This window comes from Dipteris shenzhenensis, chromosome 30 (genome assembly GCF_047967505.1).
Source record: "Dipteris shenzhenensis isolate YYH24624 ecotype China chromosome 30, Dip_SZ_1.0, whole genome shotgun sequence".
NCBI classification, from domain to species: domain Eukaryota; kingdom Viridiplantae; phylum Streptophyta; class Polypodiopsida; order Gleicheniales; family Dipteridaceae; genus Dipteris; species Dipteris shenzhenensis.
The window spans coordinates 6,957,175-7,087,887 of record NC_141625.1 but is presented as its reverse complement, the minus strand read 5'-3'; the positions used below and the strand labels follow the sequence as shown (position 1 = coordinate 7,087,887).

Sequence of the window (130,713 nt, the reverse complement as noted above, 5' to 3'; positions counted from 1 at the left end):
TTGATGTAGTAATTGGAGTTTTGGTTTGGAAATTATTGCCTTCTAACTATATAGCTCTATGCATTTCTCTCTATATTAGCAAGTGTGGAGGTATAGGCATGTTTTAGATTCTTAAAGTATTGAGCTACTTTTTGTTGTCCTCGCAATTGATCATCAAGTTCTTGGAGCTAGATTAACATTTGTACTTGAGCATCGATTTTTGCATTAGCATTCACAAGTTACTCCTTTAATGCTTTAAATTATTATTATTTTTTGGGCAAAAGAAAAGTTTTTTATATTATGATAAAAAAGACATGTACATTCATGTCCCTATCATTCAAAAAACCTCCAAAGAGGTATACTGGTTCATTCCAAGTAGAATCTACAACACTAAGTAAAGTGTCAATGCATATGACAATTGGGATTAGTCCACAAGTTCTTCCTTGATTAGAAAAAGAGGGAAGATACCATGAGGTTATAGATCCTGGGGGGTGACATTGCATCTTGAGAAGATTTTGTGATGCTCTTCAATCTCCAAATGTAGCTATGAGAGATATTCATTGTAATTATGTATATCTTACTCAAGTTGGAATTTAGCCTAAAGTAGATAGTAAAAGCCTTGGTTGTTGAGGCATTGAGCATTTCTATAAAACCAATGAGCAAAGAGATGTTCAGCAACAATAGACTCATCCTTAAATCACAAGGCATTCTTGGCTATCCAAACGAATCATAGTGCATATGCTTTGATCCAAGCCCAAGTGGCATAAGATAACTTAAGTGCTTCTCCTTGTAGTAAAGACTTCTAGTTGAGTGGTTCTCCTTTGTGTAGTTGCACAAATTTCAAAACCTTCCTAGAACCAGGGCATGTCACAAAAAGATGGAAAACATCTTCCTTTCTATTAGGGCATCTCTTACAAGTCCCATCTCCTTTACCTATACTTAGGCACAAAGGAATGAGCAAGGGTGATGGTGTCACCAATGGTGCGAGCATGATATGAGTACAAGAGTGATGTGAAAGAGCAAGATGCTAAGCAGAGTGTAATCACTAGAGCCAACCTTCAATATGAATATAACAGATGTTAAGCCACATGACACAAGGTCCATAGTACCTGGTGAAGGGGGACAAAGAATGGGACATATGAAGGGTGACAAAGAGAGGTCCATAGTACCTCGTGAAGGGGGACAAAGAGAGGGACATATGAAATGAAGAGGACCTAGACTTATGATCAGAGATGGAAGGAAGCATAGTGTATAAGAGTTGACCAAGGAAAATAAATACACCGATAGGACACCATAATGATACACTAGGCGAGCTCATGCCTTCCTCTCCCTCTCTCAAACCCCATATAATGAATAAATGAATTGCCTCACCATCATCCCTCATCTCCCCTCTTCACCCTCGCCTTCCCTTAGCTAGAAATCTCCCTCCTCCCTCCTAATTGCTATCCCCCTCATCCTTAGCCATACTTCTGCTCCATCTCTTTATGTCTTCTGCAATAGCCCACTTTTGCCAAGTTGGTGCATGAGGACTACTCCATGTGCACCACCTGTGTCACTAATAAGGAGCTTGACTAGTGGCGGCTACATGTGTTCTCTCATAACTCTTTGCATGTGTAGGATATTACCCATGTGCATACTCTTTGCAAATTCTCAATCTTGGCCATGGGACCCATGGTGGGTTAGCCTGGCATGTACCACAACGAATCCTAGTCATGTAGCACACCAAGTCCAAGTCACATATTGCACCAAGTCCCAGTCACGTACCACACCAAGTCCCAGTCACGTACAACAACAAGTCCCGGTCATGTACAACACCAAGTCCCGGTGGTCACATACTACACCATGTCGTGGTCATGTACCACACCAAGTCCTGGTCATGTACCGCACCAAGACCCTGTCAACATGCACATACAATTTGTGGGTTGATATAGGCTAGCATACATAACACACACAATTGGCTAGACTATGATACAAGACTTCATAAGCGAGCCTCACAATTGGTTCAAAGTCCAATAATGTCACTTATATTACAAATATACATTACATCCATGTGTGGAGTTATTATAGGTCAGTGAGCCTGCAAATCGACACATGAACCTTTTCTTAAAAAGACTACTTAATAACTATTAATTATAATAATTTAGTGATAATGGATGTTTTAGAGGAGATGGATGAGATGAGGCCTTGGATGGAGGGGAGTGATGTGTCCTCCCTCCTCTCCCACCACTTATCAAATCATGCCTAGTCTCTCAAATTCTCGAATACTCAAGCTTCAAATCAAACCCGTTGCGCACATTGTGGCTTTTGATTGGAAAAAGGAGATAGGAAGCTTGTCTACTTTCCTCCTCTCCCTGATAGCTCTTTTGTTGGCAAGCATGCCTCCCTAGAGACCTTTTTGAAAGATCCTCTCTTTTAAATATGCAAATGGAATTGTTGGTGCCTAAAAATTTGCAAGGAGGACAATCCAAGGCCCCTCCTCCAAATATGTCTACAAGGGCCCAACTCTGCAAAAGTGGACATGCCTCTCCACTTGACTGTGGAAAACTCTAGCCCTTGAAAGAGGTTAAACTTCCTCTGCTTCAAGACCCTACTCCCACGAAAACCTCTTATGTGAGAGCTATTCAAACAACTCGATGCTTATTTCCCATCCCCTTCAAAAAGGCCAACAATCTTACTACTATTCGACCACAAGGATCAGAGAAGAAGAGTTAACAAGCTGAAAAAATGTCCATTCAAAAGTCATCTCATCACACAGAGAATGAGAACCAAAGCACTTAAGATCCATGTGGGGTTTTGGAAAAGGGCATTCAATCTAAAGAGACATCACCTACAATCGGACAACTAGGTATCTCTATTGTTGTTATCATTGATGAAGAGCTTCGTGATGAATCTATCAAATGGTTGATTTCCCATCCCTGGGTTCCTTCCTAGTGCACACCCCCTTCTACCATAACATGAAGCTTGGGTAAGGAAAATTGGGTAAGAAATTGTTTTCCCATGTCAAGTGTCCACCTCTATTTTAAAAGAGTGATCATTGCTATTAGAGTCTTACACAAGGGATTTGGATTATTAGAAACCAGCCCCTTTATCTAAAATGGTGGACTCCTTACTTTAACCTAGATAAGCAAAGGTCAACCAAGATTCCTGTATAGGTTGAATTACCTAACTTGCCATTGTCTTTGCAATCAAGCAACGACATTGTGTAGTGGAATAAGTGCTATCATTAGTGTTAGAAGAGGACATTGATCACCCCATGAGGTAATCCCTAGCCGTGTGTTGAACTTGATGTGGCTGAAGACTTACCCCAGCACTCTAGTCATCCTTACTAGAAGACAGGAAGTCTTTAGAGAGTAGTCGGTCGATGGTATGCAAGAACTTACCCAACTCTTTCATGTCATGCACGATTGTTGATCAAAAGCTACCCTTACAATGAATTCAAACCAAAAACTTCATTAGCAACTCTTGTATATGAAGCTAATCTAAAAGACAATGGGCTCTTAAGTCAAATTCAACTTAGACAACATCCTAATCTAAAGGATAGTAATAAGGGGAAGAAAGTTGAGGTAGTAGCATCTAGTAACAAAGAAGTAAGGAAAGAGGACACACCTATTATCACCAAAATATCCTTTGAATCCCTAGCTAATCAAGAGGCTGATATATGGATTCAAGAACATCAATGTGACCTTGTAGTCATAATAAAAGGAGTTTGAAGAAGAGGAAAATAATAAATAGATGGATGTCCTCATTACCCTCCACTTGCCTTTCCACCCCTCCCCTTTCCACCTTGGTGCATGCTTGTCTTGGTCACATGCCCTTTGTAGCATGTCTAGTTGGTTTTTCCATATTTGCAATTATTCTTTTGGTGAACTTCCTTCCTATCCAAAGCACCATGGAGTATTGGCATCCTTGGGTCCATTTGTCTTGTAGGGCCTTTGACCCTCTCTTTCTACTTGGTGAGCTTTGTAGTTCATTTCCTTTTGTTGCACCAATGCTCCTTAGTTGTGTGGCCTAAACGACGTGAAATGTTGCAATATCATCCTTACTAACATTAATTTGTCACTATGCCCATCTGATTTGTGCTTGGTGCACCAAATTTCTTATTTTTTTGGGCCTCCTTTTATTCCCATCTCTTTGATAATATTTCTTAGTTTCTCCTTTTCTATCTTTTGAAAATCAGGTTGTCTTCATCCTCTTTGTTGTTTACGTCGTGGAAGACTACATTTTTCTTGCTTTCAAGCTCATTGACAATTGGCTTCTCAATTCCAATTGCTTTGTGTTGGATTCGTGATCTTTCATGTTCCTCGACTCTACACCGTTTGTGACTGCTCAACAATTTGTCATACATCCTAGCTGGATTCATTGTCTTTATGTTTCTCGACACTACATCATTGGTGAGGCTACCACAGATGAAGAACCATTTGATCTTATGTTATGGCCAGGTGATTGGTGAGCATGCTCATTCAAGCCACAAAGCTACATACTAGATTTTTTATTGATTTTGTTAAGCTTTTGCATGGCATCTTCCTTACTAAAATCATGTCAACACCTTGCCCAAAAGGCTCTCTCAATGCCATCCATGCATGAAATGATCATATGGACTAGTCAAAATCACTCAATGGATTTGTTTATAAAGAACTACAATAACTATTCATCCTTTACGTTGCATTGCAAACTTTTGCCATTCATAGAAAGCTTTGTAACAGACGTCCATTCTCTGTTGATATCTTCATCGAGAATGAGCTCTTGCATCCTATTGTGTGCTTGAAATTAATTGCACATTGATTTGTGTTACTTTTAGTTTGGACCTGTGAAATTTTCATCATGAGCACACTTGGTAACAAAGCGTTCACTTTGTATACTTGGCCCAATAATTATCTCTTTGTAATTGCATTAATGCTAGGTTGATGAATCTATTTGCATGCAAGTAGCTTTCCTTCCACAATTCAATGTAAGTTTAGAACTTACTTTTCCCAAGGTCTAAGGTGCAGTGGACGAATCCTAACGATAGCTTTTCTTTGTGGAGAGCCACTTGTAAATGGTTGGTTACTCGTTGAACTTACATGTTTCCCTTATCACTTCTTGCACCTTGGCACATTCAAAGTGTATCTCTTATGGAAGTTGCTAGTACCATTGCCTTACTTCTTCCTATTTTGATCCTTTATTAGTTCCAGGGTCTTCTTGCCATTCTCGTATCCTACATCCCACCATCTTCCTTCATTGGCACGTCCGTGCATAGGCAGTCTCCAACAAGATCACAAAAAGTGCAAGCTACAAATCATATACTACTACGAACATATGAATTGCATTCATGATGCACCGGATGTGTATTCAAAATGTCTATGCTTTGGAATTTGCAAAAGCTATATACATATTTGTAGATTGCCTAAGGAAGCATTCATTGAATAGGAATGGATTCGGCATGCACATGACCCCTAATGCAATTATCTCATTCGAGGAAGAATAGTGAGGAGGCAAATGTAAATTGGAATGCAACTGCACAATGCATTTGTTGCTTAGAGATTAAACCACCTCTTGAAGAAAAGTGTGTCCCTTCATTCCATCAACTCTATGCAAGGCAATACAATGGCATAGGCCACATTTTTCCTTGGACTCATCATCTACTAGGTAAAAAGTCATGTCGTCAACGATTCATGGCAATGTCACATTCACACTCTAATATAGAACTCATAAACTAGTAAACAACTCGCACAATTAGCAATGTTAACACCTACTCAACAATCCACAATCTCATGTTAGGCATCTTGCCTCTGATGTTGCTCTTTTATCTCTAGGGTAAAGTCTCCAAAGGCTTGGGACGACTTCCCAAAAAAATGGCATGATTCCTTTAGGGTATTTTCCATTCAGTGCACCACCTTCTTTGCTTTGTGGCGGTTTAGCTCAAACATTCATACAAACAATTGACAGTCACATTTTAGCACTATCTACCCTATTTAATGTGACCACCATGCAAGCAATAGCTCAAATGGAATTATTTTGACCAATGAATTTCATGTCATGGATTTGATATTAGTGGCACAATATAAATCAGGCATCACTCATGGCCATTGGATGTAGAGGAGAGATCCAATGTTGAGGAGAAGGTGCAACTCATGGATTAAATAACAAGGATTCTAACCATTCAGTTTGTCCCCACAAGGCGTCAATTTGGGCCTACAAGTAGTCAATAAGCTATTAAAAAGAGGCAAGTAAATAAGAAAATTTGCCCCTTAAGGCCTAAAGAAACAAATCCAAATTTACATTCCAAGCAAAAGTCCAACAACTGTAGCTTATGCTATAACTATTGTGATAAAGGAACAATAAATTATAACCTAAAAATGGGAGTAGTTATACCCTCAACTCAATGCAGAGCCCTATCTTTATTCTAACTCTTGCACCATGGACTATAGTAAGAAAAAAGGAAGTCTAGTCCTATCACAAAAAGTTATATGAGATGTTAGTAAAGATGGACCAAGAGCCATAAACAATCATGGAAAATTAATTAAAGTTGGAAAGAAAGTGTAGCCTGCAAGAGGAACACCATCACAAAACCTCTCCTCTCACAATCCTTACCTATCAAATTTTGTTGCTTGCGAACCTATATAATTAGCATAGACCAAACAAGTACATATCATGACTCAAATCAAAAGCCTAATAATGGTATTCTCATTAATATTGAGGATTCATGTGATAGAGGAGCTCTCTAACGAAGGGACTAAGGAGGTAATCGAGCAAAACGACACCTTCTCTAACTATACCTAGAGCTGAGGTGCACTCAAAATCTAAAACAAACATTGTCAAGAAGGCTCTTACCCAGATGCATCGATGACCTATAGAGCCAGGCTGCCAAGGATAGGTATATTTGTAAACATATGCTTTAGTTTGATATAATAAAGGACTTATTAAAACTCTATATGTTGATGTCGATTTGGAAGCCACGATGTAATTGCCCAAAGTTTGAAGTTTGTTTATAGGGATGAGGCAATCAACTAACGCCCTGCTCCTTCCTTGCATCAATATTGTAGCCACATTAAATAGAATTGTCCCCATATTGATATCAATAACAAATTAGAAGGCATGTATTCTACTAGGAACAAAATCAACCCAAAAATAGAAGACATGCATTTTTCTAACCACAAATCCCCAAAAATAGAAGAAGCCTTTGATGTTAATATCGATCCTCAATGACTTATCTTAATCATAACACTAAGTTCCAACAAACTAATTGAAGCTTATTTTATTGCCTAGTTTCCCAAAAAGGTGTCAAAAAAGGATTTGTTTCGTTGTAACAACTCCCTTCTTATAAAAATACTTATGAGATGCATGCGTCTTCAAAATAAATCATCAAGGTAGTAGAGGGCATTTTTTAATTACCAATTGTGATTTGAAAGCTCTTTAAAAGATACATTGGAAAGTGTGCACAATTTTGTCAATTCCTAAAACAATTTTCATGCAACAATATTTTTACATCCGACAATAACTCCCTCATATGAAATACTGTTGAAAAATATAAAATAGTTAGAGTAGGTGAATATATATGGAGGAAGGTGTGCTTGTCGTTCTTTAATAGCGTCATTTTTGTGTGAGGACATATATATTGCTATAAATGCAATAGTGCATATTACGCACATGCGCAGGTATGCACACACACACACACATGCACATGCACATTTATCTATGTAAGAGAGAATACATTTAGGCGAGGCAAAAGATGGGGAAACTCTACAATACAAGGATGGACATGTACCATGCGATGGTAAGAGTAAGTAGAAAGATAACGAGATTGGGAAAGCATACAATACAAGGATGGAAATCTACCATGATATCATAAGAGCAAGTAGGTCTAGGGGAAGATATAGATGAGATAGAGGAAACCATAGAATATAAGAGAAGGGAAGCCAAATTTTAACTGCATAAAATGGATGATGAGAGGAAAATATGGGCATTATACATGAAAAGGAGCAGATCACAAAGGCCAAGATAGGAAACCATTTTCTAATTGTATAAAAGGGATGATGAGAGGAACTATTTTCTAATTGTATAAAAGGGATGATGAGAGGAACATATGGGCACTATATATGAAAAGGACATCACAAGGGCCGATAGCAATAGCTGGGCGTCCTTAAGATTTGAAGGGTACTTGCATAATTGAGACAAAATGACTTTATTCTTCCTTGGACAATGGAATGGGTTGATATCGTACAATGTTGGTAACATGTCGATATTAGGTGCCCGTGCACCCCCCAAAACCCATAGCTTACTCTTCTCGAGGGGTTTAGGTTGCTAAAAGTCATGTTGCAATTGCAACTTGAAGGAGCGCATGGATCAAAGAACTTAGTGAGGAATTCAATGCTATAACTAGTCATGTTGCCATATGTTAAGGATGGAGATGGAGTTTCTAGTTTCTATGTTTGTTATGAATATTTGTTACGAAACCTCTTTCTTCCATGCATAGAAGAAAAGATTCCCCTCATGGATCCATCTTAAGCATTTTCAAGTTCTAGTAAGTGTCCATGATTAACTTACGTCAGCTTGCACTTTGCAATTTGCACTCACATGAAGGTAGTGGTAAGTTGTGGGTCGGCAAGGCATCACTAGTTTTAAAAGCCTAGAAACCACCCTTAAAAACCATGATGGTATAACTATACCCATTCTAAATCAATCTTAAAACCACATTAGGCATTGGGGGGATTTTCACTTGAGGTTTGGGTGTTGGTTTATGGCCAAGTGCGAAGATTTTAGTCCTTTGCCGACAATAGCCACGTCAAGGAGCTAAAGAAGTAGGTAATGGGGGCAAGTTATTGGTTTTGCTTGAGAATGTGCATGGGTTTGAGAATGGAAACTTCATTCTTGAGGCTGTGGTTTAGCACGGCACGGGTGGTGTAATCGTGGGTCAAGATCTTGGATATTGTACTACACCATGGCACAAATAACGGGCAATGGGACTTGACTTATAAGGGAGAACGAAGGAGGAACATGTTTTCGGCCCAGAGAATGGTGAGTAGTAGACATCGATAATGGTTCTCTTTCACTTTTCATACTAGATGTAAGAAGGACTGAAGATAAGGTAGTGATTGATCGAATTATGGAAAAATGGGGGCATTTTCTGTGTGGAATGGATGGTTGAGCTTGTTGCTCAGCAAACCAAAGTCCTTCACATAATCCCACGACAAAAATGAGTGTGTGATGTTGAAAGGGACTTGTGGAGGAGATTGGGAAACTCATAGCTTGGCGGGGGATGTTGCTCCACAGCGGGAAAGGAGGCCTCAAGGCCCATAGTGCTTAGTATTTTTGTGAAGGAACAAGTTCCAATCCTTGGCTCAAACTCTTAACACTTGCATTCACCAGATTGGTCAAAATCTTCTTTTTTAACTAGCTAGCTCTATTAACACTTTTCATAAAAAGTGTCCTCCCAATCAATTTTGGACATTCATTCCTCCCCATCAATTTTGGACACTCATCCCCTCCATTAATTCTCTCTCTCTCTCTCTCTCTGTCTCTCTCGCATGCGTGCTTGCTACTATCGATCTACTCCATAAAAGTTCAAAAAGGCAGTGCTGTTGAGCAGACGATGTGCTCCCTTGTTTTTTTCCCATCCTCTGGATTGCGCAAAATCTCCCCACAGTTGCACATGCGCACATGCGACTGTCTACGAGAGCCGCTTGTGACCTACGCAGGGAGCGAGCTGAGGCGAGAGGGCGGGTGCGCTGCGGCGGCACCGGGGCTACATTGCTCAGGATGTGGACACTTGCCATTCTGAGAGGGGGCATATGTGGTGGGAATATTCTCACTGCACTGCAGGTGAGCTCTGCTAAAACATAATAAAACAAAAAAAAGCAAGGGGCAGGCGCGGGAATGAGCACTTATCTTCATCGTCTTCATCGTCTTCATAAAATCATAACCAAAACAGAAAACCTTCAACTTCGTCCTCTGCCTGTCTGTTTGCTGTTTCCATTTCTGTTTTCATCTCCGTTCCAGCACCCTCATTTTCCTCTTCTCCGTCGATTTCCGCCCCTCATCCTCCTCGTTTTTCCCGCTCCCCGATCGGATCTGCATTGCATCCCTTCCTCCTTCTCCCCCGCACTTCTCCGTCCCTCATCAATTGCCCCAGCCTTGCTTCTCGAGATCGCGCCTCTTTTCCTTAGCCCCGCTTCTCTCCTCCTTTTCTTGCTCCGTCTAGTACACAGTTATAACTTTTTCGCCTTCCTTGGCCAGCTTGACAGACATTCATTCCTACGCATCGAACACATCCCACCTTCACTGACACCCTGCCGGGAAACGCATTGCCTCAGACAGCCATTGCGCATGGAATCTCTACATCAGGACTTGTGTTGAGTGATGCCATACCATAGCCGGAGATCTAATGGGGGAAATTGGGTGCTCAGTTGGTAGCACGCGGCTTAACAAACATTCTCATATGGCTTTCGTATGGAGCGGGTCAAATAACCGGAGGCGCATCAAATTCTGGCAATGCTTGTGCATTACTCTGCTCCTCGGAATGTTTTGCATTACAGATCTAAGCGTCGGAGCGATTGCTGAGATCGATGAGGAGGCGGACGAAGCATTCGACGAAGGGATCGATGAGCCGACCAAAGCGAACGTAACAACCGGTGCTCCTCCTCCTAAAGAAGGAAGCATCGCGGATATAATTGATCGAGTTTTGGAAAATGAGTTTTCCGAGAAAGAACAGCAAGAGGGTAAGTCGGAAAACGCTGTACAACTCTCCTTATTACATCTTAACGAAGGAAGGGTGGGAAACAAAAGGAAGCTGTATACACCTTTGCATTTCATCTGCATTTCGAATCCTAGGTTTGTTGAGTTGATGGAGCATGCTTGCCTTAATATCTATAGATATTGTGTTCAGAGGAATGATCAGGTAGTGCTGCCTACAAATTGGTATTAATGTAATTCAAACAAAAGATGGCTGCATTCGTGCCATCAGCTATATTTGTAGAGTTGGAAATTAGACTTAGGATGTATTTCGGATTCTCAGTTAACAACTCCAAAGTCCAGGTTTTCGGAAGTTCTATCTAGTGTAGTTTTTGTGGTAGCTAGCCCCTTTCTAGTAAAATGTGTTTCATCCATAACCAATACTTGTTCTCGATTCTGATGAGCGATTAGGCTTTCTATGATAGACCCATGAACGAAGATGCAGAAAATTGTGACTTGTATGCCGCATGTATGTTATTCCATGTATAGATGCTGCGTAGTTGAAGATGCAAAGCAAATGTCTGGACGTGTAGCCCTATCTTGGTTCTCCGTTTTTCAATTGTCTTTTCTGATGTCGTCTTTCGTTGACGTCACATGTCCATTGGTTGGTTTGTATATAGCAATTCTATGCGCTTGGATATGGCTGCATATGCCCATGACACTTGGATTTTTTGCTCGTCTTGTGCTTCAGGTAGTGGAGGAAATGGCAGTAGCTTTAACGACAGTGTTTCTGGACAACAGGTTGGCACTTCAGACCTTACTTGCAATGATATTAGTATGCTATTCTGAGCTCTTGGATGTTTTTGGCCCAGTCCGTATGCAGGTTTAGAGAGTTATGCGACGCCTTGTTATCCAGTATGTTCATTCTTTACACTGGATTTCTGGATTGTTTTCTTCATTATTGGGTGCATACGTTGGCAGACATGTTTTGTTCCTATATCTGGATGCCTGTCTCCCACCCATTGGACGACTTCAGCCAACGATCGGTATAATGAAGAGTGAATGTTATAGGAGGAGTGTTAGAAATGACCCAACAGAGGGTACACGCAGCGGAAGACTTATAGTAATGCCCAGGAGCTCACACAGTGTGCGGTGTGGGTGTGGAATCACAGACTTCTTTACTTATGTGCATACAATAGGTGTGCAGACTCATCGATAGACAATGAACCAACCAGATAGAGAAACCACCAAAAATATATATTTCCGTCCACAACTATGGACACAATACAAAAGAGACAGATCCAGAGTCCCACCAATGATGTGGTCCTCTGATCTTACCACAAGGTCCTTCTCCTATCTGCTGGCTATCTCTAGACTCGAGTCCGCGTGCTCCACCTCGAGCTTCTGTAGACTTTCCGTCTAGATCCCTTCCACCTTGCTGTCTTTGCACCAACCTAGGTGGGCAGCACCCTCAGCTAAGTCTGCAGCCACTGTATGCTCTCTTCTCCTCTAGTGATGAGGCCCAAGAAAAGCTGCCTGCTGCTCCTTTCTGATGGGGTTTTTCTGCTGCTCCAAGTGATATGATGATCACAACACCTTGCTGCCCTAGTAGACAGCCAAGGTCCAGCCTCTAGGGAACTCAGTCTGCAGCTCTCTAAGGCCTGCTGTAGAAAACCGACCAGCCAGCTTCATACTGGCCGACCAGACTGGCCGACCAGTCTGCTGCTGGTCCAGCCCTTTAAGGGCTCACAAAACTAGGCCTTTATGGCCCACACTTTTAGGGCTTTTGGCCCTCCAACCTAGGCAAGGGCCCAGCCCCTAGGTCAGCTCTATATAAGGCCTGGTTGGCTGCCTCAAAGCAGCCCAACCAGCCTCTCTCCTGGCCGACCCATGTGCTGGTCTGTCCCGCCTCTGCTGCGCCACTCTGATCTGCCCACTTGCAGGCCCATCTGTACACGCCTTGCCACGTGGCACTTCACCACTGGCCCAGGCCATATGCACCCTATTGCGGGCCTTCCTGCAGGCTCCAGCCTGCCCTGTTTGCAGCGCCATGGTTGCGCCTCTCTGCTGCAGCATCCTTGCCTCCTGCCAGGTCTATACCAGCCCCGTACAGCCATGTATGCATCCCGTACCTTCTCCGTACTGAAGCGCCGTCTGTCCTTGCTGGAAATCCCTATGCAATCAGGCTGCTGCAGGTCCCTGATGTCCACGTGTCTGCCCTGTACATCAGGAGCTCCACGACTTGCCAGGTACCCTTCTTGCTTTGTGTGAGGTGCTGCCCATGTGGCAGTCCCCCTCCCTTTCTCTTCTCTGGGCATGTTCTGCCCTAGGTCTCCCTCCCCCACGCTCTCCTCATTTGGGGGCTTACAGATGGGGAGGTCACACACCCCCTCTCACCGACACATCTCGGCCCAATGCCAACACGTCGATGAAAATGCTCCAGTAACTTCTTGGTCGTAGTCCTCTGGAACCTTTCGGTGTCGAAATCTTTTCCTGGCTTTTCATCCAGTGGCTCCTGCTCCACCAAGTCCGGTTCCGCTTCCGCACACCATCCTGGTACACAGGTCCATCTTTGGTAGCACCTCCTGGTACCACCTCCTTTAGTCATGTTCCCGCCTCTGAACTCGAGCAATCCAGCCGTCACGATCTTCCAGTTGTCCCCCTCATAATGAGTGAACAACCTGGAGTCTTCCAGGCACCATGCTTTGAGGGTCTGTTTCAACCCGTCCTTCCTTTGGCAAGGTCTGCAACAAAAGTACATCTCCAGATCACCTGGACTGCGAACTTTAAACGCACCTGACTGAACCTGAGTCACCCTCCTTCTCGCAAGGGCACAATCCTCCAGTCATGGAAGTCGATTCCCTAGAGCTTCTGAATCAGGGTCGTCCTTCAACAAGGTCCCTGCCTTCAGGCTCCCACACCTGTGAGCCTCCTACTTGGGCTCTGATACCATGTTAGAAATGACCCAACAGAGGGTACACGCAGCGGAAGACTTATAGTAATGCCTAGGAGCTCACACAGTGTGCGGTGTGGGTGTGGAATCACAGACTTCTTTACTTATGTGCATACAATAGGTGTGCAGACTCATCAATAGACAATGAACCAACCAGATAGAGAAACCACCAAAAATATATATTTCCGTCCACAACTATGGACACAATACAAAAGAGACAGATCCAGAGTCCCACCAATGATGTGGTCCTCTGATCTTACCACAAGGTCCTTCTCCTATCTGTTGGCTATCTCTAGACTCGAGTCCGCGTGCTCCACCTCGAGCTTCTGTAGACTTTCCGTCTAGATCCCTTCCACCTTGCTGTCTTTGCACCAACCTAGGTGGGCAGCACCCTCAGCTAAGTCTGCAGCCACTGTATGCTCTCTTCTCCTCTAGTGATGAGGCCCAAGAAAAGCTGCCTGCTGCTCCTTTTTGATGGGTTTTTTCTGCTGCTCCAAGTGATATGATGATCACAACACCTTGCTGCCCTAGTAGACAGCCAAGGTCCAGCCTCTAGGGAACTCAGTCTGCAGCTCTCCTTCACCCCCAGTGTGAGGCCAAAGGGAATGCCTTCAGGCTGCTCCTGTCTGCTCCACTTTCTGCTGGATGTTGGATGAGAAATGAGGCATCAAGCCTCTCCTTTTATAGACCCTAAGGCCTGCTGTAGAAAACCAACCAGCCAGCTTCATACTGGCCGACCAGTCTGCTGCTGGTCCAGCCCTTTAAGGGCTCACAAAACTAGGCCTTTATGGCCCACACTTTTAGGGCTTTTGGCCCTCCAACCTAGGCAAGGGCCCAGCCCCTAGGTCAGCCCTATATAAGGCCTGGTTGGCTGCCTCAAAGCAGCCCAACCAGCCTCTCTCCTGGCCGACCCATGTGCTGGTCTGTCCCGCCTCTGCTGCGCCACTCTGATCTGCCCACTTGCAGGCCCATCTGTACACGCCTTGCCATGTGGCACTGCACCACTGGCCCAGGCCATATGCACCCTATTGCGGGCCTTCCTGCAGGCTCCAGCCTGCCCTGTTTGCAGCGCCATGGTTGCGCCTCTCCGCTGCAGCATCCTTGCCTCCTGCCAGGTCTATACCAGCCCCGTACAGCCACATATGCATCCCGTACCTTCTCCATACTGAAGCGCCGTCTGTCCTTGCTGGAAATCCCTATGCAATCAGGCTGCTTCAGGTCCCTGATGTCCACGTGTCTGCCCCGTACATCAGGAGCTCCACGACTTGCCAGGTACCCTTCTTGCTTTGTGTGAGGTGCTGCCCATGTGGCAGTCCTCCTCCCTTTCTCTTCTCTGGGCATGTTCTGCCCTAGGTCTCCCTCCCCCACGCTCTCCTCATTTGGGGGCTTACAGATGGGGAGGTGACCTTTCCAACAAGGAGGCATGTCTATGTCTTATTAAAGGTGTCTTATCTAATGATCATGTTTTTAAAGACATGATCCAGATATCAGAGAGAAGATGCAGTAGACAAATTAGTAATAGGGGGCGTTTTGGGTGAACCTTTTCTGAACCCACCATACCCTCAATATGTTGGAGGCTGATGCAAAAATGTGGCTTTTGAAAAAGGTGTTTCTCTGTGGATTCACCATACCATCAATATCTGGGCCTTTAGCGGAATGGCCTGCCTGCTTTCTGGATCAGGTGGTCCGCTCGTTGGGGTTGGCTGTTCGGTTGGAGGCTTGGATGCTGGCAGGTATGGGCCACCAAGTGATAGCCAAAAAAATGCCTTGCTAGTTGGTACATTTAGGCCACTGGTTGGCCCTGATGGATGCACAAAATGTTGGAGTAAAGGGTTAATTGTCCCACTCCAGGAACATGAAGCCTACGTAGGATTGGTGGGTAAGGAGAGCTGCCATGTGGGCAAGATGGAAGAAGGCAACTGAATAAATGAACATCTGGTCAAATTCAGTGTGTTAAAGGATCCATTGGCCGCTGTTGGTCAGAAGGTGGACAGTAATGGGTTGCTCATCTTCATGCCCAGGATATAAAATTCACACAATTTGCACTAACACAAGTTCAAGCTCAACAATCGACTCAGAGAACATAGTATACTGAACTGTATATATATTGAACCAACCATTGAACCTGAGAACAACATTCACTGTAAGATTCCACTCCTGCTCCACGCATCTCAGGGAGAGGTTTCAGTAGGCAAGGGTAGGCCTATATAAACTTCTCCACCCCAGCCTTTCCAGACATTCTCCCCCCTCACTTCCAGTGCCTCTCCTAACCTGGGCTGGAAGAGCCCTTGGACTGGCCGACTGGCCCTGCTCCCATCCCATTTAGAGTTGGCCAAACTGCTTCATGCAGAGCACTGCTGACATGCTGGCCGACTGGCATATATAATGGGCCACTAAGGATCAGTTTCCCAGACAGGAGGGGATGCTGTACTGCAGCCTCCTGCAGGTATTGCTGCAGGAGATGATGTTATGGCAGTCACTTTTACTGAGTTGCAAATAGGAACTCGCTGAGGAATGAGCTTGGGTTTCTCTCATGCTGAACTGCCAGAGGTACTCAGTTTCCCAAATGGTACTAGTCGTATTCCTGAGCTGTGTATGATGGGTCATCTGTGTTGTACAGATAGGTTTCTAGGTCATGCGTGCTCCAAAGCTGTGGGATCCACCAGGTCTTGGCCAAGCTGTCTTGGAAATAGTCATCGATGTCCCTTGCTGGTCTAACAGATCCTCTGTTAAGACATAGCGGATCAACTCAAAGTCTGGTGTAATTGATTGAGTCTGTAAAAGCAGATCTCCAGAAATATGTCAAGGTGACTGACTGATGTGCTTAGGGTGAAGTGCTCAAAAGGTCTACTGATTATGGATACTCTGAGTTGTCCTTTGGATAAATTCGAAAGGTGCTTCATCAACCTATTTCTCTATTCAAAACCTCCCTCCCTCTAAACAAAACCTCCCTCCCTATTCAAATTTCTCTATTCAAAACCTCCCTCCCTGTGAACAAGGTTGGAGTGACATCTATTTTGTCTTGGGTGTTGATGCCCGCTTAGAGGCTCCCCTTGTTCAGCTCATTGTGTGGTTCTGTCTCATAGATCCTTCGGTCTTTTGAAGACTTTAATAAACTCTCTTTCTCTCTCTCTATTTTTAGTTAGCATTCCATGCTTTAGCACTTAGTACATAGTGAGGGCATAGTTAGTGAGACTATGTAAGCTTCATGCCCATTCAGTGTGAGTGATGGAGATATCTTAGCATTACTTACAATGAATGACATAGCTTATGATTTTCATAAGATAAAAAACTACTCTTTTTCGGTTTTTAAACTTTCTATTTTGTTCTTTTGCTTGTTCTATAAAAAATATTAATTTGTAAGATTGGATATATTCTAGTCTTATGAAGGTATATACATGGTTTAAACATGATGAGTTAAGTGTGCTTGCGTTCATGGATTCTTTGCTTGTCCAGAATGAGCTTGGGCAAGTTCTTGGATGTATTTGCATATGTATCTATGTTATATATTTATGTACATACATACATGATTGCACGCATTATTACATATAAATGTATCTATGTTATATATTTCTGTACATACATACATCTATGAATGCGGCCGCCACAATTATGTGGATGCTTTTCCCAAGTCTTAGGTTTGTGCAATTCAACTGTTGGTAATTGTACATACAAATGCATGTTAAATTCTGATCGTGATTTTGAACATTTGTATCTTGATCTACTTATGTATAATCATCGGTTAATATGTATCATAGCTTTGACAACATTATTGAACGGTTTGCAGAAGAAACACATTAAACTTGTAAATTTTCAGTGCAATTCATTTTGGTTTTTGTGTTTTTGGCATGGATACTCTACAGGCTGTGTTGGAGACTGTTGCCAGGTTCAATCATGACAAGCCTAAGAAAAATGAAACTCAAATGGAAAAGTAAGCTTGTCTTCTTTCTTGAAGATTTTATTGAAGGGCATTATCTTTGTCTCATGAGCTACAGTGTTAATGATGCCTATCTACCATGTCATATTGTGAAGCTTCAAGCATTCAATAGCGATTGGTTTCAACTTTATTCTCGTAAGTATGTGCATGCCTAGGTGCACACACTTGCAAATGCCTGTGCGCATGATAATGTACTTCGTGTATTCTTGTTTCGTTTTGTCTTCTTGAATCGGTTTTTCTAGACCGTAGTCACCACGTGAATGTCGTTGCACATCTGAGATTGTTGTTTGAAAGGGAGATCATGCTATTTTTTATACACGTGTGTACTTTTGTGCCACCCATAGGCAAATCAGAAGCATGACAGTGATGAATTGCAAAAGCACAATATCAATGACCCCGGCATTAACTGAATGTGAATGAAATGGAAATGACTACCCTTTTATAGAAAGAAATGCAATGTAAATGTTGCTTGTCTGCTGAAGCACAGCCTCACACAGCTTCAGCACTGTTAGAAATCAACCAACAGAGGGTATGCACAGCGGAAGAATGATAGAATAGCCCAGGAGCTCACACAGTGTGTGGGGTGTGGAATCACAAACTTCTTAACTTAATGTGCATCACATGGATGTGCAGACTCATCAATAGACAATGAACCAGCCAGATATAGAAACCACCAAAATAATGTATTTCCGTCCAAAGCTATGGACACAATACAAAGAGAGAGATCCAGAGTCCCACCAATGGTGTGGTCCTCTGATCTTACCACAAGGTACTTCTCCTATCTGCCGGCTATCTCTAGACTCGAGCCCACGTGCTCCACCTCGAGCGCCTGTAGACTTTTTGTCCAGAATGATCCTCTCCACCTTACTGCCTTGAATGTCAGCCTAGGTGGGAAGCCCCTTTCAAGCTTTGTCTGCAGCACACAGGTCCTCTTGGTCCTTCTGAATGTAGGCCCCAAGGCAGCTGCTCCACTGCTCCAATCTCCTTGTGAATGGCTGCTCCAGAAGATGAGATATGAGGGCCTGGAGGCCCTCCTTTTATAGGCCCAAGGGCCTGTCATAAAAACCAACCAGCCTTGCCCATTTTGGCTGACTAGACTGGCCGACCAGTCTGTGGCTGGTCCAGCCCTTTAAGGGCTCTCAAACCAGTGCCCTTTGGCCCACCCTTCTAGGACCTTGACCCTCCAATCAAGGCAAGGGCCCAGCCCTAAGGAGACGCAGCACGCGCAACACTAGGGCCCAAAAATAAGGGTGGGACCCCCCGAAGGTCTTTATTGCAATAGAATAATACTTTGTACAACTGGCTCTGAAAAGAGCATGACGCTAAGTACAACTCTAGAATGAATCTGGGAGGCCTAGGGCCTTTCTTTTATAGACTAGGCCTAGCAAAAAGCTAGGGCTTGCTTTCTAAAAGATACTTTTACAAAAAACCCAAGCTTTTTAGGCTTTATTTTTAAATCAGGTGCTTTTGGTGCCTTTTTTATCTCGTGGGCCTTCCTTTTAAAGAGGTGCCCCCGTTGTCCATGCTTTTAGGCCTCGTGGGACTTGCTTTTTGTGCTTTTCTCCCCAGTCTTTGGTTCTTTTTGCACTCTCTTAGGTCCTACACATTGCACAAACAAGTTCCAACACTTTAACCCATTAGAGGTTAGCAAAATGCATGCATTCCTAGCTCTTGGACTAATCCTAGTCCCTTGTGGGCGTCCCAATGGTTCTCTTTTACTAATGCAAAGAAAAAGTAAAACAAAGTTTATTCTAGTTAACCAAAGTCAACTTTCTTGACCATCGTCAATGCAATAAAGATTCCTCTTTACGTCTTGGGAGAAGTACGAATTTGGTGACAGTGAGCCAATCAATGGCTATATCTCTACCATCATATTTGCCGAGTGTGGTGGGCAATGAGGGAATCCAACTAATGTTGCTCTGCCTTTGAAAGAAATTGTTAGTGGCTTAAGCATCTTTGGGTTTTTAATAGGATCAGCCTTATTGGTTTGATTTTGCACACATGAATGAAAGTATAATTAGATGGCTTTTCTCATACAGCCCCTTTCCAAATCTTTCTCAAGTCTCGGAAGATACGGGGTGATGAAGGGGCTAGGGGATGAATGGAGCTCTTCAGGTACCTTGGGCATGCTGTGATTTAGGGGATAGAACAAAAGCCATAGATCCATGCTCTATCACATAAGTACATTCCCCTTCTCCTAACGTAAGTGCTCTAGAATTTATTGTCTTTCAACTGGTAGTGGCTTAAGCAGCCCTGGCTTTTTAATAGGATCAGCCTTATTAGTTTGATGACGCACACATGAGTGGACATATAATTAGATGCCTTTTTCTGATATGGCCCCTTTTTAATCAAGTCTTGGATGACGGGGCTAGGGGATGAATGGTAGGTACGTTGGGCATGCTGTGATTTAGGGGGTAGAACCAAAGCAATAGATCCATGCTCTATCACATAAGTACATTCCACTTCTCTTTTCAGTTTATTCTAGTCTGCAATCCATGTACTGTTTTTCATACTTGTTGTCTCCAGCTTCCTTGAATCCAACATTACAATGAATATCGATTGTTCTTTGAATAGAGTGGATATGAAAGAATTCCCAATGACGAGGTTTTGATGGCATTGTAACTAGTCAAAATGATTATGTAGCATGCAGCGGTTATCTGATCGTGTAATCACAGCAAGACCTTTGTTTAACCTTTAGTGAGGAACTAGCACTATGCACCATAGAGAGAGAAAGGAGATGAGATTAGAGAGAGAATAGAGTCAACAACCGATTGGGTCCCTGTACCCACTGAGGGCCCCCTCCCCCAATAGGGGAGAATTTGCTTTATACTTGGAGAACTGAAAGACAAAAATAACACTCTTCGAGAGAGCATGAAAACATGCTTCTGAAGAGTACACTGTGTACACGTATTGCAGACGCAGAGGCCTAAGAGGCAACGCCAACCAATAATGAGACCTTGATGCTGTCCACACTGACGATGTAGGGCACTTCTGCAAGGCAAGGAAGAGGCTTGTGCTGTCCACTGGGATGCAGGATTACTGCGTGAGTGAGAGTGAAAGCTAGGACTAATAGATTCTAAAAGAGAGCTGAGTGATGACTGAAATATAGAGCTGAGAGATGAGCTGTGCAAGCTGTAAAAGATAACTGAAAAGAGCTGCTGAAATAGTACCCAAACCTTGCTCCATTTGTTGGTCCAACACCCTACTGACGGGCTGCATGTACTCCCACAGATGGCTGAACTGATGGCCAAGGGAATGAGGCTGAACAGGGACAAAATAGGAGACACAGAGGCTGGTCTGAGGGCTGAAGACTGGCTGAAGGATTGCTGAAGGCTGGAGGCTACTGAGTGAGGAAGAGAGGGCAGCAAGGGCCCTATTTATAGGGGCTGGGGAGCCAGCCAACCAGCCTGGCTGAGCCGACTGGTTGCTGCCCCTCTACAAAAGCCCTTCCCTGGATCAGGGAGCCTCGTGGGCAGCCTTTGCAGGCTGCCTTCCTTGCTTGCCTCTGGTCCATTTGGTCAGCCTTTGACTACCTACTGTTCTCCAGTGGGTACTAGTGAACAAGGCTGACTGTCTGACTTGACCTAAGGTTGAGAGACTGACCTAGACTGTCCCTGGACAAGAACTCATATGAGAGGAAACATGTATTTGAGTTGTATCCTATAATGATTCCTGGGTTTCTGCTACACAGGAATAATAGCCTTGAGCAAGCAACAACTCTCTACTTTTCTAATAGAAGGTTATCTAGGGATGGCCTTGCTTGTGACTCAAACCCTAGGAGACTGAAGACCTGAACATCTTCTTTAAACTGCAGGGTGGAGTTCTTTGCAAGGAGGAAGGAACTCTCACATTCAAGGGTGCTTGTGTGGCTTGCAATTCCAAATTAGGTCAAAAGGCTTCAGATTATCTAAACTTGACAGGGGTTCCAACTTATATATTCCAAACTTTGAGTCTGAAAAACTAGACAAAATTATCCTTCCTATCTGGAAAGAGAAGGTTCATGGCCATCTAGTGGCCTAAGGGGATCGAGATGTTGACGCAAGGTATAGAGATCAAACTAGTGGCACTTGAGTAAATGAAGTCACCCTTTCATGATCATCAAGAGAATTGCAGATTTGGTAATCCAAAAACAGCTCAAGAGATATGGAAGATCTTACAAGATCTCTATGCGACGAAGAACATAGGAGGATCATAATGCTTCAAAATAAACAATTCAAATTAAAGATAGATGAAGGAGAGTGAAGTCTATACAAGGTGAAGATTCTCATTGAGATTCATTGAGAGATTCTCATTGAGATTAATTGAGAGCAGTTGGTCACAAGGTGGACAAAATGAATTAGCTATGCTCACGTCAGTAGACACGTGAGTAATGAATTGCTCTTTCTATATTCATGAACATGACTATGGGTTTGAAGATCCCGCATATAGAATTATGCCCTGTTCTTGGTCTATAAGCTTTCGAGGAGCTGTAGAGGGTTGGTATGACTCTAAGCTCGCTAGCACAGATGGAAGCACTGTCAAAGGTAAGCTTCCAATAGTAAAAGTTCACAATGGAATGCTTAACGAAACGACAAAATGGTTGTGTTCATGTGCGGTAGTTGAATATATCCATGGACTGCGCCCACCTACGATGTTTCTTGAAGGATGGATCATGTTTGATGAGCCCTACCCACTATTGCTTCACGAGAAAACCTAGATGAAGTTATAAGACAAAAAGGAGGATGATGGCAATTGGAACAATCAAAGCCAAGCATGATTGGAATACAAAAATATGTCAAGGCTTAGCTATGCCAAGGGGTGGTCATCATTTGTGTCCCATGTGGTGTCGCTCACTCAGTGCTCCACTTTCTATTTTTAGTTAATAATCTTTGTGAGGATTCATGAAAGGTATTATTGTTTTTAATTTTCAGTTCATGGCTATTTAAAATTCCAAGTGTTAATTGAATAAGTCATTGGACTAGTGCTTCTGCTAAAGCATGATTGTGACAATTTTGGTGACATGGGTTTAGGAGACATGGGCCTGCTGAATCTTAGATCGTGTTTGATGACCCGATGAGTCTCTTGATGTGTCATGTGTGAAGTAGGGGCATCTTGGGAGTATTAGTATGGGAGAGATGATCATGCCATGAGAATAAAACCATTTGGCAGCCTGTGCATACAAGAACTTCTTATTCCCCTCAGCTGTGAGCTGCAAGGACAATGAGAGGACCCTCAATATCCACCCACCAGAGAATGATCTCTCCACCAAGTGAAGGCCTGAAGTTACACTTGAGCAAGGCACTAATTGGTGAATGTAAAATAAGTACTCCTTTCACACAACCTGCATCAACACATTCCTCTTCCTCCTTTTCCCCCTAATGGGCCTTTGGCTGAAAAGAAAGGTGCATAGAAACCAAAGGAGCTGAAAACTATGTGTATAGCCTGTATGGTCTAGACTTGCATCTACATATGAAGTTGCAAATTGTAAAGAGGATTGTACAATTGTTGCACAGATTCTTGTATGAAGGAGATCATTGTTGACGTCCTCCAACTCAATGCAAATCAATGCTATGTAGAACTTCAATTTTTTTTGTGTGCAGATAGATTCCTGGAATAAGCAAAAAGCAAATATAATTCTTGAGGAAAGCTGAAATTTGTGTAGCCCTCAAGATTGTGGAATCTTTTGAAGCAAGGCAAACGCAGTAGGAGTAGGTGTGATTTACAAGAGAGAATGCAGGTTAGCTTATCTGAGGCATAGGTGAGAGAGAGAGGCTTGTAGATGCAAATTACAATTATGAAATAAGGAGACCTGCTTTTGATAAAATTCAGCATCTAGAGCTTGCTTTTTCCTTTAATTGAGCTAGATTTGCTATTTGTGGTTACGCTTACAAAATGTGTGCTATTTAGAAAGTGTTTGTCTCCTCCAGCCACTCACTGGTTAATGCAAGAGGTCTGACACCGCCTACAACAATCAAAATACCAGCTCGACCTCTTGTTGTTTGAAAGCATTGCTTAAATAGGGCATCAATGCAGAAATCACTCAGTAAAAGGCCCAAAATGCAGACTGCACTGTCCAAATTGGGAATCTAGTTCCAAAGATTAAAGTGCAGCTCTTACATATGTTGAATTTGCAAATCACTTTTGTTCTCCAAGCTGTTTCTCAAATTGCAAGCGACCCTAGACCCAATCCTCTACTGAGTCAGGTTTTTTTCCTGGAATTTGCTTCCTGGCACAACTTCTAGTTTCAACTAACTTGTAGAATTACACATGCAGGATCCCAAGAGCAGATCAAATCCACAATTTAGCTCTCTCAGGACCTTAAAAGTTGTACGATGTGTTGACACCATATTTATAAAGGAAAATTGTTTTTTACTTGTCTAGGGAAACATGAGATCATCTGAAAGAAAATTGTGCCTTTTTTATCTCCTCTAGAAGCTGGTTTTGATGCCAATGTAAGTCCCCAAGCATGCCAACCACTCTCGGGAGATACGGGACTAAGGGTTCATATGCTAGTTAGACAATGAAAGATTCTCTAGCCCACCTCTTAGCCACCTCTTAGCCATAGATCTAGAGTATGGTAAGTCACCCTTGTGCTGAAAGTCTAGGGTCACACTCCCAAGCTAGAGCAGCCAGTAATAAGCTATGGAGTAACACCATGACACATTTCAAGGGTGTCATGCTGAAGTCTAACTTCATGGGCTATTGCTGGGGAGTCCAGGCACCACAATGATCCATACCCAAGTAATGAGGGTCGAGTTAATCATATAGCGAGAGTCCCACAACCATATGTAGCGGGGCCTGTAAAACTTCTCTAGACATCCACATACTTGCTAGTTACATCGGTCCTTAGCTTTGAAGGTTTTTCACCTTGCCGAATACCCATTATGTCTAGGGATCAGTTCACCCAGGTGAGGTAAGCTAACTAGGGTTAGCACAAGATGCAACACATGATCTTGATTTACATAGGGAGATGCATTTTTGAGGCAGACCATTTGGCTACATTTGTTTCCATTGTACAAGCTGATGACGGTACAATTCAGCGAGCTTAACTTGTATCGCACTGGACTTGAGGGGATTTGGGACGTCTACTTTGTTGAGAAGCTTCTAGATTCTCCCTTTGGCATTTCCCATTTACTGTACTGTCTCATAGAATTTCTTGGGCTTCTACAAGCATTTAAAAATTTATTTCTCTGTCTTCCCTTTTAATCTTCTCCTTTCTTTACGTCCTCCTTCCCTTCCTGTTTTCAATTAATATTTTAGTAGCAGTAGGTTTATCCAAGTGGTCCCGTAATTGCACGAAAACCAAATGATGTCTTGTGCTTGGATACTGATGAGAATATAAGCATGGTTTTGTTTACTGACTGGGTTTCTTTCAAAGTTAATCCAGGTCAACTTTTAATGGGTTTTTGCTACAGTGGAACGACAAAATCATTCCAAATCCAGGATGTTTTCAGAGTAGATCCTGACAGTGGAGCTGAAGAAATGCCAACTCTGATTGATAAGAAGGTGAAGATACAACTTGATTTAACATGTCCTTGAAATGTTGATACCACAGCCTAAGGCTAAAGATCGAAGTATGGGTTTTGGTTTATGACTTCACTGTATGTATGCAGACCCATTATGTTATGCTATTGTCTGCTAGGACCTGAATTGCTTATCATGTTCTGAGGTGACTTGTTGCAGGACAATATATTTGTCATGTCAAATCGCAAGTCCAAGTATCCTGTACTGCAGCTTGATTTAAGGTATCAAGTTTGACTTTGAAATGCAACAGAAATCTGCAAGGGGCTTTTAAACTAGCCTGCATTCCCTATGAATCATTTGTGGACTCATGAATTTCGACGTTGATACCCGAGGCTCTGATAGTACTGCACAATGCTCTAAGCTTTGTAATTACTGTCTTTTGTTTGCTGTGATACATTTTGAGCGCTTCCCTAAATATGAATCTGTGCAACTTGACAGGTTCATTTCCGACATGGTGGTGGTAATAGTATCAGCAGCAATTGGTGGAATAATTTTTGCCTGTCTTGGCCAGCCAGTTTGTTTCTTGACTGACTTTTGCTTCCAGTTGTTACTGAAAAACTGAACTAATACTCGCTTTTACTTATTTCTATCTCATGGTTGAGCCCATTAAGTTTTTGGATATGTGTTTGATGTATGCTCAGTAATGGCTGGCTATTTCTGAATGAGGCTTGTTAATGTTACAGGTAATCACCGGTTATCTGCTAGCTGGGTCTGCTATTGGACCTGGTGGTTTGAGCTTTGTAAGTGAGCTTGTTCAGGTAAGGAGTTTTCCTAAATAAGGAGCACGCGTGCTCTCACTATTCAGATTTAGATATGGTACAGTGTAACAGTAGCAGTCTCATAACGTTGTCTTTGTTATGTTCCTTTCAGGTGGAGACAGTAGCCCAATTTGGTGTGGTGTTCCTCCTGTTTGCCTTGGGTCTAGAGTTTTCGGCAAGCAAGGTTTTCTATTCTCAACACAAGCTTTAATTTAGGTTTGCTATTTATAGTGGTTGATAGTTTTTGACTCTCAAAACAGGCTTTAGATTTAGGTTTAGACTTCACAAGCAGTTGTAGCTTGAATGAAGGGATTTTGGACTACTTTTTTGTTAGCCTTCTCCTTTAGTGCTAGCCTTCGTCATGGCTGAGTCTGCCCTTCAGCTCCGGAGTGCCGACAGAAACTCAGTACGAAGACTTTGTATAAATGGATGCTCAAGTATGTGTGGGTGTGTGGATTTGTATGTGTGAGAGCATATTTTTATACTATGGTCTACACCCACCGTTGGGCGCTGATGACGTCAGTGGGGATGTCATAGTAGCTAGTCCCTGCTATGCATGATGAAGTTTATGGTTTTCAATCTTATGAGTGACTATCGTGAGATTGAAACTGCACTATGTTGTGTTTTTAGAGGATGAGTTTGGGAATGTTCCTGGATTCATCTAGGTATATATTTAGATTTAGGTTTGTCATTGGGCAACAGAATGCATACCAAGCTAGAGTCAGAGTCAGATGTGCAATACTAGAACAGTCCAGGATTGAGATGAGTTGAGCAATTGTGAAACATTGTGTTGTTGTAATCATTTGTTCAGCCAGTTGGCATTTTTAGTAGACTGTGGTCAGGTGGGAGGTTCTAGTCATCAATGATGAAAGACGCATTGTAAGTTCTAGTCAATTGCACCAGTGCACAGGTACAGAGCCCACACTGTGGATTGCATGATAGTATGCATATGTATGTGGCTGCATCAGTATAGTCAAGTTCTTTAAACCTTAACTTCGAGGATTGATCTACAAGGTCAGACAGAGCTCATGCAGTTAGTGAATGGGAGACAGATTCTAGCTCCCCTGTGGCAAATATTTTGGATGCTGGAACATTCTCATTTCTCGGGGGGTGCTCGTTTGTATTTGTATTATGTAATCATCTAGGATGCTTTTTGAAATACTTGTGTGGGCTCCTTGGAAAACTGTGACAAGAGGGATTAGTGGGATCCAGGCAGTATAAGCGAGGATAAATGCGGGGGTGGGGGACGTGTTTGTCTAGGTGTGTGCGTGAGGCATCTCAAAATTACAAATCCCACTGATATTGTAAAAGCATTGTTTTTTGCAGCTGAGGGTTGTACGATCTGTGGCAATTTTTGGAGGCCTTTTACAAATAATCATGTTTATGTGTCTTTGTGGCATCACTGCACTGGTATTTATATTCTGCAACCTTGATTAGTGATTTTGCTGCACTTTACTGCCTCTTTAGAAGCTGCTTCTGTGCAGACAACAGTTTTCAAGGAAACAAATCATGTAACTTCGACAACCTTTGATGCTATGCCATATTTTGCTGCTTTGTACAGTTCTGTGGAGCAAAAACCACTGAGGGGATTTTTGTTGGAGCTTTCCTATCCATGTCCTCCACGGCTGTGGTGAGCTATTTGTTTTGCTCAGAGGAAGAGTTTGTTTTTTGGAAAATTTTTCTGTGTATTGCTGTGTACACTTATTTTTTCTCTTCTGTATTTCTCCAATGTTTTTCTAACACATTATTCATAGTCTCAGGTGGTAGGCCTAATACCATAGGCTTTGCGTATCCTCACTAGACATGGTAAGACAGGTTACTAGACAAGAAAAGTAAGGCAGGTAGCTATTGGACAACCGTGGTACTTACTAGGAAACGGGGCTAGCCCAAAATACTTGCCACTGTCATGAACATGAAAATCATTGAACTGGCTGTGTAGTGGGGACACGAGCAAGAGGGCTTGTTAAAGCTCACAGTACAATGAAGCATTTGGTCACATAAAGGCTAAAACGTCTCTGTACAGCAGAAAATGGTTGTCTAGGATGTAAGATGGGATAATAGAGCAGCAATTGCAAGGATTTAGGAAAATGCAGAGTACAAGATTTAAACAAGAGTATTGTCTCCGTCTTTCATTACAAAACAGTGGATCAATCTATTTCATTAGTACCAGTAGATCAATCAAGGTTGCTCTTTGTCCCCCTCACTCTTTGGCCTTCACATTAATGAGCTCGAGAGCGTCATCGAGGACTGCAAGTAAAAGAAGTGATAGCCCTATTTTAGCCTGCATCATACGTGTATGCACGTTTGTTATTTTAGATGATGTGATGCCTTTGACAGTCATAGAAGGAATCACATCCTCTTATCCATGCTTTCTACATGTGTGAGAGAGAGAGAGAGAGAGTCTATTAACGTCCATTGGAGACCAAAAGGTCTATGGGACAGCAAGAAACCCTCTAGTACATTTGCTTTAGGGGGCGAGAGAGTTTATTAAAGTCGTCGGAAGCCTGATGGGTCTATGAGATTGTGAGAATCTTGATACAAACAAATTGTGAGGGTGGAGCTACTAAACGAGCATCCACACCAATGCAGAATGCAAAAAGCTAGTGCTTAGTACTACATAGTCATGTCAGAGTGATCGACTACTACACATCAGTATCATCGCCATCATGATCATCATCATCATCATCATCAGGTCATCCCGGATGAGACAGCGGAATCATGAAGTCGGCAATAGAGTGCTGTTGGCTGCTTGCGGGCGTGGTCCTGTGTCGTCTGCAGGTCATAGCTCTGTGCCTAACAAGGGCTACAGTGACCCCTGTCGGTTGAGCCCCGACTCTGAACAGAGAGGGGATATCCCCATGTAATTTGTGTGTCAACCCTTGTTTGGGCTGTTTTGTCGCTGGCTCTGGATGGCGATCATGTCAAGGTCTCGTAGTATGGGCGTTCACATGCTTTGGCTTGAAGAACTCCGTGATCGAGCTCTGAGAAGGGTCTACCAAGGAGGAGGTCTGCTCCTGTCTCCGTGATTGAAATAGATGCTCGCGGTACGTGACTGCCTCATGAATGAAAGCCGCCAAGCATCTTTGGTTTGGATAGGAGAGAAGTTGGGACAACACCCTAGAACTATCTCTGAAGAGGCAGTAGAAGCATCCTCGGATCTCATAGTAAATTGGGCACCTGAAACTGAAATGCTCCTCTGACTCGACCTCCTGTATGTCACAAAATGTGCATATCGCCTCTCTTGGGGTAGACCCTCTCCCTTGCCACTCTCACCCCAATTCATGATATCTGGGAGCTGTAGCTCCTGTAACCTCTTGATCAGGTGAGAGCGCGGGACAGTGTCAAACGCCTTACGAAAATCTACGAAACAAGTGTAGACTTTTTGATGCCTCTACTTCTCCTTCTCAATAATATCCCTCAGGGTGAAAATGTGATCCATGGTGGAGTGCTGTCTCCGAAATCCTGCCTCCAAAATCCTGCCTGCCCAAGTGCTTGTTGTCTGTGACCCTTTGTGTGGCTGTTGGTCTCCCTCTCTAGTATCGACCCATATATCTTAGCCAAAGTGTGGAGTACGGTAGTTCCCAGGTATTGGTATTATGGTGGTAGTGCTCCAGGTAGGTGGGAAGCCATGACATGGTTGAACAACTGTGCTAATATCAGGGTCAGGATCTCTTGCCCATGTGCAAAATGCTCAGTGCGTAATCCCTTATGATCTAGTGATCGTCGGTTATGAAGCCGGAGAAGGGCAGCTCGTACATTTTGCGAAGTAAACAAATGACATGTGGTGTCTCCCATACGTTGTCACTGGTGCATCTGCATCTGTCGACTGCCTCACGATCCCCAGCTGTGCTGCATCCATCTCCAATACTATGAGGGAATCCTCATCTTAATCTAACATGCCCACCTGTCTGTTCCCAGTACGTGCATTGAGAGTGTCCCTGTGTCTGGAGAACTCCGTGATATCATTATGAATAGTTTCATATGGGCTGTGCCCGTCAGTGGTGACCTCTCGCGTATAGGATGATGTGTTTGGGGAAAAGTAACATATTGCAATGAAGGTCGGTTGTGTGTCTATTAATTGGACTCGAATCCACATGTGTCGTGCATGCTCCTCCCTTCGTATCATAGAGAGGAGTGGCCTCAGATGTGATCTGAAGAGAACAGCCACACCTCCGGATCCTCATTATCCCTCCTCAGTTCCCTCCTGTGGGCAGACTCCCATGTGTATCCTGTCACTGGGGGTAGCCCTCTCTTTAGGCTCTCATGTGTCTTGGTGTAGAAGATCACATCTCTGTTATGGTATGTCTCCAAGAACCCTCCTGGGTCGGACCATAGGGTGCCATTACAATTCCACACTACCATCCTCAATTTGTTTTGCATACTCGCCCCATCGTTTAGACACCGTCATGTGCTGTCCCCTTCTCCTATTGCATCTCGTACTTCTTTTTCTACGCTCTCTCGAATGATCACCCTACTGTCTCTGTAAACTGCCTATTTACCCTCTTGTCTTGCAGCCATCACCTCGAATGATCACCCTACTGTCTCTGTAAACTGCCTATTTACCCTCTTGTTGGTCCCCTTCAGTGCTGACCGTGTACTCATAAGGGTGGATCTATCTGTGGCTGTTCGCAGCTTTACAACCAAAGGCCTCGTTGGTGCATCTGTTTTACCCACTGTCCAGGCTGATTCACAAGTGAGGTTTACTCCCATCTTGTCAAAGAGGATTTTGGCATCTGACATGGGGCTATCACCTACTGTTAGGCCTCTGACCAGCACATTCTAAGTCTTGCTGTCCTGTCGTTTTTCTTCCTGAATTGTTTCAGAAATGAGCTCCCTTTTCTTTGGTGTTGTGTACTTTCTTTAGTACATCTTTCCATGCAAGCATATCTGCTTTCCCCTTCGTGATTTGTTGTGTGAACTCGGCATGTTTCCCTTGTACCGTTGTTTGCAAAGCTGCCATTTCCTTTTTGAGTTGTTCATTCTCTGATTTCAGCATATCAATGATCTTGCACCCTTCCTCTGACGTCCCCTTTGCATTTTTGAGCTGCTGCATTCGCTCTTTAATGGTGTTCAGCTCCCCGTTAAAAGGTGGCTGAAACTCCCCTTCTTCCCAATGTGCACTTGCCTTCAGTTTGTCATTCTCACTTTGGAGGGCAGCAACATGGGCTCCCAATGTCTCAATTTTTGAGGTCAAATTCCTGTTTCTTTCATCTAGAGCACGAGTCGTGTCCTGCATCATTTTACCTTTCTCACATGTCCATTTGTTTTGCATCTCCTCTTGCCATTTCTTCATTTCATCTTGCATTTGGGCTCGGAGGTTTGAGAGCTCATCTTCTCTAGTCTCTCTCAGCTTCTTGCGTAGGCCTTGAATTTCTGTGTCTTGCATCTTACATATTTCCTTGAGTGTTGATATGCAAGCCTTGGCGCTCGGGTCTTCTATTTTCTCCGCCTTCGTCCAGATGAGGCTATACTTTTGGTCCTTATTACCCCTTGTTTTCTGGTCGGGTGAGCTCTCCTTTGTCCCCATAGTGGCAACCTTTCTTGATCTGATAGTCTTCTAGCAGGTACAAGTTTGGTGTAGATTGCGAGGGCTGAGGAGGCTGTCTACCAAGATCAGCCTTGGTGTTTTGCAGCCCAAGGCTACTTCACAAGCAACAAACAGCTGCTATGGGCCTCAACACCCCTTATGGCACAGTTGAACAGCCCGTGGGGCAGCTATGGAGCCTCGGGGCTCAAATAAGAACACCCCGGCAGCCGGCGTCTCTGTTCCGTGTCTCCCGCGATAGCTTGGAGGCTCATGTGTTGGTGGAGGGCTCCCATGATGCCCCCGTGGCACTTTGGGCGCTTGTAGCTCCTGTGCTAGCAGCCAGCGAGCGGCCAGCAAGCAGCAGAGCAAAGGCACAATAATGGCGGGGAGAGCAGATGGAGCAGACACGCAGCAATGGGGGGGAGAGCAGACGGGAGCAAGCAGTAGCGCGGTAGGAAGGGGAGGTGAGCAAGCAGCAACGCGGGGAGGGAGCAGCAACAGAGGAGGCGTGAGCGGGCAGGCTGGAGCTAGACAAAGCTAGCGTGACAGGGAGCTGGAGCATGTCGTGGCGGAGCAGCATGGCAGAGAGAGAGAGAGAGAGAGAGAGAGAGAGAGAGAGAGAGAGAGAGAGAAAGAAAGAAAGAAATTTTATTAAAGGTCCACGGAAGGCCATACATGGCCTATGGGACACGAAATCATCCGAAAGGAAAATACATCATCAACGATGCGCCAACTAAGTGGCCTCATCGTAATACAGCTAAGATGCCAAAAATGGCTACAAAAATCCTAGATACAAAATGAAATGAAATAGAGTACCAAAAATGCCTAGATACAAAATGTAAAATATGAAATATGAGGAACATCGTCTTCCCTAAGGGGTTTGTGATCCAAAGAAATGATGGAAGTCATGGCCATCGACCATGCCTCCTGCCATGAGTGTGAAGATCTGGGCAAGTGTCAAGTGGGCTGCTGGCGGTGCCAAGTCTCCATGGAGCAATCTCCTCCGAAAATCTGCCATCATTCTCCGTCGTCTAGAAATAAAGCGATGGGTACGGCCTCTGTGTAAGATCATCCTGCGGTGCTGCCGGATCATGTCATATGTACATCCTCGGGGTGGAACCATCGGTGCTCTCTGGCAAGATGGGCTATCTCTGTGCTCATGGTCCTGCGCCTCGTCCTGCTCATGAATAACCAGGTCTCTGGCAGGGATGCGACGGTGCTCTCTGAGGAATCTCTCTCTGTATCTGGTGATCTCCCTGATGAACAACGCTAAGCAATACTGATCCTCATACTCCATAATCCGAGAGAGAGGTCCAAATCCGTGCCCAAATAAACAATGAAATCTGCCACGGATCTCATAATATAAAGGGCATCTGCAAACAAAGTGCTCCTCAGTCTCCACCTCCCCCATAGTGCAACAAGGGCATATCCTAGTCTCTCGCTTGGGTCTATGTCCGGTAGCTGTACGACGCATCCTGCCGGCCTCAACGTCTAATCTGTGGGAAGATACCCTGAGCTGGCCCAAGGCAATCCTGAGTGAGTGTGACATATGAACGCCGATATATCCTGGGGATATGATAAAGCCATCCTCTGAAATCCTGAGAAAATGGTCACGGTATGTGGCCATCTTCGTAGGAAGCTCCGTGGGATGAACCCAAGTGCGAAACGTGTGTAGCTGCAACAAATCTGCCCTGATAACCTGACTGAGCTCATGTCGAGTGAGAGGGAGGTGAGGGGCATCTATGCTGTATCGAAATGGTGGCAGCCTATCCATATCCAAGCCCAACGAGGTGAGCCATGTGGAGAGTGTGTGGTACCAACAAAAAGTATGACCTCTCTCCGCTAACATCTGCGAGGATGTCAGTGCTAGCCACGGTAATCGTGCTCTGCCTGCTGCTGAGTCTCCGAGCGCCCTGATCCTATGCAAGTATGTAACTGACTGAAATGCTGCATCTAGCGCTAGGGGTGTAGCTCCAAACTCTGCGAGCATAATCTGATGCGGTACCGTGGGCTTCGCTCTGATCAATCTGGAGAACATGATGATCTGTAACCTCTCTACTCGTCTCCAATCTGCAACACTGAGATCTCCTTCCCAAAAGGGGCTAGCATACGTGGCTGCAGGTCTCACCAGCGTATCGAAAAGTAAGGACTTCGTGTCGGGATGCTGAAAATGTGACTGTGCACACTGCCTTTCGAGAAGAGCCAAGGCGGCATACCCTCTACTGATCCTATCTCGTGCTGCATGCGTCATGGTGAAGACTGGACCTCTAAATGTGGCACCCAAATATGTATACTCCCTGACTAGCTCCACCTCCTGCCCATCAAATGTGAAAGAGAACTCGCCTCTCCTATAAACCTGGTATGACGTGTTGAAGACCATGACTTTGGTCTTCCCAAGGTTTACAGACAACCCTCTGTCCTGACAAAAGCTGTGGAGTGCATGGAGATGTGCCTGTAAACCTTGCTGGGAGGAAGAAATAAGAACCACGTCATCTGCATAGAGGAGAATCGGTATCGTGGATCCTGCCAGTAAAGAACCTGTACCACCCATCGTCTGTATGTACATCTCTAACTCATCGATATAGAGACCAAAGAGTGTCGGAGACAAAGGACACCCCTGCTTCACCCCTATCTTACTGCGTACTTCCCCCGAGAGCCCCGCCCGTGTCCTGACTCTACCTGTGACTCTCTCATACAAGGCCATGATCGCCCATTGAATCTCCCCACTGAATCCCAAGTCACGAAGTTGCTGGAAGAGTCTGAAACGCGGCACAGTGTCAAATGCCTTTCTGAAGTCCACAAAGCAACAATAGAGCCGTTGCTTACGTGACTTCGCCTCCTCAATCAAAGCCCTGAGTGTGAAGATATGATCTAGAGTCGAGTACTCTGCACGAAATCCTGCCTGCCCTCTAGCTCTCATACCTGTCGCCTCGGCATGGTCATTTATATGTCCTTCTAGAATGGTCGCATAAATCTTGGCCATGACATGGCCAATCATAATGGTCCTGTAGTTCGGCGCCTCCAAAGGAGCCCCCGACTTGTGTATGGGTACTATAGTATTTTCTAGCCAACTAGGTGGAAGACCTGTACAAATGGACTCGTTAAAAAGACGGGAGAGGACTGTAGCTAAGGCATCAATCCCATGGATTACATACTCCGCTTGCAATCCATCATGGTCCTTAGCTCTCCCAGGCTTCAAACGATGAACTGCTGCTCGGACACTGCTGGATGAGAATAAGGCAGAGGAGGTGGGTCTAGGCACATGGGATAAGTCGATCTGTGGTTGGTCTGGAATATCATATAAAGTGGAAGTATAGGCAAGCCAAACCTGCGGGTTTGTAAGAGGAGTTTGAGATTTCAAGCGAAGGAATTTCTTCCAGAATTCCTTGGAATCACCGATGAAAAGTAAACTTCTCAGCTCCTCATTCCGGGCTAGAAATTGGCCCTTTTTGCGTCGCACCAAACGCTTGTAACTCTTTTTGGTCTCAATGAGGAGGGAAGACTTCTCCTGTGTCTCAAGGCGAAGCTTCCTGCGGAGTTCTTTACACTCCTCATCATACCATCCATTACAAGGCACAAGACCGATTGGTGGAGGACCGGATGTGTGGCAAGTGAAGGGGAAGGACTTGTGGGCTGCCGAGATGATGGAGGTATGTACAAGGTCCCACCGATCCTGTGTGGAGGGTAGGGCATCGAGAAGGTGCGGACGGAGGAGACTACTCAGGTGCTGGCTATAAATATCATCGAACTGGTGGTCAAAATGAACCTCATAGTATGGCTGACGCTCATGATGTCTAGAAGGGGGGGCATGAGGAATCTGGGTAAGAATAAAGTGCAGACGTGCATGATCGGCTGAAGGCATAAGAGGGTCGATTGTGAGGTTATGTACAAAAGGGATTAAAGTCGGGGGACCCAAGACGTAATCAATGACGCTCGTACCACCACCCGCGAAGGGAAAACATGTGACTGTGGATGAATGCGGCCACTGTCGAAGTCCATTATAAATGACCATGCCATGCGATGAGAGAAGCTCCAATAGGCGATGTCCCTGATCTGTCACCTCTACCCCTCTATCTGAAGATAAGCGTGGAAAACTCTCATCTAGGACAGCTGGAACTAAGACTGGATCCTCAGCAAAGTCCAAAATCTCTGCCTGTCTGTCTGATGTCCTCGCGTTGAAATCTCCTAAAAGGATGACCTCTCCGCGGCGTGAGTACTCCAATACATCGGCTGACAAATCCTCAAAAGGTGACTGTCCTGGTCCATCTGAGGCATAACGAGACTGTCTCGGGGGAAAGTAGCATACTGCAATAAACAAGTCTCTCAGGGGGGGTCTCCTGATCTGTACCCAAAGATATCTGGCCTGATGGTCTCTCCTCACGACTGTGAGTATCGATCTGAGATGCTCTCTATAAAGAACTGCCACATCGCCAGATCCTCTGACTCCTCCTGATCGTCTAATCTGCTGTCGAAAGACAGACTCCCAGGCATACCCTGTCACCTGCGGCAAGCCTCTCTCTGGGCTCTCATGGGTCTCTGTAAAGAAGACGATGTCTTGATCAAAAAAGGTCTCTCGTAAGTTGCCAGGCTGAGCTGTGAGGGAACCATTACAGTTCCAAACTGCGAAACTCAAGCTATCTGGCAGGCTACGTGTCCCATAGGCCTCGTGTCGTCAACTGTGGCTCTAGCCGATCTAGATCGCATAGCTCCTATCAAAAGTCTGCCCTCTTTGATCACGGCCCACTTGCCCTCACGACGGGCAACATCCCTCTGTGCAATGAGACGTCTATGCTCCTCCCACTGAAGAGCTGTAAGGTCCTCATCCATGTGAATCTGTGGATGGTCCCTCAATCTGGATCTCCTCCGTAATATTGCGAGACGGGCCTCAGCATCTCTAAATCTGATGATAAGTGGCTGGTGCAGTGCTGGATCCCGGCCCACTCGATATGCAGCTACTATGCCATGATCCTGAACTCCGAGTGTCCCAGATATGAAATCTGTCGCCTGATCCATGGCTGATCTCGTATCTGATCGCTCAACTCCGCGGATGCGGATGTTGAGGGCCTTCTGAGCTCGCCGCTGACTCTCGGCAATAGTCTCAGAGACTGTGGTCTGCTGGGTCTGTGGGGCTCTACGTACAACGTCCACCCACTCTGAGGTCTTCTGTACCTCTGTCTGCAGTGTGGCCAGCCTCTCCTCAACTGCTGCACTAGCTGGAGGAGCTACATGCAGCTGCTGGAGGCGATCATCGCATGCCACAACATGCTCCTGAATGCGTGCCTCCAGCTACACTATGCGCTTAGCATGTGTCCGTAACTGGATGTCCCGATCAATATCTCTGGTATGAAGCTGGCGAATATGGGAGTCCTGATTAGATCTATGACTCTCAACTGTCGATAGCTGAGCAGTCAGTGTGTGTATCTGTGCCGTGAGAGACTGAATCGCAGCGCCCTGAAGTCTGCAAGTCTCCATGCATTGCATAACTAAATCTCTCAAGCGCAGATTATCTGCCAGGACTGCTTCCGCTGTGGAGGGTGAAGGGGAGAGGGGGTACAAGGATGAGGGGGTAAGAGGGTAAGAAGGCGAGTAAAGGAGGGGTGCAGAAAATGGAGGTCCTGAAGAGAGAGATCCGGTAGGAGGAAGTAGGGAGTCAGGGACCGAAGAAGAGCCTACACTAGGGGAGGAAGGGGCTGAAAGGGAGGGTAGGTGGGAAGAGGTGGGAAGAAGCTGGGTAGGGACTAGGGGAGGGGAAGAAGAGGAGGGGGGAAGAGGCTGGGTAGGGAATAGGGAAGGGGAGGAAGAGGAAGGAAGAGGATGGGTAGGGACTAGGGGAGGGGAGGAATAAGCAAGGGAAAGGGCTAGGGAGGAATGAACGGGAGTAGGAGGAGGAGGTGAAGCTGAAGGAGGGGGAGGAGGAGGATTGAGTAGAGGAGGTGGGTAGGAAAGGGTTGGGATTGAGGCAAGGGAGGTAACGGGAAGTGATGGGGGAGATGGAAGTAAAGGAGATGGGGTAGGGGCCACAGGAGGATTGAGTAAAGGAGGTGGGTAGGAAAGGGTTGTGGTGGAGGCAAGGGAGGTCGTTGGAGGTGGTGGGGAAGGAGAGAGAGAGAGAGAGAGAGAGAGAGAGAGAGAGATTAATGTCCGTAGGAGGCCTCGCGAGCCTATGGGACAAAGTACGGAGTCAAGTAACTCATACAGACCACTGTGGGCCGGGGCAAAGGGCTCGCTAAGGCCCTTGTTGAGTACTAAAATGCTATATTGGTACAAAATAGCAAAAAAATAGCAGAATAGCTTGAGGGTGACATGTCACATGTAAATATCAAGTGCTTAGAGCTAGAGTCCCAAGTGCATGAACCGGCTCCACGTATCCAAGCTCCATGGTCACTCTCTGATGAGATGCAAAGAGCTCACGTATTTGCATCTGTCGAGCTGTCTCCCGTGGTGGTGGAGGGCGTGGTCTCCTTGATCCCTGGATCCAATGGGCTATGTCAAGGGTGACGCCTCGCCTCGGTCGATCTCCCTTGAGGAGAGCTAAAATAGGTCGAACCTCGATCATGTGTGCTCTGGTCGTTTGTCGCGTCGTGTACAGTCTCTGTGTCCCTCGTCCAGCAGTGCTGTGTCTCATTTCGGCTAGCTTCTCCTCCTATACCCCAGAGTGCCCTGGAGTTGAGTCAAATGCATAGAAATTTCGTGACGTGTCTTTGCGCTAGGTCTACCTCTGTGCCCTGTGGTGCGGTGGTCCCATCCTGTTGCTCTCTGATATGTGGTAGTAGCGTCTCTCTGTATTGTCGCATCTCCATCAAGTAGAGCCCAAATACAGACCTGGTCCTGGAAGTGGATCAGTCATGAGGGTGGGCCAAGGCCGTGCCCCTCCTGAATTAAGAAATATTTCCACTGTCATGTTTCTATATGGTATCAGAGCTCCAAGTGCTTTGAGTAGCGATATTGTCAAGAAATTGAGTCACAAAAAAACTCTAGCACTTGGTGTGATGGCTAGCCTTGGTGGATATTTGGAGCACTTGTTGTTGCTACTGTTGCTACTCATACTCTGCTCCTACTACTAGAAGAAGACTAAGAAGGAAAAAGTGGAAATTCTTTTTATGAAAAGAAGGGAAAAGTGATTTCACTACTATTAAAAAGGCAGTGGTAGCGCCCTCGGATCTCATAGTAGGCTAGGCAGACACGTAGAAAATGCTCCTCTGTCTCGACTGCCCCCATTGTGCACAATCTGGAAGTTCACTGCTCTCTGGGTATGCCTGCAGCTCTCCTTGCTTCGATCCTCAGCTGATGGGACGAGACCCGCATCTGTCTGCTAGCAATCCTTAGCACATGTGAGAAAAATGCAGAATGGTAGTACAAAGTCCTAAGCACAACATAGTCATGTCGGTGGTCCAGCATCTCTGGTCCCCCTTGCTGCAAGTGCCATAGAAGAGGACAATTCTAACCATGCTAGCTTGCTACGCCCAGAGGTGTAAGCCCCATACTCCCTAACTCGGTACAGATACGTGATGACTTGAAATGCAGCATCTAGTTGTAATGGGGGTGACCCAAACTCAGCTTGAATGATCTGATGAGGAACGGATGGCTTACCACGAATCATCTGTGATAATCTGTAATGGGAGTGACCCAAACTCAGCCTGAATGATCTGGTGAGGAATGGATGGGTTACCACGAATCATCCATGATAACATGAGAAACTATAGCCGCTCCACACGGGCCCACTCTGTATCAGACAAATCTGGCCCCCAACAAGGGCTGCCGTACATCCCCGTTGGACGGACCAAGGAGTCAAAAAGCAACCTCTTGGTCCGTTGATCTTGAAAGTGCGAGCAGAAGCACTGCCTCTCTAGTTTGGCCAATGAAGCATGTCCTCTGCTCAAGCGTGCCTGCATCGTGGGTCTCATAGTGAAGATGGGTCCGGAAAAGACAACCCCAAGATAAGTGTATGATGAAACTATCTCAACAGGTGACCCATCAAATGTGAACTGCTCTTGGCGCATGATGGCCCGAGATGTATTGAAGGTCATAACCTTGGTTTGACCCAGGTTGACCTTCAAATCATGAGACTCACAAAAGCACTGTAGTGCGTCAAGGTGTCTCTGGAGCCCCTATGTTGAGGAAGACGAGAGAGAGAGAGAGAGAGAGAGAGAGAGAGAGAGAGAGAGAGAGAGAGAGATGTATTAACCCATACAAGCCACTGTGGGCTGAAGCAAAGGGCTCACTCTAAGTCCCTTGCTGAGTGCTAAGTGCTAAAAATGCAAAAAGCTAGTAGAAAATAGTAGGAAAAGAGCAATCAAGTACTGCTCAGAACCATAGCTCCAAGTACATGTGCAGGCTCTATATAACCTGGCTCCTTGATGGCCCTTTGATGTGATGCAAAGAGCTCACGTATCTGTGTTTTCCGGGCTGTGACCTGTCTCCTGCAGTTAACGTCTTCAGAAAAGAGAGAGAGAGAGAGAGAGAGAGAGATTAACGTCTTTAGAAGCCCTCGCGGGACTATGAGACAAAGCAAACACACCAAAGAGGTAAACACAAAACATCAGCTATAGACTGAGAGTCTCTTGGAACTGAGAGTTTCTTGAGAGAGAGGGAGGGAGGGTTTTTATTAAATGTCTTTGAAAGGCCGAAGGGCTATGAGACTAAAAAACCCGTGGGCAAGGAAGCCTTGGTTTGATTTTTTAGAAATTGACCAATAGAGGGTACGCACAGCGGAAGACTGATAGAATTTCCCAGGAGCTCACACAGTGAGTTGGGGTGTGTGGACACTGGAATCACAAACTTCTTAAACTTATGTGCATAGCATAGGTGTGCAGACTCATCGATAGACAATGAACCATCCAGATATAGAAGACACCAAACTAATATGTATCTGTCCAAAGCTATGGACACAATACAAAAGAGAGAGATCCTGAGTCCCACCAATTTTGTGGTTCTCTGATCTTACCACAAGGTCCTTCTCCTACCTGCCGGCTCTCTCTACACTCCAGCCCGCGTGCTCCACCTCGAGCTTCTATAGACTTTCTGTCCAGATCCAAACACCTTGCTGCCCAAGATGACAGCCAAGGTTCAGCCCTTGAGAGCTCAGTCTGCAGCACACCTTCTACTCTCCTTCACCTCGAGGATGAGGCCCAAGGAAGTATCTTCTGGCTGCTCCTGTCTGCTGCCATTTTGCTGAGTTGTTGGATGAATGAATGAGGCCCAATGGCCTCTTTATATATGCCCAAGGCCTGCTCCAAAAAACCGACCAGCAGCATCATTCTTGCTGATTCAAACAGGCTGACGAGCCTGCTGCAAAACCACCCTTAAACGGCTCTCATAACAAGGGCCCCTGGCCCACAACACTAGGGCTTTGGCCCTTGCTTCAAGGGCAGATGCCCTCCTATATATCCAGGGTCCAGCCCCCCCCAAACCTGCTGCAAACAGTGCGCCTCCATGTACTAGATTCATCGCAATCTGTCCCAGACTATCTCGCCTCTGCTCCAGGCTTGTTCCAGTTCTAGGGCACCTGCCCAATACATGTCCCTGAAACCAGCTGTACAGCAGGCGCCTGTAATCCATACAGATCTGCCATGCTTCCGTACTATTCTGGCCCTCTGCCCATAACAGCTCCGTACTGTTCTTGTTTCTCTCTTTGATTCCTGCCCACATGGCAGTCAATACTCTGCCCATGTGTCAGTCTCTTAGACACCAGGTTCACCCCCCCCATGCTCTCCTCAAATGGTGAGGTGACCTTTCCAACATGATCCTCTGGACATAGGTGGAGGAGCCAAGTGGATGGGAGGCTTTGGTGATCTATGGGACTGTGCCGGCATAAAACCTGTGTTAGAGTATTGGCGATGATTAGTGTGCGGGGTCTGTTGTGGTCTCCTAGCTATGGCCTTGCGCCAGATGGATCCTTGAGTTGTATGTGTGCATCGACACACGAACGGGTCTGTTGTATCTTTGACTCTGGGCCTCGGACACGTTGCCTTTCTAGGGCCTATTGGCCTGCCGCCCGTGCCATCTGTTTGAGAAAACTCAGTGAACACACTCTGAGTGGAATTTGGTTGACACCTTGATCTCGTTTATATTCCCTAAGCAGCTGGTCCTTGTGTTGTACGCCTCACGAATGAAAGTCGCCAAACATCTTTGATCCTGGTGCATCGCACAAGAGGCTGGAGAGAGGTCCAAGTCGATGCCTGAGAAGACAATGGTAACGATCTCGGATCTCGTAGTACACATGGCATTTGAAAGCAACATGATTCTTTGACTCAAATCTCTTGTAGATCACAAGTAGTGCACAAGTGACCCTCTATAGATATGCCCTCCGCCTGCCCGCTCTTTATGTGTAATCGGTGTGATGAACACAACTGCTAGATCGATATCTTTAAAGAATGGGGGAGGTCGATTCGAGTGTAGCCTGGTGGGTCGATGAAGCCCTCCTTTGATATCCATAAGGAGTGGTCCTTGTAGAAGCTGAGCTTCACAGGAACCTTGCTACGGGCTAACTTGGTCTTGAATGTGTGTACTTGTACGAGATTCTCTGGGATAACCTGGTTAGTCTCATGGTAATTGAGCTGAACAGAAGGCGTCCAAGACTACATTGAAAAAGGTGTAATCTGTCCATGTGGAGGTCCAGACTCTCAAACCATTTGCATGTACGTGTGTACCAACATCTCTGATTGCCCTCAGTTGCTAAAGTCATGGATGAGGATGAGGCTAGCCATGGTAACTTGCATCAGCCTGAAGTCGAGGAGCCATAACTCCTCACTTGATAGAGATATGCTGAAATGCTGCGTCAAGTTGTAGTGGAGATGCCCCAAACTCAGTTAGAATTATCTGCTGTGGAACCGTTGGCTTATTGCGGATCATTTGGGACAATAAGAGAATCTTGATCACTTCTACTGGGGCCTGGTCCACCTCTTATAGATCAGGCAGCCCTAACTAGGGCTGCCATACATATCTGCTGGGCAGACGAAGGAGTCCAAGAGAAGAGACTTGGTCAGAAGATCCTGGAAATGAGTGTGAGAGCACTACCGCTCGAGTCTAGCAAGTGCGGCGTATCCCTTGCTCAGTCGGGCTTGCATTGCTTGTCCCATGTGAAAATCGGCAAGAGAGAAGAATCCCGAAGTATTATAGGATGTGATTACCTCCATCGATAATCCGTCCAATGTGAACTGCTCTTTGTGCATGGCTTCTTGGGATGTGTTGAAGATCATAACCTTTGCTTTACCAAGCTTGACCTTCATATCATGTGTCTCGTAGAAGGTATGGAGTGCATCTGTGTCGTTGGAGACCCTTAGTCGAGGAGGAGAGTAAGACCACATTGTCTGCATAGAGGAGAATCTGGATGAAGGAGTTGGCGAGAGAATAGCTTGCTTCCCAGTGTCTCGATGAAGGTCTCAAGCTCGTCTATGTAAAGATCAAACAAGGTTGGTGATAGTGGGCAACCTGTTTGACCCTGATAGTGCTCCTAATCTCCTTCGTCCACCCCCAGCTTGTAGCCATCCAAACCTTGCTTGAGACTCTCTCATAGACTGTCGCGAGTGCCCAAATAATCTCTTGACTGTATCCCATATCCCACAAGCGTGTGATGACTCTCGGTACTATTTCAAAAGGCTTGTGAAAATCCATAAAGCAACAATAAAGCCTCTGTCTTTATGCCATGGCCTCCTCAATGACCCCCTTAGTGTGAGGATGTGATCTAGAGTGTGTGATCAGCGTGGACGCCTATCTGTCCATTAGCTTTGAGTCTTGGAGCTCTGCAAATTGGCCAATCTGTGTGTTGAGCACTGATGCATAGATCTTGGACATCACATGCCTAATCATAATGGTCCTCTAGTTTTCCGGGCACAGTGGATCCCTTGCTGTGTGTGTTGGACTGATGGTGTTAAGGCCCCAATTGTGGGGGAAACCTGTGCAAACTGCTTCGTTTAAAAGCTTTGCTAATATCGGGACCATAGTACTTATTAACAACAATGAACAAAAATCTGGATAATGAGGCCAGAGAAAGCATGCTGCATACCCATGTATCTGTGCCATGTGTAGACTTATCATTTTGTCATTTAGCCACGATAATTGATATGACATATTTCCACATATTTGGAGGTGTTCAAGTAATGCGAGTATGGTTGGATCTGAAATGCTTCTTACCCGTAAGGGGCTTACCTTTTTTTTGCGCCCTGGAGGGGGGGGGGGAGGGGGTTCCGTGTTCGGTTGGTGGGATTTTGAGGGGAGGTACTAAGTTGTTTTTAGCAATGAGATCTACCTTCTCTCTCCATGGCATCTGCACCACTTGCAAGGCCTCTCAATTGCTTATCGCTGTGATCTAATGCTTGATGCTCATCCATGTTCAGCCTTTCATGCTCATCCACACTCAAGTTCTCAATTTATGTGATGAGAGTATGAGTCATATCATATGTGATATATCAGCCCTCAATTTTATTCGGACTTGCAATATGTCTCTCAAGTGTGAAACTTGTGTGACCTCAGTTCTCATGGCTGAAGGAAATTTAAACTTCTATAATGCAGACTGATAAATGATGGATATGCTTTCTATAAATGCATCTATATGTCTTGTGAATCTATGATAGGAAACAGAACTTGTGCCTCTTATGCCTCTGAAATTTGAGTCTTAATTAAGAGTCCTGTACCTTATGTGCTGCTTATGGTGCACCAATTACGCCTCTTACCACTATGACTGTGAGCCATGGTGGAAAACTGTAAGGAGTTTGGAAACAACAAATTTTTGGAGCTGTGGAACTTTTCCAAACATGTTTGATTGCAGCTATGCCAGACTTTGCAGCAAGTGGGTGAGGCCAGGGGCTGCATGGGTCAGGACAGTGTACAGTTGACGAATTAATCTGCCCTATATATAGGAGGGTTCTAGAGGGAGAAGGGCATAAAAGGGGGCACTCCAGCCTTCATTCTACATCCCCTGAGCCAGCAGCAAGCAGCTTGAGCCAGGAGGTACTAGGCATCCCACAGCAATCATTTGTGGGTTCACACTCACTTGAGGCGTTTTCACCAAGCAATCTCTGGCAGGGATTGAAAGAGGTTAAGTCAGGCCATATGGGGCCAGCCTTGAACTATTCAAGATAGTCTGTGGCCATGCATGGATTCGGATGTAATAGAGGTGTTTAATAACTGTGATCAAGGAGATGAAGAGGAGTACTATTTTCAGAGGGGGGTTGGTTGCAACCCAATAGTGTTTTATGTCCTTTATTTTTGATGCTTTATGTCAGCATGTAAGTGTCTTCTGCTGCCACTAGATGAAACGAGATGGGAAGCACGCATAGGGAAAGCAGACTGAGTCTATGCTCGTTAAATACTGTATATCTGACTTGAAGCAGGTTGGATGCGCTATCTGTTTATGTATTGTAGGATGCATAATTTGCTGTTTAGTGCATTGGCGTTCAGGTTCTGAAGTTTTTGATGGAGCACATGTGTGAATGATATTTGTGTGGCTTGTAGAAATGCATTATCTGCTTTTAAGTGCATGGTTAAGATGCTTGATTGGCATGTTATATAAAGTAGTGAATCCTTTTAAATTAATACTGGAAATCATTCTTAAATTCAGGTTCTGAAGTTCTTAATGGAGCGCAATAGTGTGAACGCCCTGCATGGGCAGGTAACCATTGGGACACTTATACTGCAGGTACTCTCCCACTGGCTAGTATAGCTAAATATCTTTGGTGTTCTCTCTCTCTCTCTCTCTCTCTCTTAATTCCCATCTTTCTTTTTTCTTTTCTGGGGAACCATAGACCATGCTTGGCCTCCTGTGGATAATCAAACTATCTGATTGCATAGCTCTGCCCACACCCCTTTCTCCACAAAAGGTAAAGTAAAAAGAAAATGAAGGAAAAAGGGGGAAAAAGACTCACTAAGGGCTTATTCTTATTTTCCAAAAAGCAGCTCGGTAAATTTTGCCTTGCAATTTCAGGATTGTTGTGTAGGCTTGCTCTTTGCCTTGCTTCCTGTGCTTGGAGGCAGTAGCGGGGTCTTCCATGGAGTCGTTTCAATCATAAGATCGTAAGTAAACATTGTTTTTGTGTACATTCTTGGGCTGGTCAAATAGCAACTTGGTGATAACAACTCAGTGTCCCAGACCAGATGCAATCTACTATGGCAATGCATGTGCGGGTGATAATTGTTGGCATTCTTGTATTCAATAGAGCATGAGGTGTAGTAGCATTATATTTTTATACATTGTTTACAATGATCCTTTTGGCTATTGCGAGTAATGAGGTTTCTAATTCTCATTCTAATCTTAGTTGTAGCAGTAGCAATTGCAAGTCTGCTGAAAAAAGTATCGGTTTATTTTTTGAAATATATCATATACTTGGCTGGATCAAGCCCACATTGACCAAAAGCCCAAACCATCTACATTCTTGACATTCTCACATTCTAACATACATTATTATTCTTGTTTTAGAATATACAGAATAGAAAGAACAACATTGAACTCAAACTCACTCAATAGGGTAGGGCTAGGAGAGCAGTACAAAGACGGGCATGGTGACAAATGTAGAGATTTCTTTGTCTTTCTTGTCTGCTGAAACAGTCTACTATTGTCATGAACTTTGTTTGATAAACACTTGTAATTAATGCCATTGCACATCCCAACATATTCATATTCCATATTACATTCAAGCAGATGAAGGATGCGTCAACATTTCAGTCAAAGAGAAGCTTAAGTTTTAATGGAAATTATTCAGATTATAATTAACAAATTTTGAACATGAAAACAAATTGAAATTAAAAATTTCAAATTTCAGTTCACAAGGTCTAATTTGCAATGTAAGTGCAATCTTTAAAGCCACCTGGAAGCCATCATAAAGCATAGAAACAAGCGCTAGTTATTCCAGGGTAGTTTGCATCGTAAGGAATTTTCCCATACGGTATAGTATGGTATGTCGTGTATCATATGGTACGTGCACCGTATGTCATCCTGCAAATCTGAATGAAAATCAAATGTAAAAAGGTCACCATTTTTTGCATTTGCGCCTTGCGCTGTTTCACATTTGCTGCCCATGTATCTGCATTGGCCATCTGAGCTCCCTCCTCTCCTCTCCTCTCCCAAGGTTCCCCACTCCCACTTCCCATCCTCCACTCTCCGTCCTCAACCCCCTCCTTCAGGCCCCTCTTCCTTCAGCCTTCTTCCTCGCATTTCTATTTCAGGAATCAGCCCCCTATTTAGAATTCTCGCATCCCCCTATTTCAGAATCCATGAAGCTCCCTATTTCAGCCCCTTCTTTCACACCTTTGTATTTCAACTTTCAGATTATGGATTCTGGAAGGAGAGGGCCGAACCGAGATTTCAAATTTGCAGGCAGCAGTCTTCTTCCACAAACCACTGAGCCTCTCTTCCTTGAGACACCTCTACCTCTAGCTCCCTTCTACCCCCCTTTTTCCATAGTCCACTTGGCCCCCAGCCGCTAGCTTCAGCCTGCTGCACAATGCAGCCTATATCCTACTCTCTTTCAGATTTACCTTGCGAGTCTATGTTCACAAGAGGTAAGAATAGTGGGCTCACAAGGCTACTATTTATAAGTTTAAACCTACATTATAATAGATTATATCATGTTTGTATTTCTTATTTGGAATCTGGATTGACAATTCTCTCTTTTTCTTTTCTTTTTGACAGTGTCCATTTTGATCCTTAAATTGTCTATGTGGATGCTAGTTTACATTATGCCGAAATCCCTTCATCCCGTGTTTGTAAAGTACAACATCATTTTGTCACAAAATAACTACTGATTTTGGTGGGAAAAAATGAAAGTGCAAGGCTTGTGGTGTTTTGAAGACGCGTACAATTGTAGGGATGGAAAGGGGATTAAGGGTTGCTCTATGATCTTGTAGGAGGATGCAGAGATCTTATTCGATAATGTGTGAGAATTGCAGTGGATCTGAACAGAAATGGAGAGAGAGAGCACACCACACATGAATTGAACTGGAAAGGGGAGAGAGAGAGACCAGGAGAAATGCAAGGGATCTTAGGACAAAACGAGCCTTGGAAAGATTTTTTCTTGCACAACATTCAGTCTTGTATGCCATTTCATGGGGGAGATTGGATGGACAGCTCGAGATGGATCTTTACTTCAGTCCATCTTAGATCTCCCTCTTCCCCTCTCACGACTGTCATTCTGAAGGCTTGGGGCAGCTTTAGAGTTACTCTTCGGATGGTTCCACCTTCCTCTCGCGAAGAAATAGACAGGCAGCCAGTCATGTGGAATAACTCTATATTGGATGAGCATGTTAGATCACTAGGACTGTCACATTATGTGTAGTGGTCTAGATGGGACCTGCTTCCACAGTAGGTGCCTGGAAGGCTTTTAGGAAGCTTCCAGAGGATCAGAGACTCTTATTAGTTGGTCACCTCAAAGGGAGTGCAGTAAGGATGCAACAGATAGAGGCAGCCATATCAGCAGAGTGGATAGATACAGATGACATGCTGATCACAGAGTCCTTGGTTGGGAGCTTTCACGGGGACAGGTATTTCTTTACAGGTTATTGCCTTGCGGGATACACATGAGGAAACCCTTGTCTTTGATGTCCAGTCGGAAGGCAGACTTCCCAGATCTTCAGATGATATTCTTTTGGAGGTTGCCTTCCAGCCTGTTAGGATTGCAGATTACATGGAGTGGTGCACAGAGTTACAGTGGTATCTTGATGTTGACCGATTCTCCTGGCACTTGGGTCTTGGAGACTCTGGTTATATTGTGGCTCCCCCATTGGGACCCAGGGGAGTGGGAATGGATTGATGAAGGGCACCAAGAGAAGGGCATCCCCTTCTCTCGTTACAAAGTCAGAAATGCCAGGAGATTTCAGCTTAGCAGTAGAGGTTGGAGGCCCTCCAGAGCTCCTCATTGGGATAATTTTCAGCTTTCTGTATAGGTGCATAAGAACTTTTGGAGGAGGCTCTGGAAATCGCTTAGGAATAGAAAGAGCACTCTCTTCTTTTGGCTTTCTATTCATGGAGGGATTGTAGTGAACCTGGGGAGATCCAGGTTCGGGGCTGATCCTACTTGCCCTTAATGCCACGCAGCAGTATTCTTCGTGACTTGGGGATTAGTGGCATGGTTATCTCTTACTGGCCCTTAGGTGTTTTTCGAGGGACATGACTCAGACTCAAGCCTATATTATACGACGATACTTTGTGGAGTCTTGTTCTCTCCAAGATGTTCCCTTCACTCCTTTCAGAGGCGTTGGAGGGTTCTCAGGTCTGTTCCATTCTATGGCCAGTGCATGGACTGATACTATACATACACTGATGGCCATTTGGGTGAGCATGCAGGGATCCTCCAGAGCAGTTATAGCCAGGAGAGAGACTTTTTTTAGAGTTTGGAGAGGATTTCATTCTTCTCTCCTTCAGGGTCGAGGTGGCATTTTCAGCTTCCACCTTGGATTTTTGTTAGCTCTTTTTGAGCTTTTCTCATGTATGGCATGATGTACTCCCTCATTAGAGCTTGCTCTTGCGGTTTTCATTCATACTTAATGAAGTAATCTTTTTTAAACAAAAAAAAGAGAATGTTGACTGGTTTTTGAAGATATGTCATGCATACTTGGACTAGAAAAAGCAGTGTATTGAAAGTGCATCATTCTCAATGGTTTTGGGGGGCCCACATGTTATCAACATGTGCGCCATCACAGATTGGGGTTTTACTTAGCTTATTATGAAAGGCAAATGTGACCTAGTTTTGCAATTCCACCTATTGCGACTTTGGGAGTTCAAATTTGAACATTTCTACTCTTGAACTGTGTTCTCGTTTTACGATTTATGTTATGATATCCTAACAATGGTATTGCAAATATAATAGTGTGTCCTCTTAGAACAAGAGCTATGACATAGAATTCCCAACATGCAATCTTGTGAGGGAGAATCAAATTCTAGTTCTAGAAACCCCAGCCACGATTGTTTTTCAGGTTTATTCCAGCCCCAAAAGCCATAGCCACCATCTTTAATTTTATCGCGAGAAATCCTTTAGGCTGGCGGCATTCACCATGAGGACATGAGATGCAGCAATTAACAGTGGATTCGAGGTGCGCTTTGTTGTAGACTGCAAAAGAGCAGCCCAAATCAAGTTTTCAGCCCTAGCATCTTGCCAGTGCATTTATGGCTCTTCTAGACGATGTACAAAGTTTGCACAGCAGCTGCAGCTGTAAATATAGTTTTTGTGCATCTTAAGGCAATTTTTAACATGTGTGAAGTTGCGCATGTTTGTGCAATTGGAGAGAACTGTAGATGCTTCTCAGGATGGGGGGACATGAGGAGCAGTTGACTTTTGCAGGTTGCTCACGATCAAGTTCCGTAAAGCCTAACATCATCTCACCTTTGGTGAAGCTGCACCAACACACAAGCGATTTGATTTTCAGCTAATAATTTGAGAAACCAGGTGATTCTGATATCTGAGCTCACACAGGTGGGTTGGCATGTGGTTTGGTGGGGAGCTCTTGCAAGCATGGAGAGGCCTTTGGTCTCACAAATGTAGTCATTTAAGGGGAGATTAGTTTTTAGGGGTTGAGGGGTCCATGTGAGCCATCTTGGAGTAGCATTTCATTATATGTTGCTGAACGTGACCTATCTTCTCATTCTAGCATTTTTCAACTTTTCGGAATTCAATCTTTTAATGACTTCCACTCTTTAAGTTGTGTTCTCAATTCAGGGGTTCATATCCTAACACTTAAGTTACAAAGTGGATCGGTCACCCAGAATGCTTGGATCATTTTTTGCCCAAAATAACATTGAAGCTTAGTGGTAATTAGTGCTTGACATTTCGAAAGTGCTTCTTTTATTTGTTGAAAAGGCTCCATCTAGATGTCTATTTTAAGCTCTTTTAGTAAAGACACATTTTGGTAACAACTGGTGCATGTGACCTTGGTTTGAAATCTATGTAGATGCCACATGGCTAAATTTGCCACCCAGCCTAGAAGCTTTAAATCCATATGTGTAGCAAATCAAAGCTCCATGTGTAAATGCTTCCCTAAAAGGAGACCATAGTGAGTCTAAGCCTACATGTTCTGATGGAGATTGAGGATGACAACCTAATTATTAGCCATAAAATCGAATGGGTAATAATGAAGTCATCATGAAGACTGTTGGCATTGTACATTTACAAAGTGTTTTAATGGTAGTGCTAGCATGATAAAGTCCAACTAGTCCCCTCGAGGGAGAGGCATTGGGTGACCCAGAGAGTGCCCTGGGATGTTCGTTCGAGGTTTTGGATGCGGCTATGGTCAGTTTGCGGCCGAGGAAGATATCCTACTTCTTCTGGCTGGCCGTCCACGGAGGCTTGTCCATCGGGACCGTGGTTGGAGTAGATGCGAGTGGAGAGGCAGTGCCATTGTTGCTCCGATGGTCTCTTGGAGACTATCGCGCACTGCCTATGGAGTTGTCGTAGCGCAGTGAGGATTTGGATGAGAGCCCTCAAGATCATGGCACGTATGCAAAGTCTTCAGAGAGACTACACCTGGGGGATGGTGGCCTGGTTGACAGAGGGAGGACATGCGTTTGAGATTGATGAGATCTCCCTAGCCTACCGGACACATGGTCAGAGCATCCAGAGGATAGCACTCCACGAGGCAGTCCCTCCTGACAGCCTAGCTCCTCCTAGGGAGGACAACGTTTGGGAGGTGGTAGCCAGCATCACGGCATGGAACATTTGGGTGGCTTGTTGCAGTCTCGTGATGGGTGAGTACTTGGTTCCACCCTCGGCTACCCTAGTCACCATCTGGCATGATATCATATACACACTACGATCCACCTGGGGATGTGGGACTCCAGGTTCCAGGGCAACTATCGAGAGGCGTGCTTGTTTCTGCAAGGCTTGGCCTACAGGAGTTTCCTACATCTTCACCCCGTGAGGGATTCGCTGGTTGTATAGTTCCCCCACTTGGCTGTTAGCCCCAGTACCAGAGATCCCCTAGGCAATGAGCTGAACAGGCCGGTTCTTTCTTTCAGCCTTTTCCGGTTTTTTTCCATACTCAGCACCTTCGGGGCTGCTGTCTTGTATGAAATCTTTCAAGCATTAATAGAAGGTTCCTTTCTTTGGGGAAAAAAAAAGTCCAACTAGTCCTCTTGAGTTGGGCAAGAGATAATCTCCACCTCGCCTTCAAGTACTTTGTCCCTAATGTAACAAAGTTTGGGATGTTTGTTGGCCACATCATTAGTTGGGCAAGAGATAATCTCCACCTCGCCTTCAAGTACTTTGTCCCTAATGTAACAAAGTTTGGGATGTTTGTTGGCCACATCATTCTCTACAAGGGTAGAGTATGTGTCCCGAATAATAATGAGAAAAATATACTGGGTTTGCACTTTGTCTCATAGGCCAGTTTTAAATATCTTGATTACATGAGACCTAAACCTTATGCATTAGTTTGTAAAGCTTGATTACATTAGGCCTAAAGGATATGTTTGTGCATTCTGCACTTTAGCTATGCAAATTCGGTTTTATTTTGAGAGTCACACAATACATGCGTGCTTTAATGCAGTTGATTTCTATGTGTGATGTCCGTACAGGTTGTTATTACTTGCAACATTCCTTGCTCTTTCAATGATCGTAGCGAGATCCTTTGTGCCTCGCTTTCTGAAATTGATAATGCGACTTTCATCCCAGCAGGCAAGTTGCTAACAGTTTATAGTTATGCCCTTTTTTTTGATTAAAATAAAATGCTTAAAATATTGAAGTCGTTCTTGCAAATTGAAAGCGCCTTATCTGTATCAAGGGAACAATCGTTCTTCATGAATCAGGAGCACATACGCACATGGTGCATGGCCTGTGTTAATGATAGATTAAGTAATTTCTGGACAATTTCTGAAGATTTTGGAGATTGAGATAAGCAGCTTGCTGTCTTTTTTAACGGTGAATTTGTTTCACTCTCTGATTTTTCCAATAGCAGAATAGATGATGAGTACATAAGCATGTTAATAATGTTTTTCTGTATTTACGGTCATATCTTTCTCTTTGGTGAATACGGCAAGTAATTTGTCGCTTAAATGACACGCCTTGTTGATGATGCAGACCAATGAACTGTATCAGCTTGCAGCAGTGGCATTTTGCTTAACTGTGGCCTGGGTGAGTTTTCCACCTTATCCACAGGCCGATTTCTTATCCATAAATGCTGAAGAAGAGCATTTCCAACTAGCATACGATCAAAGGTTTAGCCTGTATCTTTCGTAGGGAATGTTCTCTGCTGGATACTCTTGTGCCCAATGACTCAGCAAACAATTACTGGTTACATGAGATGCAATTCGTATCATCTGCTTTGTTCAAGAATGCATGAGAGGCTTTGATGTGGTCTATGTATTCAATAATTTTTGAAAGTAAGATGCAACCAATTAGGAACATAAAAGTATTTTTTTCCTGTGCACCTGTCGTGGTGTTTATAGTTTTATTAGTGTATCATTTGAAGTTCTCTTTTGATACTTATTCTGGTTTGTAAGCATTGTATGAAAGAAACTACAGGGCTTTTGAATGATCATTTGTCTTATCTAATGTAGGATGGGGTGAAGTTAAAAACTTGGTTTTCTCGTTGGTGGTTTCAGTGCAGTGACAAGTTGGGCTTGAGTCTTGAACTTGGATCATTTGTAGCTGGTGTCATGATTTCAACAACTGATTTTGCAGAACATACGCTTCAGCAAGTATGATGTTACTTTAAGTTTCAGTTTATGGGTTATAAAATGAAAAGAGGATTAACTTAACAGTTAGTGCATGTGCTGGGTGAAGTGACATAGAACATGATACAAGGGGTAAGTCTTGAAACTTAAGTGGGGCAACTCATAAAGGTTCTTGTTGTATTGTTTGCTACAGGTTTGATATTTGTCTGCGTCATTCTTGCTTGAGATGCTTATGGTTTGGATTTGTCAATGTTGATTGTTGATATGTGTGTGAAATTTTTGCTATTGGGTACATGGTCCTTGGCACAGGAGATGTTATTATATGTATGGGACATTTGTGCCAAAGAGTGGTATTGAGTGATAGAGATTGGGCGAGTGTATAAGGTTAAGAGTTGTGGCCCTAGGTCGCTTTATCTAGCTAGATTTTTTTGGAAGGCTCTAGGTTTGTGTAGATCTTGGGCACCTAGTTCTTCTTTTTGGAAGTTTTGCTTTTGGATGCGGTAGTTTGAGTCTAGAAGGCTATTTTGTTAAAAGACTGATTGAAAAAACATATAGACTCCCCTTTATAAACAAGGGAGGTATATGAGTTAAGACAAGACACATTAGAAGCACTTTCGAAGTTTGCAATCATCTTGCCCTCTCTCTTCTTGTTGAGCATCTTTCTCACGACTCTTTTTATTTTGTAGCATGCCTCGTTGCTCATTGAGTATAGCACGCTGCACGAGAAAGAGAGAAAGAAAGGGGGTTTATTAAAGTCTTCGGAAGATCGATGGGTCTATGAGACTGTGAAAAACCTGGTACAAACGAGCTGTGTTGGTGGAGCTACTCCACACCAATACAAAATGCAGAATGGTAGCACTAAGTCCTAAGTACAACATAGTCATGTCAGTGGTCGACTATATATGAATCTCATCATCATCATCATCATCATTAGGACATCAGGGTGGATGAGGCAACGGGGGCATGAAATCAGCGATAGAGTGCTGTTGGCCAGTCACGGGTGCAATCCTGACACGTCTCTTGGTCATAGCTCTGCGTCTAACCAAGGCTACTGTGACCCCTGTCCGTCGGGCTCCGACTCTAAACAAGGAGGGGATGTCCCCAAGTGTGATCTTTGTGTCAACCCTCTGTCTGAGCTGTTGGGTCACTGGCTCCGGGTCAAGGTCATGTCGAGGCCTCATCTCGTGGGGGTCCATGTGATCAGGCTGAAAAAGCTCCGTGATAGAGCTCTGAGAGGGATCAGCCAAGGAAAAAGTCTGCTCTTGTCTCCATGCTCGAAGTATCCTCTCGCGGTGTCTCAGTACCTCATGATTGGAACCTGCCAAACATCGCTGGTCTGGGTAGGAGAGAATTGGGCCAAAATCCCATAGCTGTCTCTGAAGAGGCAGTAGAAACGCCCTCGGATCTCATAGTAAACATGACATCTGAAGATGAAGTGCTTCTCTGTCTCAACCTCCTACATGTCACATAATGTGCATATGCGCCTCTTCTTGGGTAGTTGCTTTGCTTTGCCGCTCTCGATACGAAGTCTATGTGAAGAGACCCTGAACTGCTCAATAAAGATCCTCAATGAGTTGGGGTAAGTAGATCTGCGTGTATCTTGGGGGGTCAATGAAACCCTTAGCTGTGATATGTAAGAAGTGATCTTTGTAGAAGCTAAGCTTCACTAGGAGCTCACTCGGTCCCAACCAAGTCCGAAATGTGTGTAGGTGGAAGAGATCGTCACGGATAACCTGGTTGACCTCGTGTGATAGGAGGGGAGAAAAGGGAGCATCCATGTTGTACTAGAAGGGAGGTAGTCTATCCATGTGGAGCCCTAGTCGCTCAATCCATCTCTTTGTGCATGCATATCAGCATCTGTGGTCCCGCCTTGCTTCAAGTGCCATAGAAGAGGACAGTGCTAGCCATGGTAGCCTGCTAGGCATATAGGTGTAATCCCCATACTCCTTGACTCGGTACAGATACGTGATGACCTGAAATGCAGCATCTAGCTGTAATGGGGGTGACCCAAACTCAGCTTGAATGATCTGATGAGGAACGGATGGCTTATCACGAATCATTTATAATAACATGAGAACTTGTAGCCACTCCACATGAGCCCATTTTGTATTCGACAAATCTGGCCCCCCCCAAGGGCTGCCGTTTTTGGTCGATTTGACCTCATTGGTAACCATGCCATGGACTTTGGTTACCAACTGTGGTGCAGGCGCCACTTCCCTGTGTAGTTGTAGTACTTCGTGTATGATGTCTCGTTTGCCATTGTTCTCCATCTCCTTTGTTTTCGTCTTGAGAGCGGCAACCATAAGTCTAAGCTCCTTTACGTCCTGTTGTAGAAAGTATATATGGTCTTGTGGGTCTGAGCTAACCCTCCGCTTGTAATGCATGTGTATGGGCTGGGTATTTCTGCGATGTCGGAGTAGGAGGGTTTACTAGGAGGGGTTGAAATAAAGGTCTTCACCTTTGGGGGCTCCATGATGGCCTTTGAATAACTGGGGGCCCTCTTGCTATCTCTAACACCCCAGACTGAGCCCAAGGCTCAGCTCAGCATGGGGGCTGAAGATAGGTTGCTCTTGTACCTCTCTTAGGCTGATGATATGCGAAAAGAAGACTGCCCCCTCCTGCGCGACCTGGGTTCGAAACGGGCTGCTGCTGCTGACGCTTCCACCACCGCGAACTGGTTCTGGGGGCTGCTCCTTGGTGGTGTACTGCTGCTTTGTGCTGTGCTGCTATGACTACAGCATCGTGGAGGGGCGGGAGTCGGAGAAGAGCTAGGCGCTAAGCGGGAGAGAGAGAGGCGTGGAGGCTTCACACACATATCGTGGAGCGTAGCTGTGGAATAGCACACATGTATCATTTGTTTCGCAAGCGGTGTTTTGCCTCTATCGGATTCCGGCATTGAGGAAACACTTCTTTTACTATGAGGAGTTCACCAGGGGGGGTGGACCATAGGGGTTGATAGGGTTAGGCATGGGGCTACCCGATGGGAAGCACATGGGATGCCCTGTGGGAAGTAGGGAGAGAAAAGAGATACCTGGCAGATCAGGTCCACCATAATGGGCAGAAGTGGTGCAGGAGTGCCACATGGCTGTCCATGGATTGAGAGGACAAGCATGTGCAGGGAAACCTCAAGATGGACTGGCTAGAAGCTTTTCCAAGACCTGGAACAAGGCTGTAGGTACGAAACGAAGAGAGAGAGAGAGTGCAGGTACAAGACGAGTCGATAGAGAAGTCACGTCAATCTTTGATTATTGGAAAACACACAAGTACAAAGCGAGTGGAATGGAAGGAGCCTGAGATCCCCTTCTACCTCCAACACTATAGACTAGCCATGGCAATCTGTGCCGTTTGGATGTCATGGTACCAAAGTTTTTGATCTGGAGATAAGTGACCTCTTTTGGTGTGAGCCTTGGTGTGTGTTTTTGAGAGACAGTTGTGAAGCAAGCTAGATGTAACATGAGGAAGCTCATGTCAGTTATAGTGACACGATTAACAAAGGCTAGTGGAGTTGTTTGTTTTCAAAATATGTTAATAAGATTACTAAGCTATGCTTGTGTTTACACGTTCTTGATATTCTGTTGGTTTAAATTTAACTATTCATGTACATTGGAGAAAGTAATTTGGCTCCTACAGAAAATGATTGTCTTAACATTTAGATTGAAATCAAGATTTTTACCCCGTCATATTATTTTCTCAAATATTATTTGGGCTGTTTTACTGATAATTGCAATTCGTTATAATGTTTAATCTTTTGTCTGGGATTAAAAGTAGTTGCCACTTTGTATTCTTGAGGTCTGATTGCAGTTGCTTTCATTGTTAGAATCTCTGCTGACTGATCATGCCTTTACCTACTTGTGGCAGGTTGAACCCATTCGCAATCTCTTTGCAGCACTTTTCCTTGCTAGCATTGGGATGCTTATAAATGTGCAATTCTTACTGAGCCACATGGACATATTATTAGCTTCTGTGATCCTTGTTATCATCGCCAAGACTGTTGTTGTCACCGTCGTGGTTAGAGCATTTGGCTACAGTATAAAGAATTCATTTCTTGTATGTGTCTCTCTTATCTCCTATTTTGATGCTTGGAGTTCTCTGTTCTATTTATGGTAGAGAAAGCAATGTTGGTTTTTCAGTATTCCTAGTGATGGATCTCTGTCAGCTGTAGTGGGAGCCATATTATTGGGTTCTCTGTGTGTTTTATGGCTGTCCGATGGCCACAATGTATGCTCACAGAAGACATATCACCGAATGCTACATACACTCACAGAAGAGACATTCTAGATCCACAATATAGCTTTATACCATGGTTGATTCCTTCAGTTTGGGATATGGCTTGAATTCCAAATTGTAGCACTTAAGGCGTTCGGGTAAATTTTTCATTATCAAGCAATATTTTATTTGAAGAAACACTTTACAACAATATTATGCATGTTCAGGTCAATTGTCTATCATCATGCTTTCAACAAAATATATAACACTCATAGGTGAATAATTGGCTGTGCTGGGGGCTGGAGTAGTATAATTTTATGGCTGCTCATATAATAGGATTGTTGGAGGTGTCTTGATTAATTGGGATTTCTCTACCAGGTGAAAGGATAATTTGTTGGTATATTGTCAGAAATCCAACTTATTTTCTGGGCTGTGGTAATTCTGACAATGGGTCTAATTATAGAACTCCATGTTGAGGAGCTGGTGACCTAGGAGGCCCTTGAAAAATAAGGTTTGGATTACGTCTTGGTGAAACGTACACTAGGTTCAAAGGTTTTTGCTGTAAGATTGTTCAATTATATCTTGTGCTTTGTGCCTTTGCTTAGCTTAAAATTGCAAGTGACTAAGTGTAGTGGATGAAACCAATGGCTTTTTATTTTGAAAAAATCTTAATTGAGCGCTTTATTGCTTATCTGCCACTTGAGTCCTCCTGATGTCAAAACAACCATGGCTTGTCATCTGCTTTATCATGTCATGGTTTATTTGTTCTTGCATGCCTTGGTCCTAAAACTTTGGGACTTGATTAGCCTATGCTGGCAGCATGGGTACCATTTTTGAGAATTACAATACCTTTGGATCTCCTCTAGTTTGCTTCGTGACAGGTCTGCTGGTTCATTGCTTCAAATCTGTGGTGAATCCCTAGCTGATACATCAATATGTGTTTCCCAGTCCTGAGGTGTAGGATGTTGTGTTACCCACAGCTTGGTCTGTACTTTGGGATCCTTGCATACATACTGATTAGGCCCTTAGTAGCTGTTCAATACTCCTCATCGAAGGGAATGGAAATGTTGTGTAGTGGTGAGAAAGGAACAAGGTTGCGTGCTGTCAAATGGCATTGTGTTGAGGTTGAATCATTTCTCTGAATTAACTTTGGAACACATCTAGCTGCCTAATTACAGATCTGCTGGATCCTTGCTTTAAATATGAGGTGAATCCCTAGTTGTATGTCAAGCTATGCTGCCCAGATCAGGCATTAATAGCTGTTTATACTCATGGAAGTGAATGGAGACATTTTGTAGTGGCAGAAATGGCGCAAAGGTCAGCAATATTCTGTGGCCTGTATCACATCCAGAGTTACGGGAAACGGGGAAACGGAAACGGGAAACGAAACGTTTCGGGATTTTTGAGAGGGGGTGAAACGGGGAAACGCCACGTCATCAAGGGGGTTTACAAAAGGGGGTTTAGAGTAATGCATACACACATTTAGAGTGCTCTACCTTCAAAAAAAGTGCACAATAAGCTATAGCTCTACCTAGTACCATTAATATTGATTGTAACTTTGAACTTTGAACTTTGAAGATTCAAGTTTCATTGTTCAACCAATCACACAATGCAAATTTCAACTACGTAAGGTGGGGTAATTTATAAATCCTATAACAAGTTACAAAATGGAGTGCTAGCCTTCACCATGGCTGAGTCTACCCTTCACCTCCGGAGTGCCGACAGAAACTCAGTACGAAGACTTTGTATAAATGGATGCTCAAGTATGTGTGGGTGTGTGGATTTGTATGTGTGAGAACATATTTTTATACTATGGTCTACACCCACTGTTGGGCGCTGATGACGTCAGTGGGGATGTCATAGTAGCTAGTCCCTGCTATGCATGATGGAGTTTATGGTTTTCAACCTTGTGAGTGACTATCATGAGATTGAAACTGCACTATGTTGTGTTTTTAGAGGATGAGTTTGGGAATGTTCCTGGATTCATCTAGGTATATATATACAAAATGGAAAAACGATTCATGATTCATGATATTTAAGAAACCAATCATGATTCATAAATGGTAATTCAGCTTTCGAAGCCCAAATGTCATAGTAACAAAAAGAAAGCTGAAACCCAAAAAAGGCTACATCGAGGATGATATCATATATGATCAAATAATAAGCTCATCCTCATCCTGAGACTCAACCTCTGCCTCCTCCTCCTCCTCATCATCATTCTCCTCTACTAACAAATCATCATCATCAGGTGAGTGGGCATCATCTGGGCTATGAAATCCAATATATTTGTCGGTTAAGCAGCTTCACAATAGGCACACATAGATCAACAATGTGAGATGCATCAGCTCAAAATTCATCACTGCCTATGCACAAGTCATAACAATAAATTCCAAGAGCCTGCCTAGAAGTGGGCCATGCATCCCACTCTGGGCTTGTCACAACTTGTTTCAGTGTAGGTCTCATTTCAAGGAGCCTGCGAAGCATCAAGAAGTTGTATGCAAATCTTGTCTCTGCATACTTCAAAAGCTCCTTGTTGGCAAATTTACGGTACATAGCAAGAGAAAATTTATGTCGTGTGATGAAGTTAACCACCTCTTTTCCATTGTCAATAACATTCTTGACCCAATCCAATTTGCCAATGTCTTTCAATAAATTATTTAAGCAATGTGCTACACAAGCACTCCACTAGATATGAGGATACTTTTGCTCCAATAATGCACCTGCTGCCTTATTGGTATGTTCCCCATCTGAAACAAGTTGCAAAACATTAGACGGCCCCACATATTCCACTGCATCTGCCCACATTTGCATCAATACAGGTGCTGTTTTTTGTTGCACTCCACACTCTATGGAGTGTATGTAGAGTGCAAATCCCCTACAATATGCAAGGATACCCTCTAGTGAGTGACTTCGCACATCACTCCATCCATTTGCAACCAAACTTACTCCATACTTTACCCATTTCTCTTTCACAGGTTCAATAGCTTGCTTAACTGCCACCACCTCATCCTCTAGAAGCTTGCCCCTCAAAGCATCAAATGTGGGAGGGGTATATGTGGATCCAAATGTTTTGATTTCTGACACCATCTCTTTGAAGTAGGGTGATCTAGCAACATTGAAGCTAATCCCATTGGAGTAAAAAAATCGGGCCACAGCTGCATCTACTTGTGCCTTCCTTTGCGGATGCCATGATGTGTAAAGACTGCCCTGCCTATGTGAAGTAGACCGAGATGTAGCAGGAATATTAGCAAGAGCTCCATGTGCACTCGCAGAAGAAGAAGCCGTAGTAGCAGAGGAAAGAGGACTCCAAAATGCAGTGGCCTGCTGAACACGTGCTGCATGAGCACCTGAAGAAGCTCCTATACCAATGGAAGCCATTGTCTTTGCCCTTTTTGTAGTGGGCAATACTTCAACCTCTCTTTGCAACCTTTCTTTCTCTTGTGGTGAGATTACGGAGCATAGCCCAATCCCCCCATCCTTAATGCCAAGAAGATGACATTTGACCCTATCAGGGTTCCCTCCTCGCTCCAATCCACACCATCTGCATCTAAACTTGCGAGCTCCTCCTTTCTTGGAGTCATACTTGCCTACCAAATCAAGTTGGCTCCACCAATAATCCGATTGGGTGAACTCCTTCTCTTGCTGAGGGACAACGCTTTGTGAAGCCATATCCATGAGCAAAAAGAGCACTTGTACAAGCTGCAATAGATCAAATTTCAAAGGGAAAAGGCAAGAATCAATGGTTGCAGCCAAAAAATAGCAAGATGTTTGTGGCAAGAGAAGCATAGAGAAAGGAAATGTGCTCACCAAAGCCGGGTGTCCAAAAGAGCAGCCACTCATAGGGCTGGGACTCGGGACTCGGGACTCGGGAGAGAACCAGGCGGGCCAAGAAATCGTGGGGGAGAGCAGCAGGTAGAAGAGCAGAAAAACGCGACGAGGCGCGTGGCGTTTTTTTAATGTTTTGCCATGTTTTTAGGTCACGTCCGAAACGGCACCAGAAACAGCGTGTTTCGGGTCTGAAACGACGTTTCAGATGCCGTTTCGGATCGCCGTTTCAGTCTGCGTTTCGCATTTCGGGGGGGTTGGCATGGGGGAAACGCCGTTGCAGGCCTTTGTTGTGCCGTTTCGGCGTTTCAGCGTAACTATGATCACATCATGTCCTGTGCAGTGTTGTCTGCTAAACGTTATTCTACAGTACCATTGCACATGTTCACCAAGGATATCTCCTTAAGAAGTGTCTTTGGATTGACATCATGTCCTGTGCAGTGTTGTCTGCTAAAACGTTATTCTATAGTACCATTGCACATGTTCACCAGGGATATCTCCTTAAGAAGTGTCTTTGGGTATCCATCAGCTTGTATAATGTCAATGTCGTGACCTTTGCCGAACACGTTCTACAGCATGCGAGGCTCTTTTCTAGAATGCTCATCTCTTATCAAAGCGGAGGTTTTGAAAAGTTTTTAGACACACCAAAGTGCGTTTAAATATCACTGTACGTCCCATGGTGATTCTCATTCAGCATGAAATATTATAACGTGCTTGACTTTACAAATATCCAAAAACGTTTGCTATGAAGAGCAAGGCAATTTCAGGATAGCACCAGAGAGCAGACTTGATGTCTATTAAAGGAGGTACACTACTGTTACCTGTTGTAAATTTGGATAATACTGGACACTGCCTGCCCCTCCCTACTTGGACAGATCAGTTATATGTATTTACCTAGGAATAAAAAATGAGGGAAAAACTGCGGTTTTGCATATGTGAGATTGTGCATTTATTTAAAGGAAGACATTACAGTGCTTGACAGATTTTGCAATGCAGTACATGAGGCACCAACTGTCTTGTGCTGTGACCTTGGTGGAGATGTCATAGCAGCCATTCTTTTCTATAGGTGATGTTCTCAATGTTGCGGGTCACTATCTCGAGCTTAAAAAGCTGAGTGATTTTTTTGGGCATACAAGATGAGCTTGGGCATGTTCCTGTATTCTCCTTTTGTTGAGCTCTCTAGGCATGGTTTTACCTGCTATGCGACAAGTGTAAATTTTTTGTGCAGCCTGCTTATATTGTGATACCTTGTACTATTTTTAGCGGTCCATTGCATATGTACTACCTTTTGTGAGTTTTTTGGCATAAAATTGTACACCTGGAGGAGCAGCACATGGGCGTGGGCACACGCACGCACACGCGTGTGCGCACTTATACACATTTTTTTGGGGGGTAAGAAACTTTCATTAACATGAATGTACAGTCATACCTGTCCCAAAATGGAACAACTACTTAGAGACTAATAGCAGTGATAAAACACTTCTAACTGGGCCAAAGGAAGGTCTCCACGAGGATGCGCATCTTGGAGAGACCAATGCAAGGAAGAAAGAAAGAAATGATAAACATCCACCAAAGAGTGCTCGTACAATCGAATGTTACGAGCATGATATAACGACCATAGTGTCCAATATTGGCACTAGCAAAAGAACTAGGCATAGTTTGGCATAGAGGCATATCTACCAAATAAATAGAACTGCCTGCCAAAAGGAATCTCGGGAAAACCAGCAGGAAGACCATTCCTCAGCCTGGGAAGAAAATCATGAGTGGTAGGATAGGTTGAAAAAAGATGTAGCATAGTCTCCTTGGGATGTAAACAAGTAGGGAAGGCTGAGGAAGCTATACGCCTGGCAGTCGATAAAGATCCCATCAGTAATGCCCCTACCAAACAGTATAGAAAACCCACTACTTGAGAGGAAGTTTACTGCCCTCGCCCCAGATGCGTCGAATACAAACCTTCAGGCTTCCACCAAGTAAGAGACTTGCTAGGATGCCGAAAATGATTATGATGCCCTTGAATCAATGGATGTTGAAGTAACAGATGATAGGCTTTCTTGGCAGAAAGATCTGCAAGTGAAAAAGGTGAGCAACAAGGACCTGCCCGATCCAACAGAGGGAAAGTAGTAAACAGGCGGGGGACAAGCTGAAAAGGTTGCAACATAGTGGTGAGAATGCAAACTTCCAATCCAATGGAGGGAAAGTAGTAAACCGGCAGGGGACAGGCTGAAAAGGTTGCGACAAAGTGGTGAGAATGCACCAAACAGGCCTCTGATGCAAACCCAAAGAATATTGTCTCTTGCCTGAGGAAGCGAAAGAGTGTAGCTTGAATCATCCACCTCATCCTCCATTGTAGAAACACCCAACTGATGCAAAAAATACGCCTTTCTAGGCTGAAGATGGGCTAAAGGGGGAACAAACACGTGGCCAATGAAAGCTCTGCAAATGGAGAGTGTTGCCAGGATCTGGATGGCGACCCGACCAATGCAAATGGGCTAGAAGTTGCTGCCAATCATGAATCAGGCGAGTAGGAAAGGGATATCCAGGAATACGACCATGAAAGTGTCAAAAATAACATCATAGATAGTGGAAATCCAATGGCCAAAAGGATTTGTATAGAGGGAGCCAACCGTACAGGAAAGCATAATAGCCCATGGTTGACGTTGCTCCAAAAAGAGATAAAGAGCGTTGCCTTGCGAGCTAACATATGAGTGAATATTGAGAATGTTCAAACCGCCATGCATCTTGGGCGAACAAATATAATTGCATTTTAGAAGGAGTGCCTTACGATCATGTATGGTGCGTCAAAGACATTCAATAACCTTGGCGATACATTTTTGAATGTCTAGAGAAGACCAGGGAATAAGTGGCAAATAAAACTATAGATATGTCAAGTGAATGGACTGCACAATCCGAAGGTGAGCATGCGGTGGCCAAGTAGACAAGTAGATGGTCTAAGCTTTTTTTTTTTGATTGGGTGCTTGTTTGGGAGAGACTAAAATGACATCTTATAGTCTTCACAAGTAGTTGTAGCTTGAATGAAGAGAATGTGGACTACTTTTTGATTAGCCTTCTCCTTTAGTGCTAGCCTTTGTCACTGCTGAGTTTGCCCTTCACCTCTGAAATTGCCTATAGAAACTCAGGTTGAAGACCTTTGTATAAATGGTTGGTCAAGTATGTGTGGGTGTGTGGAGTTGTAAGTGTGAGAGCATATGTTTATACTATGGTCTACACCCACTGTTGGCCGCTTATGACGTCAGTGGGGATGTCATAGTGGCTGCTATGTGTGATGGAGTTTATGGTTCTCAACCTTATGAGTGGCAATCGTGAGATTGAAGCTGCACTATGTGGTGTGATTCAGGAGGATGAGTTAGGGAAGTTTTGGAGGTGAACCCCCCGAGTGTGCTTGTCATGTTCTTGGATTCATCTTGATATATGCTGTGGCCAAGTAGACAATTTCCAATAATCCAGCTTATGAAAAAAGCTTGTGTAGCATCCAAAGTCTTTTTTGCGGCAAAGAGAGATATGCCATCTAATAGGGTAACCCGAACGCCGCACCACCTAGTCAGGAGGGAGGAGGGAGCAAGAGGCCGGGCCACAAAAGGTGATGCCAATCACACTCACGCGGAGGTTAAAGTTTGGATTTACTGAAATTCACTTTCAGCCCAGCTGCCAGACCTAACAAATCAATGGCCTGCATAAGATGTCTAACATTTGCTTCCGAGTTCCATGGAAAGAAAAAAAGAATCATTTGCATAAGCCTGGCTTACAAGAGAGGTGAGCCTCCAAGAAAATCATTGCTGCAAAACTAAGGTATCCATATGCATCAACAATAGATGACTGGTGATTGCAAAAAGCAGGGCATTGAGAGGACAGCCTTGATGAACAAAGCGGCCCGAGGTCGAAGAAGAAGAGAGGGCATCAGATTAGAGGCAACAAGCTTTGCCATCTTCATAAAGCCAAGAAACCACATTTTGCATTTTGGGGTGAAAGCCCAACCCAAACATAACATCTGCGATAAAATCCCATCTGACAGTGTCAAATGCTTTTTCAATATCCACCTGCATAATCAAAACATCCCGATGGAGTATTTGGCATATCCAATGCTAAGCATTTGCAATATTATCCATGACCTGCCTATGGGTCACAAAACCATACTGAGCAGGGTGCAAGCGTATATATAAGAAATGTGATATGTGCAAGACCAGCATTTTAGAAATCAGCTTATGCACCACAACACACATAGCGTGGGGGATGTCACAGTAGCTAGTGCCTTCTAGTTGTGATGGAGTTTATGGTTTTCAACCTTGTGACTTTGTCTCACGAGTTGATACAACACTTACCTGTTGATTTCACAGGATGAGTTAGGTCATATTCTTTGATTCATGTTGAGAAGTATTCACTACTGAATATATTCCCAAATCTTTATCTAGTTGTTAAAAAGGCTTTGGTTTCCCAACTCACATTAGTGCTTTCTTTTCCTATTTGCTGGCCTTATATAAACTTGAAAAATGTTTGGATATGGGAATTGCTTTGGAAGTCCAGCATGTCTCATTTTGCAAGCCTTACATCAATTTGATAAGTTGAGAAGACTTTAAAACATTCTTTGGATATGGGATAGTGGAAGTCCAGCATTTCTCATTTTGCAAGCCTTACATCAATTTATTATGCTGAGACTTGTCTTGTGTTTAGATAATTTAAGACCTGAAAACATTAAGAATAGGAGTTAGTAGCACATTTGTTAGAATCTTTTCCATTGTAGGTCATGGAAAGTATATGCTTTGAAGAACATTGTAATATTGAAGGCCTGCTAAGCCCTCCCTGCTTCAGAGCTAAAAGCAGTTAGTTTGAACTGGTGACAACAAGCTTACTATTGTACAGGAGTGCATGGCTTTGTTAAGAAGGTCAAACAAACTGCATTTTATGCATGTTTATATAATATGAATTTTTAAATACATGCATGTGAGGACGTTTTCATGTGAAATCAGAAGCTTTGTGACAGTTAATCTATGACAAGACTTGAGCAGGACGTTTCTCTTCTTGGTCTTCCTGATCTTTGATTTCAACTTTTGGGGTCCGGTAGCACTTTGAACTGAAGATAGTACTAAGTAAGGTTGATTGATTTTTGATGTGTATGGCAGGTTGGCTTGTCATTAGCTCAGATTGGGGAGTTTGCTTTTGTGCTTCTCAGTCGTGCTTCTAACATGCATCTGGTGGAGGTAACTCTGCCTTTCCTACGAATTCATCATTTCTGGTTTCTTTTGAGGAGGGATGTTTGATGATTTAAAATTCTTCCTTTTTTAAACCCCAAACGAATTTAGAATGCTTCTTTTGAGTGGTCGAGATTGCGAAATTCCGTATAAATGTCCAAGCCTTCTTTCTTGTTTCACTGTACACAATCCCAACATTTGGTGGTCTTGATACCTAAAGAAGGGAGCAAGGATGTCTGGGTGTCGAGGAATTTGCAGCTTCTAATAGTGCACTCAAACATAGGATATTGCTCGGGAGCAGAGTTGTCTAGTAATATCATACTTCCCATGATGATTAATTGGAGATTTAAGTACTACCTAAAGAAGGGAGCAAGGATGTCTGGGTGTCGAGGAATTTGCAGCTTCTAATAGTGCACTCAAACATAGGATATTGCTCGGGAGCAGAGTTGTCTAGTAATATCATACTTCCCATGATGATTAATTGGAGATTTAAGTACTCATGCAAAAGCCATGCATAATATGTGGTGGTGCGTGCATGAGTGAGAGCATATGTTCATATTAGATACTTATCTTTGGGACATGGTTTGCTTCATTTGGAAATATTCTTTCAGAGTATTTCACGACTCTTTGTTTAACCTTGCTTGATCTTCACTTTTATAGCTAGATTAAGCTACCAATTGGAAGCTTATTTGTTGCTATCGTTAAGCAATCCAATTGCTACCTCCTGCTACACATGCTATGAAGAAGTTGAAGGAATCTCACTAGATCTCTCCTGATATCCTTAAGTGTCTCCAACCCCTGCAATCACTCTTGATATTATGGTTTTTATTCAAATTGCGATTTCTTTTCTTACAATGTCATGAGCATCTATAGAGGTCCTCATCAATGCATGCAAGAGGTTGGTAAAGGAGCGAGAAGCTCACAAGCTTGTTCTTGGTAGGAGGCTACATGAATTGCGAGTTGCCAATGCCATATCAAGGGCTTCCTAGACACACATGCCACATCTCCCACATCCGATAGCTCCTGATGGTGTGATCCTTGATGGATAGGAAAATGCATGCAAAAACAATGTTATACCCTTTAATGCATGCTTGCTCGCTCATGCAAAAGAGTTAGTCGTGCAAAAAAGTTCCGACTAGCTACACCTACTTGCCTTGTGCAACCTTGATATACTCGCGTAAATAAGCATTGCTTGCCCATCAAAACCTATTTGGGACTTGAGCTGCCCAAGTAGGTTGGGGCTGCAGACTATAGGCCTAGGTATGCCTAAAGCGCACCAAGAAAGCCCATATTGCTTCCACTAAGTGGTGATATTAGAAATGCATTTTGCTTGCCGAAGTTAAGTACACTACTAGCACTTTTAACATAATAGTAGCACTTTTGTGTCGACAATGATTGCTTTAGGTGTCAAAGACGGCTTCATATTAATGTTGAATAAAAATGGAGGCTTATAAGTTACAAAGCAAAAAATAAGGGGTTGTCAAAGGAGATTTTGCAGTTGAAAGGACAAAAATGAGAGTGTGGAGGCTTTCAAGAAATGTTGATTGGCATCTTAACAAATGAATTGAAGGCAATAAGTCAAGATAGTATAAATGCAAAGAATTGGTGAGAACTACAAAGGAACACATCCATCCTACAATAGAGCAGCTCAGCTTAACTGATGCCGAAATAAAAAATGACCATTGGTTGGGATAGAAATGACATTAGTGAGTACAGTGGTAGATGGAGCATTAACCTCTTAGAGATGGCTATACTTATTTCATGAATGACATTAGTGAGTACAGTGGTAGATGGAGCATTAACCTCTTACAGATGACTACTTATTGCATGAATGTTGTGCATATGTGGTGGAGCATGCACAAATTTCCTCTTTGCTTTTAAAACAAGTCAAGGAGAAATTGTCTACGTTGAAGCTTAATTAGCAGCAAGCAAACGCCATTTGGACCATAGAAACTAAAGGATGTAATGAAGAAGGTAGAAGGAAACCTCAATGAAGAAAAGTTCATCTTGGATGGCATGAGCCCATTACAACCATACTCAAAGAAGAAATCCGTGAGATCTCTTTTACTTTGTATTTGTACATGGTTCTTAGCGCCTATATTTTTGGTTTCCAATTAAATGAGAGAGAGAGAGAGAGAGATTTTATTCCCGTTTTGTGGAAGATTTTGTTTCTTGACTTGCTTCTTTATTTTTCCTTAGTCACCTTCTTCCTTTCTTCTTTATTTCTCAAATTTTGGACGTATTTTAGTAAGCACTGGGTTTGCCCAAGAGACGAAACAAAGTATAGCTGCTTATGCTTGGGCACACTGATGACGACATACGTGTTGCTTTGCTTGCTAAGTATGTCTTCCTTTTGTTTTTCATTAAAGTTTTTACTTACCTCTATTTTTTCTTCTCTTTCGTTTTCTCTTTTATTTTTTGTGTAGATTTTTGGTCTTTAGAACAACAAAAAATCTAAATATGTATGATTGGACATATTCTAGTCTTACAAAGGTATATATTTACATATGATACATCATACTGCGTTCTATTCTACGAATGATATCACTTGCATCTTGAGTGTGGGGCTACTGATTTGCTCTTGAAATAATGGTCAATAGTCAAGCTTCATTGAACTCGTCCTCCTAGATGGAGAGGATCAACGGTGAAGGTATCCATGGATGGCAAGTATGCATGCACCTGTGCGAATGAGAGAATGGGGCATGTGATTAAGACACAGAAGCCAGCTGCGAATCAAGGAGTGGACAAGATTGCTGTAGCGGGAGATTGACTATCCTCACTCTCTCTCCTGCTCAATACTAACTGCAACTGCAAGATGATGCACTCAATACACAAAGTGTTGCTGTGGATGTGAGTGAGAGAATGTGTACGCGTGTGTGTGTGTGTGTGCGTGTGTGCGTGTGAACAATCTTCTAGCAATTCTTGCTCTTCTTCATCAACCTTTTTTGTAGATGACTGTGAAATCAGTACGTCTATCTCCTGTGTATTTGAGGTTTTCCATTCTGATTCCTCATTGAAGATTACATCTCTAGAGATAATGACCTTGCGGTTGATGGGATCATACAACTTGTATGCTTTGCTTTCTTCACTATAGCCAACCGTGATGCATTTGCATGACTTCGCATCCAATTTCCTATGATGATCATCATGTATATGGGCATATACTATGCAACCAAATATGCGGAGATTCCCAATGTGTGGCTTATGTCCAGTGAATGCTTCATAAGGAGTCATACCCTGTATCGGTTCTGTAGGAAGCCAATTAAGCAAGTAGTTTGCAGTGGCTATTACTTCTTCCCAATACTGATTCGAAAGATGCTTCTCACTAAGCATTGCTCTAGCACTGTCTGCTAAAGTTCCATTCTTCCTTTCTACTCTTGCATTCTGCTGAGGAGTATCTACACATGTGAATTGTCTTCGAATGCCATGACTTTTTCAAAAGTTCATGAATGCTGAAGACATGTATCTTTAATCTTTCTTCCTGTCTGGTTTTCTACCATGGCTTTGAATTCTTGAAATCTGGAAAACACTTTAGATTCTTTTAGAAAGTAGACCTAACAATATCTACTATAGTCGTCGATGAAAGTCAAGTAGTAAAGTGAACCATTGATGGTGCAGGTCTAGGCATAACCCCATACATCTATATGTATCAAATCAAGAATACCTCATGCTCGAGAGGTACTTCTGCCGAAGTTTGTTCACTTTTGTTTGCCAAAGTAGCATGCTTCGCAAACTTTTCTAAGAAACGTAGCTTTGGAATCCCGATTGCCATATTCTGATTCATGACATCTAAAAAGTACTTGAAATTGACATGACCATATCTCTTGTGCCATTTTCCAAATAGTGGCATCTATTGTGGTTGAGCTAACATGGCATGCTTCTCTGGTACTATAGCTAGCATTTTGTACAAGCGTCCTTCCTTGACACCTTTTGCTACTAGCTGACATCTTTTGGATTTGTTTCTGATAGTGCATTCATCTCCGTCGAAGATGGCTTAATAATTGTGTTTCGTCATTTGACCTACTGACAAAAGGTTCTTGCTGAGATTCAGAACATAGAGCACATCTTTCACCAATCCTTTTGTACCAGTGAAATTGTTCATAGGGATAACACCTGTCCCTTGAACTGGATTTGGTGTATTATTTGCTGCTGTGTAGATGACAATCTTTTGACCTTCTAATGGTTTCATCTTTGTGAACCATTCCTGATGATTTGTCACGTGAGATGATGCAACCTTGTCGATATACCAAGGATCTTGATTTGCTTGGTCAACTTGATTAGTTGAAATCCTCTTTTGTATTGAAATCAGTGTCTAGGTACACTATATCAGTTTGCTGCATTTTCTCATTTGCAAGAAACATATTCCCATGTTCATTTGCAAAATGATTGTGACTAAAATGTCCACCACGATGATTTCCTCTACCACAAAAATTCCCTCGTCGATTGCTACTGGATTGACCGCCTTGGTCATACTACTTCTTGCGACAATCTCTTTCATAGTGTCCAAACTTGTGACAGTAGTTGCACTGAATGTTTGACACGTTGGTGGATGCATTCGCTCATCCTTGGAATCTTCCTTGATTGGAATGCTTTCCTCTTTGTTGATTTTAAGGATGATGCTGATGCTGATTCTGACTTTGCTTTTTTTATTGTTGATGATGACCACTTTTTTGGAATGATCTACCTCTGCCTCTACCTGAAGCTGTGAATGCTTGATCATTAAAATGACCTTTGCGTGCTTGAATGGCTTGCGTGCTGAGTTCTTCACCAATTAGGACTAATTGAAGTTCTTCTAGTATTGAAATTTGCCGTTGGATGGCAATACTCTCTACTAGATTCTCATATCCCTCTCCTAGTCCATTATGATTTCGCTGCTGTTGCGAAAACTCTGGTTGATTTGGTTTCTTAGTGTGAGAAACCCCTTTTGGATAAGGGCTGCTTCTCCAAGGCCTTCTTTAAAAGCCTGCATGCGGATAGGCGAAAAGAGGATATTTGCAGGATCAGGCAAGATGATGGCACCTGGACCACCTCCAAATCAGAACTGGAATCACAATGTTCTAGTCATTTCCAGCGTCTCTTTTCTCCTCAGCATGATCACTAGATGCAAGTGAATGCAGCTAGGTCTCAATTCCTTATGCATGTTCAATCTATATTGTCTCGGGAACAAGCTCATGCATTGGAGTAGCCATTTATGCTCAAGGAACTAGATGATGCTTTGAGTCATCTACGTAAAGGCAGCTCTCCTGGTTGGGATGGATTGACTGTTGAATTCTTCCGTGCATTTTGGGGTGATCTCAAGCACACTCTTCTTCTTATGATACAATCATGCTTGGGCAGAACAATCTCTTCCCCCTTCCTGGAAACATGGGCTTGTCGAATTGATCCCCAAAAAAAGATTGTGTGAGACAATGGCTGATTGGCGGCCCATATCTCTTATGCCAGTCATCTACAAACTCATTTCCAAGATGATTGTCCTTAGGGTTCGATTTATCTTGCAAGCCGGATTTCATCCCAGGCAGTATGGGTTTGTTCCCAGAAGGCAGATTACTGACAATATCTCCAATGCTTTGCTTGCCATTGAGTATGCCAAATATTCTAAACAAGATGTTCTCATTCTGCAAGTGGACATTGCGAAAGCATTTGATACTGTCCATTGGGATTTTATTTCTCAGACAATGCATAAATTGGGATTTGGCCCTCGGCTCGTTCATGTTATTTACTGGTTGTATTCTCATGCCACTGCACAGTGTTTGCTTGGTAGTGGGTTGTCAAGGACATGGACTATGACCCGTTTAGTGAGACATGGATGCCCTCTTAGCTCCCTACTATATGCCATTGCTACTCATCCGTTATTGTTGCATATGGACCATCTTGCAGATACAAGACAGCTTCATAGCTTGCAAATTCCAGGGGCACAGCTGTTTCTTGCACAGGCATATGCTGATGATTCGTATTTCATGCCCAGGAATTCTCAAAGTGACCTCTCTCATTTGATGCATACTTTGAATGATTTTGGCATAGCTGCTGGACTGCATATGAACTTTCAGAAATCGACTCTTCTAGCATTGAAAGAAGCTGATTGGCATGCACTTCTCTGGCCAGGTCACATCATTTCTCCCCATACCATTGTGAGGCATTTAGGGTATCCCATTGGCTGGAATATTACCCCTCAACAAGAGCTTAAATGGGTGCTTCAAAAGATTAACAAGAAGCTGGAATACTGGCACTTGTCAACTTCGGATAGTCCAATCTATCATTATGGCATATGTGCAATTTTACTTGCCTCTTCTTCACTGGTATTTTAAGCATTTGGCTTCCTATATGTCCCAGGCTATGGAGATATTTTGGAAAAGCAAATCTCACAAAAAGGCTTTGCGACCACTTCCCATGCAATCTGTTTGTTCTCCTAAGACTCGTGGCGGACTGAATATTCTCAATCTTCAGTTTCATATGTTGGCAAGAAAGAGCACTATGAGTGCTGATTTCTTTCAGCAAAAACAGCCATGGGCTATTATGCTAGCAGCTATGTGTGGAAACATGAAGTCTCATGCATATGGGCATTGGATTATAGATCACTGGGAAGCAGTCATGACCACATTTCAGGGGAAAATTCCTGGCTGTCCTATCTCTACTGCTTTTATTCATGACTGGAAGAGAATCCTCTCTTATGCTAAATGGTCAGGTGCTTCCTCCCATCATGGTAACTCCCTTCGTTTGGAAAGCATCCATTGGAGCAAGGTGTTTGAATCTCCTCTTGCTTTACAGGCACCAATTAAAGCATATAATCTTATGAAATTGGGCATAAGATTTGTCGGAGATGTGGTGGATCAACATGGTTATGTGCTCTCATTTCCACAAGCTTGCAGGACATTCCCCTTGGGCCTGCATCATAGGCCCATTTGGAGAATACTTACAACTATGTTGCAGCCATTTGTTCCTGTTCCTCCGTTATAATTTGTTCAGGACAGATTACTGGACTGGAATATGATTTCCTTGTCTCCTGCTACCTCTTCACTTTCACTGCATAATTTGACATCTTCGATGGTCTACAGATTTCTTCTTCCACCGCCATGGATTGATAAGCATGCCAACACTCTTTGGAATTTGGATAGGCCTTTATCTTGGTGGCAATCAAAACTCAGGAAAATTTGGAAAGCTAAATTGCCATTGAAACAGAGGCTCTTCCTTTGGAGATGTATAGTGGGAGCTTTTTCCATTGGGGTGAAATTGGAAGCACGCCGTATTGCTTCCTCTTCCTACCCCTGTTGCTCTCATCACCATGAGACAGTTTCCCATTCATTATGGTCTTGCCCGCACTCTCGAATACTGATCACTCATGTCTCTCATTTGCTACGGCTCCGGTTTCCCTCTATCAGATTCGGGAAACTCTTCTGGATATTTGGATGCTTCTCACCTCAGATGTCTCCATTTCTCCTTTTCCTTCACTGGGCTCGCTTTTGGGTACTATGGACTATTTGGACATAGAGATTGCATTTTAGGATGGGACAACAGTTTCCTCAGGCATATGCTTTCTTCAGAATGTCCCTCAAGCAATCTTTATATGATAGTTATGCTGCGAGGGACTTGGATGCTACTAGCCTTGAAGTGTTTTCTCACTGTTTTTGAGTTCTCTCATTAGGCTCCCCTTTGGAGTCTAATGTCATGTACATTGATTTCATGTTAATTTTATAGTTACTGGTTTCACAAAAAAAAAGTGTGTGTGTGTGAGAGAGCTCCAGCCATGGCGACGATTCCAGCCCTCAGCCAGCCCTGTTGGTGATCCCGACTTGCCCCTACTGCTGCCTACGCTCCCCGTTTGTGTATGTGTGAGCGGGATGGCCTGCTCCACATTTCCTTTGGATTGTGTGCAGCCTGTTCGGAGCCCTTACCTCTGCTCGCGGGAGATTTCATCACTGTTTTGCCATCTTGTGTGCTCTCTAAAGCCACCTTTAGCGCCTCGTTATTGGTTTTCTCTCAGATTTTGCCCACTCTATCAGTGCGTTGGATTAGTAAGTTGTGTGTAAGGTAGTATTCCTGCAAGCTTTTTTGTCGCAACAGGTTCCCGTGTCCTCTTGTCCAGGTCTCGTGCCCTTCTGTCCAAATCCTGTGCCCAGCTGCTATAGCGTCGCCGCCCTTTTTCTGGTTTCAACCCAATCTTTCTAGTTTGCGTTACTGTCTGGTTACTCCCTCTCTTGCTTGGATATTGCTCCGCTTGTCTATTCCTTCTCAGTTTGCTATCTGCCTCGACTGAAATTTCTGTCCAGTCTGTTTATTTCGTCTTGGCCGTCATCCCCCTCTATCTCATAGCTTGTTACCTAATTGCAATTTCAGATTTGAATCTTCCTACTGAATCGACTAGCTTCAATGGCAGAAACAAATAAGTATTATGTAAAGAGAGCGCTCTCTCTAGAACCCAAAAGATAGTCAAGGGAGACTCTGCCCCCCATAGCTCCTTCATCTGTAGATGCTTCCTATGTGTTTGACATGTTGAATGACGAATTTCAACAAAGTAGAAGAGAATGGATGCTACCTGCTCCGGAACTCACTTACAAAATGAAGTTGCCTTCTCTTGTGCATCCTCTGAAGAAGCTCTCTCAGACTGCAGTCATCATCTTTTTCCCAGGGAAAATACCCTCGGCTAATGATGTGGGACAATGGGTGAATTCTCTCCTAGGTGGATGGTATGTGGAAGGAGTTTATTTTGCCTCCCGAGGATTTTATGAAGTTCATCTCTTGGATGCCTTGACAAAACAAAAGATGCTGGAAATGTCCCCTTTATTTTTTGGTCGTCAAACGGTGCACATCATGCCTTGGTCTCCTAATAAGGACTATTAGAATCTCATGAAGCATCATTGCCCTGTATGGGTTGAAGTGGTTGATTTCCCAGATTACATGAGAACGGAGCTTCCTGGCTTAGCGATGACATTGGGACAAGTGATTATCATCATGCCTTGGTCTCCTAATAAGGACTATTAGAATCTCATCAAGCATCATTGCCCTGTATGGGTTGATGTGGTTGATTTCCCAGATTACATGAGAACGGAGCTTCCTGGCTTAGCGATGACATTGGGACAAGTGATTTGTCCCCCTCGTCCCACAGGTAATAAAAATTGCTTTTGCATCTTATGGGATACTGATAGACCAACTCCTCCTTCTATTGCAGTTGAGATTGAGGGTGTTAATTTGGGAAAGAAATATTTCACTTTGAAATGGGGCATTTTTGATGGAGCTTGTTTCTCTTGTCACAAGTTTGGGCACCTAGCTTCTGAGTGTCCCTCTATCCTTCATCCGCCTCCTCTAGCTGCCATTCCTCTGCCATCTAATAAAGGAGGTCAGAAGACTTATGTGCAAAAGAGAGAAGCCAAAGGAGCAAAGCCTTCAGTTCATACAGGGAGCCAAGTCATTTCAGCTTAAAACAAGGATAAAGGAAAGAGCAAGCTAGTGGAAAATAATTCATCTTCTCACGAGGGTTGGCAGACTGCAAAGAAGACAGTGCCTCTCAAACAAAGACCTCTCCAATCTCGTAATTGGGATGCTTCTGCTCCTTCTCCTGGTCAACCATCTACCTCTTCGGACAGCCCCATCTCAAAGGCATGGGTTAATGCAGTAAAGAAGGGTATTCTGCTTTGTGAAGAAGATGATCTAGTAAGGGAATTGGATTTTGAGGGTCAGCAAGACCCTGAGGCAATGGCAGAGGCCTGATGCCTCCCTTTCTTTTTGAGGACTACTCATTTCTTGTACATATTTTCATGCGTGCTTCTCTTAAATGTGTTTCTTACAATATACAGGGCCTCTGCAACCCGAATAAATGGAGGCTCCTTTGGCACTATGTAAAAAAACTCATCCAGATGTTGTGTGTATGCAAGAGCATAATCAGCATTCTTTTGCTGGCCAGCATGGGTTCTTTTCAGGATATGATATATTTTATGCAGGCTCTGATCAATTCTCTGGGCTGTGCATTCTAGCCAGACATGATTTGCAGCCATGGGTAGCATATAATGATCTATGTGGCCAATGGATGATTATCCAATGTATGATCAATGGAGAGATTTTTGAAATTGGTTCCTTGTATGCCTCTCAAACTTCAGCTTCTAGAGCTCGAATGTGGGACTCCATAAAGCGATATCCTTGGTCCACTGGTGATTTCAATAATTCTTCTCACTGGCAGGACATTACCACACATAAATCCCATATGCTGCCCTCTGAAATTCAGCAATGGGAACATATGATTTCATCACTTCGTACTGCAGATTTATGGACAGCAACTCACCCTTCAGTTTTGGGATTTACATATCATCATAATGCTTTTACAGAATATTGGGCCAGGCTTGATAGATGGTATCTTATTCATGCTCAGCAATATGATGATTATACATGTCAAATGTGGACTGACTATTCTCAACAACTATCTGATCACACTCCACTTTGGCTGAACTTTTCATTTGGCATGCCTTTGGATGACATGCAGCTCTCTTCAGTCAGACACTTACAGGTCAATCAATTATATCTTTCTCATGAAAAATTCGAGCAAATGATTCGATTGGCTTGCAGGCCATTGTTATCTCATGCTCAGGAGGATCTTGACTTTGCTTGGAACTCTTTTGTACATAGTATTCAAAATGTCATCAAGGAATATGGAAGATGGTACATGGCAGAAACCAGGCATCATATCCAGTGGGCAAAATCATACAAGCAGTCCTTGGTACAGATTAGCCATCAAAGGTCCCTTTTTGCTTCTGAGCAGAGTTCATTGTCTTGTGCTTCTTCCATAATTGATGCTGATGATAAACGCAAGCTTTCCAAATGGCAGACAAGGGCTAGAGTTAAGCCTATGCTAGATAAGGGTTGTTCCTCAAAATCTTTATTTCGGAATTTACATGCATATAGACAAAGTCAATCTATCATGAGAGTTAGAAAATCCGATGGTATTTGGACCCAGACTTTATCTCGGCTAGAAAAACAATGTCTAGATCATTTTCAGCTTCTTTTTTCTCAGCCATCTTCTTCTACTCCTCAGGTTGAATTGGCTCGGAGTAAATTTATTGATCTTGTTTCTCCTATTGTTTCTTTGCCAAAAGCTTCATTGCTGGAAATGTCTTTTTCAGATATTGAATTGGATGAAGCCCTCAAACATTTGGGTAAACATAAATCCCCTGGCTGGGATGGTTTGACGGTTGAATTTTTTGTAGCCTTTTGGGCTGAATTGAAGGGTCCAATCTTAAAGCTCATTAATGTAGCCTGGCAGCAGTAACATCTTCCTTCAGCTTGGAAGCATGGTCTGGTCAAGCTTGTGTCCAAAAAACTCCTATGTGAGACTATGGATGACTGGAGACCCATCACTTTGATGCATGTTATATATAAACTTATTGCTAAAATGTTGGTTCATCGGATAAAGGATATTCTTCATGATGGACTTCATCCCAGGCAATATGGTTTTGTTCCAAGAAGGAATATACATGATAATATCTCCAATACCCTCATCGCAATGGTCATGCAGGTGGATGTGGCAAAGGCATTTGATACCGTACAGTGGGATTATGTCTCTCAAATCATGTCTAAACTTGGTTTTGGGCCAAAGCTAGTTAATGTCATATATTGGCTTTACTCAGATTCCACTGCTCAATGCTTTATAGGGAATCATTTGTCTGAGTCTTGGACTCTGGGATGATTAGTTCGACAGGGATGCCCTCTCAGTGCTTTGCTCTATGCTATTGCTTCACATCCTTTGCTTCTTTATATGGATCATCTGGTTGATACTGGACAGTTAGTGGGGCTTCAGATTCCTGGCTCACGGCCTTTCATTGCACAGGCTTATGCAGATGATTCTTTCTTCATGCCAAAGAATAGTCCTCTAGAGCTTCGCTTATTAATGGATACCCTTTCTGATTTTGAGTTGGCAGCTGGTTTAAAAATTAATTTTCAGAAATCAAAACTCTTGCCTCTTAAGCATTGCGACTGGCATGCTATCCTTTGGTCCGGCCAGATTATTCATCTGGAAAACTTAGAAAGATATTTGGGTTATCCAATTGGCTGGAAAATCAGAAATAAGCAACAAATGTCTTGGGTATTTAACAAAATTCAGGACAAATTATAATATTGGAAGATCTCCACTTGGCCTTTGCATGTTTGGCTTCGAATTGTCCAGTCCATTGTTTTAGCTTATGTCCAGTTTTACCTTCCTTTATTACATTGGTCATCTCGAGTTCTCTCTTCTTTTATTGCTCAAGCCATGGAGATTTTTTGGAAAACTAAGCTTCATAAAAAAGCTTTAAGGTTGCTCAAGATGGACTTGCTTTGCTCACCAAGAATGCATGGTGGTTTGAATATTCTAAACATCAAATTTCATGTGTTGGCAAGAAAGATCACTATGCTTAAGGCTTTTTTTCAGCAAGAGCAGCCATGGTCTATTATGTTGGCATTTTTGTGTGGCCAGATGCGCACAAATGCTTATGGACATTGGCTAGTTGATCCATCGGAAGTAGTACTTGGCAAGTTTCAAGGTAAAATACCTGGTTGTCCATTTTCTACTGCCTTGATTCAGGATTGGAAGAAAGTGTTCTCTCGCATCAAATGGTCTCCCCATCTTGCTTCTATAGCTTCATTGCTTCGAATGGAAAGCCGTCATTGGAGTGCTGTTTTTTACTCTCCTCTTGCTGTACAACAACCAATCAGAGCTTACAATCTCATGAAGTTGGGCATCCGGTTCATTGATGATGTGGTAGATACTCAGGGGCATATTCTCTCTTTTCCGGCAGCATGCCAACACTACAATCTTGGGATGCATCATAGACCCATATGGAAAGCTATTGTAGATCTCTTACTCCCTTTGGTTCCGATTCCAACATTGGAAGTAAGAGACAGGCTTCAAGATTGGCATCTTCAGTCTTCAAGTCCAGGATTATCCTCTCAGCCTTTGCATCTATTGACTTCCATACAGGCTTATTGATTGATATTACATTTCTGAATTCACCCCTTGAGCACCCTTATGAGTTCTTCTGGGCCTCATTGCGGCAGTCCTTATATGATGCCTTGCATGAGGAAGATTTGGATGTTTCTTGCATTCAGTTTTTCTTTTACTGTTTCTGATGGATAGGGCATTGGCTCTTTTCTCGAGCACTGCCCTATTGTAAAATGGATGTTTTAACTTTCATAATATAATGTTCTTGTTTCACAAAAAAAAAAAAGGAGGTGAGTGAGAGAATCAGAGGGAGAGAATGTAGTGGACCTTCGAAAAGGAAAATAGATACAACTGAATAATGAATGCCCGAAGGGCTGAATACAACTGTAAGTCTGTATGAAGGGGCTGAAACCCTCACTGCAAAATTGTAAAGACTAGACTACCTAGAGGAGGTGAATGCTCTCTAGATCCTTGAAGAGACCAAGGCTACCCTGCTGGTCTGCCACGGGGAGGCCTTGTTGCTGCTATTATGAGGGCTGAAGTGCTCAACTGTGGGATGAAGAATGAGGGCCAAAGGCTGCCCTTGTATAGCTGTTAGGTTAGCATGGCCGACTTGGTCAATGCGACCGTTGACCTTGATTGACTGGTCAACACCGACCAGGCAGGTCAAAAGGTTATCACTTTGTGTTTTTTGACCCTCAATGATGTGGCATTGACTGTCTGTTGACTATTGGCTGCGCAAGGCTTCCTGCATGGTTGTATGGATGCCTGCGTGGTAGCCCCGGTTGCCTGCGATAGCACTAGTAGCATGGCCGCGGGCTTGTGGATGCCCGTGACATCCCCTTTTGCTGAAACTCGAACTAGGGTATGAAAGGGGTCTCCCATCATGGTGACGAAGGTGACTGTCTCTGTGGTATACCTAGATGATTAACCCTGATCTGAATGCCTAGTTCATGAATCTGGAATGTTTGCTAAACTCATGAATCGTGAACTGTAAGTACTGAATGCTTGTATCTAGTGCTAACTTCTGGTAAGGATATGTGTTGTGGATTAATGCTCCAAGATAATGCTCCATGTGGGTTTCCTCGGTGCATATAGGTGATAGGGACAGAGGAAGACTGGGTTTGGGAGAGGCATCCTGGTCTTGTTGTAACCTTGTTGCCTGCTGTAATACTGTAACTTGCTGTACATAGTACAATTGTGTTTTGTTGGTGCCGGTCTCCAACCCCTTGAATGACTGATATCAAAGGTCGAGGTAGAACTTTCTTACTCCAATAGATGAACTTGGACCCATGGCCTGGGATTTTGACATCCAAGCATTGGTGCTGATAATCTGGTCGGACTTCGAACTGGTGCCACCATCGTGCTCCCAAGATGACGTCAGTTGCCTGAGTAGGTGCGACCTAGAGTGGCCGAATGTGTAACCACCCCGAGAATTTTAAAGTGGCTGACGCTATCTACATGTTACTCTCTATCTGCTGCCCCGAATATGTCCCATTCAAGGTCATTGATTCCGCTGACGTAAGGGACAATTGAGCTGCTTTGGTGGAGATGATGTCCTCAGAACTGCCTGAATCTGCCAGGATAAGGACCTTCTGACCACCGACCTGTCCATAAAATTGATGAGGCTCCCTCTTCTGCTGAGCTCCAAGCTTCTGTATGACTAGTGAGGTTGTCCCTATAGTCTGCTGTTCATCAAGCTCCTCAATGACTACTGAGGTTTTGAAGCTGTTGCTGAACCACTTGACGCGGCTCCTTGTGCTAATGCGGGCAATCATCCTTAATGTGGCCCGGCACATGACAATGGAAGCATCAGTTCTCTTTGGCACAGTGCTCGGGGTGCTTTATCCAAGTACCTGCCATAGCTGTTGCTGTGCTTTGCCATCCAGCTCTTCTTTTGTTGCCCATTCCCACCATCACTTGGCATGGAATCTTGGGACTACTTAATGTTGACCTGCTTGGATCCTTGACCCTTGTGCATGAGCTCAAAAGTCTGAGCAAGTTCATATGCACACTCATAATCCTGTGGCCTAAAACTTCTGACATACCATTGGATGTCTATACGCAGCCCATTGTAGGATTGACTCTGGAGCTTGTCGAGGTACTGCGGTGGCAAGAATCGTGATCAAAGATCTTTCACGAATTTCGTCCAGTTGTAGAAAGGTGCCTCCTCGTTTACATCGTAGTGGTCCTTCTGCCACTCGAGCCAGTAGGCGACTTTCTTGCCTGTGAGTAGGATGCACCACTCATTGTCCTTCGCAGGCATCTCTGAAAAATAGCCTTCAAACTAATTGAGCTACGGAGTCAACACTAACTGTACCTGTTTACCATCGTATCGTGTGAAGTTGAGCTTCCCTGGAAAGGAAGGTTTGGCTGGAGATGGAAGTCTCTCTGTTTCTCCCCCCGTTGGTTGGAGTAGAGAAATGAGAAGCTGCTGGTCCCGTTCTTCCTTCTCTTCTCCATCAGTACGTTCTCAGAGCTGCTTGGCCTCCTAAGCCTCGCAGTTGCGGAGTTCCTTGGCTTCCCGAGCCTCTTGATCGTGTTCTTCTCTTGCTCCCGAGCCTCCTGATTGTGTTCTTCTTTTGCCTCTCGAGCTAGCCTTTCGCGCTCTCTCAAGGCCTGCTCACGATCTTCCTACATCTTCTGAAGCTAGGTCATGCGGGTGAAGAGAGCCTCGGATTGTTGTTGCTGTGTTTGCATCATACCTACAACATGGTTGTCATGGCAGACATGGAAGTGTCCGCAACATTTTGTGGTGGGGGTGGCGGTTGAGACACTGAACACTCATCCCCCCCTGTGTTGGTGGATTGCTCACTGGTGCTCATGGTGTCCTTGCTGGATCTTGTCTGGACCATAAAACAATAGAGCTACCCCTAAACTCACCCTCTCTATATCAGGAAAGAAAATTGAAGCTCTGATACCAATGTAGCGGGAGATAGACTATCCTCACTCTCTCTCCTGCTCAATACTAACTGTAACTGCAAGATGATGCACTCAATACACAAAGTGATGCGGTGGATGTGAGTGAGAGAATCAGAGGGACAGAATGTAGTGGACCTCCGAAGAGGAAAATAGATACAACTGAATAATGATTGCCCGAAGGGCTGCATACAACTGTATGAAGGGGCTGAAACCCTCACTGCAAAACTGGAAAGACTAGACTACCTAGTAACCTAGGGGAGGTGAACCCTCACTAGATCCTTGAAGAGGCTGAGGCTACCTTGCTGGTCTGCTACGGGGAGGCCTTGCTGCTACTATTGTGAGGGTTGAAGTGCCCAACTGTGGGATGAAGAATGGGGGCCAAAGGCTGCCCTTGTATAGCTGTTAGGCCAGCCTGGCCGACTTGGTCAACGCCGCTGTTGGCCTGGTCTAGACAAAAAAGTCAACTCTTTGACTTTTGACCAAGAAGTTACCTCTGCGTTTTTGGACCTGCAATGACATGGCGCTCATTGTCTGGTGACTTTGTGCTGATTGCTAACTGTGCAAGGCTTTCTGCATGGTTGTAGAGATGCCTGTGTGGCAGTTGACGTGGTTGCTTGCGCTGGCACCATAGTTACGTTGAAACGCCGAAACGGTGCAACAAAGGCCTGAAACAACGTTTCCCCCGTGTCAGCTCTCCCGAAATGCGAAACGGCCTCGAAACGCGAAATGTAGACTGAAACGGCGATCCGAAACGTCGAAACGGCTTTTGAAACGTTGCTTCAGACCCGAAACGCGCCGTTTCTGGTGCCGTTTCGGGTGTGACCTAAAAACATGGCAAAACATAAAAAAAATGCCGCGTGCTTGGTCGCGTTTTTCTGCTCTTCTGCCTGTTGCTCTCCCTCACGATTTCTTGGCCCGCTGGTTCTCTCCAGAGTCCCGAGTCCCAGTCCTACGAGTGGCTGCTCTTTTGGACACCCGGCTTTGGTGAGCACATTTCCTTTCTCTATGCTTCTCTTGCCACAAACATCTTGCTGTTTTTTGGCTGCAACCATTGATTCTTGCCTTTTCCCTTTGAAATTTGATCTATTGCAGCTTGTACAAGTGCTCTTTTTGCTCATGGATATGGCTTCACAAAGCGTTGTCCCTAATCAAGAGAAGGAGTTCACCCAATCGGATTATTGGTGGAGCCAATTTGATTTGGTAGGCAAGTATGACTCCAAGAAAGGAGGAGCTCGCAAGTTTAGATGCAGATGGTGTGGATTGGAGCGAGGAGGGAACCCTGACAGGGTCAAATGTCATCTTCTTGGCATTAAGGATGGGGGGATTGGGCTTGTTAGATATCAATGCTCCACTCTCGTGTAACTACGTGGGAACCAGCTAACTCTACTTGTAAGCCCCCCATATGAGGAGAAGGCATTTGAGTAGCTCGGTTATCCGGTAGGTCCTGGTTTGGACACCAGATGGGGGCCATGTGTGGCCTGATGGCTGGACGGCTTCATATAGAGTTGGCACACCGCCAACTAGGCTACATGCAAGTGCGGGAAGGCGTCCCATGATTGACCGCACTGAGAGTAGATGGAGCATTTCTCGGGGCAGCCCACTCTCGGGTTGCAGGGCCCGTTTGGAGCCTCAGATGATCTTGGATGGCTCTGGGCCGAACGGAGACCATAGGTTAGTTGCTCTATTTTTCGCACCGGTTCTATCGTGTGGTCGGTGGCCTATTTTTGGACCGACCCCTAGTCGGTCGTTTTGGGCGGACTGGGTCGGTCACCCAATTGGCTCTAACCGACTACTTGTGGTGGCTATATAAGAGCAAGCTCGTGAAGCCCATTTCATCACTGGCTACAGCAACCTTGATTCCTTAGCATCCAGCCTCCGTCCTCTACTGTTTCCAGCTCGCCATCGAAGCTTCTTTCACAGGAGCGCACGGTTGGGAGGCAGCGCCATCTATTGTTCATGCCACAGGTGTTTACAACAGTGGCAGCATGGCGAACTTGCTGTCCTATCACTAAGCTGCATCTTGCCACCTAGAAATTCCAGGCGGTGATGTTTGCTGTTCTCTCCCAGACAGTCCTGGCGAGAATTCCCGGCCTTGATGGGTGGGTGAAGCCGAGTCCTGGATGTTCGCATCTGCTCCAACGAAGGACTAACATGCAGACCTCTGTGTGGCATCAACCAGAAGAAGCCTAGTGACCTCTTCTCCAGCAAAGATGAGTTTCCTCCTTAGTTTACAGTTCTATGTAATGTCTATTCTTCTCCCAAAGCTAAATTTTCATGTGGAAATGACAAAATATCCCCCCTTTACAGAAGCACTTTGAATGCAAAGAAATGACAAAATACCTCAGCTCTGCAATGGGAGAGTGTGTCATAGCTGAGATTTTTGTTTTAGTATCGGGAGTAGTGCTGAACGATAAGGTTGTTGGTCTGCCCATAAATATTATACTATTGGATGTGCCTTTCCAGTTTCAACTGGAGATCTGTTAGTCGATTGCTTCAGGTGGTCTGCTCAAACTTTTACAACTGGATATATATTTCCAAGGCCTACCTCAACTGGTTTTTTATAGTAGATTGTTGAGCATTCAGTCCATGAGTTTTCATAATTAGCTGGTTCTTGTATTTTACAGTAATCACTTTTTCATGTCAAACAGTTCAAGTAAGGACCCGCCCCCCCCCCCTTCGGGGACTGTTTTAAGGTCCAGTTCATGAGATTGCATTAGTAGCTGGTTTATATTTGTAGGCTACAGTACACATTTTTCCAATTAAACAGCTCAAGTGGGATATTATTTTTTGGTTGCATGCAGAACCACTTGTACTTGCTTCTTCTAGGGACAACAGCACTCAGCCTGGTAAGTAATTGCTAAATTTTGCTTTCTTCTCATCTTGTGCAGAAAGAAACGGCCCTGGATTGCATACTTAGTGGTCCTTCAAATTTTTGTTTTTGTTTTTTAGGTAACAACTCCTCTGCTTTTCAAATTTATCCCTGTCGTGGTACACTTGGGGATCCTAATGGGTTGGTTCTCATCCGACTCCACTCCGACTGAGGTAAAACATGATGCTTATAGCTGTCTAGGGAAGAGAGGTAGTGCAGTGGTGTCTGAGATATAGCTTGGCGACCTCTAGGCTGGCTGTATGTAGTCTTATCTAGATGCTGGTTTGCAGGTATTAATAAAAGGGGAGAATCTTCATTCTGGCAGCGCTCAACAATTTGTTGTTTCAGTCCAAGGTTCTGAAAGATGATGAGCTCTTTAGGTGTTCAGGAGAGTCCCATCTTTTTAAGCAGGCTGCAAGTGTGCTTCCTGTTTCTGGTTGCAGGTGCTTTTGAAGCAGGAGGATGATTGACATCAGAATCTGTTAGCTGAGGTGGGCTAAAGCAGAGACATGAAAGGCCAAAACAGAGTGGGCTGAAGAGTCACATGTTGCAATGGTGGTTGTGGCTCTTCATCAGTCTTCTGAACATTCATGGGCTTTGGTTCATCGTGCTCCAGATTTTGCCCCTGATCAACTATGCAAATTGAAAGAGTGTTAAAGCCATGCTGGTAATATTTTTGGCTTGTCTATGCTCTCTTCCTTTGAGAGAATCTCTAATGGAAAGAGACGGAGGAAATATATCCTAGTGAAAATTGAGTGAGGCGGTATTGTGCAGGCATGTAATTTGGGTTATAAAGGTGGCCTGGCTTTTGAATAAAATCAGGTGGCACACAATTGTGATCTGCCCTTATCTTCAATTGTTGATTCTATTCATTCATGTACAGGGGTTCAATATTTGATTCATTTATTTTTGTAATAGAGTTTCAAATGGCATCATTGTTTCAGTGCAACAAGGTAATAATTGAAAGTTGTTTTGGAGGTTGAAAGCTCTCTGTAGATTAAATTGCAGACCCAGAACCTTCTGTTCAGGTTTTAAATGACATCAGGAGGTACAATGCCCCCCTCCTTTCAACAAGTGATTTATATCCACATTTTGCATCCAGTTCTGTGGTAGTTTTGCTTTTATGTCGCTGGTTAAGAGTGAGTTATTCAGTTAACATATTGAGAGTGATTTATATCCACATTTTGCATCCAGTTCTGTGGTAGTTTTGCTTTTATGTCGCTGGTAGTGAGAAGGCTCATCTTATTTCTGTAAGCAAAATCTAATTTCTAGGTTGGAGTGTCCTCACTGAAGGTTAAAGCCAGCTTGAGAGGGAACTTAGAAAGCCTGCCTCGAGCTTGTTGAACATTATATGTTTTAGAGATAGTTGAAAGCTATTAATGTGGACTATCTGGGGAAATTACTAACCATCCGGGTGTTATCTATGGAATGCCTCCTGGGAACTTCTGGGGAACCAGTTTGGTTTATGTGGTAACCTTAATAATCTTCTTCTTGAAACAATCAATTATGGCCTTTGAAGTGGTCACTGAAAAGTAGTTATGCAGTTTAATCAAATCAAACATTAAATTTAGCTGCGAAGTATATTAAAACGTCAGAGGTACATGCATCAGAAAACCTTTCACCTCAATGGGCAGTTAAAAATTTGAGGCATATTCATAATTTGGTCAATCCTGAAACTATCCAGTCAAGGGTCACATGTGTGTTCGAAGGTGTTGCAACCAGTAAATCATAAGAATGTCCTACATTATCTCAAACATCAAACATAAATATAATGAGCATGTATTAAGTAATTTTAATATTCCTAGGTTAACTAAATAAACAATTAAAGTATTTCACAGGTCACCAACTTGTGAAAGGGTCAAAAGCAACAATTTTCTCCGGCTTGCTAGTCTTTAAGAAAGTATTTGAGCCTTGACTCATCACCTAGTGAGAAAAGCACAACTGCAAGTTAGAGAAAACAAAAAAAGCTGCATTCACGTCATCTCAGAGAATGGATTAAATAAAGCTTGTATTGAAATTAATGATGTTCCCCTTTGCTCAACTCATGTTTACTTGCGAACTAGAGTGGCGGATTAGAGGTCCTCATCTTGTTGCAGAGAAGATCTGCGTGTATTGAAAGTGGCTTGTAGAGAGACTTTGATATCTCAAGTCTCTGGTTTTCTAACATGCAATTGGAACATTATGAAGCCCAAAACCATGTTCCTTGGGCTGTGACAACAATCACATTTACAAGTGAAGGAAATGGATCAGCCCTACCAAATTTTTGGATCTTGAGCTCACAAGAAACTACATTGGAACCCATGCATACAGAGGAGAATTCTCGAGTAGTCTCTAGGATTTAGTAGTAAATGTTAAAAGCGACAATTTGGAGCAAGGGTATGAATAGATTCTCGAATATTGTTGTTGATATATACATTGAATCTCTAGAGTGTTGAGTAGGTGCTAGAGTATATTGGAAAAGAAAACGAAATTCATAGTATAGGAAAAGTTAGTAAATAATTCCAGTTGGCTCCCTTGCCTCCTCCTTCGTGCCTTCCCTATGTCCCTTCCGTCTCACCCATCGCCTTCCCTTCTGCCTCTTCCATCGCCTCTGCTATGCCTCCTCTATCACCCCTTCTGTGGTTTGCGCACCCTCTAGGTTGTGCCTAGGTAGAGCATAGTATGTGCCCTAGTTGTGTCGAGCGTGCCTAGTTGTGCAGCGTAGCTCGTGTGGTTGGGTTGGGCACGAAGAGCACCCAATTCTATCGGTCGACTACCTCGTGCTACTAACCAGCTTGAGTTGATAGGAGCTTCCTAAGGTGGAATCTCAAGGGTTTTCTTGCTTCGGAAGCTTGTCTTAAAGCACTATCTGGTGCTCGAAGAAGCCTTGCAGTTTCTTTGTGGTTCTTCTCGGCGTGATGGTGGTTCTCTTCCTTCCTCCTTTCTTCTTTCCCTTCCTCTTCACAACAGGTGGTTCTTCGCATTATTTTTGGGTAGAAGTTTCTTAGTGGTGACCAGGTTTGGTCAGAGGGGGCTCTCATCGTAGCACCCTTGATCATTGTATGATAAAGTAGTGATAGGCAGGATTGTGGACCTTACGCCTTAGGATTGGAAGGTGACAATATCCAGGATTGTGTACCTTTCTCAGTAGCATTGAAAGGTGATCATATCCAAGACATTACCATCTATGGTTGGGGAGTTTTTCTCCCACATGCTCTCACCAGAGATTGCTCTGACCCTTGTGGAGTAGAGATTGATCTTGCTCTACCCGCACTTGGTGTATGTGTTTCCTTGGTACCTTGGATTCATGGTGGAGGGCATGGACACAATACATCGTGTACCTCACTTTTGGTGACGATTCGCTTTTTGAGGCTCTCCAGAGCGGGTCATTTTTTTGTCCATAAGAATGTTTTTGGCACGGTGTTGGAGTCCCCATTGGACGCAGTAGCACTGATTGTAGGGGATAACGGGGTCCTTGAGCTTTGACTAGTAGTAGAGTGCTCAGAGTCGCCTTCAGAGGGAGATAGAGACACTAGATGGGGAGAGCTTTGCCAAAGGGTGATCTCAGTGCTACCAAGCCAGTGCCTTTGGTGTCGATTGATGGGGCACGTGTCATAGGACTATCCTAGAGGTTAGGGACGATCCCTCCCCCTCCCCCTTCTCTGAAGGTGCACTTGGGGCAAAATAGTGCGACACATGTAGAGATCCCATCATGCACGTAGATAGCAGTACCGACATCAGCAGCACCAACAATAGGCGAGTCCTAGATCCCTTGGGTGGAACCATTCGAATGGAATCGGACCATAGTTGGAAAGAAAAAGAAAAACAAAGAAAGTAGGATGAGCAGAGTTATAGTAGGGGGCGAAGGGCAAGGAGAAGTTGCTTTTAGAGAGTGAGGCCTCTTCCTAGGTTGAGAGAGAGTAGCCAAGAAGTGTGCCCTTTGAACACTTGTAGATGCCACGGGACGAGACTTTCTCGACCTTTAAGACGACCCACAAGCGACTGGGGCACATGACACGTGTCCACACACGAGATCTTCATAGGTTCTAGTGTCAGCTACCCCACCGATCATACCTTCCCAATCCCTTGGAGCAAGGGTCCAGGGATCATAGTTGTCAGTGCAACAGAGGGGCGTTGGAGTTGCATTAAATCTCACGATAGGTTCACCTGTAGCTTGCCTCCTCTGTTAGTCCTCCATCCCTCCACCCCTCTCCCTCCCCCTTCCCCACACCCTCCCCCCCCTCCGCCTCTGTTAATTGCTGTAGCCACCGTCCACTTGTCCCCCTTTCCCTTCCCTTTTCGGTCCCATCCTCTCATGCCCCCCCCTCCGCTACTAAAGTAGGCTCTTCCCCCTCGTCCACTTCCTTCGCTGCCAGTACTTCATCTAGGCTAGAGATGGTCTCTCAGCCCATGGGAAAGGGGGAAGCAGGGATCTCTCCCCCCCACTCCTCTGTCCTAGGCTGAGGCCCCTCATTCTCATCAGTAGACTAGTTCTCTCCTTCACATGGCCTCTTCGACCACGTTTGGGATGGGCAATCATTTCCTTCAGCCACAGGGTTTGAGATCGTGTCTTGGGTAGCCCTTAGCGAGGGAGTTTTGGAGGTTGGGACCCTGGAACTATCTCGAGGTTTCGGATGTGTATCCTTTGACTCTGGGGATGGTCGTGTTGATTTTAGAGTCCCTCAAAGGGGGCTCCATCGGCTTGTTTGGCTTTCGTACTCATTCTTTTAGGGGATTTCACTTTGTGTCAATCGGAGAGGAGTGGATCTCGTCTTTGTTCGATTGCATGATGATTGAGCACATGTATCGCATGATGCAGTAGTGGATGGATCCGCAAGGGGTTGACCTGTGGCTCAATCATGGGATACTGCTATCCACTAGCTTGGCTTTTCAGCAGCGCGCAACCAAGAGAGGGCTTGGCAGCTGCTAGTTGCCATGATCCGCCTATCCTCAAAGGTGGAGATCACGCATCCGACCTATTGGTTGCTTTAGAAGTGTGCCGACGGGTTTGGGGTGGATGTGTTCATCACACAGTGGGCACAAAAGGTAGGCATTAAGCCTGTCATACCCTTGAATTTCCATCCAAACCCACCCTAAAGTCAGAAGGTTAAGACTATGGTGCCGTTTTCTACACATAGATGAGCCTTGTTCTCTCTTTCCTCTTCCCCATGAACTGGACTATGGTAAGATGGAACGTGCATGGACTCCACGATCGTGCATGGAGTCAGCTGCCGCAGCATTTGTTTCTTCAGCAGAGTTGCAGAGGTTAATGGTGGGATGAGCAATGGACTTGTGATTAAGGAGCACATGCTCATAGTAGGAGACATTAGTCATCACCATCATTTGCTTTTGGGGAGGCCCTTAGAAGCTTGGTCTCGCGCAGTAGGTCGCGGGTTGGGCTGTCTGCATTTCGGCGTCCTAGGCAGTGGCTCCCGATGAGGGAGAGCTTATAAGAGGTCGAGCAATTTGGATGGGCCTTCTCATGGGCGAGTCCAAGATTGGCATCTTGAACGTTTATGCATCAGCCTCTGCAGGCAGCACCGGTCGCTTTTTGTAGGCTCTTGGATTGTTGGGGGTGAATTCAACAACTTGGCGTTTGTAGAAGACAAATAAGGAGGAGCTTCATACGTAGAGTTGTCGGTAGTAGAAAGAAGCACATGGGAACAGTTTACCATTGCGGTCAGTGGCGGCAGTGATCAATTGAAAGAGTGAGTTTTTTTTTTCCTTCAAAGAAAGGAACCTTTTATTAATGCTCGAAAGACTTTATACAAAATATCAGCCCCGAAGGTGTTGAGTGTGGAAAAAACCAAGAAAGGTTGAAAGAAAAACCGGTTTGTCAGAGAAACCCAGCTTATTGCCTACAAGATCTCTGGTACTGAGGCTAACAGCCAAGTGGGGGGATCATACAACCAACGAATCCCTCGCAGAGTGAAGATGTAGAAGCCTCTTGCAGGCCAAGCCTTGTAGAATCGAGCATGCCTCTCAATAGTCACTCTGGAGCCTGGAGTCCCACGCTCCTAGGTGGAGCATAGAGTGTAGATGATATCCTGCTAGATGGTGACCATGGTAGCCGAGGGTGGGGAACCGGATGCTCACCCATCAGGAGACTGCAGTGAGCCACCCAAATGTTCCACGCAATGACACTGGCTACCACCTCCCAAACGCTGTCCTCCGGAGGAGATAGGGGATCAAGGATATCAGGAGGGATTACCTCATGGAGTGCTATCCTCTGAATGGTCTGACCTTGTATCCGGTAGGCTAAGGAGATCTCATCAATTTGGAACGCGTTTCCTCCCTCAGTCAACTGGGCCACCATCCCCCAGGTGTAGTCCCTCTGCAGACTTTGCATACGGGTCATGATGTTGAGGGCTCCCATCTAGATCCTCGCTGCTTTGCAATAGCTCGAAAGGCAATGCGGAATTGTCTCCAGGAAACCACCAGAGTAACAATGGCACTGCCCCTCCACCACTCGCATCTGCTCCCCAACCATGGTCTAATGGGCAAGCCTCCGTGGGCGGCCAGCTAGAAGTAGGATATCTTCCTTGGCCGCAAACTCTAACATAACCGCCTCCAAAATCTGGAACGGACATTTCAGGGCACTCTCTGGGTCACCCAATGTGTTCCCTCGAGGGGTCTACCTCAAAGAGTCCATTTGAAGCCTCCTGCCAATCTGTGTGGTGTACGAAAAGAAGGGCATCTCGTCCATCTGCTTGGCAAGGTCGCTCCTGGAGGGCCTGAACCACTTTCTCGGATCCCATTGGACCTCTCTCAAGGGTCTACCCTCCCCATAGCCAGAGGCGCCATCTGGGGGCATCCTGCTCTAAGATACTGGGAGGGCCAATGTGCCCCACTCCTTCCTTAAACATCCCACCACTCTGATCATCTGCCAGTGAATCCCATCAAGACTCCCACCCATCTTAGGGTCTCTCTCAGTGAGTGATGAAGTAGGCCTCCATGTCCTACATGGAAGAAGTCGGGGTGCATGCTGCCTTGTTGCATCATCATCCTCAAAGGGACACCAATCCGAGAAAATTGCCCCACCCAAATGCTGTTCCTCCAAACATGAAGTTCCTCCCACTAGGACTCAAGGATTGCTAGGTCGATCTCTCTCATCTGTTGCCCTACCCCTTGTCGCAGATGCGTTATGGCGCCAAGCCTCGCCTCTACCTCCGTGGGTAATCTGCTCCATCTGCCAAAAGACCTGGCCGGACCACTCTCCCACTGTGCCCAACCAATAGACTTTGTCCAGTTGATCCGTGCACCTGAGGCCTCACAGTAGATAGCCAGGGCTCCCTTGATTCTCTCCAAACTCGCTGTGGTGCCCTCAACATACAAGGCTGTGTCATCTGCAAACTCGGAGAGTCAAGCAGTTCCTCCTCTTGTCTAATTGGGAGGCTCAACCTTGTGAGGCCTCCCATCTTTGATCTCAAGTAGTAGCCCGAATCCTCCGCCACCACGAACAAGAAGAGGAAGGGAGCAAGTGGGCAGCCTTGGTGACCGAGCAAAAGAGAGGAAAGGCCTCCCTCGTGTGTCTTCAGATAAGCATCTGGCTAGAGTTCCCCGCATAAAGCGTAGAAACTCCTCTGACCCATTTGTTTAAGAAACCCAATCTTCGGATAGTGCCCTCCAGGAAGGACCACTCCACCCTTGTTGTAGGCCTTCTCAAAATCCAAGAGAAGGACACTCAGCGGGGTTGTGACTCCTCCCTGGACCAATCCACTGCCTCCCAGGATGTGAAGACGTTATCCACGATGCTGCGTTTCCGGACGAACCCCGTCTATGTGTCATGGATGATGTCAGTAAGATGGGGCCGTAACCGCAAGCTTAAGACCTTGGTGAGGATCTTGTAAGCGGTATCAAGCAGAGTGATTGGTCTCCATTGTCGGATGTCTAACCTATCTCCCCCTTTTGGGATCAAACAAATACACCCCCTGCTCAAGGATTGAGGGAGGGAGACCGTGCATGGATGATTTTTTCAAGTTAGTTTCGTTAAGAAGCTAAACTTTTATATTGGCGTCGAAAGTTTGTATGCCCTAATAAAAATAAATCTTTGAAACATTCACCAGAATTTGAAACTTTTATGCAAAAAAATTTAAAGTTTCGCCAGGATTTAAAAAATTTCCTTCAAAATTTCAAAGAATATATATAAAAAAGTACTACATTCTATTAATATTGTAAAAAAATGATCTTGAAAACTTTTGCCAAGATTTTATATTAATATATAAGCATAGCTTCGATAAAAACATCCTTGAGCCCGTGTCGAAAATCTCCTGGCATACTAGTCGGAAAGGGGCGGAGATAATCTCCCAGAAGTTCCGAAAGAAGTCTGGAGTCAAGCCATCCTCTCCAGGACACTTGTGGGTCGGGAGAGCCTTGAGGGCTTCCCAGAGCTCCTCATCTGTGAAAGGATCCTCTAGCCTGCTGCATAAATCCTGCAAGACTACTGACGGAATGCGATCCCAAACTACCTCTCGGGCCATAATACTAGCTGGAGTCATCCTCTCCGTCTGAAAGAGCTGGTTGTAAAAACATATGGTTAGGTATAATATCTCCTATGGGTCATTGTGCATGATGCCCTGCGGATCCCGGAGATGCTACAGCTATGTGCCTGTCGATCGGGGCCCAGTGGTCTGGAAGGACTACTTCGTCATCCTGTCCCCTTGCTGTACCCACCGGGCCCGGAAGAGTGATAGAAGAACTCAGGTCGCTGAATCTCCATGTCTTGAAGCTCGAGGCGAGCGCTCTCGAACCTGTTGCTAAGCCACTGAGAACCTGGGTCCTACTCTTTGAGCCACTCTATGGAGGCAAAGCCTCTCCTCAAAGCCTAGTCATGCTCCTGAAGTGTCCTTCTCCGTCTAAGGGCGTGAGCTTGTAACTCCTCATTGCTTCTCTGGATCGCATCGGCCACCCACGAAGCCCAGCCCTCGCCCGGTGTCATCTCAGACTACTCCCAAATCCGTGCAAGGATCTGCTAGATCTCCTCGTGCTGTCGGAGGTCCTTTGGAATGCAGACCCCCTTCTAGGGGAGACCTCGGTGGGGCTGATCTAAGTGAAGTACTACAGGAGAGTGGTTTGACATCGTGGTACCTTGATAAATCCTAGTAGAGCCGCCTCTGTGTAGTGCCCAGTCCCCAACTTAAAAATGATCTAGTCTCTCAAGCAGTCCAGAGTGTCTCCTCTGTCCGAAAGAGAAGAGGAGGCTACCAGGTATCATGTTGAAATCTGGCTTTTGCCATGGGTCCCTGCCACCATTGATCATGAAAATGAACTACTCCCACGTGCCACGCTCTGTTGCTAGCATCTCAGAGAAGGCGGCGCCGCCCTACTTGTCTCCTCCAAACTCCAGGTTGTTGAAGTCCCCTCAAACAATCCAGGAGTCTACTTCCGGAAGACACTCTGATAGCCTCTTCCAAAAGGCCGGGCGATGATGTCTGCACGCTGGGGCATACACGTTCAGGATCCTGACCCTGGACTCTACTGTCCTAATTTCTATCCAAACTACCCGTCCTGGGATAAGCTTGCCTTGATCGTAGATCTTTGGAGCCAAAGTCTGTGAGATCGAGATGTAGATGCCTTCGCTCTGTCCTACTGTAGCTAGGGGACCAGTTCCTTAGGAGAAGGTGGTGACATCGTTTGATGTCTATTACTGCTGCTGAGATTATATGCTCCTGGATCAAAAGGATGTCCACTGTCCACCCTACCACTGCCCTCTGCAACTCCTGCCAGAGTATCAGGTACTGTGGTTGACTACGAGCATGGTTGTGGAGCCCGTGCGCATTCCAACTCACAATGGTCCAGCTTCTCTAGAACCCGAGGTAGTCTCCGCTTCTCCTTTGGGCAGAGGAAAGTGATGGCTTGTTGGAGTGCCTAGACAGGTTCTATGTTGGGGATTGGACGATGCATAGAGGGGGCTCATAGGGATTTTGGCAGGTACCATGATGTCAGACCAAGTCCCCACTCTACTTCACTTGGACTAGCTCCATAGAGGACTCCACCAAGGGCGGTTCACATGTCAGATGGCCTTCTTCAAGACAAGGAGGTGCAACAGGTAGTTATAGAGATTGGGTAGCAAGAATTAGATGGAGAGCCTAGTTCAGGATGGGTCTCTTGGGTCGTAGAGGTAGTCCAAAGGAGCAATACAGAGCTATAGTCCCAGGACTTGGGATGGAGACACATTCTTCAAAAGCGAGAGAGAGCCTTATGAGGCCATCCAAAGGAGCAGTACTGAGCTATAGTCTTAGGTATGGAGTTGGAGACACGCTCTTAACGAGCAAGAGAGATACTTATGAGATGGGATTTAGCTTCCATAGAGAGACTCAATGAGTAGGGTCCAGGTTTTTAGTGGCTCAATTACTTAACCTTTAGATTATGGAGGTTCGGCGAGCTAAGTTCTCATACCATTCCTCCCACGCCAAATGGGTGTAGTAGGGAGACATGATGACTAGGAAATTCTTTCAGACCACAGAGCCCAGATAAGAAGGAACTTGGCTCCAGTGTCCATGGGACAAGAAAGGTTGGATGCGCAATGATCCCTATGAGATCCTTGAGATGACCATGGATTTCTACTGGTAGTGGTTCGAGTTCGAGGAGGAGACTCTCACAGTTTTATCAGGCATCCCATTGAGTTTGAGCAGATATTGGAGATACCATTCATGAATGAGGAGCTACGGAGGGTCCTCAAGGCCTTCCCTTCCCAGAAGTGCCCTAAGGAGGACGGCTTCACTCCGACCTTCATTTGGATTTTTTTAAAGCTTATAGTCAGTGCGTTGAGGCAGGCTTATGAGGAGATCTCAGACTCCGGTGCACTCCCTCACTCATTGAGTTGGGGCTGGATTTACTTGATCCGAAGGGAGGAGATTGGTCAGACATTCGCAAGTTGATATCGATTACCCTTTTGGACATTGCATACAAGATCTTAGCCAAGGTCTTGAGCTTGCCCCCACCTCTCCAACATCATTCACAGCACACAGATTGGCCTTGTTAAGGAGTGCAACATCTTGGATAATATCTTCACTTTTTGGGAGGCTCTAGACTGTGGCCTAGGGAGGAGTCATAGCCCCTAGCTATCCTTCTCTTGGATTCTGATAAGACCTATGATAGGGTGGAGTGTCCTTCTTGGAAGGCACTGTGCGCAAGTTGGACTTCTTAGAACATTGGATATGGGGGGACTCATCTCTCTATGTAGGGAGCTCTAGCCAGGTGCTTATTGGTGGTCACACAAGAAAGGCCTTCTCTCTCTCCCGTTCTATATGATAGAGTTTCCCCCTTGCCCCCTTCCTCTTCCTGTTTGTAGCAAAGGCTTTAGGCTACTTCTTGCACACCCAGGCCACAAGATTGATCAGGATGAGACTTCCAATCCCACAAGAGGAGGAGATTTTGTATTCAAAGTTTACATATGATATGGCTCTATATGTAGAGGGATCAATAGCGAGCTTGGAGGTGGTCAGAGAAGCCTTAGCCATCTATGTTGAGGCTTCTAGCTCTAGAGGGTGTCCCTACAGTAGCTTTTATACTGGAGCTTTGCCAAACCCTCTCTAGTAGGAAGGGCTCTAGTATTCAAGCAGGTTCTCTTAGCCATGCCCTGGTACATTGACTTTTGTTGGTAATTTCATAGGGGATGAATGGTTTAGCTCAGGCACCTGCTGCTGGCACACAATTTCCTTTGGGCTGGTTTAGATGGCACGAGGAATACCAAGGCCCGGGTTGCTTGGGCAGACTGTGATCATGCTGCAAGCTTGAGGAGGCTTGGGCATCATCGACTCGGAGATACAAAGCAGAGCCCTTTTAGGCAAGTTGGTGGTTCGTGGCTTTAGCTCAGCATGTAGAGCCCTAGAAGTTCCTCCTACAAAGGGGACTTCTTTGGAACACCCCATGCACAGGCGGTTAGTGCTAGCAATCTCAGCAATGGATCTTTTCAAAGGCCTATTTTCGGGGGACGGATCCCTACCAAGGACCGGGTTGCTTGGGCAGACTGTGATCATGCTGCAAGCTCGAGGAGGCTTGGGCATCATCGACTCGGAGATACAAAGCAGAGCCCTTTTAGGCAAGTTGGTGGTTCGTGGCTTTAGCTCAGCATGTAGAGCCCTAGAAGTTCCTCCTACAAAGGGGACTTCTTTGGAACACCCCATGCACAGGCGGTTAGTGCTAGCAATCTCAGCAATGGATCTTTTCAAAGGCCTATTTTCGGGGGACAGATCCCTACCAATGAGGAGCCTTTTGAAGGTACGAAAGAGACTAATAGGAGGACTCATACGGGCCCCACCACGCCACACTAGAGAGAGGAGTTTGAGCATTGGAGGTTCAAGATCAGGATGAATATATGCTCTAATAGCAGACACATATAGGTTGGGATCGATGGGATAGCGAGCCGACGAGATCCTTTGGGGCTTGAAGCAGACTCCCACCAGAACTAGAGGTGCGACAAAGGGCTCTCTCCCAGCTCCACAGAGTCGAACATCAAATGAGAGAGAGAGACACAGCCATACTAGAGGGGCGCATGGTAGCCTTGTAGAGTTGGGTAGACAATAGATACTTGGTTGTCTATGATAGGGTGCCTCTTTGGGTTATGATGAGGTGAGGCAGCTATAGCTTCTTGAAGGTAGGGACTGGGGGACTCCAACTAGTGGCAGAGGGGACTTAAAGATGCAAGGGAGCATAGACTCACCCCACTGGCAGTTGATCAAGGAGATGATCCGATGAGGCAAGAATGGTTTACAGATCCTCTTAGCATCTCGGATCAGGATGTCCCCTGATGGAGACTATGGCTTTGGGAGGCCAAGGTTGAATTGGCTTATGGGGATGATTTCAATTTGAAGCTGAAGGACAATGTCCTTGATGAAGGTAAGAAAGATTCCATTGTAACTCTACACGTACGTGAAGGAAACATAAGCCATGAGGATCTATGAGGGGTGGGGTCTACTTCCTAGGTGGCTTAGTGCGACGTCTAGGAGGAGGATGTCTTGGAAGCAAACCATAGAAAATTCATGCAAGAAGATAAACTGGCTCCAAAAAGCCCCTTGAGGACATTAACTTGAATTGAAACACACAGTTAGTGTGTGGGGTCTCAAAACGACATGGCCATAAGCTCAAGTGAAGGTAAAGAGAATTGGTCCCACTTTGCTCTGGGATGCTTACAAGCTCTTTGCACAACACTAAGTCTGATGGGGTGTTGGGGTTGGGATCGAAGGCATGTGTCTATTCTATCTCGAAACATCCACAGTGGTTGTGATAAGATCAAGTAGAAATATTGGTGATTAGGGAGATGTGGCCGGATGTGGTCTTATTGCAAGAGTTGAAATATGGTCAAGAGGAGGGTTGTGGTTTGTGTTTTTGTAATATGATTATTTTCTTTGTGAATTGCCCTTTTTGGGAGGGGGGTACTACGATCTTGATTAGAGGCAACATGGGCTCTAAGGAAGTGTTTAGAGATGAAGAGGATTCATAGGTGCCAAATTTTGTTTGCCTCCAATAGCACACATGAGCGAGGGGAAAGATGGAGAGTTTTACATTCAAAATTGTTGGGGAGAAGTTGTATCATGGTGGGGAAGGGACTAGAATATGACTGAGTGTGCCGAGGGATGTTTGGACTAGAGTTGGATGTTGGGAGGATCTTTGTTCAGAGTGGGACTTAGGTGCTTGTGTGGAGTTAGACTCGGAAGGGTTAGGGGGATTCTTTTGGAATAATGATACAAAGGGAGAGGGATTTCGTGCAAGTAGAATAGATAGTTTTTATGTCTTTGATGAGGGTTGGTGGATACTCGATGAGAGGGAATTATTTGTCACACACTGGTACTTTTTACCATGTGCTAGTGGGGTGGATATTCTCCTTACAAGTAGAGAGGGTAGTTCCTTGGACATACAATTCAAGTTAAAAAAATGCTTTTTACAGTGTAAGAGAATTGTGATATGATACAGAGGAAGTCGAGGGAGTGTGTTGTAGATCTTTGTGTCAAGTGGGAATACAACCTCAGAGGGTTGGTGGAAGTGGCTAGAGATTTGGACCATTGGTTGGGAATCACCCCGTAAAAATGTTCTTTTAGGTAGTCAAGAGAGCTAGAGAATCAATAGACCAGGTGCAAGGCCTTAATGGTAACATTGTTGCCACATTCTAGCACATCATGAAGATGTTTAGATATGAATTAAGAAGCATTGTAGGGAAGTTAGTAAAGTCAGATCCTTTGGGGAAGGATAAGTTGCATGAGGTCCTAGCATGTATGACACATGGTCTAAGAGGTCTAAAGGTAAGGGCTAGCTAGGGCCTTCATAGAAGAGAGTTGTGGTATGTTGTGAAAGTAATGGAAAAGGACCTCCTCATGGATGGATGGCCTGATAATTGAATTTTATGTGGCAATTTTGGGATGTCATCAAGGACAAGTTGTGGCCATGGCAAATGCGGAGCTACAAAGGGGTTATTTGTTAATCAGGCCTTTGAAGCCTTTTTCTAAGAGGGAGATTAAGCTGTGGGTAGGGAAATATGATGCTGAATACATAATATAAGGTGATTGCGAAGGTAATTGTCCTACGCATCAGTAAAATCTGCATGAAGGTGTGGATCATGAGTAGAATGGTTTCATTAAGGCAAGAGACCTTTTTGAAGATATCTCGAACGTGTTGCCATCTTTGAATTTTGTCAGTGTGTTAGCCAGTAGCATGTGATCTCCAGGTTTCATCTCGATAAAGTCTATGACAGAGTAAGATGTGATCTCATGTGTGAGATGCGAGCTCATTTGTGTTGCGGTCCTACTTTTTTAGAGATTGTGAATACCTTGTTTTGGGATGCCTCTGCAATTTTGTGTAATGGTAGAATAGTTGGGCACTTTGGCATGTGTAGTAATGCTGCCTATTAGCTCCACTATCATTTGCTATTTTCTTTGTACCTTTGTTAAAGATGGGTAAATTAAAGGAGTGGTTCTCTTGTCGGGCAGACAAATTTGCTTCCAGCCATTTGTTGACAACACTGTGGCATTTACGTAGAAATCACAACAAAGTGTGGCTAGTTGTTTGATGCTCTACATAGGTTGTATGAGTTGTTTGGGTCAGAGAGTGCAATTGGTCAAAAACCTTTGTTGTCAGAGTTGCTTAGGATCTTATCCTGGAGTGGACTGAAGACTTATCGATTAAATGGGTTTTGAGAGAAGAGATCACCCACTACCTGGGTGGCCCTTGGGATTGGGGCTATTAATGTGACAAAAACTCGACTAGTTCAAGGATAAGATGAAGTGGCAACGGCATGGTTTGAGCCTAAGATGGATTGCTAGGGTGTCCATAATTCAATATGTGTTGGCTATAGCTACAACATATCTTGCATCTATATGGAATGTCAGGAAGCGCCACTATATGGAAATAGATTGGATTTTTCGTGCTTTCTTTGGGTGTCGGAGCAAGTGGCACATGCATTTTATCTCCTAGGAGGCAATGGAAGCCCCACAACTAGGTTGTATCTTGGGATTCTTGTTGTTGGGATGAGGAATATGTCTCTTCTCTATAATTATGCATGTTGGAGTGTTAGGCCCCTTGGGTAGAGTTGGTTAAGTGGTTTCTTCTCGATGGAAAACTTAGGGGGTGTGGGCTTTTGACAGGGGCTATCTTTGTATGACAGGTTGATGTCTTGGTTCCCTTTAAAGGTCTTTATGTTAGAACTTATCTCTGGGTTGGTTAATGCTTGGAACTCTTGTGGGAACTAATGGCTTGGAAAGGAAGGGCTGGGTTGCGGGGTGATGGTAGTCATCACAAAAACATTGATGGACTTGGGCTTTAACAGTTGAAGGTAAGCCACTTGCCTTGGTGGATATTCCTTGTGCTTGGGCCTTTCAAAAGAAAGGTATATGGTTGTGATTATAGCCAAAGCATGGGAGTGGTGCATTTTGGATACCTATGGAGGTGATTAAGGGCAGTGTGCATCAAAAGTCATAGCCTGGAATATTGATGGCTTGCCTTCCAATTGCTATGCCTCTGTTGATTAGCTAATCAATCAATGGTGTGTGGGAAAAACATGTCTGTAAAAACTTTTACTGCGCTTTGTTTACATGAAGTTGAGCATGAAACAATCCTTGGTATCTTCACTTAATTCTAGATGGGGTTTGAGGTGGAGCACGGAATTGGTGGAAGGCTCATTTCAAAAAAATATGGAAAGTGTGTCAAGTCTGGAAGGATGTAGTCAATAGAATGAGTGAGAAAAAGCGGGCGGGTTTTTCCACAATCGCCTTGTAGAGGCACTCAACATAGCTTTATGGAAGGAACTATTTGGGAAGAATCTCCAAAATGAAACTTAACTTGCTATGTCAAATTTTGGGCACAATAACTATACCAACATTGAAAGTTACACTCTACCTTAACTTTCAATTGAAGCCATACTCACATTCTGCAATGGTAATATGTGGGTTTAGTAATTGAAAGAAAATGAAGTGCCACTTCAATACGTGGGATTGCATTGTTGATATAGCAATCCTTTCGCATTCAAAATGGGTCTTATTGTCGCAACTCCTACAATAATCAAAACAACCTCATTGCAGGACTTACCATAGGATCTCACCTAGTACTCCGGGGAAACCCAAGTGTCTATTCAATCCAAAGCATGGGTTTGCATTAGGCACATAATAATATTATGAAATTTAAAATGGGTCTTCTTATCACAACTATTATTAAACTATGTAGAAAGTGGTGGTTTGAAATTCACTTCACCCATATGTGGAAAAGCCCAAGGTGATTTGAAAGCATGGGATTGCATCATACACATAACAATATTATCACATTGAAAAATGAGTCTTCTTGTCACAAAATTATTTTAAAAACCACATTCTACTCCTCCTTACACTCATCATCAACAAAGTAGTTGTGAGTTTATGGCCTATCTAAATGCCTCTCATCATATCTCCTTTCGGTTGACATGAATCTTGCCATTTCTTCTGCATAGCATGGTAATGAACTACAACAAAACATACATTTAAGACCATAGTAAGTTAAAATTGCATGACGTGTGTGTTGATATCATTTAAACAAAAATTTGACTGTTGGAGCTCCAAATCAACTATATTTAAGAGGACTCTCTTTGTAATAAAGCATCTTGCAATCTCTTATAAGTGTCATGAACTTTTTTGTAATTTCACATATGTTTTCTAAATGAACATCTCATTAAGTACAAGGTTCTATTTTTTGAAATTTGTGCTCAATGATTACTTTTTAATTTGAGAGGACCTTTGTAGTAATTTAGCCTTTTGCATTGCTATTAACTTGTCCTATGTATTTTCTAAAAAACCTTTAGTATTTTGCTTGATTTTTCAAGAGAGACTTTGGTACTTCCAAGTTTTGAAATTTAAAGAGTTCCCTTGTTTGGTTTTGAAGAGCACAAACATGTCCAAAATTAATGAAATACGTGTTGTTCATTATCTCATGATGGCGCACTTAAGAAGTTGTAGAGGTGACCTATGCAGTATTGCAAATGTAATACATTATTGAGTGGAGTTGATTAGTTTATTACTTTAGCCTTTTATAGTTTTATTAGTCTATATTTGTGCGGAGGTGGCTTATATATAGTGAAGCAATTTTACCCGATTTCGGAGGTTATTAGGTCATAATTGAGTAGAGTTGAACATTATGTTCTCTTAGTTGAATTTAAATACTTGATGGAAGGTACTGCCAGGAGAGGTACTTTTTTCAGAGTTCGGATAGGAGCTCCTTTCTTCTCCGAGTCTCCCTCAGGGTTGAGATGGCATTTTCAGCCTCTGCCTTGGTTCTTTATTAGCTCATTTTGAGCTATTTTTTCCCTCATGCATTGCATGATGTACTCCCACATTTGAGCTTGCTCTCGTTTTCATTCATACTTAATGAAGTAATTTTCTTGAAAATAAATAAATAAATTATATTTAAATATTTTAGTATGATAGTAATGCATAGCATGGTTCTTAATGTAGATAGATAGATAGATAGATAGATAGAGAGAGAGAGAGAGTAGATAGATAGAGAGAGAGATAGATAGATAAGAGAGAGAGAGAGAGAGAGAGAGAGAGAGAGAGAGAGAGAGAGAGAGAGAGAGAGAGAGAGAGAGAGAGAGAGAGAGAGAGAGAGAGAGAGAGAGAGAGATTGGATTGCTTGCTTACATTGGATTTGATGGCATGCCACACTATCAATTGAAGTTCATAGCATTTTATTTGGAAGAGATGTCTACTTGAGTTGGTAGTAGCATATTATTTTTTATTTGAAATTATTTTATAGATGTAGCAAGGTTTATTTCACTAATTTGAAAAGCCAAACTTTGATGTTTTAATGTTTAAATCATAGTATTAAAAATGATACTTTGTTTCATGGGGTAAAAAAGATCAAGTTTATGTATATATTATATTAGAAAAATTTAGAATTCATTTTCCTATATCATCTCGAGTTGAGATATCAAAAAGGATAGTAGGAGCCTAAGATTACATTGTCTAGTAATCAACACCATCAATGAAAAGTGCCAATACAACTAGGTACAACATATATATTGAGGGGTTGGCTTATTCTTCAAGTAATTGATCATGCACTTCATTGTAATTCACCACAACTTTCTCAATTCTAATGTTTTTCATTAAACAATCCAAGAAAATAAAATTAGCATCAATAATCAAATGATGAAAGTGCAAACGATTTTTGGTAGTCCATATGAACCATAAGGCATGAGCTCTAATGATTGTCCACAGCTCCAGTTTGACATGTGCAAGGTGTAACTCAATTGCCTTCCACAAACTTCTTGCATTGGGACAAGCAATAGAATAGTCAAAGATATCCTCTTTGTGACCAGGACACCTTTTGCATTGACCATCTTCCTTAACAATAGTCCCCCCTCTAGAGTTAGTCCACACTACTTTGTGAAGTATTAACCAAAGAAGAAAATGAATTTTTTATTGAATAGACCTATTCTAGATTTTTCCAAATCGTGTGGTCCAACATTGCCTATTGTCAGATAATTTCCACCTAGTGTTGAATGCTTTGAAGATATCTTCTATGTCAAGGTGTAGGGATGGGGAAAATATGAGGAGCTCCCACCCAACTCAATTCTTTCATGTAGACTAGTGAAGTCCTCCCTTTCAAACTTATGGTACCAGCCCATAGGTCCAATCTGCTTCTAATAATTCTAGCATCATGGTTCATCAATCTAAATGCTTTTCTTAATTCCAACCAAGCCTTCCACCTAATTTGGTACCTATGCCATAAATGCCCCCAACTTTATCATTGTGCTACCCCAAAACCCATTGGAAGCCTCTCCACCTATCAAGATTTTTATGAACTAGTCCGATCTTTTTTTCACTATTACCCCAAAGCCCACCAAAGTCCATTGGAATGCCTAGGAGTCTAAATTGTCTCTCTTGGAATCCTTTTATAGCCAAATCTAAAATTCTTTGTTCACCTCCTTTAAGTGTAGCATACCTAGATTTTTTTTGATTAATTATTGACCCAACCCTGCAAAAGAGGTGTATGCACTCAATAACCTTTTGAACATCCTGATAAGTGTTTTTTGGACCAAATTAGTGTCATCTTCAAATTGTTGATGACTGATTGCATCTTTTCTTGAAGGAAGTTCATTGAGTCCTTTTAAGATACAACTTTGCACTTTGTCCTCTTATAGTAGCCATCCAAGGGACTCAACTGCAATAGCAAAAAGAAGAGGGGCAATAAAGCAAACTTGTATAATTGGCATTCTGGGCAAGAAGGGATGAGTCTTTTTTGCTTTGATACAAAATTTTACTGAGGAAGTAGTGAGAAGTATTTTGATAAAGCTGGGCCCAAGGCCCACATACTTGAAGGTCTTGGATGAGGAAATCCCATTCTAGCCTAACATAAGGTTTATCAAAATCTACTTTGAGAAAATAGGTATCTTGATGAGTGTCCTAAGCATATTCACATGCTTTCCACAAATTTACAATTGCCTCTAGAAGGTGCCTCCCCTTGATAAAGCCTTTCTAATCTTGTGCTATCCAAGCATCCATATTATTTTGAATTCTCAAGGCAAGGGTTTAGCAAAAAAATTGCAATCACAGTTAAGCATTGCCAGAGGCCTCCACCTCTTCTCTCTTTTCCTTCCTTGGGGATTGGTTTAATAATCTCACCATTGATGTGATTAGGAATTTCTTGTTATACGCTTTCATGACAGATGAGAAGCAAACAATGACCTACCATCTCTTAAAGAGTTTTATAAAACTCAACTAGCAGACCGTATTCCCTAGGGGTTCTAGCCTCCCATGATGTCAATAGCATCCTTGAGATCTTTAAGGGTCAAGAGGCCTTAAGGTAAAAGTTGGCAAAGTTTTGAACTATTTTAGATCTGACTACTTGGCAATTTCTCCTTGCTTCCCAAACTCCATCGTAGACTTCGGTAGTAGTAGAAAGAAGAGATTTGAAATGTTGGTAAATAATTTACATGTTTTCATATGTAGATGTGGCTTGCATTTACCTTCCTTAATTACCAGAGGGATCTCCTCATTGGCTCCCTTTCTCTCGATTAGCTTGAAAGTTTCCTTGGTAGGTTTATCTATCTTTCCTACCCACCATTATTAACTTTGATTTGTTCGAATCTTTTGAGACCTCTTCTAGCCAAAATGAGATCTTCGTAAGCTCTTGCCTTGCAGTCTTCTCCAACAATCCTTGAATAGTGCTTGAGATTTTGTCCATTCTTTTAGTTGTAATCTTGGATCCATCTCTCCTAGCTTTCTTTAACAAGGATTTATTAGCCTCAACTGCCTTCTTCCAAATCATAGGGAGATTCAATACCTACAAAAGCAGCCCTACAAACCTAAACAACATAATTTTGAACACTCTAAAGTGTAAAGAAGACCTAGATTAAGTTTAAGCCACAATGGTGATTTGGTACTCTCTTCCAAAATCACAAACAGGGTAAAGTGGCTTGTGGTCTAAGAGAATGAGAGGGGAGAAAGTTTGAGAAACAAATCTAATAGTCTAAATCAATAATTCAGGAGATATATAGGCTCCATTTTTCCTTGATTCTCTTCTTTTGGATCACCTACCTATCTATTTGACCATATGAAGGTACCCGGTGGCAAGAATACAAAAGTGAAGAGTGTCTTTTAGATTCTCCTATGTATGCAATTCATTGCCTTTTATTAGCATGCAATTTATTATCTAGCTTTCCTATCTTCTATAATATTAAAATCACCAAGAGCAAAAGTATTACCATCTAAATTTGACAGCAAGTCCCAACTGCTTCTTCTGTCCTAGGCACAAGTTGGGGCATACACAAACACAACTATGACATGCTTACCTTTCACAAGCCATTCCAATGCAATCCATCTCTCTTCCCCATGTATGTCTAACTTGATAAGACCATCCTTGAAGTTGAAGAGCACACCAATGGAATTGCCCCCTCTACCCTCTTCATGATTAGTGAAGAACCATTCTCTCCTTCTATTAACCACCTTTAGTCTATTCTCAAGAATTTGACTTGTAACCTTAACTTCATATAATGATAAAAGAGTAGGAGAGAGAGCATTGGCTCTCAGCCAAAGAGCCAAAAGCTCCTTTTTGGAGGGAAGGAGATCGGTTGAGTTACCATTATTCTTCTACCCCATTTTAGCCCTAGGGTTAGGGCTCTTTGCCTAGCTACTACTGCCTTTACTTTAGAAAGTCTTCTCTTATTTTGAATGAGCAAGGCAATTTACTTGAATAAATAATTACTTCTCTTTAAGCACAGCTTGAGCCAGTTATCCTTTTCAATAGTCATATTTATTGCCTTTTGCAACCATTAAATCTACATTATTTACGTCTTCTTCAGACTCCTTTTACCTATGACTACAACGTCATGTTGATGTTCTTGAATCCATAGATTAGCCTCTTGATTAGATAGGGATTCAAAGGATCTTTTGGTGATGATAGGTTTGTCCTCTTTCCTTACTTCTTTGCTACTAGATGCTACTACCTCAACTTTCTTCCCCTTATTACTTACTACCCTTTAGATTAGGATGGTGTCTAAGTTGAATTTGTCTTTTGGATTAGCCTTATATACAAGAGTTGCTAATGAAGTTTTTGGTTTGGATTCATTATAAGGGTAGCTTTTGATTACATGGGTTGACAATTGTGCACAAAAAGAAAGAGTTGGGTGGTTAGCTCCTATTGTCATTGTTCCAAAGAAAAATGGGAACTTGAGAATCTGTGTAGATTCTTGCATACCACCGACTACTCTCTAAAGACTTTCTGTCTTCTAGTAAGGATAACTAGAGTGCTGGGTAAGAAGTCTTCAGCCACATCAAGTTCAACACACACCTAGGGACTACCTCGAGGGGTGGTCAATGTACTCTTTCAACACTGATGAGGTCACTTAGTCCACTGCACAAAGACGTTGCTTGATTGCAAAGAGACAATGGCAAGTTAGGTAATTCAACCTATACAAGAATCTTGATTGACCTTTGCTTATCTAGGTTAAAGTCTGGAGTCCACCTTTTTAGATAAAGGGGCTGGTTTCTAATAATTCAAATCCTTTGTGTAAGACTCTAATAGTACCGATCACTCTTGTAAAATAGAAAAACAAAGTACCCTCTTTTGAGAAAGTGGACACTTGACACAAAAAACACTTTCTTACCCAATTTTCCTTACCGAAGCTTCCTATTATGGTAGAAGGGTGCGTGCACTAGGAAGGGACCCAACTAAGGGATGAGAATTCAACCATTTGATAGATTCATCATGAAGCTCTTCATCAATGATAACAACAATAGAGATACCTAGTTGTCCGATTGTAGGTGATGTCTCTTTAGATTGAATGCCCTTTTCCAAAAGTCCATGAGGATATTAAGTGCTTTGGTTCTTATTCTCTGTGTGATGGGATGAATTTTGAATGGACATATTTCCAGCTTGTTAACTCTTCTTCTTTGACCCCTATGCTCAAATAGTAGTAAGATTGTTGGCCTTTCTAAAGGGGATGGGAAATAAGCATCGAGTTGTTTGAATAGCTCTCACATAAGAGGTTTTCATGGGAGTAGGGTCTTGAAGCAGAGGAAGTTTAACGTCTTTTAAGGGCTAGAGTTTCCCACATTCAAGGGGAGAGGCATGTCCACTTTTGTAGAGTTGGACCCTTGTAGACTCATCTAGAGGAAAGGCCTTGGATTGTCCTCTTTGCAAGTTTTGAGGCACTGCCAATTCCATTTGCATATTCAAAAGAGAGGATCTTTTCAAAAAGGTCCCTAGGGAGGCCATGCTTACCAACAAAAGAGCTATTAGGGAGAGGAGGAAAACTAGACAACCTTGTACCCCTTAGTACACCCCATTACATCAATTTGTCCTTCATACCCCCCCACAAATTGATGACCTCACCCCAGCAATAGGACATAGGAAGCTTCATGGTTTGTTCACACCTAGTAACAACACTCATGACCCCAATCATTGACTCACTCTAGTTATGGCTCTTGGTTTACAACTGGAAGATTGGATAATGACTGTATGGAAATCCCCATGGGTCCAACAAAGTAAAACCTCAAACAAAGGACTAACAATCATTTAAGGGGGACATTCCAGGGTAGAGAACCCTTATTAACCACACACAAAAGCAACTTAGAAGATATATGGGTCATCACCCTCATCAATATTGACTTGGGTGGTGAAAGCAGTCAGAGCTTTAACATCCTCTGGTTCTTCTTCTTCTTCTTTCTCTGCTTCTTCCACAAGGTTTTCTGAACATTTCTTCTTTGCATAGCACTCTTTCTCAAAATGTTCAGGTTTTCCACAAAAGTTGCACTTCATCTTGTTCTTGCTGGTGGATCCCTTGAAGTTGCTTTTGGCCAAATATGCCCCATGTTCTTTGTAGTCATTCCTCTGTTTGATTTTCCTTTCCTCTTCCAAGAGAGATGCCTCAATTTCCACCAAACTAATCTTTGGTATATTGGTGAGGGTAGTGACAATAGTGCCATATTCCTCAGTTAGGCTTTTGAGTAAGATAGCAATTACAAAGTCATCATCAAGATCAAACTTAATGCTAGCTAACTGAGTCAATATGCTCTTCATGGAGTTTAAATGTGAAGAGATGGATTCTCCTCTATCCAATTTTAGATCAAAGAATTTGATGAGCAAGCTAAGCTTGGAACACTTCCCCTGTGCTCCAAAGACCAGCTCAAGATGACTCCGTGTAGCATGAGTAGTCTCACAACCAACAATGTGGTGGATAAAAGAATCACTCAATCCAAGAGCAATTATGGCTAGTACCTTTTCATCCTTAGGGAGCCATAAAGCTTCTCCTTCCCTAGTGGTTGGTTTCTTTTCTTTTCCATTATCCACATTCCAGATCACCTTCTTCATATTTAGTTTTAGTCTGCCAAGTATGAAAACCCTCTCCCTCAAACTTATCTATCTTGGTTTTGGAGGCTGTCTTACCACTGATGTGGCAGTGTCTAGTCCCTCACAAAGATAAATCTTGCTCTTGACCAATGGTTACAGATGTCTCAATCATTCAAGACAATCAAAGTCAAGAGAGTCAAACCAATGCTTTTCAAAGTCAAATAGCATGTTGGGAACAAAAGCCCTCAATAAATTTCTTAGTTTGACTTGGTCAACTCTATTAAACGTAGTCAAACATTTAGAAAATAGTCAACCATGAAATAGTGAACTTGTAGGCCAAAATTGGAGCGATCAAAAGTGATTTAGAGAGGGCCTTTAGTACTGATTCGAAGCTCATACCCTAGGTAAGAAGCCACGAAAAGAAATTGCACCAATTCGTCAAGAATCGTGCGGCATTGTATGAGGAAAATCGACTGTGTTTTGGTCAATTGCAAGCAGATTACCAGACCAAATGGGACCAAACTTCATCAACATGCTCCTTGTAGCATTGACCAACAGGAACTAGAGCCATTTTATGAATGATGGCTCCTACGGGGAGAATTGCATGAATCTTCGATGGCTGGAAAACGTGTCGGCACAGAAAAATGAAGAAACTAGTCCCTAATTCTTCCTAGCCAGGGATTCACCCCAACATGGGAAAGATTGGGCTCAGAGGGCATGGGAAATATCTCAGAGATGGAGGAGAACAAGCCTAAGCAAAATCTGTGGGAAGAGAATGAAGAAAAGCTTCATTTGGGGAAGATGATGACATGGCACTCAAAGAGGGCTCAAGGAGGGTGGACGTGGCTCTGATACCACATGATGGAACAACAGGAAGGATTCAACAAATGGAACAAAAGAGATCTTTATTCAAAAGAGGAGAGGCCCTTATAAGGGAAATTGATGCAATGCATGTGCCCCAAAGGAGAGCATCTCTAGATTCACAAATCACTCCATTGATCTCTCTATCACGCCCATGAATCTCTCAATCACACCTAATAGAACCTTCTACCACCTAACCTGGTCACACTAACCACCATGTGGTGACGTTCAAACTCACAAAATCCTTGTACCCCTTGGTACATCCCATTACATCAATTTGTCCTTCAGTTCTTGTAGTAGCTCTTTGATAATACAATTTTGACTATTGTTTATCTTTGTGCATTATGTTTCCATTATTGCTTTTTTGAGTGCAATGTTATGTCTATTTCCTTCTTTATCTTTGAGCAATGAGAGAGAGAAGTATATTATGCTCTGCATTGGCCCCAAAGAATGGAGTTTGTATTCCCTTAACACTGGCGATACTGCGGGTTCGAATACCCATCAGCCTATCCGGTAATCAAAAAGCAACATTGGCGTCATGAGAGCCATGAGGATTGTCGACATATCGGGGTGACAATGCGGTCGTCAGCATACGATATTCGGGACTGTAGAGTAGAAAGAGTCAGTTTGGTAGATGAGATCACCTTAATCTGATGTTTTTGGCTTGAATGCATGATTGGATGCATCAAAAAGACGGGCCACTGGAACAATGGCGGAATATTTTTGCAAAGGACTAAAATGGATCAATTGGTGGTCATGTACTACCAGCAGGTGCAAATGGGTTCAATATCCTTGTTGATGTAGCCAAAAGAATTGAAAGATAAATAGGCACAATTAAGAAGAAAAGCAGAAATCTGAGGTGGAATCCAAAGAAGAATCAAATGAATCCGACACAGTGATCCTGAATCCGAAATTCAACTCGAGTAGTAATGAGTCCAAAAGGGATTCAAAATTTGACTCAAAGAAGAAAAAGAAGAAGTAAAAGAAGGCGGCAAAGAAAGCCAAAAAGGAAGAAAAGAAGACGAAGAAAGAGAAGACAAAGTCAAAAAAGACTCCTTCAACCTACGATTTGGAGAAATAAGTGGATCAAAAGTTGCAAACTTTGGGGGAGAATCAGAACTGACCACAATTGCAGTGTGATATTTGTAGCAAGGGTCATCCAACTTTAGCATGCTGGTACAATCCTAATGCGCACAACAATTGACTACAACAGTCACTGTGAGAACTCCAGTAACGGGCACCAATGCGGTAGCCATAGCAGCAATGCAACGATCGTGGCACAGTAGTAGTAGTAGCAACCTCAACAACAACAACAAAGAAACTAGGGACAACAAAGGAACTGGAACCAACAAACTAACTAGAATCAACAACAATCAAGACAATGTGGCTATTGCATAGGAATGGATGGTCATTGTTGGGGACCCAATTGTGCCCTTGAATAAAATTCCAGTCGGAATCCAATCGGAAGATACCATCCAACAACTATAATGTAGTAGCAAAGAGCAACTACATCATGATGAGGAAGAACATATCTCTAATGTGCATAGTGACACGGAAGGAGACTAGCCCAGAGCAAGCTGATAATTTCTTCAAAGAGCTACTCCAAGGTGCAAATCACATTGGACCGACTATTAAATCTTGTACCAGCATTCAAGGAATAATTGTTTCAGGGTTTGGAAGGAGACAGCCAACCCAAGGCACCGGTGACTATGATAGAAGAAGATGAAGAAGAGTCTCTAGAAATCTATACATCAATAATAGAAGAGGTCGATTACAGAGTTCCCACAATTAATGTTGAATACAAAAGGTAGTGAATACCACATGTCTTAATTGATGGAGGATCAAGTGTTAACATATTATCTGACGAGTTATTCAAGAAATTCTACTACAATGAGTTAGCTCCAACACCATTCCAAGTGAGAATGGCTTATCAAAGAAGAATCCACTCGCTTGGTATCCTCAGAGGCTAGGAAATAAGAATTTGGGGATCAAGTTTCACTATTACATTTGTTGTTATTAGAATGGAAGAAAAAGACAATTCCTACTCCATGTTATTAGGTAGACCTTGGCTGAGAGTTGCAAGAGTGAAACAAGATTGGGGAGCTGAGAGAATCAACATTTAAAAAGGTAAGAAAAAGTTTAAGATTTGCCTAACATCTAAAAGAAGTTTCCGTTGGCATACGCAGCCATTGAAAGCAGAAGGTGTAAACATGGTGGCTGAACTTGAGGAGGCTGAGAAAGAAAGCTTCCTAAAGAAGAAACCCATTTGTAATACCTACATTTGAGGTAGTTGTGGCAAAGATAGTCCAACAATACATTACTCAAGAGAGGAAACCACAAGCTACTGATCCAACTGCAGACATTACACAGTTAGATAGAATCGGATAGAAGTTGGATACATAATTAGAAAATAAAAATGCCAACACAGCAAAAGAGGTAGACAATGAAAAAGGTACATTAGAGGAGAACTACAAAAAAGTATGCAAGCCATCATTGAGGCAGAAGCACAGTTTGAAGAGAACATGAAAAGGAGTGCTAGAGTCAAAGAAGATGATCTAGAAGAAATGAATCTTGGTGACTATGACAACCCCAAAATAGTGCTTATAAGAGGCTTATAAGCACTGGCCTCAATAGTTCATTCAAAGAACAAATCAAGCAATTGTTGGTTGAATACAAACATGTCTTTGCATGGCGCTATACAGACATGAAGGGGTAGACCCAAGATTTTGCCAACATAGAATCAACCTAAAAAAAGATGCAACACCAGTGATCTAGCATAGATACATGATGAACCCCAACTATGCAAGACAAGTGAAGGAGGAACTAAACAAGCTCTATTGAAAGTTGGATTCATATATCCCTTGGACCATGTGACATGGCTATCCCAATTGTTATTGTACTTAAAAATAGTGGGAAACTCAGAATATGTATGGATTATAGGAAATTGAATGCTTCCACCATCATCAATCCATTTCCACTCCCATTTTGTGACTCATTACTAGATGCTATTGCAGGCCATGTACTGTATAGTTTTCTTGATGGATTTAGTGGCTACAATTAGATAAGAATGGCTCCTAAGGACAAGAATAAACCAAGGTTTGTAACTGAATGGGGAGTATTTGCATCAAATGTGATGACATCTGGGGTCAAAAATGCACCACCTACTTTCCAAAAGTACATCCAAAGTGTATTTACAGAATACTTAACATCTTTTATGAGAGTATTTTTGGATGATTTTTCAAGTTTGGAAAGAGGCATGAACACCTTCATCACTTAAGACTATGCTTAAAAAATGTAGGTTGGCTATAGGCTCAAGCCTTAACCTTGCAAAATGTGCATTTGCTATCAGAAAAGGAGTCCTACTGGGACATATCATATCAAAGGAGGGGATGGAAATTGATCCTAAGAAAGTCTTTGTTATTCAAAAAGCAAATCCACCAAATAATGTAAAACAATTTACAAAGGTTTGTTGGGCAAGTCAAATGGCATTGTAGATTTTTGAGATACTTGGTTGGGATATGCTATCCACTTACAAATCTCACTAGAGAAATAGAGCCATATGTATGGGGAAATGAACAAGATGAGGGTTTCACTATCCTTAAAAAGATGATGGTCATATCTGTGAAGATAGTGGGAGAGAAGGAAGGAGTCTTACTTGCGACTTTCTCACATACACAATGGGGGAATACACACAAAGGTGGAGGCTGAAAATAGTTTTCCTCTTCTTAGTTGTGAAAGCCAAAAGAACTCAAGTACAAAGAAATAGAAGAACCCTATATGTGGGTCTCAAACCAAACTCAGCTAACTAAGGTGGCATACTAACTGAGCCATGAACTAGAGTACATAAGGATAGCTGTCATCTAGCTATTATTTATGGGCGGTGTACCAACTGCATCTGCAGCTAACAAGTCGGTGACATAAATGCACAACGGTCACCCTGGCATATCACGAGTGGAGCTCGATATCTCAACACTCCCCCTCGAGCTCAATCCCAATTCCTGCACACACCAAGCAGGTCTCTGAACTTGCGCAGCTTCTCTGCGCCCAATGCCTTCGTGAATATGTCAGCTACCTGATCCTGTGTGCTGACATAAACTAGATCAATAAGGCCTAGTAAAACCTTCTCCCACACATAGTGATAATGCACCTCAATGTGCTTTGTTCTAGCATGATAGACTGGGGTATTTGCCAAGTGTATACTGCTCATGTTGTCACAATAAATGACAACTGGCCCATCTGTAGACTGATGCATATCATAAAGTAGCTTATGCAACCAAGCTACCTCACATGCAACCATTGCTGCACCCCTGTACTCAGCCTTTGTGCTTGACAAGGCAATTGTAGGCTGTTTCTTGTTGCTCCAAGTGACTGCAGCACTCCCAAAAGAGAACACATATCCACTGGTATATCGTCTATCAGAAATACTACCAGCCCAATTAGCATGAGTGTATCCATGCAACTGTATATGAACCCCAGTCTCATAAAATAGTCCATACTGCAATGTGGACTTCACATACCTGAGTATGCATCTAGCCACATCCAAATGCAGTTTCCTTGGAGCCTGCATAAACTGACTTACCAATCTAATAGCATAGCTCAAATCTAGCCTGGTAATAGTCATATAAATCAAACTTTCTACTATGCACCTGTACATAGTAGGGTCTTCTAGAAGCTCACTTGCATCTGCGCTCAACTTCACATTCTGCTGCAAAGGAACTCAAATAGGCTTACAGCTTGTCATCCCATATTTGGACAGCATGTCCAATCCATACTGCCTCTGCAAGAGCCGTATCCCACTTGGTGATCTAATCACCTCAATGCCCAAGAAATAATGCAGCTCTCCCAAATCCTTCATCTTAAACTTCTGCTTCAATAGCATTTTCACATGAAGGATATCTTCATCACTATCACCTGTGATGATCAAATCATCTACATAAATGACAAGCAGCATAATACCTTTCTTTGTTTTTCTCACATAAAGTGAGAAATTTGTTTGGAAATCTGAAAGCCAATAGTGAAAAGATACTATCCTATCTTGTCAGACCATGCTCTAGGTGCTTGCTTCAAGCCATACAAGGCTTTCTTCAACCTGCAAACAAACTCAGGATGAACAGCATGAACATAACCTGGTGGTTGCTCTATAAAGACCTCTTCTTGCAAATCACCATGCAAGAAGGCATTCTTTACATCCATCGGATGTCAAGACCATCCCTTTGATGCAGCCATAGCAATGACTGCTCTTACGGTTGCCATCCTTGCAATCGGACTGAATGTTTCTTCATAATCAATGCCATATGTTTGTGCATACCCCTTGACAACTAATCTTGCCTTGTATTTGTTCATAGAACCATCTGCATTGTGCTTCACCTTATAAACCCACTTGCAGCCAATTACATTCTTGTCTTTAGGCAAAGGCACCAATTCCCATGTAGCATTTGCTTCCAAGGCATCCATTTCTTCATCCATGGCTTTCTCCCATTTTTCTTTTCCCATGGCTTGCTCAAAAGAAGTGGGCTCTGGTTCTTGTATCACTTTGACCATATAGGCATAGTCAATGGCTGTAAATCCATCATATTTCAGCCTATCCACAGGATACTTAACTCTGGTAGACCTGTGCAAAATAGGCTCACTACCAGGTGCTCTCAAAACATCCCTTGTCTTCCTTACTCCAGGTGTAACAACAGAAGGAATACCCAACTCATCATCAAGGCTCTGTTCTGAGCCACTGGATTCACCATCCACATAAGAGTGACCTGCATTCACATCAACCATGGGCTGATCTACTTTCTCTTTTCCCTTTCGTGATACTTGCATACCACTATTTGCATTGCTTTGAGGAGATTCTCCTAATCTCAATCTGCTTGTCCATGGTGAAGTATGTGAACCACTACTAGAGGACACTACAGGTCCACTAATATTTTGTGATTGCTGCTGTGAATTCTGTGTAGCATTACCATTTTGTGCATCTACATCATCTATCACATTTACTGGTTTATACCAGCTGCTCATCTCATAAAAAACAACATCTCTGCTCATTGTAAACTTACAAGTAGAAGGATTATAGCATCTATACCCTTTCTGCTGTAGAGAAGAACCAATAAAGATGCACTTCTCAGCTTTTGGATCCAACTTGGATCTCAACTCATCTGGCACATGAACATAGGCAATGCAACCAAAAACTTTCAAATGAGAGATATCTGGTTTCCTACCAGTATACCTCTCCTCTGGCATCATGCCATGTATTGCTACAGTGGGAGTCCTCTTCATTATGTAGACTGCTGTAGCAACTGCTTCAGCCCAATAATAATTTGGCAGGTCTTTTTCGTTGAGCATGGCACGAGATACCTCTCTAATATGCCTTTTTTTCCTTTCTGCAAGTCCATTTTTCCATGGGGTATGACTACATGAATATTACTGCTTTATGCCATGCTCCTGCAGGAACCTTGCAAACTTATTTGAGAGGTACTCTCCCCCTCCATCTGACCTTAGGCATTTTATTTGCAGGCCTGTTTCTTTTTCAACCATAGCTTTAAAAGCTTTGAAATGCCCAAACACTTCACTTTTTTTTTTCATAAAATACACCCAAACTTTTCTGCTGTAGTCATCAATAAAAGTGACAAAATAATGACAGCCTCCAATAGATACAGTTTAGTAGTCCACACATCAGAGTGGATTAATTCCAATGGCTTCTTACTCTCTTGAACATGTCTAGGAAATGGTTTCCTTGCCTATTTTCCAAATTGACAGGCTTCACATACCTTATGCATTTCTACAACCTTGAATTTAGGCAATCCTGCAACAATATTTTGGGCCTACATTGATTTAAGTCGCTGTACATTAACATGACCAATGCGTTTATGCTAGATATCAATATCTACAACTACACCGATCCCATGTGCAAACATTGCTGCACTCAATTCAGGCATGTCCGCATCCAACGTAAACATCTTGCCCTTCTTCTTTCCTTTTGCTATCAAGCGACCGTTATTTTTCATATGCTCAACAAAGGATCCATGAGGATTAAATCTGACCTGCAAGCCCTGCTCAACCATTTGACCAACAGAAACCAGGTTCTTGGTGATATTCGGGACATGAAATACATCGACAGGTATTTCTTTTTCCCATCCTGCATAGACAAAGGAATTTTCTGCATAATAGGATGTGCAGTATCATCACCAGTCTCCACAAATCCTAGTCTTTCCATTTTCCTTGCATCCTGCATCCATTCTGCATGACCTATCATGTGGTTTGACGCACCTGAGTCAACATACCACACATCATTGCTTTCTTCTGCACTCAGAATTGGTCATGTGCTGTACCATAAACAGATGCTCATTTCTGTCATCACCTTGTCTACTAGAAGATGCATAATTCCCTTGCTGCAATTTTCCATTCATCATGTCATTCTGCTTTTTATAGTAGTCTTTAGCCATATGACCCATTTTACCACAGTAGTAGCATTCAACATTGCTGTTTGCATTTTGGCCTCTTTGCCATCCACCGCGACCTCTTTGGCTCCCCTTGCCTCTAGAGTTACCATGTCCTCCTCCATAGGATTGGTTTTCTTGAGTTTGCTGCATATTTTGATTTCTACCATGGCCTCCAGATCGGCTTGCTCTACGTCTGCCTCTACTTCTTTTAGCATTTGAGTAGAAGACAGTTTCTTTTGAAGTTCCTCCTGAAGAAGATGCACCACCATTTCTCTGCTCTTCAGAAATTAGAAGAGCAAACAACTCCTCAAAATCAGGAAAATTTTCACGGACGGCAATGGATGTTCGGAACTGTGCATAATCCTTTCCTAGACCGTTCAAGGTCACAGAAACTAAATCATCATCTTCCACTTGCGACCCAATGGAAGCAAGTGCATCTGCAATTTTCTTCACCTTCATGTGGTAGTCATTGATGCTCATATTTTCTCTCTGCACATTGTGCAACTCCTGCTTGAGCTGCATTTTCCTGGCTTGCGTATTTGTGCTGTACATTTTTGCCAAAGTATCCCATGCCTCCTTTGGCGTACTTGCATCCTGAATATGCACAATCATAGAATCTGAAATACTGATAGACAACCAGTACATAACTTTTCTGGCTCTCTCATGCCATCCTTTAAATGCCTGCATTTCCTGTTGATTGGGAACATTAGGAGGAACTGGTTCTTCTTCATTTCCTGTAATGAACTCCCAATAGCCTTTTCCCATAAGGAAATTCGTCATTCTAAACTTCCATGCTTGGAAGTTGTTCTTGCCAAGCTTTTCAGTGACAATCTGTGAAAGAGAATCAGACGCCATTACAGAACACTGCAAAATATTCTATCACTGCAAAAAACATAGCTTCTACCTCACAAGGGCAAATCTGCAAAACTGACGAAAGTGGTATTTGACCACACAGCCACTTCCTAGTGACGATTTTGCATCAACAGACAATAAGGATGATTCTGTAACTCCCAATATCTCTGCGCATAGGCATACAATGCAATTTCTGCAACAACTTTTCACCGATCTGTAGAGCAGTGGTCGCACAGCAAAAACAGGGACTTTTTCTCAGTGCTTGCGGAGAACTTTTGCCTCCTAAACGGGCCCCAAAATGGCCTCGAATCATAAAAATATATTGCCCTCTCACCACACCGCGAAGGGCTTCTCAATCTGAGACAATGCACTCTTGCACTTTCCGGCTATGCTACCTACAGAGATTTGCTCCCAAACTTGAAAAAGGAAAGCAAGACTAGTCCTCTTACGAGGACATCGCGAACTTGGTTTGCTTTCTTGAGCTCCTTACCACGAACCAAGCTCTGATACCATGTGAAGATAGTGGGAGAGAAGGAAGGAGTCTCACTTGCGGCTTTCTCACATACACAATGGGGGAATACCTCGGGGGGGTCACTATGTATAAACCCTCTATACCACGTGTGTTCAAGGACTATTTCTAAAATCCCTTATCTGTAAATTTTTCATTAATAAAATGTACCCCTTTTCTGTACAAATCTGTAAATTTTTCCCAAAACTATTTTAAATAGTCCCTTATGTATATTTATTTCTGTAAATTTTAGAAATAAAAAATATCCTTTTGTTGAACTCATGTGATAGGGTTACATATGATGAGTGACCCCCCCGAGGGGAATACACACAAAGGTGGAGGCTGAAAATAGTGTTCCTCTTCTTAGTTGTGAAAGCCAAAAGAACTCAAGTACAAAGAAATAGAAGAACCCTGTATGTGGGTCTCAAACCAAACTCAGCTAACTAAGGTGGCATACTAACTGAGCCACAGACTAGAGTACATAAGGATAGCTGTCATCTAGCTATTATTCATGGGCGGTGTACCAACCGCATCTACAGCTAACAAGTCGGTGACATAAATGCACAACGATCACCTTGGCATATCACGAGTGGAGCTCGATATCTCAATAATATCACCCATCTTGCAACCTCCTAATTGGAGTTTACCATTTGAGGTCTTTGTAGATGCATCAGACACAGTTGTTGGCACAGTTTTAATGCAACAAAAGAAAAAAAAAGGTTTAGACTAGTGTACTATGCAAGCATGGTCCTCACAAAGCATGAAAGGAACTATGATGTCAATGAAAGAGAGGCACTTAGCATGGTATATGCTCTGCATAAATTCATACACTACCTATTAGGTAATAAAACTAATTTTCATGTGAACCACCAAGCACTCGTATATTTGGTGATTAAGCCACAACTCATAGGAAGACTTGCTAGGTGGATGCTCCTCCTACAATAATTTGACTATACAATTGTGCATAGAGCTAGAAAATAGCATGCTATTGCAGATTATTTGAGCAAACTGACATCTGGAGAAGATTTGACTGGTTCAAGATGACCTACCTGATGCTAGCATGTTTATGATCCGAATAGACGATCCTTTAAATCCGTATGACAAAATGCTGTTTTTTCTAACTGATGGTCTCATCCCTGAATCCTTGACCAGAGATCATAGAAAGAAGCTTGTCCTACAAAGCAAGCCCTTCCTAGTAATTGCTGGAGTTCTATATAGAAGAGTAATAGACCAAGTCATCAGGAGATGTGTCCAAATTAGATGGTGATCTAGACAGATACTAGGTGAAGAGCTACTAGCTAGAAGATCTCTGCTGGAAGATCTTATCTGGTACAATGGACTGGGGAGGTCCCCTCTTTCTAGCTATGAGGTAGTCAGATCAACATAGTCTGTGGAGTCGACCTAGTCGGTGAAGCCGACTAGTCAACCTAGTCGGTGGAACCGACTAGTCGTCCATGGAATATTCAGGGAATATTCCCTACACCGTCAACCCCAGGCCCCAGCAAGAATAAGGGGCCCCCACAAAATTACCTTTCTGCCATCAACGGTCTCATTAATAGACCTCATCTGACATGCAAGTCAGGATCCATCAAGTGTCCCGGGCTCTCACACATGGCTTCTCCTGGGGCCTTACAACTTGAGCACCTTGGACCACTGGTGGTTACCAGGAGGGTGGGGCATTGAGCATATCTAACATGACATAAAGAATTTAGTGTGGATATATGTGCATTGCACAAAGGGATATCAAGAATAGCTATGAAATTTAGATCAACCTTATCTCTGTTAGGACATTTCTTGCACCATTTAGGATCCATGACATATGTTGGCTCCTTTACTAAAAAGGAATGGAGATTTTGAATTTCCCCCTTTTCTTATGTTGAACATACACTTGAGAGTCTTCAAGTCACCTACAATATGCCGCTTCACTTGAAAATCACCTTTGCCCTCAATATGAAGATGCTCTCTTTGAACTTAATTTTTTATGATTGCTGGTATTTTTGTACAGTGGAATATCAAGAGTTTGGTGGTTCTTGTCTTAACCTACCATTGAGTTGTGCAATGGAAGAATTAAACGTTAATACATTTTGCTTATGAAGAATCATTTAAAATCCAAGTATGTGCTCACCTCAAATGAGCCTAGCCATCAAACGTGCTTTTCTTATTGCACATTGAAGTGTGCTTTTGTTATTGCACATTGAAGTGTTTTGAGTTTGATTTTGTAATTGATGGATCGAGAAATCTATTCATTAGTGTCATGGTCTCTCATTCAATATTTTTCTCCTTGACAATTATACATCCATCCAACTTTATAACAAATTTGAGACATCTTTGGCACTCTCCAAATGTGACACCATAAAATTCAACCATTTTTCTTTGTACTTGTTGAAGATTGACAAAAATGTTGTTCCATGGGTTATACAAAGTGCTTTCCTTGTCAAATTTTTACACCCTTCAAGATGAAAAAAATGTTTAATATAATTATCCAGGGCTCTTAATCGCCATACTTTTGTAGGCTTTGATAAGAGCACACATTTTATCCTTTGGTCTTTCAAGGTTGATGAAAGTGCTTTGAAAATGGAGTTGTAACCATTCTTGATCACTTCCCTCCCACAAACTTCAGTAGCATTGTAAGATTGTAAAATGGAGTAGAGTTTCTAATCGGACATTTTGGATAAATTCATCCATCACACCATAAATCAATATGATGTAAGCCTTATATCCTCATGTTCTCTCTTATCATGTCACCTACTTGTGGACCCTTCTATCATTTTTGCACTTGCACATAATCTAATTCTAAATTAATATGGAGATGGTAGAGTCTCTTCTTTTTGGACTGTTCTTCAGTGGCATGGTTGCATGTTGCCTTTTTTCTTTTGCTTGAGCAATGTTGTTCCATTGCTTCACACCCTCATCAAATTTTTATAAAACAAAGTGTTATCAATGGGGACTTACCATGATAAGTCCATGTTAATTCTTCATGACACTTCCAAAAAAAAAAAGAAAGATATATAAAGGCTAATTATGGGGTCTTGAGATAGAATTTATTGCCAGCACGAGTCAAGACTAGGGGAAAGTCCACTTTAAAGGGAGAATCTATAGAAGCCTTCACTGAAAATCTATTTTTGTGTATTTTGGAGGAAAGAAAAAAGAAGAAATTGTGAATTTCTTATAGGGCTCAAAAATGAGTTTCCTTTTTCCTAATGTGCGATATTCGTCAGGAAATGGATAAGAACTCAGCATCCAATTAGGGAGGCCTAGGTTTTCATTCATTGTGGGGACACTCCACTTTGTGGATCCTTATATTTGTCCTTGTCCATGTGGGAACAATGGTCCCCATCCCACGCATGCATAGATCACTACTTGTTTAAGAACTTCCATGATCTTAGAGTGGAAATATTGTACACTCAGGGAGATTAGTCAAAATTATGTAAGATATCATGTGAGTTTGACAGATACGGTTTTTAATTTTGTGGGGTTACAAAAAATATACAAGGATGTATTAATTTGAAAAGTGAAAGTTTCCATATGTAAGGGGTAATTTAACGATGAAAAGGGGTACATAAGGGGTATATCTAAACCTCAAAAATATATAATTAGGGGGTTTTTTAATACCCCTTGAATTCATGGGCTATGTAGGACTTCCATGTCTAACCTCTCCAAGATTGTACAATCATGCCCCTCAAATTGCATTGAATTTGGCCCAATGATGACTACTATTAGGATTATCAATGATCATGACTTTCTTGCTATGTATGGTTCTAGTCCCACTATGTAGGGTGTTTGATTCAATTTCCCAATTGACTCATTTGCAAAGATTATCTAGTGTCTTGTATAGCATCTTATAAAAAATGGCCAATATTTGTAAGGGTGGCATCCCCTGATGGAACCCAGATATGTATGTGCCCAAAACTTTTAGAGAAAAAAAAACTATTTCAAATAGATTTATAGATGTAAACTGGGTAGGAAGTGTGGATGATAATTCCAAGTCAAGATTAGTTTTAGATTGCAAACAACATTTATATCATGGAAAATTGAAAAGTACCCGACAATGGAAAATTTTCACTCTAAATCAAAATTAAGGGCATCAAACTTTTTATACAAGTATCCATGTAAAAAGTAGACTATGTGCCTAGCATACATACTAGCACATGTGGTGGGTCCTTACAAGTAGTTAGAAAGGCTAGTTTTCCATGGTTGGACCAAGCATATAGATGTGCACAATTAGTCTATTAGAGTGTGTAGTCTCTGGAAGTGACTCCACAAGAAGAGGGGACCTTGGAGGAATGCCAAGAGAACTCCACACCTCCTACTACTCCTTGTGGGAGCAATGCAAGCTCATACGGTCCAAGGTGTCACTTCAATGGCTCCCAGAGTTGCAACAATGTGAATCCTCAAGAGAGAAAGAGAGGCGAAGGAGAGAAGGAAGAGGGGAAAAGAGAGAGAGAGAGAAGGGCAGGGAATGCATGAAGCAAGAAGGGCAAAGGGGGTGAGAGGAATTCACAAAGGCAAGAATATGAGAAACATAGACAAAACCACTTGGAGAGAAGGAATTATTCTATTTCTCAAACTTGCACACTTATAATTGAAGACCAAAAGTCAACCTTCTAGCTTTATACATAGCAGCTTTTGAAGGGAGGGACAACCCTGCTCCTCCTTACCACTCTCCCTATTGAAGTCTACTTTCTAGATTTTATAGATAGCAGCTTTTGAAGGGAGGGACAACCCTGCTCCTCCTTACCACTCTCCCTATTTCTCATGTACAAGAACTTAGCCATGCCAAGGCAGGATTCTATTCCTATTCTAACCTTTCTTATGCTCTATTGGGTTTAACATGCCCCTTCCTGTAGTTGATCCATCCCTGGAGCGCATGGATTGCACGAGGGAGTGGTGGTCAAAAAGCCTTTGTGAGATTTGACAAAAAGAGAATTGGGGCTCCCAAAAATGTGTGTCATGCATGTCCTTGAATGTTCATATATGATGTGCATGGAGATTTAAAAATTGAAGGTACATGCATATGACCTATTTGAAGCTGGGCCCTTCATCCATTTTAAACATAATCTCATGGTGGATATTAAAATTTCTCTCTTCAGTTGTTGGGTGCTACCCCAGAATGTCCCTCTAGGCCCTTTCCCATGGCTTTTGTAGGAAGAGCAGGGTGTTCAAGGTATGCAGGTGCCAAGGATTTTTATTACCTATACAAATATCAGTGGCATCGTTTGTAGTATGAGTGTAGCTTAGGATCTTAGGTCGTATTCTAGTGAGAGACATAGGCTCATTAAAGATTACTTGAGTAATGCATTCAAACTTGCATTGCTCCATCCATAGATGGTCTGCAAGTTTGGTAACTCAAGGGAGATACATAGAATAGAGAATGTGCACCCCTCAAACAGTGGAGTTGATGCTGCAGTAAAAAGAGTCTTGATCAATGCTATCATCCTTACTTGAGGATTGATGGACATATAAATTCTGCACCATATCATCAAACACCTCCTCCTCCACGGCCTCATGAGGTAATGGCAGAGGGCTACTATCACCATCACTCACTCCATGCATCCATCCATAATGGTCCCTCCTGAAGATCCCACCTCATATCGCCGACGCTTTGCCTCCTCATGACGAGCATAGGGCAATATATGCGGGTGTGGCACTGCATCCTGTATCAAATTAAAAAAGGATCATATATCAAACACATGAACACCCATAGGTATCTCAATCAACCTTAACTCTTTAACACTTACCATATTTACGATCGCATCCCATTCTCCATACTTTGAGACGTGATTGAGTGTAATTTTGGATGCACGATACATGTTTCCTCGACATCGATCACACATACATTTGATTTTTTGCTCCAACCACATTTTGCGATGGTGGATACAGAGGGATTCATCCTCACTGGAGCTACTTGTTGAAGATGAATACATCCTACAGATAAACAACCCAAAAAATGTGTTCTTGCATGAGTTGTAAATGTCAAAACACTGTGTAGCATCTAAAAGTGCGTCTAACACCAGATCTACACTATGGAATGCGTCTATAGGTGCATCTAAAACATAGTATAGCTACACTAATAGATGCGCATTTAGATACGCTTTTAGATGCATGTTTAGACGCGCAGACTGGGAGCCGATTTTCAAACCTACTTTTAGCGCTCTTGCTTTCCTTCACATACTTTTAGCATCGCGCGGCTTGCTTTCCTATTAACAGACACAGCTGCAGGCATCCACACTTATCTCTAAGCACCCACACTCATCTCTAGGCTTACACAGTCATCCCCAAGCATACAAGAGAAGAGGGTGAACAAGGAAGAGAAGCGGCTTTGAAGAACGACAAGAAGGTTCCATACCTCTATCCAAGGTAAGTCTCTTGGCAGTTGGTCTTCTTTGGAAGTTGCTCTCTTTGGATTCGTCCTTTGTTGTATGCAGGGAAGGGATGTTTTTGGTACTAGTGTTGTTCTTTTTGGGGTCGGGTGCATGTCCTTTTCAGTTTCTTTCAAAAAGGTGTCTGTCGGAGCGTGTCTATAGATGCATCAAACAGTGCATCTAATTTTTGGAAAAACAGATAGTCGCACTGTTAGACGTGTCTATAGATGCGCTACGATAGTTTTTCTTGTGTGTTCTTCCCTTTCCCCTTCCCCTTCTCCTTCCTTTTCTCTTCCCCTTCCCCTTCCAAGAAAGGGATTGCATAAATGATGGAAATAAGTGATGGAAAGGGATTGTATGAATGAAGAAAGGGATTGCATGAATGAGAAATTAAGGGATTCCATTCTCTTTTTCTCTCTTTTCTCCTCTCTTTCCTTCTCTTTTCTCCTCTCTTTTTCTCTCTTATCTCCTCTCTTTTCCTCTCTTTTCCTCTCTTTTCTCATCTCTTTCCTTCTCTCTTTTATCCTTACTTTTTCTCTCTTTTTCCTTCTCTCTTTTATCCTCTCTTTCCTTCTCTCTTTTTGTCTCTTTTCTTCTCTCTTTTTCTCTCTTATCTCCTCTCTTTTTCTCTCTTTTTTCTCCTCTCTTTTCTCCTCTCTTTCCTTCTCTCTTTTTCTCTCTTTTATCCTCACTTTTCTCTTTTCACTCTCTCTCTTTTTCTCTCTTATCTCCTCTCTTTTTCTCTCTTTTTTCTCCTCTCTTTTCTCCTTTTTCTCCTCTCTTTTTCTCTCTTTTTTCTCCTCTCTTTTCTCCTCTCTTTCCTTCTCTTTTTCTCTCTTTTATCCTCACTTTTTCTCTCTTTTTCCTTCTCTCTTTTATCCTCTCTTTTCGTCTCTTTTCTCCTGCCTTTTTCTCTCTTATCTCCTCTCTCTTTCTCTCTTTTTTCTCCTCTCCTTTCCTCTATTTTCCTCTCTTTTCTCCTCTCTTTCCTTCTCTCTTTTTCTCTCTTTTATCCTCACTTTTTCTCTTTTCACTTTGTCTCTTTTTCTCTCTTATCTCCTCTCTTTTTCTCTTTTTTCTCCTTTTTGTCCTCTCTTTTTCTCTCTTTTTCTCCTGTCTTTTCCTCTCTTTTCTCCTCTCTTTCCTTCTCTCTTTTTCCCCACGTGAAGCTTCAATAGCCTGACATTGAGCAAGCAGATACAGACTTCTGTCACTCTAATTCAAAGAATGCAGGAGTCTGTAAATGCTTGCTCAATGTCAGGCTGTCACTCTATTTTTTCTTTTGCATCTCGTGACGAGGGCATGCATGATGGAAAGAGGGCATGCTCAATGGTAATCTTCTTCTTTTATTTTCTTCAGTTCATCATGTGGCCATGAAGCTCTTCAGCCTCACCTGATCTTCGGGATGCCATCTTTTGGGAGTTATATAACATTTTGGAGCACCCTCCCACTCCTGGGGAGTTATACACATACATGACGGGTACTCCAAACACCCCCCAAGAGTCGGTAGTACAGACTCCAAACCACCCCAACCCCACATCAGATGAGATTACCCCAGTGGAGTCAAGATAGCCCAGTTAGCTACAGAGCCGAGCCCCTTCTCCCCCCCTACGATTAGGAGGCCCTTCTGCCTCACAGAGCCACCTGTGTAATCCTGTGCTGTCAAGAGTCACTTCTCCAGCTACGAGTGGTCAGCATACTCTCGTGTAGTCGAGAGTCGCTTCTCCAACTACAAGTGGTTAGCGTACTCGCTCGACACGATAGGGCAACAGGCATAGTAGCAAGGAGAGCGGTGGGGGATGCATGGCACAGTGCTTTGGGGGGGGTAATGGTGGGGGCGGGGATGATTCAGATGATGCAAACATGCCAGAGGGTGATGGTACGATCTTTTATGACATCACTCAGACAGGAGGCATCTTGATGGATGCACGGGGGAAGGACATCATGGCCTTCATGCGCTCTGTAATTGTTAACAACTACAGAGATTGCTTTATTCACTACAAAGGCCAGCTAGAAAATTTGGTTGATGAGACCCTTGCTGCTGTTCACTCTAGGCATCCCAATCCCCCCAATGTTCAGTTCACAGATAAATGGGCCAAGTCAAAGATTGTTATGATACTTGCCAATAAAAGATCTTCGCTTTAAGAGGTAGGCACTAGTCGAGATTGCTAGGAGAGAGGGAGGTCAACCACCAAGGGGCCAGCCCCACACTGCTCACAAGCATGAGTGGAAGAAAGCAATGAAGGAAGCGAAGGCGCACCCTAGTTTGCAACACGTGGAGGCACGAAGGATCCAAATGGAACAATATGGAAACGTGCATTTTGGAGCAGGGGGTGTTGAATCATGGGAGGCCCTATTTGTAAGTATCGATCTCAAATTATATTGTGTTTATGTGGTTTATTAGGAGGTTGTTTCTTTGTACTAACCCCTTCGCAAATTGTATCATCTTGTAGCTCAAGTGATATCGTGGGTAGGTACCCTACTCCTGTTGAGACAACCTACCACCGCCACCATCGTAGAGGAGATACATGGAGGCACTTCTATGATGATGGGTTAATTACTGAGAAGCAGTATATCCGGGCTACTAGAGCGCCCCCCAGGTTTTTAAAAGTAATTAAATAATGTCAATATTGTAAATAAAGATTTGATTTTTCATATATTGATACATGTTGTCCCTCATTTACAAGGCCCTACGGTTGATTACGAGGAAGAAGATGAGGAAGAAGGAAGCGAAGAAGGGAGCAAAGAAGGGAGCGAGGATGCTTAGAACTTAGTTGTAGAAGTAGTCCTAGCTACTCTTTTTTGTACTTGAAGCTATTGGCTTGGCTTTGTGCCTCTCTTGTATTTACACTCCTCTTATTTTTTGTACTTGAAGCCACAAGACGTGGCTAGGCTTCGTGCTATATGTACATACAAGCACTTTTTGGGCTATGAATTAATATACACTCCTATTATTTTTTTGGCTTTCAATGAATGCCTTGTGAACTAAACGTTTTGGAGTTGTAATATTTTATTCGGAATTGTAATCATTGGCTATAGACGTGCTTGGAATTGTGCTAATTAAAATGTGGTTGGCTGTAAGAATTGAATTGCACAATGTGGAAATGGGATTCTTGTAACCACATAGCATACACAACATACACAAGATTCTGTTCAACCACACAAAATTTTGCTTTTATTAAAAAAAAGAATTCTGTAGAGCGTCTATAAGTGCATCTATGTATGCATCTTTCTATTTTTTTAAAATTTCTACAGAGCGTCTAAAAGCGTGTCTATAGGTGCGTTTGTCTGTTATATAGATGTGCCTATAGACGTGCAAATAGACACACTCGTAAGTTTTTTTTAAGTTAAGGAAACGCGTCTATGTGCACGTCTGTGGGTGCTTTGTCTTGTTGTGAAAGAAGTACATAAAAGGACATCAACCATATAGAAAGGAAGAGTATGATTACCAACAACATGGGTGTAAGAGTAGATTGATGAAGAAGAACATACTCATAATGATAGTGACAATAACAAACATGGAGTTGATGGAGATGGGTCAGAGATGGGGAAGAAGATGGCAAGTTTGAATAAAGAGTTCTCATGAATAAGACAAGGAAGAAATTGTAGATGAACACGCCCATGACCAAATAATATGGAAATAGAAGATAGCGATTAGCTTGGTTTAAAATGCTAGAGAAGCTATGATAAATTGAACATGCCTAGGAGATAACATGTTCATTGTCATTGTGTTTCCTAACTTTTTTTTACCGAACTCGTTATTCTCTTCTTTTTTGGTTATTTTTTTGTCAAACTAGTTATCCTCTTCTTGTTCCATTGATTTAGTCATAGCTTTCTTCCTTTGCTCCTTCCTTCTTCTATTATTCCAGATCTCTCTACCATATTTTTTTCAAAACCAATTGGCGGGCCTTGCTTTTTATTATTTTCCTCATCTCCAACCCATCTGTATCGTTGTTATCCTTATGCCGACATGTGTGAACATTTCCAAAGGGGGCTTGACTAGTGCTCACGAGCGTGAGGGGGCTCTCCATTGACGAAATGTGTAGGTGGTCACAAATCGTTGTTGAAGAAAGCCACCCTTATATGGGGCTTAGTTGTATTACGATATCACTCTTCACATTAAGCTTCAAACCTTTCCACTATCATTTTGCCCCTCATCTCTAGCCTCATTAAGAAGCCATGCTCCTAGCAACGATTCCACAAACTTCACTTCCGCCAAACGGCACTGATTTTAGGACTATTGCTGTCCTCTCTAATTATGATGAAGATGGTCCTGGCAACTTGAATGTCTTTCACCACAATAGCGCCCACACCTAGACAAATACGTACAACTTATCCATAGGTGCCTGCGAGGATCCCCTCCGTTGTGGAGATCAATTCAGTCTATGTGATCTAGCGACTAACAAGTGCAGCTGTCCACAACCTAGCTACTTTTATTGTCATTCATATCATATGCATGTTCCTCAACAAGCTACTTTTGTTGTCATTCATTTCATATGCATGTTCTTGCCAAACATTTTACACCTTAATATACCTGTTCCACACCCTTAGTCCATCACAACAACACCTTTCAACAGTAGGAGATTTGTTGTTTCCAAAGTTGATACCCGTGCAGAGCTTCATATGCCCAAACACCAGTAGGCTCTTGGGTCCTTGATTCCTCACATGAAAACTGGAGTAGATTGCAATAGAAAAACGCCGAGCTAGCTCTGTTTTTCTCTTGTTACATGTCATAGGCATGGCAAGAGCCCAACGGAAGGCCACTAGAGCTAGCACTATTCTTGAGCATAGTCCAACGTCCAATTGAGAAAGCTCCCTCCCTTCGATGAGGCAAGAGAGCCAGCCTAGCAGTATTTGGTTATGGAATAGGGAACGTTTGGAGGGTGGAGGATTTAATCACTTTAATCATATTAATCAGATTGACGAAAAGCATAGTGTGCATAGATTGTTGAATTGTAAAGCAAGAATCGACAAAAAGCAAACTCAAATTTGGAAAACTCAAATTTGGAGGAGTTTTTGTAGCCCTTGATATCAATTTAAGATCAAGGGGTTAGGATAGAAGACGTGGCTCAAGGAGAGCTCTTAAAACCAAAACTTCCCTCTAGGGTGCCTACCGTAATGATAGCACGTGTGAGAGAAAGAAGAACACAACGACCTACAAATATACATTTACATGAGACCTTAATATTTATACAAGACTGAAGATCTTAAATGGTCAAAGTAGCTAAAAAATTCAACAAGATTATGGTGCATAACAGGCAAGTAGAGGGGAGCCAGCCCTCGCTTAATTTTGACAAGATAATGGTGCATAACAGGCAAGAAGAGGGGAGCCATCCGTATCACTCTGAGTGTCACGACTGGAAGGCATGGAGAAGTGGAAGGTGGAGGCGGCAGTAGATGTAGAAAGAGAAATGGAGGTGGAGTTGGAGAGGGAGGGGGAGTGAGGGACGAAGGAGTGAGGAGAGGGAGAGGGTGGGAAGGTGGGAGCGGGCAGCTGGGAAGGGGTGTTGATGAGGTTCTCGAGCATTTGAACGACGGTGGCCATGGATGGTCGTGAACTGGGCTCCCACAGGACACACTGAAGGGCTATTTGTACAAAGTGCTCCAGTTTGGCGAGAGGCACGCCACCCCGCAAGCGATTGTCAAGCAATT

At 43.4% G+C, this 130,713-nt stretch overlaps 2 protein-coding genes across 5 annotated transcripts in view; one reads left to right on the top strand and one right to left on the bottom strand.

The window, feature by feature from the left end:
• The first annotated feature begins 9,844 nt into the window (after positions 1-9,844).
• Positions 9,845-85,875, top strand: LOC147881661 (K(+) efflux antiporter 5-like). Of its 4 annotated transcripts, XR_015543925.1 has the most exons (22): positions 9,845-10,673; positions 11,378-11,427; positions 17,443-17,510; positions 24,911-25,001; positions 25,179-25,240; positions 25,458-25,533; positions 25,703-25,777; positions 25,890-25,961; positions 27,104-27,187; positions 27,339-27,407; positions 44,863-44,940; positions 45,226-45,314; positions 51,802-51,901; positions 52,304-52,357; positions 52,828-52,923; positions 56,758-56,946; positions 66,066-66,143; positions 84,756-84,800; positions 84,904-84,996; positions 85,114-85,177; positions 85,267-85,490; positions 85,598-85,875. XR_015543925.1 is itself a non-coding variant. In XM_087401321.1 (21 exons), the coding sequence occupies exons 1-21, from the start codon at positions 10,340-10,342 to the stop codon at positions 85,287-85,289; spliced, it is 1,890 nt and encodes a 629-aa protein (XP_087257447.1). In that variant the 5' UTR covers positions 9,845-10,339; the 3' UTR covers positions 85,290-85,875. The 4 variants fall into 4 exon arrangements, 3 of the variants coding, with proteins under 3 accessions (XP_087257447.1, XP_087257449.1, XP_087257448.1); XM_087401321.1 differs by having other exon boundaries at positions 85,267-85,875; XM_087401323.1 differs by lacking the exon at positions 85,114-85,177 and having other exon boundaries at positions 85,267-85,875.
• Positions 85,876-130,177: 44,302 nt separating this feature from the next.
• Positions 130,178-130,713, bottom strand: part of LOC147881660 (G-type lectin S-receptor-like serine/threonine-protein kinase SD2-5) — a 10,264-nt gene continuing 9,728 nt past the window's right edge. The window contains exon 3 of the mRNA XM_087401622.1: positions 130,178-130,713. This exon is cut by the window's right edge and continues 1,272 nt beyond it. Within this exon, the coding sequence (XP_087257748.1) occupies positions 130,346-130,713 (368 nt within the window). The 3' untranslated portion in view covers positions 130,178-130,345.

What these genes read in the sequence shown, in the direction of transcription:
- LOC147881661 (XM_087401321.1), top strand. Translation starts at nt 10,340, where the DNA reads ATGGGGGAAATTGGGTGCTCAGTTGGTAGCACGCGGCTTAACAAACAT. An exon ending in TTGCCTGTCTTGGCCAGCCA is followed by an intron (nt 25,534 to 25,702) that starts GTTTGTTTCTTG and finishes TTAATGTTACAG; the next exon opens with GTAATCACCGGTTATCTGCT. An exon ending in TTGGGACACTTATACTGCAG is followed by an intron (nt 44,941 to 45,225) that starts GTACTCTCCCAC and finishes TTGCAATTTCAG; the next exon opens with GATTGTTGTGTAGGCTTGCT.